Here is a 144,179-nt window from a genome sequence, read left to right on the forward strand (position 1 = left end):
AATAAACATCATTCTTTGAAAAATTTATAATTAAGTAACTGGTGATTCTATTCACAACCCAATTTCACTCTTTATAGCCCCTTTAACTAAATTAATAATTAAAAAATATATATTTACTATTTGACCCTATATTTTATAGGGTCAAATTAAATTATAGTCGAGAGAATGAAGCTGCGTGATTGACGATTGGAGGCCGGCGCCGGAGTGCTCGTGCACGCTGGAAAAGCTTGAAGCTATCCTAAATGCCAGAAACGAAGCAGCATCCAGTTTGACTTTTGCTTTCACTCAAATGGTAGGTTTCAACTACCACCATCAATCACTCTCTTTCAATTTGGAATCACTCTGTTTCAATTTGCAATGATAAATCAGATTAATTTTGCCCAGAACAATGTATTGGATAAAGATGAAAGCGAGCTACAAAAACACTAGAACAAACTGGCTGAAATTGATGGCGGTGAAGCTGTGGGAGAAGCAATCATTCAACTTCTCACGCAAATTCAATTTTCATAGTTTACCAAAGCTCTATTAATTTTCGTTCGCCGATCTCAACTCTTTTATCCTTCTTTGATTGATAATTATGAAAAAGCTCTTGTTGACAATTTCGACTTTGTTAATAAAATATGTGGGGATGTAACTTCAATTATGTGAGGGAGAACACCGAATTGATTTTTGGTATTTCAAATATAAAGCGAAGAACAATTAATTATTACTGGTTTTTCAATTTAGGAAATATGAGGGTAAAATAATAATTTTCTTATTATTTGATTAATTTTTTAATGTTTGAGACTATAAGGAGTAAAATGGAGGCTATGTATAGAGTTACCCTTAAGTAACAAAGCTACAAAAAAAAAGGAAATGCACTAACTAGACTAAATCAATTAAATTTAAATTGATTTTTTCTTTATATGAAAATTGATGAGGAGTGATATATGCGGAGCAGAGGAATAAACACGGACAAGGGAATCACCAGAGTCAGAGGAACGGACCCTAGCAGACGAACGGACCTCACCAGAGAAATAACCACCATCAGAGGAATGGCTCTCGCCAGAGAAGTCACTAAAGAACAGAAGGGCGATTTGCCCATGCGCCAGAGCAGAGGAATCGCCCGCCTGTGAATAAATTTACCATTATGCCCTCGACCACGCGGGGAGCATGTTTTTGGAGATGAAGTTACTATTTTACCCCTTGCATGTAATCTATAAATACTCATGCACTCGTATCTTGTAAACACGTGCTCTCTCTATTAATACTACAACAATTTTCCTCGACTCTCAAGTAATTCAACTTTTTTCACGATCAAACGCTAGGTACTATGGATTCTTCCGAGGCTCGCCGTACTCTCGAGAAGGAGTTTAACAACACTGGGCTCAGCTCTGGTGCCCGCACTGAGATACCCACCTCGCTGCTCAACAGTCTGCCAGCCAGCACTGTTTTCATTACTCCGTCGGGTTTTCTCACCACTTCCGCCACTCCTCTGACAGGTCAGAACATCACTCCCCAGAGATCCGCTCTGGTGGCCACGGGATCTGAACTGCAGGGTCTGGTCCCCACATCTGGTGGCGGTCCGCTGAACTTCGTGCTAACAGAACAGATGATGGCTCTGCTTAATTATGCTGTTGTACGCCAAGCACTAGGGACTCCGCTGCTATCGACAGTCCCCGCTACGACTCCTCTGCTAGGAATGCCCAACCAACAGGGCACCGACATTCCACCTCTGGCTGCCCTGGAGGTGAACGACCAACTCGCCAACAAACAGTCTACATTGCCTAAGGAAACCCAGAGGTTCCCTGCTGAGAGGGAACCGGAAAGGAGGCCAGAGGGGAGCCGCGTCATGCTGAGTAGCATTGTCAGGAAAGAAGGGGTTGACGAGTCCTGACAGTCGTTCCATCACTCCCATGTTCGAGGAGGAGAGACCAAGGGAGAACGCAAAACTGAAAAATCAAGTGTCACAACTAAAAAACTAGCTCAAAGATCTGGAGGACACCCTGAGAGAGAAGTCTTAGAGGGTCGAAAGGGTGCAGAGGTCAGAGAGATCTCACAGGGCAGAGAAGTCGCACCGGTCAGAGAGGTCACATCAAACCAGAAGGTCAGAGGGACGGGAGCAGGAATACTCCTCTGGCAAACAGGAACACAGGGTCCACAAGCGCCATCATGCTCATGACTCGCCAAAGGAAAGAAGGGAGCACGGGAGGTATAAAGATGATAAGCGGGCCAGAACATCAAGGGTCCACACCACTACCAGCCGGAGCCCATTCTCCGCTGACATCTTGGCGGACACTCTGCCGAGAAGTTATAAGCCTATTTCACTGGATTACGACGGTACCACTGACCCGGAGATACACCTTAACTGGTTCGAGGGACTGGTTACACTCCGCATGTACACGGAAGGCATCAAATGCCGAATATTCTCCACCACTCTGACTGGACCTGCCCACCTGTGGTTTGGAACGCTAGCCCCGAACTCTATTCACTCCTTCGAGGACTTGTAGACACGTTTTTTGAGACAATTTGCGAGCTCGCAAAGGGTAGGGAAGTCAGCCATCTCTTTAATGGACATCAAACAAGATCAAAATGAAACACTGCGGGAGTATACTGCCCGGTTCAATCTCGCCGCTCTGGAGGTGCCAGAGGCGGAATCACAGATAAAGAATTGCGCCTATGTCCGAGGGGTAAAGCCGAGGCTCTTCTTCGATGAACTTCAAATCAGACCAGCTCAGGATTTCAATGATATCATGGCAAGGTTACCAGGGTATTTACAGTTGGAGGACGCCCGGATGGCGCGAAAGGTTGAAAATGATAGACATAAGGCTAAAAGGGCAGAGGCTGCACCGGAGCAGAATAATAGGAATCAGGACCGGGCACCTTTCAGAGGGTTGCCCCCGAGGGTTCTTCTGCCTCAAACAGAAGTACCACCTCGCCAACCGCGCACTGTAAACGAAGTCAACCGTTTCGACGAATACACCCCCCTGAATAAGCCACAAGAAGAAATTTTTCATTTGGTTAAGAACCAGTCATTTTTTCGGGCACCGAGTACCTATAGGGACGGACAGCCACAGCAGGGGTTTTAACGAGGTTCGGGGCCATGATATCAATAAAATCGGATACATGGTTCTAGGGAATTCCCTGGTGTTGACTCGTTTACTTTAAGAATATTTCTTTTTCGGTTACATATTTTACTTAACATGTTCATGCAGAGCATTGCACATGTCACTAGAGGGGGGAGTAGGGTATATACCCACAATTCACAATTACAATCCACAATCGCTGCCTAGAAAATCAAGGGAAAAACAAAGTCAAATTGCTACTTAGCAAGTCAAGGGAAAAGCAAACATCAAGGGAAGAGTAGAGGAATCACTTTAATCGTAAGCCGCGAAAGTAGGATGCATCCCCCGGATCATCCATGCTCCGCACAGAGGGTTACTATTTAATCGTAAGCCGCAAAAGTTGGATGCATCCCCAAGATCATCCATGCTCCGTGCATAGGGTTACTATTTAATCGTAAGCCGCGAAAGTTGGATGCATCCCCCGGATCATCCATGCTCCGCGCAGAGGGTTACTATTTAATCGTAAGCCGTGAAAGTTGGATGCATCCTCCGGATCATCCATGCTCCGCGCAGAGGGTTACTATTTAATCGTAAGCCACGAAAGTTGGATGCATCCTCCGGACCATCCATGCTCCGCGCAGAGGGTTACTATTTAATCGTAAGCCGCAAAAGTTGGATGCATTCTCCGAATCATCCATGCTCCGCGCAGAGGGTTACTATTTAATTGTAAGCCGCGAAAGTTGGATGGATCCCCCGGATCATCCATGCTCCGCGCAGAGGGTTACTATTCAATCGTAAGCCACGAAAGTTGGATGCATCCCCCGGATCATCCATGCTCGGCGCAGAGTATTCTAGTCGGGACGAGGGAAGAGTCAGAGGAATGGCTTGAAGGGAAGCTACAGAGGGATGACTCGAAGAAAGCGTCAGAGGGATGATTCGAAGGGAAGCGGCAGAGGGATAACTTGAAGGGAAATCTCAGAGGAACGCCCGGAAGGGGGCGGCCAGATGAGCGGATAGAAGAGAAGCATAAGAGAAACGTCAGAGGAACGCTCAGAGAGGAAAGGGCCAGAGAAGTATACACAAGGAGGAGCCAGAACAGCAAAAGGAAAAACCAAAACAAGACATCTGGGAAGAAGGTCAGAGCTGCAGCTCCAACAACACACTCGGAGGAATCATATTGTCAGAACAAAGCTAGCGGTCTGATCGGAGCTAGAGAGACCATCCAGAGGAACCGTCCAGAGGAAAGCCGACCAGAGGAAGCATGAATACTTCAACAAAAAATAAAAATCCTACTCTACGCAGAAAAAACAACCGCCACATCTTGAGGTTTCGAAATGCAAGTTCACGTCAAAGATAAAACAACAACAGGATAGCACGAAGAACAAATAAACACAGAGGTAGATCAAAAGGCGAATTTACAACATTGAAAGCCAAGGGAAAAATCATCCCAAAGTAACATTCGAATATGATAAAGTATTTACAAAGATAAAATTTACAAGTCCTGGCAAAACGAGAAAACAAGTAATGACAGCTGGGAGGGAGGAGATAGCAGGAGCATCTAGGAGGGAGATAGCAACGAGAAAACAAGTAATGACACTGTTTCATCCTTATACAGGGCAAGAAGCTGGTCCATAGCTGCAGGGCGGGAGGCTTGATCTTCAAAAGCGGAGGCATCGAAGCCAGACGGCAAGGGAGGCTCCATGCTGTATTGCGAGAACCCCCGGGAGCCAGCACCAGTCTGACCCCTCAGCTGGTCCACGAACTTCGCCAAGGAAGCGCAGAAAGAAGACCGGTACTTCAGAGCAGTAGGCACTGGGTTAGAGCAGGCACCAAAGGCGAACTGGGGAAGGGCCTTTTCCAGGACCGGATAACACCACTCAGGCTTCTCCGGGGATTCAGCAGTGATGCCTAGCAGATCATTGAGGTCCTCGTCCTTGATGTTATCCATCAAGGCCCCTAGGTCCAGAGCAGTAGCCTGTTCCGCCGATGCTCCCAACACTTCTGCCGTCTTCATAGCTGTTTCTTTAATTACATGGGCGAAAAGTTGGGAGAAGCCTTCCAGATATTACGAGGTCTTCTGGAAGGCCGCCAGAGTGCCCTCCAACACCAAATCCAGGAATTGTTGACCTTGGGAAGAGATGAAGAACTCTAGGAGCTGATCCCGGGCACCCAGCACATAGCCCCGATTTAGGGCACCCTCACAAGCCTTCTTCCAGCGGTGCCTTGACTCTCTATGCTCCTCCTCGTACCTCATCCGGAACCGGACAAGGTTATCATATCCCTCCTTCTTGGCCCTCTCCAGCTCAGAAGCTAGAGAGGCCTTCTCCACCTCCATTTGGGCAATATGGGCCTGCAGCGCAGCCACATCCGCTTCAGCCTTGCTGTAGCGCTCCACCATGCCCGTGACATCATTATCGCGCTTAGCCTGCGCCTCCCTCTCTTTTTATAGGTCTTTCTCCAGTGCATCGTAATCATCAATGCACTGGATCGCTTCGCCAACCCGGGACTCCAACTGCAGGGAACCAGAAGGAAAAATGTCAGAGCAGAGAAATCAAAGGGCTAATAACAAAATCACTAAGGCAAGGTAAATAATGCAGGGTACCTGAATCCACAACTGGCCAAGGTTGCTAGCCAATGTCGCCCGCTTCATCTTCCTCGTTGCCTCCCGATCCTTGGGATGGATCTGGGTAAGCAATTTGCGGACGAATTCTCGCCCCTTCATGGATGAGACTGGCTTGGAGCCAGAGGCCTCCGACGTCCCCGCAGTCAGGACCAGTGCCTTGCCCCCTTCAGCATCCACGGAGGTAGTCTCCGCTTCACTTGCCGGTTCAGCTTCGGGGTCCACCAACTTGCTGCCCTTTTTCAGGTTCTCCTTGCGTCTTTTTTCGGCAAGGGCTAGCAGGGCGCCCTTCCTTTTCTTTTGGACATAGGCGGGAGTTGGTATGTCTTGGACTTGTTCGGAAGCGGGAGTATCCTCGGAGATATCCACCACAGGAATGGTGGACCCTCTCTCGGCTCTACCGGAGCCAGAGCCACCAGCCCCCTAGCTATCGGGGCTGAACATGGACAAAACTTCCATGTCCTTCCCCTTGTCCGGAGGAAAACGTCGAACAGGGGTAACCACCCCAGCAGCATCGGACACCGTACGAGAGGTGTCCACCCCGGAGCCTGTAGGCTGCTCTGGAGCATCAGCCCTGGAGCTGGTATCCCCAGAACCTTGTGTCACGACCGGCCTTAATTAGAGATAATTAATCCGGGAAATTGTGACTAGGGAAGGGATTTAAGAAGCGGGGTTTAGAAAGGGCACATTTGACTCATTCATAACTCGATTATAGACATTAATATCTAGCATTAATTCTTGAAATAAAATTTAAGACATTGAAGCATTGACGCATATAATTAAAAAAAAATACTCGATGAACCCGAGTAAGCATTAGATATTTCTTTGAAGAGTAATTGGCATATAGTTATAGACTTGACTAAATCATAATCAGTGTTTGCAGCGGAAGGCAAGACTGAGATACATGTATGCAGACACATATCCTTTGTGAGCCTATTCTAAGTTCGACAAAAGCTCCACTCAGCAACACTTCATCGTTCATCACAGCTCAACCTGCACATTCATAAACATATGCAGGGCTAAGTACAAAAGTACTTAGTGGGCAGTTGCCAAAAACTAAATTATAAGCTTAACATTTTATCATCAACCACAGCATCATATAAGCGACATGAATCTTCTTTCAAGTTCTTTGCATACTATCATTTTCAAATTCATAAATAGCGTAAGTGCATTCCTCATCATCAAAAGTCATATCAATAAGCATCGTGTCGTGAGGAAGATCCTCAACGAACACAGGCATCGCGCCGTGAGGGAGGCCTCCCTCAGCGGACACGGCATCGTACTGTTGAGGGAGGCCTCCCCCAACAGACGCTAGCATCGTACCGTTGAGGGAGGCCTCCCTCAACGGACGTTTGACCGGCCAACCCTCTCATTGACTCACGGTCGCGTTGCATAAATAAATATATATATCCTGGCAAGATAGCTATCCGCTCAGGAATCGATCTTGTTAGCATCAAATAAGCATTAGATAATAAGCATAAAGCATTAAAGCGTAACTCACATAGGCGTTAAATAATAAGCGTAAAGCATTAAAGCGTAACAAAGCGTGAACCACATAGGCGCGTAACAAAGCGTAACTCACTTAAGCGTAAATCACTTAAAAGCGTAACAAAGCATAAATAATAAATAATAAAAATTTAAGTCGTAATTAAGCGTAAATAGCATAGCGTATATTATTAAAGCGTGACAAGCGTAGATAATAAAGAGAAATAAAGTTTTAACTCATTTAAGCATAATAAAGTAAATAGCATAGTGTAAATTATTAAAGCGTAACAAAGCATAAATTACATAGGCGTAAATAGTATAAACAACATAGCGTAAATCATTTAGCGTGAAGCATAATAAAGCTTAACTCATTTAGGCATAATAAAGCATAAAACTTGTATAGTTCTTTAATAGCATTTTATCTTACGCGTAAGAAATTGCCCACCTGATAGCAAGGTTTTGCTAAGGTACTGTGACTCCTTGAGTAATTCTTACTCTCGCGTTTGACCTTAATCACGAGAATATAAAATAAGACATTGGCTCGAAAAAAAATTCTCAATTAATGAGAAAGTGTAATTTAACTGTGCATGAATCTTGTATGCATGAACTAATCTTCTGAGCGATAATCGGGAATTCTACTATTAATCCTCGTTAATAGATTTAGCTAATTCTCGTCTAGCGTGGTCGAATAGAACTTTAAAATCCTTAATATGAATTATTTTGAATCATTTCATCTCAACAAAACTGTAGAGACTCAACTTCAACTAATAAACTGCTTTGACTCCGAACTCATATGGAGTCTAATTTTATATCAATAGAAACCTCTTTGAGTCTAGTTTAATTGAAAAAAAAGTATGTTGAAAAACTCCAAGTAGTTTAAGAGATATAGCGATTTTCTCATCGCCTACCAGATTCGGCAGTTTCTGCCAACTGAAAGTCCAGATTTTTGAAAAATAGAAAACGTTACCGGAATGACCTAAAATTGTATATGCAGTTATCTAACACATATATCGTTATACAATAAAAATTTGAGAGCTAAATATCAACATATGGTTACTGAAATAATTAACCTAATCATCTTCCTCATGACAGTTTCAGCAGATACTGGCAGTAGACATCTTGAATTTTAAAAGGGTAGTAAACAAAGTTCAAATGACATGAAACTTTGTACGAATATTCACCACACTCCCATCTATACCCCAGAAATTTCCCATAATATAATAGAAACGGGAATGCATCGAAATAAGGGCGTCAACTTACCCCTGTCCAAGTGAGCACTAATGGAAGTTGTTCACCGGGGGTTTTTCTGGTCGTCGTTCCGCGATGGTGTTTAGCCGCGAAGGTCTACGACTTAGTCTTCCTCGTGCGAGGTAGATCAGGCTACACAACGGTGGTTTCTCGATCCTTTTTCGTCGTAAGGATAGTGAGAAACGAAGGCCGTAAGTTGGCCGGTGGCTAAGTCGGGAATTCGACGTTGGCCTCCGAAGGATATTGCGGCCTTTGGCCAGGCAAATACAAAGAAGGCTTCGGCCTTTCGATTGTTGGATTTGGTAGCCTGAAGATGGAGGAACAAGTACACGTTCCTGGTTCACGGCCTAGTGGCTAGTCGGCGAAGAAACGGGCCGACGAAGGGAGCTCACTTGAGCTTAAGAAGTATGCAAAGTTGTGTTTTGAAGCTTGTTGGCTTCACTTTCTCTGCACGGGTGTGGTTCTTGCTAGAGTGGAGTGAGCTGTGTGTTAACTGATATGCTATGTATTTATAAGTGGATTCCGTAGACAATGGAAATTATGAAGGTTGAAATTTGTGTAGGGAGTAGGAGAAGATTACTGTAGAATCTTTGAAGATTTTGGATTGCAGACGATGGAAATCTGCAGCTTTTGAAAATTGTGGATATTGGCGTGATTTTCTACTGCCATCTTTGAAAATTTTGTTTCTTTCGTGATCTTCTTTTCCTCATATCTTGACTTTTTGGATTGCATGGAATATATTGCAACTTTGAAAAAATTGTTGCAGTATGATGTTGCGTTGAAGGAGAAGGTGGAATAGTGTAGGAATAGTGTAGGAATAGTGTAGGAGCGTAGGGAGTGTGAAAGAAAAATGATGATTGTAAGTAAATAGAATTGAGGTGACTAATAAAAATCTCCTGCCTTGATTAATTAATCAAGTATTTGTAAAACTAATATTGGGTTCTACTAAATAACGACGCTTCGTTATAACTCTCTACGAATTAAATATCTAATTTAACTCGTTCTTCAATTCGGAATTAGATCACGACTTCCAAGTAAATAATAGAAATAATATTTCTATCGCATATAAATTAATAACTTGACTTTGCTAAGTCAGTTATTAAACTGGAAAATAAATTATTGAATGATTCAATAATTCAATTGCGATCATATCACGCAATGGCATCAAATTCAGATTTCTGAGCTGAATTAGTTGATAACTAAACACTGGATTTACCGTAACTGAAGAGGCAATATAACAATTATTGTAATCACTGGTCTTAATAAAAAAATAAAATAAAAGAGCGGGCTACTACACCTTGTCCCTCGGCACCAAAGGGATGGTCGGCCAATAGCGTAGCCCTGCATTTCTGTCTCCACGACATCCCTGCGAACAAACAAAGTCTTATCACTAGAATCAAGGTAATAACAATTTACATATACTTACTAACACTTGATTTTACCTATAGATGTGCGCGGAAACAGGGGAAATAAGCCATTGGCAGCTAAGGCTGAATTACTTTCAGCCAGCTCTTTACAAGGGAAGTGGTCATCCTTATTAAAGGTATTAAGAAAACCTATTACCCCTAAATCGAAGTCACTAGGTTTTCCCGGGGAAGGAGGCTTGTATCATGCCATTTCAGTTCTTGGGCACCATATTGGCGCCAGGTGCCCTCGGAGGTTACAACGAAGCAGTAGAAGGACAAGAAGCCCTTATCATGGGAGTTGAGGGAGTTGAGGAAAGTGGTGGGATAGGTTTTGCGGGCGGCAAAGCTATACAGAGGGCTACCCTGCCATCTGAGGGATTGGGTTTGGAGAAATAATTTTGTGGTGTCTTGAACACCGTGAACTCTACATAGGATGTGGAAGCAAAACAACCTTCGAAGGGCGGAAGGGGCTACTTGATAAAAAGGGATGTGGAAATGATTACAAACATCCACTAGAAGTTGAGGAGGAGGAAATCTCAGGCCAGCCTCAATTTGCGCCCGCCACACAACAGTTGTGTTCATCTGCATCCGGCGAAGGGGCTCTAAGGATTTTGACTGAAGTTCAAATCTCAGGCCCGGGGGATTCTTACATTTTTCTAACATCTTTTTTAAGCCCGCCATGTCTAGCCTAGAATCGGGAACAGACTTAGGCATTTTGGGTGTGGACGGAAGAGACTCGGATGAGGCCGGGGAATCCTGGGGATTGGGAGGGTTGGAAGAAGTTGGAGGGGCCGAAGGGTTTTGGGGGTGAGGAGAAGAAGGCGGAGAAGCCTGTGGAGAGGGGAAAGGAGAGGGGGAGAAAGCGGGTAGGGCGCCGGAGGTGGAAGCCATGGACAGAAAACTTTTAAGGTTTACACGCTCAATCAGAGCACCAACAGATTTAAATTACTCTACGCTAAATACAAATACCAGGGGAGGAGAATACGCGATTTACCTAAGTCAAATGCTCTTTAAAGTCGACGGAGGGGTCTGGAAAGGGAAGGTCGCGGGGAACACACCGGAGCTGAAGACGGAGGATCGCCAGAAATCGGAAGAGTAGTTGAAAGGGTTTTGAGGAGAAAACAAAGAAGATGAAAAGTGAAAGTTTGAAACCGCCTAAGTATAACATACGCGGGCAACTACCAAGTAGCGGGATGAACGACACGTGGCACCAGAGAAACAATCGACGGTCAAGGGTTTCTACGGAGAAACGAAAAGACGCAAAGGTCAGAAAAGTAACCTCGAGACACGGAAAGGTACAGTACCAAAGGGCGGGCATTTAATGCGAATGACGTCAGCCACGAGGGCAAACACTCTGACTAGTTATCCCACTCCCGAGCGAACTGGTCAGACCAGAGGGGGGAGTAGCTGATGAGGAGTGATATATGCGGAGCAGAGAAATAAACGCGGACAAGGGAATCACCAGAGTCAGAGGAACGACCCTAGCAGAGGAGCGGACCTCACCAGAGGAATAACCACCATCAGAGGAATGGCTCTCGCCAGAGAAGTCACTAAAGAACAGAAGGGCGATTTGCCCATGCGCCAGAGCAGAGGAATCGCCCGCCTGTGAACAAATTTACCATTATGCCCTCGACCACGCGGGGAGCATGTTTTTGGAGATGAAGTTACTATTTTACCCCTAGCATGTAATCTATAAATACTCATGCACCCGTATCTTGTAAACACACGCTCTCTATCAATACTACAGCAATTTTCTTCGACTCTCAAGCAATTCAACTTTTTTCACGATCAAATGCTAGGTAAAATTTGTGGATTAGATTAGGTGTTGATAAAATACTTTATCAAAAATCTTAACATAAAAGCATTAAAAGCTATGAAAATTCCTATCGCCTTTGTATACGAAAAAAAATATGTATATTATATTCCTAAATCATAGACTACAAAACAAAACTAATGAATTGAAACTTATGAAATTCGAAACTTACCGTGAAGGGACGAAAACAATTAGCTAAAGAAAGTGAGAGATTGTTCGGGTATAAAGAATGAAGGATTAATTCCTTATTTATATCAATTTTTAAGAGGTTTTAGATAAATATGAGAAGTATATTTTATGTATATCTCTTAATAAGATAAGAAATAACGACAAAAGGAGTTTTAATTCTAATAATAATAATAATAATAATAATAATAATAATAATAATAATAATAAATCTAAATATTTGGGATGTTACAACTTTAACACTATTTAAGAATTAGACATTAATAGATTAGCAATAGACTAATTCAATATCACTCTTGATATGACCTAATTACTAACATTTTTCCAAATTATCCAACCTAATTAACTCCCTAATTACCGAACCCAATTAACTCAATTTATTGACGGGAGTTGTGGAATTAATTACTCAATATTTGTGTCCACCAAATATTGAGTAGTTGAATCTTCTTTATAATAGCAAGACAACTAATCCTATGTGGCATGCTTAAAATTGTTTTATTTCAAAATTCTCCAATTCTCATGTATCTACAATATTTTACTATATATAATCTTCATTCATCATTTATTAATTAATTAGCCATTACATTCTATACAAAGATTTATTAATCTTAATAAATATAATTAATAATAAATGTATATATATAATAATAATAATAATATTAACTTTACATATAATCTAAATTAATAAATTTTATTATTTATTTTATCTAGATATAAACTAGATTTACGTGTCTGACAAGAAAAAAATTACTACGATAAATGATTTTAATTGAATGTTAGTGGTTAGATGTATATTTATTGATTTTATATTTCTCAAAAGTGTATATATTATATGTATATGTTGCAATATACTTATACTGTGTGAATATATATATATATATATATATATATATATATATATATAGGGTGCGGTTATAGTGAGAACCACAATTATCGTGAGAATATAAGAACCAATAAAATTACTGCATCTACTATACAAATTAATGCATCCGCTATTAAATTTAATGCATCCGAAAAAAATAATTTTTTTGCTCCCTTCAGGATTCGAACCCAGCACCTGCATCCATCCACCAAGATGATGCATCCACCGTAGATCTTGATGACCGAATGGCTTAAAATGGTTCTCCGTTCTTATTTTATTAGTGGTTCTTATTTGAACCTCTCCCTATATATATATATATATATATATATAGAGAGAGAGAGAGAGAGAGAGAGAGAGAGAGGTGGGCTACTGTGAGAGCACATCTTAAAATAAGAAATAAGAGCAATTTTTAATGTATGAATTCGTTGTATAAATGTATGAATTGTCAAAAATAAATTTGATTTATAATATATAAAAAATAATTTTTTAATAAGAAAATCCAAATAAAGTTTTTGAAATTAATGCCTTTGTCTCTCTTATTTTATAAACGAAGTTAGTCTATAATTTTTGTGTTATTTGATTAACATATTTTTTAAAATCATCAAAATTATGTACATTTTATTATGCAACACTGCAATTATTTTTATTACTCTTTTTTTTCAAGTTTTTATTTTATAATCTATATTATATATAAAAGAGGAGTTTTTCTCCTCATCTTTTCCCTCTCTTTTTCTCTCTCTTCTTCCATCAATTTTTTCATTCTTTTTTCTTTTAGTTTTTCATAATTTAATTCTTTTGTAAATATTGTCAAATTTAATTCATGATTTTTTTTCAATATGAATCTATAGAGGAGTTTTTCCCCTCATCTTTTCCCTCTTTTTTTCTCTCTCTTCTTCCATCAATTTTTTCATTCTTTTTTTCTTATAGTTTTTCATAATTTAATTCTTTTGTAAATATTGTCAAATTTAATTCATGATTTTTTTTCAATATGAATCTTAAATTTAATACTATTGTATAAAAACATCAAAATTAAATTTAAAATGAATAAGTTATGAAAATTTTAAAATATTTTATTTTCTCTCTTTTCATTAAAATTTTATAACTTTTTATTTATGTTTGTATATGAAAATATTTATTATGACGTGTAACTCTATAATAATAATGTGTAAATGCTAATTTTTGTTATTGAATAATTTTTATTACACTTTATACAAAGTTGTTAATATAATTTTTAAATTCAAGATTTTATTGAATAATTGACGTGAATTATTTTATTTTATTTTTAAAATATATTTTATATTTATTTAAATATATCGTTAATTTCGATGTTCATCGTGCATCGCACGAATGGACGTTCTAGTAATATATAAAACAAGAGTTTTCTCCCTTCATTTTTTTCCTGTCCTTTTTTCTCACTTCTCAGGCCAATTTTTTAACTATTTTTTTCAATTTTTTTTTTGTAATTTTAATTATATTCTAAACATTCTCAAATTTAATTTATAACAAAAAATATTCAATGTGCATCTTAAGTTTAAGTTCATAATAAGATCTTTAATATGATATAAACTTGATAAAAAAATAAAAATAATTGGTTATTAAAATTTAAAAATACTTTATTTTCTCTCAATGTTAAAATTTTACAACTTTTAATGTTTGTGATGAAAATATTTATTTATAATTATAATGAGAAATACTCTATCATAATAATGTGTTATTTTCATTATCAAATTATTTAATAATTTTAATTATCATTAAACTTTATATATAATTGAAAATTACGTTTTTAAATTTAAAATTTTATTAAGTAATTACTATTTTATTTTGAAACCATATTTTGCATTTATTATATTCTTCCTATTAAATATTTATATTTATTTCTTTAAACATATTGGGCTCAGCCAATTGTGTATCCATTTACCTTATGAATTGGCCTTTTATAATACACTAACTATTTGGGCTTTTATAATACATACATGAATATTACTATTTGGGCTTCAGCAATATAAAATCCATTTACAGCATTAATAGTTTACACTCACTAAAAAATTCTATAACTCCATTCTTTAATAAATAAATAAATTTCAACGTTAACATTTGAACTCTAATTTCTAAAAGCAATTTATATATATATATATATATATATATATATATATATATTATTTTTTAGTTTTCACCTTTTTTTTCCTTCGAAATTTCATTTACATAAAATGGCAAAATCACAAACCACATCAAATTTAAACTATAATATATACTATTTCATGTTACTAAATTATGGCACACTTTTCATCTGTTAACATAAAACGGATTAATAACTATACATCTAGAAGCAATTCTATTATTTTCCAAAAAACTTTAATATCAAGTATTACATGTCTTCAAATATTCTGAAAAAATCTAAGCAAAAATAAGAGTGAAATTAGATTGTATTCATTCAGTCAAATCGTAATAAATTAAACACTATTTCCAAGAAAACTTTAAATTTTCTTTCAAATAAAAAACAGTAACATAAATATATTTCACTTATAAACGATTAAAATAATTATATAATTAGATGAATTTTAATGGCACTACCAACTAAAGAAGATGAACAGAGACCTACCTATTCACTCAAACAAAGAACAGCTGATAAACTTTCATAGATATCTTAACCTCTTCGTCTTCTTCAATACGCTTCTCCTTCCTCACGACATTCACACAGCTTGAGCTTCTTCGGTACCCTTCAATCGACTCCACACAGACGCGAAGCTTTGAAAAATAAGTAAGTCTGGCTACCTCCAAAACAAAGACTTTAATCTCTTAATCGTTACACAATTTCAAGTTTGGAGAGTATATTGTTTATCATGTTTACAATGCTTTTATTTTTTAAAAAGAATTTACAACTTGTTTTTTCTGATCCAAAATCACAATCTTCAGTACATTTTGGCCATTCTTGCATGTCTTTTGGAAATTATTACATAGTAGAGTTGTTGATCTTGAACATGCTTTTTGTCTGGATTTCTCTTTGGTTATCTCTCGTTATCTTTAATTTATGTCTCCATATATCTCTCGCTACCTTTAATCCATCTTTGCTTTCTCTCCAATTTGATCTTAGATTATATTTCTCTATCTCTCTTTTTGTATACTATTTGCTTATATTCATGCTTCTTAAACTTGCACATACTTTTTGCGTGAATTTCTATTTCAGTATCTCTGCTTATCTTTGATTTTTGTTTGAATTTATTTCATAAGTAGATACTTTTTATCTACTTATGCTATTTTTGTAATTTTATTTTTGCCTATATCTGAATTTATCAAAAATTGTCTATCTCTGCTTTTTGTCTACTACATATCAAATAATGGACATCCCTGCTTATGATTTGTTATCTTTAGCTATCTCTTTACTTGTTCCTCTAATTGCATAGTTGGTTATCTTTGGGTATCTCTATTTTCGTATACTTTTTATCTAACATTCTACTCTTTGGCTATCTTTTAATCTAACAGTCTATTTCTTATTCCTCTTTATTTGCATAAAAGAATGGCAGAAAACGAATTCACAATTATATTGAGGAATGGCCATGGCTCACGGTGGACCAACAAATATTTGGTACTTGTAATCCCTATTTCTTACTATTTTGTTAGAACTACATTATACTAACTATTTTCAACATATATGTAGTTGATGCCTCAACCATTTCACCAAACATATCACCACTTCTTCACCAATGTCGTCAATTTCAAGCTGCAAAGTACTATAGGTGTATGGAGGGGGGGGGGGGAGAATACACCTATAGGCTATTTTAAACGAAACTGAAGAAAAACAAGCCAACACAACCTTTTCAGTTAAAAGAGTTTAGCAAAACTACGGTTGGCGACTGATACTGAATATCTCTTCAGTAAAGAGTTATCAGTTAAGTCTTAACTGATACACGTTAGGCTTCAGTCGGGTTTGTAAAACAGATGAGTATTATGAGTCTTACTGACTATCCGAAGATTTATCAGTTAGACTAATAACACTGGCAGCGGAAAACTTTGCTTTGAAATAGCCTTAGTGATTAATCACGTTGTCAAGACTTATGTTTCACTTTGCAGTTAATCAGCTTCAGTTAATGAAAGGTTTGAGCACAAATAAGAAAGTAAATACTGAAAGCGATAAACAACAAAGGAATTTTTATGTAAATGCTGGCAGCGTTTCAGCTTATGTATTTGAATCGGTGAAGATTGAAGTGTTCCTCGAGTTCTATTTATAGGAGAGGTCTTGAATAGATCCGTTGACGGAGAAGGTCTTCAAGAATTCATCCGTTGGAGATAGATTTGAACTTTGCTGAGGCTTCAATCTTCGAGGTTCCTTATTTGGTGAGAACGACTACTTGGTACAGGAGATACGACGTCTCTGAAAAAGGTAATCACCAAAAAGAAAGGCTCTGCAGAGAAAGGACGATCCTTTAAATCTCTGCATTTATACTCTGGGAGTGGGTGGCTTCCTTTAAGCTTTGGAGGTTCAGTCCGAGGAAGAATGTTAACTGATGCTTGACTTTAGTATCAGTTCGCTGAATCTACGTGGCCTGCATTAAGTAATCAGTCGCAACTGATTCTTGGACTCATCAGTCAAATATCAGTATTTGACTCTGCCTTAATTCGTTACATCAGTTGGCATCTTCAGTCTTCAGTCCTCTGGTCTTCAGTCTTCAGAACAACATATAAACTAGAAAAAGAACTCTAACACTTGAGTTCGAATAGTTCTAGTCTATTATAAGGAAAACATAAGGATTTTGGTATCATCAAAATTAGGATTAGGATATTTCATTAAGTTTCGAACAGTTAAGTGGGACATAGTCTGTAAAACTAAGAGTTTGGGGGGTTCTGAGGTAAGAGATGTGAAAATTTTGATTAAGTCGTTATGTGCAAATGAGTGTTGCGATGGTTGAGAGAGGAAGCGTCACTTTGTGTGAGAATTCTTAAATCTAGATGCGAGCATTTGCTTTGTAGATACTCTAACAGTCTCACTAGACGAAAAATGTCACTTTGGTGACGTGATTTGCTTGATTTAGTTAATGGGGTTGATGGTAAGATCTTTTGCAATAATCTATTTTTTATGATATGAAATAGTAGTCGTGCCAGATTTTGGGAAATTCTCTTCTCGTTATCAGTATCTTATCAAAAAATGGTTAGTTAGAGATGTAGGGATGTTCTTGGTCACTCTTGGTCTTGGTCCTTTAGACAGAGGCGTGTTTTTAATGCTAACGATCTGTAGAAGTTTTTGGATCTTTGGAATTGTATTTGTAGGTTCAAATTTTCATCTTCTAAGCTTGACTTTTGGCGGTAGAAATGATCTACGAACGGACTCTTCTCAACTAGTTTAATGTATGATTCTTTTATTTTAGGTGCCCTGACCGATGTCTCAATCTTATTACTCCCAAAGATGAGATGGAAATCAATCCCAATAAAGGTGTTTGCTTTTTATTGGAAACTTCTTCAAGATATGATTCCTACTAAAGATAACTTGATCAAAATAAACATCTTGTCTGGTGCTGAAGATTCATCCTACGTCATTTGCTTAGGAATCCCTGAAATTCGTCATCTATATGATGCTTGAATGCTAATTTCAGACTCAAGTCTGGACATTGGTGAGTACATGGCTAAATTGTGCTCGGATCATATCTTCGGATTTGTGCAAACATTTTGGCCGCTTCATTATGGAAGGACAAGGAAAGGTTGAGAAAAAAGTACTCAATCTAATTTGGCAATGCTGTCTCGAGGATATGGAATGTGAGAAACGAACTTATTAATATGAATATCAATAAGATCGTGGAAGGTGTGAAGATTAACTCTTGGAGATGGCTACGTGCAAACTTTCTTTTTCGTTTTTGATGAGTTTGATAATTTCACCCTTTAATTATAAGGAGAATGATTCACATGTAGTGTGTTAGTGAATCGAGAGAAAAAGACGAGAGCGGCTAAAGCGAAAGAGAAACTATCGCATTAGTGTTTGAATAGCATGTGTTTACAATGACCAACATATCTTCTATTTATAGACGCATACGACAAGGGGTAAACTAGTAATTATACAACTGATAGTGACCCCGACGGTTAGGAAGAATCTTCCAGGTCGTTGTCAGTCAAGCTTTCTTCCTGACTATGTCAGCCCTGCTCGAGTCTTGGTGTTGCCCCTTCCGCACTTCATTCCAAATCTGACTCTCTAACTTGCTTCCCTCATCTCGGGTTATATCAGCCCTTACGCCTATAGCGTTCAAATCTTCTCGAAATAGCCCCGAAGGTCCTACCTCTCATGTTTTCCTCCGAAAACACTATTTAGACTCTTTTCCCGACCTTTGTTCCCAGCGCTGACGACTCATGTGATGTCAGGTTTCCCTTACGCATATTTTACACCTCATCAACTACTCTTCCCCCAGTCTAATTGAGCGTTCTTGTTATTTACGCTCAATCAGCTCTTCCATTACTTCCATTTGTTTTCAGTGCGGTTCTTTTCCCCCTGTCGGGCATTAAATGCTCGTCTATTAGGTGGACCCCGGCCCGTCCAATAACCTCTCATCTTTCCAGAAAAAAGCGCATCTTCAGTTGCAACCCCCGTTTGAAAACGCTACGTATCACTCTTGGATTGGACCAGTGGAACCCTTGTGCTCCGCGCCGCCCCCAAAGTATAAAAGGCCCTTCGTCCTCCCCATTCTTCATTTTCGGCACCTTCAATCTTCCTCTGCAGTTTCCGATCGTTGTATGCTTCCGCCGTTCACCTGATGATTCCTCGATGTCTTCCGGACCTTGCTTATTCCCTTCGCTTTCCTGCGGCCAAACTTAGGTATTATTTCCATTCTTCTCTTCCCTTGGGTTATGCGTCTATAAAAAAACCTCTATCGTCCCTTCTATTTCTAGAAAAGTTGTAAGTAGAATCATCGTAGAAGCCGTAGAGATGTCTTCCTACTCTGTCCCCTCTTCGATTATGACCGTGAGAGAAATGAAAAGACTGGAAAAAGCCTTACAGGGACCTATCCCTGGCTTGACCTTCCGCCTCCATGATAATAAATCTCTCGAAGGTCCCTTTGATTTACGAGAGAACAGTATCGCTCTTTGGAAGCAGCAGGGCTGCGCTTACCCCCACCCCATCTCCTCGTAGAGGTTTGTAACTACTTTCGTATCCCCTTCTACTAACTCGCCCCTTCACCTCCGCGAAAATCCTTCTTTTTCCATATCTTAATGAGATATCATGGTTGCCAATACACGGTAGAGTTGTTCTGTCAGACCCAGATCCTCAAGAAAACCAACACTCATTACAGCTTCTCCACCAACAAAAAATATAAAACCATCTTTATGAGTAAGCTGCCCTCCACATATAAATTTTTTGTAAATAAGTAGTGTATAGTTCTCACCGATAAGGGAATCCAGCGCGCCTTTGCTAAGGTCACTAACGTGATCTGGCACCTAGAGAGGCATACCCAGCCGCTCCGCTCTCTACCCCCTCCCTCTGATCAGAACTTAGCCATTTTTAATCAGCTCAACACCTTTCACTTTTCTCAGCCTTTCCCTTTCTGGCGCTTAGTACAAAATAACTCAACGCTGGCAGCAAACGGGTTGTTCTCCCATTTCTCCATTTCAAGAATAAGTATTTATTTGTTTTTTTTTTGTATACGTGTTGATAAGACATGTTTGATGTTAACTCGCCACTTACTTATTTCAGAGATGGATTGGATGGCGGATTGCGAGGGCCTTCTCCCAGCCCCGACAGCCAAGGACGAGGCCAGGGATGACACTCCTCGGGCTGATCCTTCTAACGCTGACACGTCTAAGACGGTCAGTGACACTCAAGAGTTCAGGGGCCCGACGTAGATCCCCCCTCCATTGACATTCCCTTGACTGAGGGCGTATCCTCAATTTCGATTTCCTACACGTCCTCCACCCCGGTCCGCGCCGCCGTAGTCCAGTCTTGCAGCAAATCACACATGTCTCCTCCGTCCACACAGGGCTGAGGGACGAGGAGGAGGAAGAACAGGTTGATGAGGATATAGAGATCCTTGATGTGGAGCCGGTGTATACCCTCCGCCCGGGGGTGGCCAAGACAGCTCCGAAGAGAAAGAAGATGGACATCTCCAAAGAGAGAGTGGAGTCCCTCGCCCCTTAAGAGAAGGGCGATTCGTCTGAGCAAAGCTGCTGCCCAGGAGCCAGAGCTGCCAGGAGGTGGTCCCGAGGACCGGACTACCCTGTTGATCAGTCCCGTCTCCACCATGGAGGGGCGGGAATTCTACGAACAAATGTTGGCCCGGGTTCACCCGGATGATCGAGCCATCGCTCGCGAGTTCTCTGGTAAGGCGCTGGCTGAATCGTTGAGCCACGCTTACATGACGATACACTTTCTCCCTTCCTTGGTGTCTTTGTGTCCTTCCTCTTATTACTGTACTAACCCTCTGTGAATCCCCAGGAAGAGGCCCATAAGGCAGGGGCCCTGCGCCGGGTGGAACTTTTCGATGAAGTGGAGGGGAACTTGGATGAGGCCAGATCTGCCCTAGTCCTTAAGGAGAAAGAGGCCTCCCAAGCAGCTTCTCGCCTCAGCGAGGCAGAGGCAGAGCTAACCCGTGCTCAGACCAGGCTGGCAGAACTGGAGGTTGAGAGGAACTCCTTGGAGTCTGCCCTTCAAAAGGCCAAGCGAGAGACTCACGAGCTAGGTTATAAATTCAAAGAACGCTACTCCAACGAATACGACGAGTCCAAGAGGCGGTGGAGGGAGACCCGCATCAGAGCCCACCGAGAGGGGTATATCTTTTGGGCCCGCGACAAACAACTGGAGTTCTTCCTGTCTCCTCAGGGTCATCAATTCCTCAAGATCCTTTTCGAGGGAACGGTGGAGGCTTTTTGCAAAACTCCCGACTTCCTTCGGTAGCTCATTCCTGCCCTGGCTTACATGATCATGGAGATTGGCCGCAAAGGGGCGGAGATGACCAGGGCCACCTCCGAGCAAGTGGCAAAGCTGGATTTGAGGGCCTTGATGAGGTCCCTAGACAACAATACCCTATGCGTAAAGCTGGGTATAATCCTAAGGCCCCTGCCAACTCTGAATAATGGTACCCAGCGCTGGACCGGGCCCTTCAACAGTTCACGGTGGGACTCTGCTCTGAGGATATTCCAGAGGCACCCATTTTTTCCAGCCCTTTCCTCTAAATTCTTCGAGAGTTTGTACAAGATCTGTCTGGGGATAGGGTTGCGGCTTGGTTCTTTGCTGAGTTCGGGCTATATCCTCCCCAACCAGTGGCTTCTGACTTGGCTGACCTTCCTTCTTCTTGGGAAAATGTTCTTGCGGAGTTGGCTAAACTCTACAAGGATGAAGCTAATTTTACCCGTTCCCTGGTTGGGGACCTTTCTAGAGATCCTGACCCCTTCCCCGACGTCGACCCAGCGAGGACCCTGCCCATTTTTTTCCAAATGTCCCTCTCCTTCTGTCCCTAGCTCTGGACCTTCCGACCCTGCCTCTGTGCCTATTTCGGCTTCCTCTCAGCCTGAAGTTCCTCCTCCCTAGATAGGATCAAATATACCTCGATGCTTGTAATTTTCCTTTTGATTTTGTATATGTACAAAACCTGTTATTCCATGAGAATTTCTTAACTCTTTCGCTATTTTTAGTTTACTTATTACTATAAACTGGTTGTTGGTGATAAATTTATTTCACTTCTCCTTGTTTCTATCATTTTTCCATTTTAAACGAGTGCTTATGTTAGGCCAGCCTTTGAGAACTTAAACTTGTACGCTATTACATTGACTTTCTCAGTGCTCGCACTAAGCCAGCTCTGGGAGCTTGGACTTAGGCGATCTTTAAAATTTTGACCCTTTCGGATGCCCGCTTAAAGTCAGCTCTGGAAGTTCGAACTTCGGCGATTTTTGAAATTTTGACCATTTTGGATGCCCGCGCTAAGCCAGCTCTGGGAGCTCGGACTTAAGCGATCTTCGAAATTTTGACCCTTTTGGATGCCCACGCTGAGTCAGCTCTGGGAGCTCAAACTTAGGTGATATTCTAAAATTTTCTGCTACTTAATGCCTCGCTAAGGCAGCCGTGGGAGCTCGCGCTTAGGCGACTTCTAGGTCCTATGTGCTCGTGCTACTACCAGCATTGGGATCCGGTGTAGGCAGCTGCCCACGCTGAGCCAGCTCTGGAAGTTCGAACTTAGGCGATATTCTAAAATTTTCTCCCACTTAATGCCCACGCTAAGGCAGTTCTGGGAGCTTGAACTTAGACAACTTCTAGGTCCTATGTGCTCACGCTACTACCAGCATTAGGATCTGGTGTAGGCAGCTGCCCGCGCTAAGCTAACTCTAGGAGCTCGAACTTAGGCGACATTCTAAAATTTTAAATTTTCTAACCCTAAAAAATAGGATACGTATCGCGGTGTAGTGGGCATATATGGGGTATACACCCCTACTCCCCCAAGTGTCGTGTGAGTACTTTAGAAGTCAAGCACGATTATTTTTCAACCCTACAATTCTTGATTAGCTAAAGATAAGTAATGCCGTAAAAATCTGAAATGCTGTCAGACACGGGTAATTACCCTAAAACCAAGAATCTCATTTTATTAAAGAAACTTGGTCCAAAACCTCATTAAAACCCCTGTAGGAAAAAATAGTATTTGGTCTACAAAGATTGATTCAAATTGTGGATCTTTCAAGCATAGAACTTCTTTACATGATTGATGTTCCAAGGCCGAGTAAGAGGCCTCTCTTCATTGTCAGACAAATGATATGCTCCACCGCTCTGCACCTCTTTTACCATAAAGGGGCCTTCCCAATTAGGATCAAATTTCTTGGCTGGATGCAGTGTGTTCGTCCGCTTCAATACCAGATCGCCCTTGTTAAATTTCCTGACTGCCACTTTTTTATCGAACCTTGCTTTGATGATGCTTTTATATTTTTCAGCCCTGAGAATAGCTACGTCTCTGCTCAGCTCTATGAAATCCAGGTCTAAGCGCCGGAGCTCATCATTCTGTATGGGATCATAATGCAAGACCATGTGTGATGCCAGGCGTACTTCAGCTGGTATTACAGCATTGGAACCATATACAAGTGTAAATGGTGTTTCCCCCGTAGCTATTTTTGGACTAGTACGATGAGCCCAAAGGACCCCGTCCAGCTCTTTCGCCCATCTGCCCTTACTATTTTCCAACCGTTTCTTCAGCTCTTCACATATTGTGCGATTAGTAAGTTCCACCTGGCCATTAGCATGTGGATGAGCTACAGATACGAAGCGTTGTATGATGTCCATTCTGTGATAAAAATCCTCTATCTGTTTCCCAGTGAACTGCGTCCCATTATCAGTGACGAGTACTCTCGGTGATCCATATCTACAGCAAATGTTACGCCATAGGAACCTCTCAATGGTACATTCATCTATCTTCGTTACCGCCTCTGCCTCTACCCACTTGGAAAAGTAGTCCACTGCCACTATGAGGAAACACTTTTCTCCCGGAGCTGTAGCGAGCTTCCCCACAATATCAATTCCCCACTTGTCAAAAGGACAAGTGGCGTACATTGTACCCATGGTTTTCCCTGGGATATTAATGCACGGGGCATACTTTTGGCAGATCTCACATTTCTTGACAAATTGTTTGGCATCTTCCGCCATTGTAGGCCAGTAAAACCCAGCCCTGATATTTTTTCTCATCAAATCCTTATACCCGGCGTGGTTCCCGCAGCAACCCTGGTGAATTTTCCCAAGAGCGAATTGCGCTTCTTCTATAGATAAAAATTTCAGCAAAGGATGAGTGAAGGACCTCTTGTACAGCTGATCATTGATAATACAATACCTGCCATAGAGGCAGCGCTAAGAAATAACTGAGTCAAACTATTTCCCTGTCCGCAAGAAGTGGATTATAGGTATTCGCCAATCCTCCCTCATTCCCATGCTGAAGACACCCTGTTTGCCCTCTGTGTCAGGCTCAAAAAGCAAGGTCACAGAATTTGTCCAACTATGTTCGACCGCGCTAGCCATTCGTGCCAGTAGATCAGCTCTGTTGTTTTGCTCTCGTGGTATTTGTTCAATGAGGTAGTCTTGGAATTTGGAGATCAATTCCCTGGCTCTTACATGGTACGCGACCATTCGGCTTATCCTGATATCGTACTCACCCAATAACTACTGTATTACTAATTGCGAATCAGATTTCAAATGCACTGACTCAACACCCAGTTCCGACAAAATCCTCAAAGCTCTGACCACAGCCTCATACTCGGCTTCGTTATTAGATAGGCGATGTTCATATTTAATGGCAAATTGTAAGTCGTCGTCCGTGGGGGACTGAATATAGATGCCCATTCCACAGCCCTCCTTGGTGACAGAGCCATCGACAAATGCCCTCCAGGGCTTTTGCTTCTCAGCCCTGGTAGTCTCTTGTATAAAATCTGCCAAGGCTTGCGCTTTGATGCAGTCCGTGGTTCAAAATCCACGTCGTACTCACTCAACTCGATTGCCCATTTCACCATTCTCCTCGACAGATCTGGTCGCCCTAAAGTTTGTTTGAATGGCAACGACGTTCGCACGATGATCTTATGCGCCAGAAAATACGAGCGTAATCGGCGAGCCGTTATCAACACAATCAGCGCTGCCCTTTCATTCTCAGAATAGTTCAGCTCCGCCCCCTGTAACATTTTACTTACAAAATAAATTGGCATCTGCTGCCCCCGCTCTTCCCTGATAAAAATCGACCCTAAGGATTCCGTTCCCACTGCTATGTATAAGTATAAGATTTCCCCAGCTCTCGGCTTGGTCAGTACTAGAAGTTCCGCTAGATATTGTTTTAACTACTCAAAAGCTTGTTGGCAATTTTGAGTCCACTCGAACTTTGTTCATTTCCTCAAAATTTTATTTTAAAGGTAAACTCCGATCCGCCAATCGAGAGATAAATCGCCCAAGTACCGTGAGTCTCCCATTTAATGTTTGCACCTCTTTGACATTTCTGGGTGGTGTTATGTTCACGATAGCCTGTACTTTATCCTTGTTTACCTCAATGCCCTGCGGAGTCACTCGATAGCCCAGAAATTTTCCAGTTCTGACACCGAATGTGCATTTCTTTGAGTTCAGCAGTAGTCTGTTCTGTCGGATAACCCTGAACACCTCTTCCAAGCCTGATGGATGAGAAGTGGCAGCCCTGCTTTGCACCATCATATCATCCCCATATACTAACATGATGCGCCCGATTTGATTTTGGAAAATCATATCCATCATGCGCTGATACGTAGCTCCGGCGTTCTTAAGCCCAAATGGCATTCTTGCGAACCCGAAAACCCCGTAGCATACTGCAAAGGCTATCTTTGCTATATCATCTGGATGCATGCTGATTTGGTGGTAGCCCTGAAAAGCGTCCATCATGGACAACAGATCACATTTAACGGTTGAATCGACTAACTGATCGATACGAGGTAAAGGGTAACAATCCTTTGGGCAAACGACATTTAAGTCCCTGTAGTCCTCGCGGGGCGATGCAGCCCTACGATCATCCCCTTGATTCCCTTGTTCCCTCATAGCTCTGGGATTATAATTGTTGTCCTGCAAGTGTGAGGGTGGTGTTTGTTTCACGAATTGATCGAGCTTTCCCTGTCTCACCAATATTTCCAATTGATTACGCAGATGCCCACAATAGTCTGTAGGGTGTCCATAATGATTATGGTATTGACATAGCAGTCCATTTGGTCCTGGCTTGGGAGCCCCTGTAACAAAGTCTCGCGGAGCCCTAAACCATGGTTCATTCTTGATTAAATGAAAAATCTCCTCCTGAAGTTTATTCAGCGGGATTTGATTAGTAAGTCGGTTAACATTATTCACTCCTCTGAACCTTTGCTCATTACGAGCGGGCTGGTATGCCGGCTGCGATTCCCCTGGTAGCACTCGGGGTGGCAGTCCCCGGTATGGTGCTCTCCCCTGAGGACAAGCGTCTGACGTTTCAGCTCTGTCCTCCACCTTCTTGGGCTTATTGCCACTATATTCTGTCTTTCGAGCAGCTCTGGCTTCCTCCAACTGTATATACCCTAGAAGTCGGGCTAAAATGTCTTCAAAATCTCGTGGTTGTTTTACTTGTAGATTTTCGAAGAAAGCCCCAGGTCTTAAGCCACGTACAAAGGCATAGCCCTTAATCTGAGATTCAACTTTGGGTACCTCCAGCGATGCCTTGGTAAAACGCGCGGCAAACTCCTTTAGAGTCTCAATCGATGACATGGCAGTTTTCGCGGCACGCTTAGAGCTTGTGAATTGACACATGAAGGCATCATGCAACTATTCAAAAGAGTGAATAGAATCAGGCTCCAGAGCCCGGAACCACTGCTGAGCCATCCCAGTTAACGTGGTAGAGAAGATTTTACACTTAATCCCTTTCCGTGTACTGATGTAGCGTGATCATGGTTTCAAATCTGGCCATGTGTACTTCCGGGTCATCAGCTCAGTCATATTCCATGTTAATGGATTTGTAGTGACGAGGCAACAGATCTGCCAGAATGTACTCCTAAAACGGACTTGACCCCGCCCTAGCCACAGTTTCAGGGTAGCACTGGTGACGACGGCTTTCTCCATTTCCTTCGCCCGGGAAGCGCTGACTAGTATTTTTGCGCTTGCTTTCTCCAGCTTTGCTGGCATGCTTGTTTTTCTCCCCCCGATGATCATGCCGATCCCGGTGACTCTCAGCCCTGGAAATGGTAGAATCCTCATATCGTCCCTCTTTTGTGAGACAATCCCTGCTTTTCTCTTTCTCTTTTTCCCTCAATAACTTTCTCCAATGCCTGGGGGTGTCGTTGCATAGCCGAGACCCTCTCTTGTAATTGGACTGGGTCCTCCAGCGCTGTGCCTTTCTCCCGTCGTTTTATGACAGGTCTAGTTTGACTGGAAGTGTCTCCAATATCCTCAATATTCTCCATATCCCCCGAGAACAAGGGTCCCGGACGACGCATATCTCTGACTTTTTCAGTTCTGGCCTCTTCTGCTCCTTTCGGGGGAACGACGACAGTGCTCTTTACCAAGGGTGGTGGATTTCCAGTTGGTAATTCCCCAGAAGTGGTTTGAGTCGGTAGCCCTGAAGTCCCTAACCCCGTGATCGTGGGTAGCCCCAAGTTTAGCGGTGGTGCAGACGTTCCCAATACCTGTCTCATGAAGGCGTAGCTCAGAAAAGACAGCATTTGTTCAGTTATGGTGACATTAACCAGTCTTGCTCCCTGTGCAGTCGATCCCTGTTCCGTTGGAGTCACTTGCAGTCCTGACAGTACAGGCCTAAGTGGACCAGTAGGTGTGAAGTCTTCAACCCGGATTCCCCCATTAGTCACGGTAGCAGCTGTATCAGGAGCAAGAGCCCTGCCCTCTCCCACGAAATCCCCTATCAAATTTTTGATGATGTTTGTGTCCTCCATGACCTGTAGAAATAAAGTTAGAAATTCCAAAAAGAATAATATAAGGTAAATTTCCTAGATAACATGTGTTCTTATCCGCAGAGAAAGTGGATTATAATTCCCATGAAGAACTCCCCCAAGAAGACCAATTCCCGTTCGATACAGGGATCATGCAAGAAATCTCCAAGAAATCCGATAAATCTAGCTGATCCCAACCGCAAATAAAGCGGCAGAAACCCAAATCTCAAAAATTCCATAGATCTGTGATCAAGAGACTCCTACCACCAAATGAAACATGAATCTAAACGAACAGTAGCGTAGTAATCAGCGTAAGAACACAACAAATACGTCAAATCTAAACCATGTAAGACGCATGCAAAATTGAGAAAACCCAGATAAACACCCCACCACGGAACCGATCAAAACACCCGAAAATATCCATAAATAAACGTATACGCCCTTCACACCCGAATTCCCGACAACGATATTCAACTTTTGCCAAGAAATTCGGTCGAGCAGAGTTCATGCACAGATTTCTTCACGTCTTAAACCCGATCGGCCGTTTCCACAGACGGCGCCAGTTGATGAGTTCAATAATTTCACCCTTTAATTATGAGGAGAATGATTCACTTGTAGTGTGTTAGTGAATCAAGAGAAAAAGACGAGAGCAGCTAAAGCGAGAGAGAAACTATCATATTAGTGTTTGAATAGCATGTGTTTACAATGACCAACATATCTTCTATTTATAAACGCCTACAACAGGGGTAAACTAGTAATTACACAGCTGATAGTGACCCGGCGGTTAGGAAGAATCTTCCAGGTCGTTGTCAGTCAATTATGCCTTCAGTCTTTCCCAGCGCTGTGGGCGTCCGCCAGCTCTGAAGCTTTCTTCCTGACTATGTCAGCCCTGCTCGAGTCTTGGTGTTGCCCCTTCCGCACTTCATTCCAGATCTGACTCTCCAACTTGCTTCCCTCCTCTCGGGTTATATCAGCCCTAACGACTATGGCGTTCAAATCCTCTTGAAATGGCCCCGAAGTTCCTGCCTCTCATGTTTTCCTCTGAAAACACTATTTAGGCTCTTTTCTCGACCTTTGTTCCCAGCACTGACGACTCATGTGATGTCAGGTTTCCCTACGCATATTTTACTCCTCATCAGTTTTACTATTTATTAAGAGACTGGTGCCTATATCCGAAAGTTTGTACATCTATTTTAGTCTGTAATGTTGTCATTTTGCTCTTTGTAAGGGTTGAGTACCTCTTGTATTATACTCATTTTTATATAGTCTTTTATCTTGATATTTAAACAAAAATAAAAAAAAGAATCGAGTCGTTAAATTGAACTAATTTGAGTATAATAAATTTGCAATATGTGTACGTGTATATATTATACTCCCAAATATATTATACTCCCTCCGTCCGCCAAGATTATATAAAAATTATTATATCGGCCGTCCGTCAAGATTATGTCACTTTCCTTTAAGGCAATGGTCCCAACATCCTCTTTAATATTTTATCATTACTAAGACTCTTTATTTACAAAAAACCCACCCCAAATTCAATTTCAACCACACATCTCATAAAGTGGTAAGACATTTTCTTCACTACATCAAAATCATCATCAATTTTATTAAATCTTGTGCCTAAGCAATTTTACATAATATGGCGGACGGAGGGAGTAATTGATAACATTTTATGAGACTCGATTCTTAGTCCGCGTGCTTGTGCTTTCAAAGGTTTTTTAATTTTTTTTAATAAAATTCTAATTTAATAATTATAAACATTTCCAATATACTATAAAATTATAAGCCTTCATTATTTATTTATTTTTATTATATGGAATCTGTTTTATTATAGCTCTTCTGTTTTGTTGAATTAATCACACTATTCTTTTCCAAGATTTCAATCACACAGTTTTTTTTTTTTTTTTTTTCATTTATTTTTCTTTTAGTTGGCATATAAAATTGGTCTTCTAGTTGTCGGTAGCGATCGTAGTGCGGAAAATCGCATAATAAAAACCCATGGAACTAGTTTTAATTTTGTCGGCGCAAATCGACAAAAATCAAATTTAGATTACGTGTTTAGCATATAATACAACAAAGAAAAAAGTAGAATCACTGCAATTTTTTCCAATATTTGCAAAAAGATAACAACATTTATCATGATTAATTGGCTTCTAAAAACATTTTTTCTTTCAATTGGCTTTTAATGAAGACCTTATGAATATATCTGTTCGCCATTAATGGAAGAATTCTAGTTGAATAAATGCAGTAGATCAATGTAATATTCTAGTAATATTTTTTCTTTTGGAAAGTCAGAATATTATCAATGTAATATAATAATATAATATATATTTGTGGAATCCGAAACACGATCACATAAATAAATAATAATAACCGTGAATAATTATTTTGCAATAATAAGCGCAATAAGCCATAAAGATGAGGCACTGTAAAATATTATTGTGTTTTAATTTATTAGGCAATTATTAAGGTGCAATGCTTACATCTTTATAACAACTGTCGGGTGATTACCAAACATACCAGCTCACCTAAAATTATTATTTATGTATGGTGGCATTTCATTGAATTTTCTACTTATATTAAATCAAACAAGAAGAAAAATATAGATGGTTTTCAGTTGTTGGATATAATATGAAGTTTATTCGAATTTATAAATTTTACACGATTATATATGTTCACTGAAAAGTGGCGAAGACAATGGTATCAATTTTATTTAAAAAATTCAACATTAAATAATGGCAGATTTCCATGTTGGTTTTCATACTTCATACCTTGCTTGGATACTACTCTTTATATAGGGACTACTTTATTTATTATTTGGTGATCCGATTCCCTTATTTTGGTACTTCCAAAATATACTTATTTATCGATATCAATTTATATTAATAACACCGAGTAATATTCTAGCTGCTAGACTAGCAAATACATTAGCAGAATATCTCAACATCCATTTGGTTAAAGTTCAAATATAATTGAATTGAAAATTTATTACATATCCGCGGGATATTTGTATTATTTTTTATTTATCTGTTGAAGTCTGTTTGAATTCTTTTTTGTAATTTCTTTTATATCGTCAAGATATAAAGTTATACTTGTCATCCTATTGTATTAAAATAAGTGTTCCCTTTTCACGAATTGTAAAATTTTGGTATCCAAGATTAAACAACGATAGTGCTTTAAATATTGATCCATCAAATTTCTGGAAATATTAAAGAGATGATAAATTAAATTGTCGCAATCTATATATGCATTTTGATTTTTGACAATAAAAGTAAAGTACACTTGATATAATTAATAATTCAGATACTATACAAGAAAGGGAAATTGTACTAAACCAGCTTTTTTGTACTCCCTCCGTCCCTGAAATGGCTTCCTCTTTGGGGACGGCACGGGTTTTAATAAAAAGTTGTAAAGTGTATTGATAATGGAGAAAAAGTGATATAATTATTATTGGAAGTTGTGAAAAGTATTATAATTAGTATTGGGAGTGGTGAAAAGTGAAAAGTAAGAATAAATAAAGTATTATTAGTGGTGGGGTAGGTTTCCAAAAATGGAAAGAAAGAAAGAGGAAGTTATTTGGGGGACGTCCCAAAATGGAAAAAGAGGAAGTTATTTGAGGGACGGAGGGAGTATTTAATAAAATTTAGGAGGCTCGCCCCTCTATGATTAGAGCGATGATTAGTGGAAAAAGGCATATATTTTGAGAGTTTTTTTGCATAATTATCGATGAAAAAACACATTGATAAAAAAAGGCAGGTCCATGATTAAACCACATAACCACTCGTGTCCCAAATCCTTCACTGTTTGGTACATGGGATTAAGTAGCACGTGATTCCCTAAATTACCCTCGACCAATTGCCGGATTTTCAGTAATTCGGCTCGCTTGTAAGGGTTAGTTTCGTCATTGCGCCTCCTTCAAACTGATTCTTCCTTCCTCGCTGCTGCTCTCTCGTATTTAACCACCAAACTGAAACAACACACTCTCTCTCCCCTCTTTCTCTCTCTGTCTCTCTAATTTCTTATATAGACACACTCAATCTCGCTCTATCTTTTCTGCCAATTGAACCTATAGATCTGGCGGAGATCTAGAGAAGCTTTTGGAATTACGCGATGAGGGAACCGGCGTCGGAAATTAATGCGCCTTCGCTGCCGCCGCAGTCGTTGCTCGAGAGGGTTAAGGATTACGGACAGGAAGACGTTTTTGCGCTCTGGGACGAGCTCTCTCCCGAAGAGAGAGGCATTCTCGTCAAGGATATCGAGGTCAGTTGCTCCTTTTTTTTGTGTGTGGAAGAAATCTAAGTAAGTGATTTGCGTTTCGTGGTGTCGGATTTCCTGTTCGATCACATTAAATCGTCTCAAGTTAGTGAAATGGAAAGATTTCGAGTTTCATGTGTTCTGGTGTTTATGTGAAGATGATGAATTTGTTCCGTTGTGTTATAGTTGTTTGACGTAATGTTTGAATTTTGAGATGTTTGATAGTTTTAGGAATAGAATTCTTGGATTTTCCGGTTAGTTTATTTGTGAGATGTTTAGGTGTCCGTTTGTTTTCGGATCTTAAAGTTAATTTTGTATTGCTGCAGAGCTTAGATCTTCCGAGAGTTGATCGGATTATTCGGTGCTCGTTTCGCTCTCAAGGTTCGGCTTAAACGTCACTTTCCATTTTGCATGTGCAAATACATTGTTTGTGTGTGGTATAATTAAGGGAATTTGCTTGATTATGTAGGGCTTCCTGCAGCAGCAATAGAGCCAGTTCCAGAGAGCAATGTTTCGACGGTGGAGAAGCGGACAATGGAAGAAAGAGAGAGGTGGTGGAAGATGGGATTGAAGGCCATATCAGATGGAAAGTTGGGCGTGTTACTTTTATCTGGTGGACAGGTTTGTTTGATCAGTCCCCATCCATTAATTGATCAGAAAGATCATTTTGTTTTTTGTTTTTGTTTCTGTATTTGTTTCGTTTTGGTTGAATCTTAGAGATAGGGCAAACATATTGAACAGAGATCTCTACCTGAGGATATTTTTATTGGCTGACAGGTGGAAAAAGATGTTTTGGTGATAGAGTTTGGTGAAATGTCATTTTTTATGCTAGTGCACGATGACTTTTGATTATGCAATTATTGACTTATTGGTATTCAGGATAATAAAAGTATGCTTAGTCGATATCGTACTTCATAAGGCATGCATGATTTTCACATCCTTAGTTGAAATGTGTTTGCTGCAGATTTATGGGAGGTAAGTACCTATGCATGACTTAATTGAACATAATAGAGGATAACTTAACTTCGCTCAGCATTGATTAATAGTTCGCTATGCATTGTACTGCTTAATATGTCACTAAGATGTAAGATATGCCATTCTGGGTCATGTAAAATTGGTGTGTCCACTTGTAAGTTTGTATTACATGGATTTGTTCCATTACAGGGCTATGTTGCATGTAATTTACTCTTCTCTGGTAATATTTTAGGTCATAGCTGTTTAGTGGTTCTTGACGTTTCCCTTTTGATATTTAAATCTTCTGAATGTAGGGAACTCGCCTTGGAAGCTCAGATCCAAAAGGGTGCTTCAGTAAGTATAGTTGACATTGCTTTATTTAAATAAAATGTGCTAAAGTAAAATTAAACAAGAAAACTTTCATTTATATGTATCCCGAGTCCCTGACAAGATGTTCGTGTATCACTCATTGTTTCATGTGGTTATTTCCTTGCTTGCCTGCATAAAACAACTGGAAAATACAAAATAAATACAGAGGGAGTACTTTTTAAACAAGCAAAACAAGGCATTCAATTGTGGACACTTTTTAAAGGCCAAACAGGGCACTGAATCATGGACGGAGGGAGTACTATTTAATATTTTCTATTGTTAGTTGTAAACTCAATTTTCAGTTCAACATTCCTTATACTTCTTGCACTAGTCATTATCATGATGCATTAATTGTTTGATGCAATAGAAAATGTCCTGTTTTACCATAATTTCTTGTCCTTGAAAATTTACTATTCTTTTCATTGAAATTCTTATCCTTTCAGACATTGGACTTCCCTCTGGGAAATCACTTTTCCAACTTCAAGCTGAGCGAATTCTGTGTCTTCAAAGATTGGCAGCTCAATCTGTCAATGAAGGTTAGTCCTCCTATATCATGAACTCTTCTCATTTGTTTGACCTGCAGCCTTGATCACTCTGAAGTGTGCAGGTGCAAATATTCCACCTATACATTGGTACATAATGACCAGTCCATTTACTGATGAACCTACCCGCAAATTCTTCGAAAGCCACAAATACTTTGGTCTTGAAGCAGATCAAGTAAGAGAATTCTGGCTATCTAGTTGTGATTTCTAGGATTGTGAACAACAATTGACCAGTGAAACTGGACTACAGGTTACGTTCTTCCAGCAGGGGACAATTCCTTGTGTGTCAAGAGATGGTAGATTTATAATGGAAACTCCATACAGAGTAAGATTCGCTGGCAATTACCTTAACATACATCCAGACTTTACTGTTTCTTGATAAGTACTGCTTTGACCTACATAATACTTATTATGATTAGTTTAAGTAGGCATCAGACTTGTATTCATGAAAATATGTTTGCTAAACAACATTTTTAAGATGTCTTTGCAAAGACACATGAAAATATTCTAGAGTGGTGTTTCAGCTAATGTTTGATCTTCATAATTGTGCTTACTTTTGGTGTTTGCTGTCATTTCTGTATGATATATGCAGCTTATAAGTATATACCTAAAAACATCTAAATTTCTAAAGCCAGGTTGCGAAGTCTCCTGATGGGAACGGAGGAGTGTATTCAGGTACAGTAAATTAAGAAACCTGCATGCATTTTACAGTATTTTTTGCTGTAACCCTTTATATGATGTACTGTATATTGAGCTAACAAGAAAAAGTAAATTGGCAGCTTTAAAATCGTCAAAATTGTTGGAAGATATGGCTACGAGAGGGATAAAATACTTGGACTGTTATGGAGTTGATAATGCTCTGGTTAGTTACTTTTTCCTTTTAGTCCATCTTTAATTTCCAAGTGGAATTTACTTTGAGATATAGTCCAAATATAACCAAAATTGAATGTCTTCTAAACAGGTGCGTGTTGGAGATCCAACTTTCTTGGGTTATTTCATTGATACAGGCGTGGCAGCTGCTGCCAAGGTTGTCCGAAAGGTATGTAATTTTCAGTATTTTGTATGACAAAAATCAAAGTGTGATTGCTATACACTGTATTTATTGTTTCCTGGTTATTTATTGGATTGCAGGCGTACCCACAAGAAAAGGTTGGTGTATTTGTTCGCCGAGGGAAAGGTGGACCGGTCTCTGTGGTTGAGTACAGTGAACTGGACTCATCAATGGCTAGTGCAATCAATCAGGAAACTGGCCGCCTTCGCTATTGCTGGAGTAATGTACTGCCCGTACCCTACTTTTCTTTCTCAACTTCCCTAGTTCCTCACTTGTTTGCCTTGAATATTGCAATGGGCCATTATGCTCCGGAAGGTCAAATGCATTCAAGGTTTTGACAAATTTCTCAAAAAGTTGTGTAATACGGAGATGCATGTTCACAATAAAATCACACATTTTTTTCTATGATTTTTGAAATAAAATTTGTAGGGAAATAATATAAATGAAAGAGCATAAGTTTGAACTTTTGTATAATCAAACTCAGCTTCCCCATATCAACATCCCGAGCTTACCTTCTTCTAGTTTGTGCTTGCAGAATCTATTAGGTAGGAGATAGTTGATTAAAAAAACGAAAGAATGAACTAAATCTATTAACTGCTTTAGTTTGGAACTTCTAGAATCTCCTCACCTGAATAAGCTTTCTTCTTAGGCAATTGTTCATGGCCCTTTAGCTAATGGATGTGGATATTTTCTCTTGCCGGTGACATGCTTTATTGTCTGATATAAAATGAATAATGATTTTGACATGCACCTTTTCACTTTTATTTCCTTTTCTTTTGTATCCTCCTCATTTCAGGTTTGCCTACACATGTTCACCTTGGACTTTCTGAACCAAGTAGCAAATGGCCTTGAGAAAGACAGCATGTCAGTATCGTCTCTGTGTCTGTTCGTGTGTGTGCGTATGTGCCACAATCTCATGTTAACTTAGGCCCCTAACAGCTGACTGATATACTATTACTGTCAACTATTATTCTCACTTTGCACACACTGGATTCATTATAGTTTACATATTTTCGTGAGTGCAGTTATCATCTAGCAGAAAAGAATATCCCTTCAATTCATGGACACACAATGGGATACAAACTGGAGCAATTCATATTTGACGCATTTCCTTATGCACCTTCCACAGCACTTTTTGAGGTACACACCTCTACTCTTTCCTATATAATTAACGTTTGTCCTCTTCAAATATGCACTATAGTTGGGAATATGGATCCATACATAGCTTTGATAAACCTCCACTGGATAGGCATTACGTGAAGAAGAATTTGCGCCAGTGAAAAACGCCAATGGATCAAATTTCGACACCCCAGACAGTGCCCGGCTGCTCGTCCTTCGCCTGCACACTCGTTGGGTAGTTGCTGCTGGTGGCTTCTTGACTCATTCAGTACCCCTATATGCTACTGGTATGTTATATATAACTGACAGTTTACTGCTCAACTTAGAAACTAGACTCAGTTTTATAAGCTAAAAAGTGTTTGTTTGAATGATGAATTAGGCGTGGAAGTTTCGCCTCTGTGTTCATATGCTGGAGAAAACCTTGAGGCCATCTGCCGTGGAAGAACATTTCATGCTCCTTGTGAGATTGCATTTTAGCTTGGCTTAGTTATTAACAGATTCTGTATGTGTGTTTTTCTTCTTCTTCTTCTTCCATTTGAGGCTTGTAAATTGTCAGCGAGAATGAGATTTAGCTTTTTTCCTTTGGTTTTTTTGAATGGTTATGCTGGAGCACTCTTTTAGCTATATTTGTCATTTTTTTACAAATCATCTTTCTGTAAAAGAATGATTTGTTGAGTGAAATTCGTACACAAAATTATATTCGATTCTGTTTTTCAACTAACGTTTAACTTACAAAATGGAATAAGGTCCGGCACAGAGCACTCTACCTATATATTGTGTATATATATCTAAACTTTAAAATAAAATACAAAATTGTTTCACTTCTACCTCGGTTAAGTGTTGCTTTTACTAGGGTGTATTTGTGTATGGCTTAATTGCATCAATTTTTTAGTTTATAGTGATTGACAAATAATAAGTTCAGCAATGGCGCTGTCTGTGTACCAAATCTCAAGAAAACCAAATTCACAAAGGAATTTAATTAGAAGTTTTGAAATTTAGATCGAACACCATGAAACTCTGAGTAATTCATTATATAATACGTCCATATTGATTCTCTTTTTACTAGGTGGCATGATATAATCTCTCCATTCTTATTTTTCTTAAATTTGCTTTATTTTTATTTCATACACATGACTGCACCTTTGAAAAACTTATACAAATTTCTTATTGAGATCTTAAGGAGAACATAAATAAATACTTAGAATTAATTTACTTTGACCATCCCACAATTTGGCAAAATAAAATATTTATGTTATATAAATTATTTCTTGAATTCAATGTGATCAATTTAATATTTTTTATAAATATTAAAAAAAATTAATTAAACGAGATAAAATCCTCTCATTCATAATTGATGTCCAAGTCATATAAATTTCACGTTTGACAATGTTTAAAAAAGATGAATGAAAAGTCTTCATTGGAAAATATATTGAAAAGCTTATATGAATTTCCTTTACTATTGAGATCTTAAAGAGAACATATATAACTTTTTTCATCCCACAACGACTCATTTCGCGATCGTTAGCGGCCAAATAATCGACCGCAAGCTGCTCCTAGTGGTGCCGCCGGTTCAGGAACCGCCAGTTCCGGGCCCGAACCGGCGGTTCAGGGTCAAAATTTCCGTGAACCTGAACCGGCCCGGATGAAATGTAATGGGCCGGTTTTCTGACCCTGAACCGGCGGTTCCGGGCCGGGCCGGAAATCGGCGGTTCACAGGCTGAAAACCGGTGGTTCCGGGCTTTTTCCTTTTTTTTTCAATTTTTTTTTGTATTCTTTTTTATGAAATTAAATGATTTGTGATGAAATTTCAAAATTTTAATTCAACTTAAATCTTAAAATATAAAATATAAATGACTTGTGTTGAAAATTTAATGATTGTGATGAAATTAAATGATTTATGTCATATTTTTTTCCTTTTATGAAATTAAATGATTTATGTCATATTTTAAAATCTTAAAATATCTCAAATTAAATGACTTGTGTTGAAAATTAATATTTTATGAAATTAAATGATTGTGAATTTGTGATGAAATTTCAAATTTTTAATTCAACTTAAAATATAAAATATAAACATGTGTTGAAAATCGAAAATATAAACATGTAATAGTTTCTATGTCATATTTTTAAATTAAATGACTTGTGTTGAAAATGTATATTTTATGAAATTAAATGATTTGTGATGAAATTTTAAAATTTTAATTCAACTTACAATATAAAATATAAACATGTGTTGAAATCGAAAATATAAACATGTAATAGTTTCTTAGTTTCTATGTCATATTTTTAAATTAAATGACTTGTGTTGAAAATGTATATTTTATGAAATTAAATGATTTGTGATGAAATTTCAAAATTTTAATTCAACTTACAATATATAATATAAACATGTGTTGAAATCGAAAATATAAACATGCAATATCTTTTATGTCATATTTTTAAATTAAATGACTTGTGTTGAAAATTTATATTTTATAAACATGACAATTAATATATTTTTAACATAATATTTTGTTATGCCATCTTAATTCTTAAGTAATACTATACTTGTGTTCTTTTAATTAATATCATGTCATCATAATTCTTAAGTAATGCTTGTGGTTTTTTTTTATTAAATGACTTGTGTTGAAAATTGAAATACAATAAAAGAAAAATAATTCTAACATATTGACAATCAAAATAATGCATAAAAATTGAATTTATTCTATGTACACAAAAAATATTATAAGGATACAAATTACAATCTTCAAAATTGAATAAGTAAACTAACTAACACTAACTAAATAACTAATTCATTACAAATTTACAATAAATTCCGAAAGAGAGTTGTCTAACAGGGGGGAAAAAATAAAAAATTAAGGGCTTGAGCTCAATTTTAATATTTTAATATAAATATTAAAATTGAGTGGCCTACGTATCTTCATTGAATAATGAAGAATCAAAGCCCTCGTAGTTCTCTTACCTTAACTTACCTAATCGTAGTCCTCGGGCTCGGATCGTTCGGACTCGGTGAATTCATCGTTTGGGCTCTCGTCGGCTTGATCCCATTCATTCTCTTGAGCTCGCAACTCGGCTTTGGACCAATCATCAAGCAACATGGTGGCCTCCATGTTTCGAGGATCCATGTTGCTTCTTCTTTCGTCCAAGACAAGCCCACCAACGCTAAATGCTTGCTTGACGGAGACCGTGGAGGCCGGGACCGCAAATAACTCCTTGGCCATGGTGGCGAGTATGGGATATTCCCTCTCGTGCGTGGACCACCATCTCAAGACGTCAAATTGTATACCACCTACATTTTTGAAAGCAAATGTACTAGACAAATATATATCTAGCTCGTTAGTAGTATAGCTCCTTTGTGTATTCATAAATGAATAAGCGGCTTGAGCCCATTCGTTTTGATCAAAACTACTTCCTAAGGTGGAGGAGCCATATTGACCTTGTGAACTAGTAGTGCCACTTGAAGAGTATGAGGGGTTTGCAAGCATATATTTTTGTTCATAGTCATTAAACAAAGCTCTAAGTGTGTTATCTATTCTATGTTTAATATCATCTAAGTTCGGAAGGTACCATTCTAGCATTTCATTATTTCTTAATCTTGACTCATAAATATCTCTAAAGGTACCATAATAAATTTCTAACAGACGATAAACACCGCTAATTTTCATTGTAGGATCTAAAATCTTAGCAATTAAAAAAATATCGGAATTTCAAGAAAATATTTAAGCCAGTTAATGATCATTTGATATGATACATCCTTCAAATCGTTTTTTTTATAACAATCATTTAAAGCAATACCAATAAACATGCAATGTTCTAAAACTTTAATACTAGTACAATAATAAACACCGGATAAATCCGTAGTAGCATTTTGAAAAACCTTTAAAAGTTGAAATAAACTACCACATTGTTTTCAATAAGAGGGCAATAAAAGCAAGTTAGCCTCGGGAGTTGCTCTAAAAAAATCACATAAATGCTCAACATGTTTCATGGTAGATGCAAGCATGCCAAATGTTGAATTCCAACGTGTAGAAACATCTTTAACAAAATTTGTATATCGAATTTTTTTGTGACGACAATATTTTTGTCATTTTTTGCCAATAGCGGGTTTTCTATGCAACATATTAACGGCTTGTCTAATGGGATCAACAGCATTATTAGTAAGAGAATAAGCATCTTGTACACATCTATTTAAAATATGACAAATACAACGAGCATGAAAATACCTACCTTCAAATGAGGGTGCGCACGCGGCAACTAACTCGGGAATGGAGGCGGTGTTGGCGGATGCATTATCAAATCCAACAGAAAATATCTTGTTTAAAATGCGATACTCATTTAAAACAGAAATAATCAATTGAGCAATATTAGTAGCATTATGTATTTCATTAAAATCTCTAAATGCAATTAAACGTTTTTGAATTAACCAACATTCGTCAACCCAATGACAAGTAATACCCATATAAGAATATCTTTGGAAAGAATCACTCCATATGTCGGAACATATAGAAAAATTTTGATTTAAATTCTTAAAATGTTTTCGTAAATCACGTTTTCTTTCTTCGGCTTGTCGCCGAATATTTTTGCACATAGAAGTTCGACCAATTTTTTTGGCGGCCGGATTATAAGCATTTTTCATAGTATGTTCAAAAGTATATTTATCAGCATGTCTAAAAGGCAAATGCTCCATTGAAACATAACGAGCCATGTAATCTCGAGCATTTTGTGGATCAAATTTCCATAAAACATTACCTTGTTCATTACCTTGGCGTTGGAAAGCTTCGGAATGTAGTTGAGTTTGAGTTGTATGGATTCCATACTCGACAGTGTACCTACTCTCCATGTGCCTTGCGAGAGTGCCATAACCCCCTCCCGCTTTCCATTGATAAGTAGTGTTGTGTTCGCTATTTTATTAACACGCCGCAAGTGTACGGGTGCAATTGTGTACAGTAGCAAGCAAGGTCGTATTCCACAGAGATTGAATTTACCAATTCCTATCCTAAATTATTCTACTCTATCTGGACAAACGAAATTAAGAGTTTTTGTGTTTAAACTAAATAAATAAATAACAGGAAACAAATAAATCAAGCTGGAAAACAAAGAAACAGGTAAGAGAAGAATTTCCAAGGTAAAGGTTTCAATAGATTCTCCTAACTAACATGTTCAATTCAATTAATAAGACGATTCCTAAGGCAATCTCTAAGCTAGTTCATACTCACTCCCGTGGCATACAAACCGTTGATTACATGCAAGGCTACCATCCCTGGATCACACTTCTAACATGTAACTCCTAAAAGCTCATAGGATTAACGCCCTCACAAATATCAATTCCCTTTAGAATTAAATATATGTGTTCTATGTTCTTAGTTCAGGTAATAATTATCATCTCCCGATCTCAAATTAAAACCTATGATTATGCTAAATTGGTGGCCAATCAATAAAGCAAACAATTATAACAAGAACATAGAAAGGAATAACAATCTCAATTAATTGAATCAAACAGTCAGAAATTCAAATCATGTCTACTCCCTAAACCCTGGGAAAAAGGGATTTCAGCCACACATAGACATATGACTAAAAATCAATATCTCAATAAAACTGTAAAACATTCAACAATGAAACCGTAGTAGAATCGAGAATCTTCAGTTCTTGCTTTGGCTCCGTCCTCCGTCTCTCTCAGCTCTCAGGAAAAGTAAAATATGATACAAAGTGATAAAAGGTTGCAGATAATAAGTTATTGGGGAGTATTTATATGCCCTAGGTCTTGTAGCTCTCAAAAATACCCAAAATCGCCAAAAAAACGAATTTTGGGGGGAGACACGGCGACTCGCGCGGCCGCATGGCTGGCCCGCGTGACGAAACAGAACTCCTGACAGCTTTGTGCAGCAATTTTGTTTTGGCTCGTTCTCCCTCGTCCGAACTCCGATTTATGATCCGTTTATACTCACGAACTCCTATTGAGATGAACTACAACTTGTATTTCAGCCAATTCTTCCAAATTCTGCTTCATTATTTCTGAAAATTCGTTCAAACACAAGCAAGTAACAAGTTCTTGACCATAAATGAATATAAGCTCAAATAGACCATCAAACACACAAAATCCTCACAACTAAGCATAAAAAATGACACACCTAGAGGTAAAAATGCATGTTTATCAACCCCCAAACTTGAACTATTGTCCGTCCTCGGACAAAACAAAGATGAACCAAGAATGAATCAACAAGAGCGCAGAGAAAAGTGGATAACATTGTGGCTTCAGATTTGTCAATAAAAATACCAACATGCATTTGTATCTCCTATCATCAAGATATCACACTCATGACAAACTTCAAATTATGGTCTCAATGACTTGCAATCCTAGCCAAAAAGATATAGAATAGAATATAAGAACTCTCAACTCTCAAGTGTATCAATTAACATGGACGTGTATACGCTCAGTTCAAGCAGAACAAGTACTCAACCATAAGCTTGTCAATCGTCTCACATCTCCACCACTCAATGTGTGCTCCTATAACCAAGATCAAAAAGATCTTTATTGAGGGTTGTAATGTAGGCTCTTTCATAGGATAGGATATATTTGGCTAAGTGACTAATAAATACTCTCAATGTAGCACAATCACCAACCTTATAGCATTCTTACTCAACACAATCCTCCACCTCCCATAAACCAAAATTTTCAATACAAAACCATCACAACTCATCAATTATTCCTCATGACATTATGACTTTCTAAAGCATTCTATGTACCTCTTTTCTTTCTTTCTTTTTTTTCAACTCTTTTCCTTTTTTTCTTTTCTTTCTTTCTTTTTTTTTTCTTTTTTTTTCAAACAAGTCAGGGTACTAGGATTTTTTTCAATCAAGAACAAAATTTACAATTCATGATCACTCATCTCCGCAACGCCAACTATCTCCCATCAAATAGTCTCCAAGCTTCCACCCATAGCTAAATCAAAGAATATGGAAAAATAAGGCTCAAATGGGATGAACTAGGATCATATAAAGATATAGGACAAATAAGGGATAAATAGGCTAGCAAAGATGGCCTTCTATCATCTCAAAGTTATTAAGCACACTATGTGACCTCGAGGGAGAAACCAAGACAAGTTCTAGTGAGAAACAGGCATGCTCGAACAATCACTCAAGAATAAGAAATAAGACTGTAAAAATGGTGACAGTCAAAGCTCAAATCTCACAGCTTATTTCATTGATTGCAAACACATAGAGACCATGCTTATCATTCATCATTCATGCTCAATCTCAACAATATCGACACAAACACATGCAATTTCACAAGTTTTAAACAAAAATCATCATAAGCCAATTATCCAAACAATCTCTACACTACTCACATCATCATCAAGGTAACATCACAGAGAAACTATCAAGGCAAGACTAAAACAAACTCAACGACAAAACAAAAACAACCAAAACAAAAAGTGCACCCACAAAGACACATCCCCCCAAACTTATTCACCACCAAGGAGAATAAGTTTGAAAAGAAATTGTGGGGTACAAAAACAAACAAGCGAACAAAAAGAAACGAACTAACCAAGATTGGGTTGCCTCCCAATAAGCGCTATTTTTAACGTCGTTAGCTCGACGATCCAGCAGGTGTAGGTGGTGGCCACTTTTCATCAAATTTGAGTACATCATCTGTTGCGAACCAATGATAAGGTGGTTTTCCAACCTTCAAAATTTCTTGAAAACTATGGCCATCCTGTGAACAATCAAAAGTACTACCACACTCCAAAAAGTGTTCATCAGATGAATCAAAATTAAAATCAAAAGATGGAGTTAGATAGAAGCTAAAGAGACAAGCCTTCAATGATTTCCCTTTGTCGATGCAAGTGTCGACTACATTTAGGACATTGCGCTCTTCAACACTTTTAAAATTTTCATCCTCCAAGCTCATCTCAACTTTCCGAACTTCTTGCTCTTCTTCTATCGCTTGAGGCTCTTCATATAAAGTATCACATTCGAGCTCATCGGTCATACACTGCTCTTTTGGATTCACTACGGTATTGCTTGAGAATTGGCCCGAGTGATATAAATTGCTAATAGCAGTGGCTATTTGAGTCATCTGAGTCTCAAACGCCTTCATCTGAGTCCCCAAAGCAGCGGTGGTAGACTCAAGCTTCTCCATCCTCTCATCCGACTTGGAGATAAATTTCATCACCATCTCTTCCAAATTAGGCTTCTTCTCCTCATTGATGACTCCATTGGTGACAGAGAAGCCTGATGGAGCCAAAAGCTCGTTATTTAGATTCTCATAAGATAAATTGGGATGTGGGCACCCTCCATGATAGAACTGGTGCCCACTCTGATTGTTTCCCTGTTGTCCTCTTTGAAATTCACCCTGCTGAAAATTCCTAAAATTCCAATTGCTGACAAAATTTGCCTCTTCCATCAATTTTTCACAGCTGACTCCATCTTAGCAATACTCAAAGCATTTATCTTGGAAGACAATGCAGCGATTTGAGTGGCTAACAAAGTAACTGAATTAGAATTTGTGGTGGCAGCAATATTCTCCAAATATACCCTCTCGGCTGGCCATTGATAGCATGTAGTGCCCATGCTATCAAAAATCTCCATAGCTGCTCATGCACTACCTGGAAAAACTCCAGAACCAAAAAATAAGAACCAAAAGAAAAATAGAGAAAATAAATAAAAATAACAAAAAAAAAATCAGATTAGTATCAAATAATCAACAGATAGTACTGATAAAAATCAATCCCCGGCAACGGCGCCAAAAACTTGTTCGCTATTTTATTAACACGCCGCAAGTGTACGGGTGCAATTGTGTACAGTAGCAAGTAAGGTCGTATTCCACAGAGACTGAATTTACCAATTCATATCCTAAATTATTCTACTCTATCTGGACAAACGAAATTAAGAGTTTTTGTGTTTAAACTAAATAAATAAATAACAGGAAACAAATAAATCAAGCTGGGAAACAAAGAAACAGGTAATAGAAGAATTCCCAAGGTAAAGGTTTCAACAGATTCTCCTAACTAACATGTTCAATTCAATTAATAAGACGATTCCTAAGGCAATCTCTAAGCTAGTTCATACCCACTCCCGTGGCATACAAACCGTTGATTACATGCAAGGCTACCATCCCTGGATCACACTTCTAACATGTAACTCCTAAAAGCTCATAGGATTAACGCCCTCACAAATATCAATTCCCTTTAGAATTAAATATATGTGTTCTATGTTCTTAGTTCAGGTAATAATTATCATCTCCCGATCTCAAATTAAAACCTATGATTATGCTAAATTGGTGGCCAATCAATAAAGCAAACAATTATAACAAGAACATAGAAATGAATAACAATCTCAATTAATTGAATCAAACAGTCAGAAATTCAAATCATGTCTACTCCCTAAACCCTGGGAAAAAGGGATTTCAGCCACACATAGACATATGACTAAAAATCAATATCTCAATAAAACTATAAAACATTCAACAATGAAACCGTAGTAGAATCGAGAATCTTCAGTTCTTGCTTTGGCTCCGTCCTCCGTCTCTCTCAGCTCTCAGGAAAAGTAAAATATGATACAAAGTGATAAAATGTTGCAGAGAATAAGTTATTGGGGAGTATTTATATGCCCTAGGTCTTGTAGCTCTCAAAAATACCCAAAATCGCTAAAAAAACGAATTTTGGGCGGAGATACGGCGACTCGCGCGGCCACGTCGCGTGGCCGCATGGCTGGCCCGCGTGACGAAACAGAACTCCTGACAGCTTTGCGCAGCAATTTTGTTTTGGCTCGTTTTCCCTCGTCCGAACTCCGATTTATGATCCGTTTGTGCTCACGAAATCCTATCGAGATGAACTACAACTTGTATTTCATCCAATTCTTCCAAATTCTGCTTCATTATTTCTGAAAATTCGTTCAAACACAAGCAAATAACAAGTTCTTGACCATAAATGAATATAAGCTCAAATAGACCATCAAACACACAAAATCCTCACAACTAAGCATAAAAAATGACACACCTAGAGGTAAAAATGCATGTTTATCACGTTGCAATAGTTGCAATAGGCAATGAACCTCTCGGGAGCATTTGGACCATCATTTGGATTTTTAGGGGCGGGTTCCCTCCTAAAATGTTTAGTGAAAATGTTAGAAGAAAGTAATTTACTCTTACCCTTACCCTTACCTCTAGTGGGAGGGATTTCCTCCTCAACGTTGTGACGTGCTTGCTCGGCTTCCTCCTCCGCCTCTTCGTTATGCAAAGTACGCGCATATTCTTCATCCTCCGGTTCTTGAAGTTGTCTAGCATATGCTTCACCCACCAAATCGGCAGCCTCCCGGCGTGCGCCGGAAGGTCCTCGTTCAACTGGCATTTTCACCCTTCTCCTAGAGGATGATGATGGAACTTGAACATTTTGAGTAAACTCGTGAGAAGTGGGAGTGCTATCAATATCTTCTTCGGGGTCGACATTGATAGACTTGCCACGGTTACCACGACCATGAGACATGATAACAAATAAACAAGTAGAGAAGAGAATATAGATAATAGAGGTTAGAGAATAATGAGCAAGAACAATAAAGAAAATGAGCAAGTGAGTGTAGTGATAGTGTAATTGAAATATATAGTATAGTATAATATTTAGTACTTAGTAGTAGTACTAGTAGTAATATAATGTAAAGCAAGAATAATAAAGTAAATGAGCAAGTGAGTGTAGTGATAATGTAATTGAAAATATATAGTATAGTATAGTATAGTATTTAGTACTTAGTAGTAGTACTAGTAGTAATATAATGTAAAGCAAGAACAATAAAGTAAATGAGCAAGTGAGTGTAGTGATAGTGTAATTGAAATATATAGTATAGTATAATATTTAGTACTTAGTAGTAGTACTAGTAGTAATATAATGTAAAGCAAGAACAATAAAGTAAAGCAATTGAATAAGCAAGAGAATAGCTAAAGAATTATAGAGCAATTTAACAAGAGCAATAGCACATAAAGAATGGAGGAGAAATAGAAGTAGAAGAGTGGAGAGTGTAGAATTGATAATACAATGAAGTGATTTTGAAGGTGGAAGAAGGGGGGTATTTATAGATAAAATTGGGTGGGGAAAAATGTGAATTAGATAAAATTGTGTGGGGAAAAGTATAATTATAATGTTGAAAATTTGAAAAAATAAAATAAAAAATAAAACAATTCAAATTTTGAACTAAAGAGTAAAGGGCCGGTCAAGGCCCCTAGGCGCCTAGCCCCCTGCCCCCCTGCTCTCCTCGGCCCCCGCGCCGGACCCGGCGGTTCCGGACCGAACCGGCGGGCCGGACCGGCGGTTCAGGGTTGGCAACCCTTTGAACCTTAACCGGCCCGGATGAACTGGCGGTTCGGCCCTGAACCGGCCGGAACCGTTGACCACCGGGCCGGTTCAGGGTCGAACCGCCGGTTCCGGTCGGCCCTTGGCAACACTAGCTGCTCCACATTAAAAACACTTGAAACGATTGATACAAATTAGATTTTTTTCATATCATTCGATTCAAAAGGTAGCGCACAACACTTGGGATAACTGGTACGAAAGAAAAATCTTTGTACCATTTTTTCCAAGAGGTAGCGCACAAAACTTGAGAAGACTGGTACAAATGAGGTTGTTCGTGCTATTCATCCCAAGAGGTAGCGCACAACACTTAGAACGATTGGTACGGATAAGGTTCTTTCGTATCATTCGTTCCAAGAGGTAGCGTGCAACACTTGAAACGATTGGTACAAATGGAGTTTTTTTCGTACCATTCGTCTCAAGAACTGGCGGAATCTCTAGGGACGAATGGTACAAATGGGTCCATGTGTATCATTTGTCTAAAAAACTAGTGCATCCCTTGGAACGAGTCAGGCATGCAGCATCATGACACGCATAGTACAAATAATTCTCTTCCTCAAAACTGAATGAAATATCACAATAAGATCTGGGAAAAAAATATATGAAGAAACACAAAATCGACTAGTTAAACACCAAATATGATATGAAAAGTATATTCGGAACCCTAAATAGAATAAGGAGATGAAGCACCAAAGTCACCTGAAAAATATATAGGGAAGATGCCTGAAAAAGTATAAGAAGAAGATGATCGGATAAATAAATAAGGAGAAGGAAACTTTTTTTTGAAAACCAAGACGAACTCATATATTAATAATCCGTTGACAGCAAATCATAAAACCATCGAGGAAAATCAGCAATCCAACAAACAGGTTGCTGACAAGAGCGCGCAAATTGTGCGAGATTATGAGCTACAGTATTCGCCTCTCTATACATATGATTAACACTAAGGGTGCGTTCTCTTTGGTTATAGATTTATCATAGAAAAATGAATGATAAACAAAATTTCACCCTTTAAATCCTTCCTTTCTTTTCCCTCATTTCCTATTTGACCCTTACTCATTCCCCCCTTTACACTAAAAATGAGGGATATCATTATCCCTCCAAAAATGGTGTGATAATATTATCCCTCATTTGTAGTGAAAATGAGGAATGAGTAAAGGTTAAATAGGAAATGAGGGAAAAGAAATGAATGATTTAAATGGTGAAATTTTGGTTATCCCTCATTTTTCCATGATAAATTTACAACTAAAGGGAACGCACCCTAATAAGCATAGACGATCGAGCTAAAACAAGAATGTCTAAGATGTCATCTGGCAAAAAACGACCCTCCTCAGCCGGACAAGCCATCACCCTCACCGCCGTCATAGAATCAATAAGCAACTTTTAAATAAACACTTAATAATATAAAGGTCGTCGTCTAACCAAAAGGAAATTGTTTAAAAAAGAAATTGTTTTAAAAAGAAAAAGTTCAATCAATAACTATGAAGGAAAATTGTTCAAAACGCGGCTTGAAAACTTAAATCTTCTATCAAAAACTTGTAAATTGGACTAACATGTTGTTTTTACTTTTTTGTATAATTATATAGAGATACACTCTCGTCGTGAAGCAAGTCGCATAGATACGGCTGGGTCAATCGGACTTGACCCGATCAGCCAGCCCTTGTCCGCACATATTTCGTCCGTCTCTAAAAATTGTGACCTTATTATTATATTAGTACGTTCTTAAAAATTGTAACTTTTCTTTATTTAGAAATGAGCTCACAAACTTTTTCTCTCACTATTTTCAAAAAAGTGTGAGATCGAATCTCCACTCAAACACAACTACTACGTTTTTTTAAAACTCGTGTCATATCATTTGGGTTGCAATTTTTTGGAACGGGGGGAGTATATATACTCCATACAACAATGAAACATCTTTTAATTTATTTTTAAAAATAATTTCATTAACTATCGTCTTTAAAATTTTCATATATTTACATACATTATTAATAATTGATCCGTTATTTTTTTTTAAATAATATTTTTGTACTCATCAAATATATAACTAGCTCTTCTTAAAACATGTGCACCTTCACTTAGAAAGACTAGCAGAAAGAACGTACGTTGTACATGTAATTAATGTTATTTTATTTGATAATTTATTATTTTAAAAAATCTATTAATTCATTACTTTTATTAGATAATTTATTGGATTGATATATTTATTTATAAGCCTTATCAATACCTATAGAAATATATCACATAGATTTAATGTAATATCTATTCTTATAAATATATAATATGTAAAATAATTTTAAAATAAAATATATAATAGGGATAAAATAGGCAATCCACAAGTTGTGACTTAAGATGCCTTAGGCTCTTTTTCTATTAGTATAGATAGACTAGTGTGTAACCCGTCGAATTTCGACGGGTATCATTTGGTGTTATAATTTATATTTAAAAAAATGTAAAAATTATTTCTTAATATATTTATAAATTATGGAGATTATTCACTAAAAAAACTGTTAATATGATATAGGTCTACGGTACACATCAAACTAAAATGAAAAAATAAATTAAAGAGGACTTTCATCCTTAACATGACTTAGCGAAACGTATATTCGAAAAAATTATTTGCCACCCATACCCGTGGATACCCCCACCCGTCGGGTATCTGCCACCCGTTACCCGTCGGATACCCGCCACCCACTACCCGTCAGATACCCACCGAGGCTTGAGAGATGGGGGACGCTGCTGCTTCTCGGTGTCGACATCCTGCAATCAACCACCCAACAAATGCAATAAATCACCCAATAAATAAATCACCACGAAACTGCAGCAAATTTTAGAGAAAATTTCAACTTCTTGTACACTACTATTTGCCACTCTTATCCGCGACCCGCAGATACCCGTCACCCGTCGGGTATCCACGAACCTGCTACTCGTTGGATACCCGCCACCCACTACAGCCTCAGTTTTCAAAGTATGGAGATAAAATCCAACAAATCCAAATACAAACTAAATTGGTGTGTGAATGAATGGACCACCAAAAATTTAATGCAATTCGAGCAACATTCTCACAGAATAATTTCTTTTTCACGATATCCCAAGAGTTGTTTAATATTTCACTAACTCGGTGTTACTTAAAATATATACTGAATCACATTTTGATTTAGATTATTAAAGATTATTTTGCAAGATTGAATTCTTCATGCACGAATTAAGTAGAGCATTATGCAAAATGTTACTTTTTGAATCTTGGGACCAAAATTCTCTTCCTTTTCGTCGACAAACTGCACAACCCAAGAAATGGTTTATAGGCTGAAGATGGAAAAATTAACAAAACATTAAATCCAAATTTATATTGCATAATGGTGAGTATATGAGTAACCTGTCCGGTGAGAGTGTATAATCTGTTGTAAATCCCAATATTAAAGTCTACACATAAAAAATTCCATACCTTTTCAATCTATTGCTTTGCTGAATCTATCGACCTTAAAGAGCAATATATATGACAATCTTAATTCACCTAAAAATCGGCAATAATATTACAAAAATAAGCAAGTAAAGTTGGATGACAAAGATATAATATTAAAAAAATAAGCGAGTAAAATAAGTAATTCCTCAACTTCACCAGAAATGGAACTCCAACGCTACTGCAAGAAAACTAACTGATTTGATATGGTTGAACACTAATGATTTTGAAAGAGATGATACAGATATTTACAATGTCACTAATGATTTTGAAAGAGAATGAACGTCGGCGGCGGAGCAGGGGGCGGGGCAAACACTAACCGGAGACGATCGACGGCGGCCGGAGCAGCGACTGTGAACGGCTGATAAACAAAACACGGATCTATTATGAAAAAATATGAGAAAAATAAGAAAAATGCACCAAAAGTTTATGAATAATCACAAACCTTTCAAAATAGGGCAAATACACCGGCGGGGGCGGAGAGGGAGGCGGCGGAAGGCGGAATAATCAAAATGAGATATGAAACTATAAATATTTGAGAGACAGAGAGATGGTTAACATCGAGCGACTCAAGAATCTTAACAGAAGAGCATTAAAAGGGTTAGCAGGAATTTGGGCAGAAAAAATTCACTGATGGGAGCAGACAGGAAAGAAACGGAGAGATAGGGTCACTTTCATTCATAGTGCAACTAAACATAAGAAAATCCAACAAAACAACAATCAGTGCATCAAAACCATTTGATAATAATCTATAGGGTTAATTTGTTTTAAATCCATAAACTTTACACCATTTTTGATTTCTCCCAAAATAAATAAAAGTTTGTTCTAAATACACAAACTTTCATAATTTTTGGAATTTCCCATAAAATTCAATTTAGATAAAATTGAATCTGACCTGAGGCTGAATTTTACCAACCTAGAAGATATATATGATGTTATATACTATAAAACTTGGATATTTTAATTATTGTGAAATAAATTGTACCAAATTAAACTTTTAAGATATTGCACGACAACAAAATCCAACTCTACGACAGATTTAATTTTATCAGAATTGACTTCCGTGGGAAATTCCAAAAAGTGTGAAAGTTTGTGTATTTAGAACATATTTTTATTTGTTTTGGGAAAAACCTAAAATTGTGTAAAGTTTGTGGATTTAAAACAAATTAACCCTAATCTATATAAGAGTAAATCCAACTTAAACAATAATTTTGATTATGCACGAGCAACCAGAATCTCACCGAAAGGGATCGGGATGCAACATAATTGACAGCCAATTGAGTCGGGCCGAGAGAATGGTGGAGGCGGGGCGATTGAGGGGATGCGGTAGAATTGACAGTGAACTAATATTCGTTTACAATATGGGATTTTTAACTAGGATGGTAAACAGACTAAATCGTTCGCAAATTATTTGGAGCTCTGCTCGAAAAAAGCTCGTTTAGGGAAATCGATAAATAAACAAATTAATATTGAACTTGGTAGTATTCGGCTGATTAGCTCGTGAACTAATTCGTTAAGTGATTTAACTTGAAAATATAAATTATTAGTTGGTACAATTTATACTTATCTACTATAATTAGTAATAATTGTATTAAATTTTTAATTAACTCTATTTTTTATAAGAAAATAATTAATATATTTTATTAATTTGAATGATATAATTTATTTTCAAAGGAAAATAATCAATATTTTGAATATAAATATAAATTTAGAAAGTTCATATAGAATCAATTAAACTTATAGCCTCAAATATTTGGTAAACAAAGTTTCGAATATAAATATAAATTTTACAATCAATATCATTAGTGCATTAATATATGCTACACATTCAATTGGAATATAAATAATATAGGTGAAAATATTATTTTGTCATTATATTAAAGAATCCTTTTTATCCATATAATAAATTAAATTTACAAACTATATAAAATAAATAAATAAATAAATAAATATAAAAAATTAAAAATAAAGAACATAAAATAAAATCAAAAGATTTCGATTTTTATAGAATAAGAAAATAATAAGAGATAAAAATAATAAAATGTAAGAGAGAAAATAACTTTTGATAAAACTTTTAATTTGTAGTATAATTTTTAATCTTAAATTATTGTTCACTTAATATATATCAAATTAAAATTCTTATCATGATCTTCATATTTAGTATTTTACCATTGGTTGAATTGTATTAGTTATTAAAAATAGAAAGACTTCTCAAAATAAAAATTAAAAAAGAATGATAAGAAAATGAAGATAAAATAGAGATAAAAGTTAAAACACATAATTCTTTCATCCTTCTTAAACCCTAATTCCTCTTCTCCCTCGTCTGCATCTTCAATTCCGGAGTTTGGGGACACAATAACAGATTCAAGCAAAGGTATTTATGAAAAATGATTTCGCCTTGCATTTTTTTTTTATAGTGAAGATATTGAATGAATTTTGTTGGTGTGATTACTGAAATTCATTTTTTATGCGTAAAATTGCTGAAATCAGGTCTGAAATTTTGAAATTGTTGCCGAAATCATATTTATTTAAATATGCCTGCATCTCCCGATTGCTACATTGTCGCCTTGCCTTGAGGAGTTAAATCATCTGACTCAAGGGCTTTGCTTTTTGGTGTTAAACAGAATGAGTTTGATTGCGAAATTGAGGCATCATGTATGGTCTCCTTGTTGTGTTAAGGTAATTGGGGTGAGGACTAGACATTTCACTCAAACTACAACATCGCGAGATGAAGTAGTAGAATTCGACCAAAGAATGCTCCCTGCTGATTATGATCCTGCAACTTTTGATCCCACGGACCACCGTGGCCCTCCGACCACGAGGGTTTGGAGGCTTGTTGATCAAGTGTGTGGACTCACACTTGCTGAGTATAACCAACTCTCCACCATAATGATGGACAAGTTCTGTTTCATAATGATGAAGAAGTTGACGATGAAGGAGAGGTTTGAGATCATGGCTCGAATCCAATGTGCTGGCGCAGAGGCTGCAGCAGGGAAGGAAGAAAAGAAGCCTGAAAATGCGACATTTGAGCTGAAGATGGAGTCTTACGAAGCAGCTTCAAAGCTCAAGATAATCAAAGAGCTTCGAACTTTTATGGACCTCGGACTGAAAGAAGCCAAGGATTTGGTGGAGAAGACACCCGCTGTTCTTAAAAAGGGAGTCTTGAAGGATGAAGCAGAGAAAATTGTTGAGAAGATGAAAGCCCTCGGGGCCAAAGTCATTATGGTATGAGCTCTGTCTCTCTTGTGAGAAATCTTGTATGCATAATTATGAGCATAGAGATTTGCTTCCCAATAAAATTTGTGAAGTTTTGGTTTTCTTTACCTATTGACTATTGATGGGATTTCTTCCCTTGGTTTATGATTTCTGACTGATTGTGAACAATGCAAAAATTGAGTTTTTTCATTAATCTTGCATGCTTCGATACTCTTGTTGTGGGATTTGATTCAGTTGTTGAGCTTATTATACTGTTTTTCAACATATACCAATCAAAGAAAACTGAAGAGAGAGATGTTCCCTTTTTAACTTTCTATTAAAAGGTGATCTTGTTTATCAACTGTATACATCAGATTAGCCCAAAATAGCTTCCCATCACAGGTAGATTAGTAAAGTAATCTAGCATTTTCTAGGTTAGAACTCTCAAGTTTGGTTACCACTTTAGTTATCCGATACAAAGATCCCATGAAACGAACTACTGCTCGATCTCTAGTAGAGTAAAAAATGTAACAAACAGTATTCTTCTGCAGAAATATGCAGCGGCATCATACCATCCCTCATTCAGTTTGTTGTGGTCCGTAACATTAACAATCGAGTGCTGATGCTCGAAAATTCAAATATCCCTGCAACATGGAAGTTTGTTATAACTTGTTTTATCTCGACCTATTTGTAACCAAACCAAACTACGACAGCAAGCTTACCATTTGGTCCCAGTGCAGTCCAGTGGTCATTCCTTCATGCACCAAATGCACCTATAATAAGCAATCGTCACTAAACCAGAGCGAGAGAGAGAGAGAGAGAGAGAGAGAGAGGGAGACAGACAGAGATTCACCTTTTCTTTTCCTGAGATGATTTCCTCTGTTTTAGTCTTGCCCTGAATTAATCCTTGAGATTCATGAAGAGCATAGTTTGATGGAGAACTGGGGTGCAACACAGTTTGGACTGCATTGTTGATGCTCTCACACTTTCTAACAGCCTCTTCTACTGCAGCAGTAGCAATTCTGTAGGTTTCTTGGCATAACGAAGCTACATCGCCAAGTTTACAAGCACGCTGGTATAAATCACTGTATCGTTCATTCCTGGATTCGATTCCATCAACTTGTCTTGCTCCCTCCCCATTCTTCACGTTCTTTGTCCATCGCCTCAAGATATATTTAGTTGGGATGGTATTCACACCACAAATTTGTAGAACAATCATCACATGTCTACAAAGAAAACCATTATACTCAAACATGCGGCATGCACAAGATGCATCAGCTGTGTCTTCATTCCATGTAACAAGATAAACCTGGTTTTCTTCAAAGTCGTGAACCTTGAATATATTCGTTGCATCATCGTCTCTACCTTCCAGCTTTGGGTGACAAGCAACCACTCCCAAAACCTCGACTTGGAACTTCTTGAATACGGCATGAGTGTATATCTGAGCCATTTGTTTCCCATAAGGAGAGGGGGACTTCAATCCTGGTTGCCTCTGCCAACTATCAAACTCTGATTTTGCTTCATCTTCACATCTCTCATGTAACATTATCTTATACTGTTGCAGAAACTCCTTCAAACTTGCCTTACGCAGCAAGCATCTGTCTAAAACAGAAACAATGCTTTCCAAACGTTGTGGAGACGACAACCCTGCCAAGAATGTGTCCTTCATATACATCGGAACCCATCTCAGGCGATCATCATGCAACGACTCAATCCACTTATCACTCCTCAACTCGAACCTATCCACCAATTTCCACCAACTTTTCTCAAACTGTTCTTCAGTTTGAGACTTCAAAATGCACTTATGAAACTCGTCCACCAACTCCTTGTGCTGCCTCATCGCATAACCTAGCTTCTCCGGGATCTTACTCAACACGTGCCACAGACAGAAACAATGGCGAGAGGCGGGAAGAACTTCATCAACAGCCTCCTTCAGCATGGGGTCCTGATCAGTCAGTATCACCTTAGGAGCTCGCCCGTGCACTGACCTGAGCCACGCACGAAGCAACCAAGCATACGAAGATTTACTCTCATCAGCGACAAAACCACAACCAAGCAACACGAACTCAAAATGATTGTTCATGCCAATAAAAGGTACAAATGGCAACTTAGACTCATTCCTCTTATACATAGTGTCAAACAGCACCACATCTCCGAAGTTCAGATAATCAATTCTCCCTTTTGCATCAGCCCAAAACACATTCCTCAGGAGCTGCTTTTTGTTCAAATCAATCGCGTAAAAGAAGAAAGGGTTATCGTCTTGCATACAAGAGAAATACTCGAGCAATACCTGCACATCTCCCTCACGGAAGCCTGAAATTGAGCCACTCGAGTTCAAACCAGTGCTTTCATGTCGAGCCAAGCTAGGACACATCTTCTTCCTCCTAACCTGCGCAGAATTTGAGCTACATACATTTCTCAAACCAGCACTGTCTATAACGAGATCATGATTATGCTCCTTTACAAAACTGCTCACAATCCACCTCCCATCCTGCCTCCTCTTAACGTGCATACAAGCTTTACAATCTGTTTTCGACCACGATCGATTAATACGACCTCGTTTCTTCTTCACATGAGCATTGCGTGTGAGTTCTGAACTCTCAGCTAAACTGCTAGTTTCTGGCTTGGCTCCATATCGAGTACACACAAACTTAGCATCGATGAACTTACCAGAAATTCTCGATCGACGGCTGGCCTTTATGATGGCGGAAAATCCAACGGATAGTGCGTGTGCTTTGTAGAAGTTGAAAGCCTCCTCTTTTGACTCGAATTCCTTGCTCTCGTGCGGCTCAGATGATTTTCGACTGCTCGTTTCACAGTCAATGATGATTGGAGCGGAATCAGCTGGTTTATCTCCTCCATTGCATGATTTAACTCCTGCACTGTCGTTACGGTTTCCAGTTGACGGATGCGGAGGATCAAGTCTCATTGAGGTATCAATTCTGTTTCTTTTACGATGAATTGGAGATACAGAGAGAGACTACTGATGCCACTATCACAACTAAGCAACTGCACACAAAAAGCACACACTGCGCATAATCTGCAAGCTGCAACAAACAGAGAATTTGTAAAATCACACACATGTATATACACATAGAGAGAGAGAGAGAGAGAGAGAGAGAGATTACTGTTGACGAAGACCGTTGAGCAGTGAGCTGTGAGATCGTAGCACAGCAGGGATCTGTACTGAGATTTGGGGGCGAGTACGAAATTGAGATTCCAAATTCTCTGACTAGGGCAATGGGAGTTCATTTATCGTACTCGCACCTGCAGTCGCGACTCGCGACTCTTTTTTGAACTGGGTATTCTGGGCCAGTCCAATTTACGAATTAGTAACGCTGAAACCATTTTCTGTTGTCAATAATCCAAGACCCATTAGCCCATAATAAAATAATAATAGTTTTTTTTTTTTGAATTTCTTTGATAAATATGAAATGTGATTAATTTATATGGAACTATTTTCAGGAAACTTGGGGCCAGATGCTTATACAATTGGACAATTCTAATTTATTTTGATCAGAATCTGATTCATGATTCTATCACAACAAGATATACATTTTCCCCTTGGAATAAATAGATTACTCTCCCATCATTGAAACATCTCTCTAATGGGAGATGACACGAATTTTTATAAAAATTAATTATGTAAAAAATGAAAATTGGTGGATTCATTTTCATTAGTGACAATTGGTATAAATATATAAAAATTGTAAAGATGTAGTTAGTGAAATTGTATTAAAAAATAGACAAAGGATATTTTAGGGACAAAGGAAAATAAAAATAAATGAAGATGTTTCAGGGATGAATGAAGTAAATCAAAATAGCATATGTTATATGTATTTTTTCTTGCAAATTTTACTTTTTTTTTAAACAAACGAATTTTTCTTTTTTTAAGTTTTGTATTAAATTTACTTTAACCGTGTTACATTGATCCTCTTAATCTTTAATACTTACAGCATCTGGCTTGCTGGGCAGGTTCCGCGCTTTAGCAAGCCCCGCCCAGTGCCATGCCCAAGGGCGGCTCCTAGAGACCAGCCACCCTCGATTGTCGTCCGGCCAATTTTATTATTATTATTATTATTATTATTATTATTATTATTATTATTAGTGATTTACAAAAAAAAATTATATAAATCCTTGCGGTCATAAAATCTCAATGAAATCTCGCCCGATCATGATTAAACTTTTAGATCCGCTACCGGCCACGTCAGGGGGCTCAAAGCTGGGCTCGAAAGAGAGTGTGGGTCGTGTGCATTGCACGCGCCCCCTTAAAAAAATATTTTTTCTTAATTTTAAAAATATTAAAATAATTTTAATTTTAATTTTAACTAAATATATCTTCTCTTTTTATAGTGCACTTCACATTGTAGAAAAGTACACATTTTTACCCGTGGAATTCAATACAAAATCAAATTAATGTAGCTTTTTTCTTTATAGTACGTCCACTATACAATATTGTAGACAAGCCTACATTTTTTCAAAAAGTTTTCATTATAATTTTTTATTTTTTATTTTTTTATTTTAAATAATTGTAATTTTCGAATTTAAAAAATTTGATATTTATCAAATCTTGAAATATATAATTTTGAACAAAAAAAAAATTATAGAGCTTATAATAGAGCCCCCAATGTGGAGGAGGCTTTAAAGTGGAGACCACCGCTAAAGAGCCATCAAAGCAGCTCTTATTGGACTGAGCTCTAAGCTCTTGAGATCCTTTCTTTTTTTGGTAATTTCTTGATGGTTTTACAGCATTTGAAGCGTTAATTTCATTTTATATTTTAAATGCACGCTTAACTTCGTAATGCAACAAAAATTAAAGGATGAGATTTTTATGTAGCACTTTGAATAAAATAAATAAGTTAAGTATCACACCCCATAAATATATAAGTTTTGTAGCACATTCTTAATGGTCCCCACCACATCTTTGACTTATTTAAAACTTTTTGTTTTCTTTAAACAATAACAAACGTGGCTATAGAATCTTCTATCATTATCAAGATATTATTTTTTGTCTTATTATGTTTCTCTCTCTCCAAAATCGTATTCTGATATGTCTTATTAGGGTTTAGGGTTTCTTTTCTTGCATGTACACGAACCTTGTTTCAAAAGTGCATGAATTTTTTCACCTATTCAGCCGAAAAGTGGTCAAAACAAGAATCTTGTTTCAAATCATTCCCAAAAAAAAGAATCTTATGCAAATATTGAGAAGACCGTGCACTATACACGGCTCTCTCTCTCTCTCTTCTATTATTCAGCTTCCAAATTCAAAAAAAAAAGAGAGACAAAAACCCTAAACACCGTGCACTCCATACACTCCATACACGCCTCTCTCTCTCTCTAAGAAACTCCAGCCACTATGAGTTCAACGGAATCAGATTACGATGGGGAAGAGGCACAACGAGGAAATCGCCCGAGTACATCAAGGAGGAGCGAACAATACCCGACGCCGAATTCGGTAAGTAACCGTGGCCTATATTTGTCAAAATTTGAGTTTATGTGTTTTGTATTGTTAAATTATGCACAATAGTTGATTATTAGGTACACGGTTGTAGCATTTGTTAGACAATTATAGTTGGTAATTTGCGAAATTTGGAATCTGGAAATTATTTTGAACAACCGTGTACAACCGTGTACGGTTCTTCAGTACACGGTTGTACACGGTTAGACAATTATGTTACACGGTTAGGATTAATTGATGTAATATGCCTTAATTGTGTATTTTAAACGTATAAATATATTTTTCGTACACGATTTAACCGTGTACAACCGTGTACAACCGTACACGGTTTGTTCATCCATACACGGTTGTACACGGTTTCTCTAGAATGGTACACGGTTGATTTTAAATCATGTAATATGCCCTAATTGTGTATTTTAGACGTATAGAGGTATTTTTTGTACACGATTTAACCGTGTACAACCGTACACGGTTTGTTCATCCGTACACGGTTATACACGGTTGTACACGGTTGGTCTAGAATCGTACACGGTTGATATTTTTTGATACTAATCATCATTTTGAATTATTTTCAGCCTCCGATGCATGTTTGGTTACGTCCGTACATGCAAGGTTATAACGGACGAATCAATCAATCACTACATCAAGGACAAGACATTGAAGGAAGTGGAGACCTGTCTTATCCATTACCGGTGTTTTGAAGAATTTAAAAGAGGTCCGTTTGGGCATTTACTTAAGTTGAAGAGGCAGGATAGTGCGAATGCCGCACTGCACCATCTTCTTGCACGGGAGTTGTATGACCAAGCATTCGGTCCGTGGGAGAAGTGGTTCCACGTTGGTGGACACGACATTCGATTCGGCGCTTTGGAGTATTGTCTGGTGACGGGGTTGTGCTTCGGGCCATCCCCGCAGCGTTTTGATCCTAATGTGGATCACCGTGTTGGGAAGCAGAGTCTATGGCACCGAGTTTTGAAATGCAAGAAGGTGGAAGTGAAGGATCTGCGCAAGCGGTTCGTTAACCGCAGTATGGGCAATAGTGCCCAGGATTATTTGAGGGTGGGCAATATTCTCGTGGCGTATGATCTCATCTTCTGTCGGGATTATAAATACGTGCACGATTGGGTGTGGGCACTGGTAGAGGACGATCAGGCATGGATCGACTTCCCGTGGGGCTCTTACTCATTCCAAATTTTGTGCCATGGGATGAGTGTGTTGAAGAAGCATCCCTCGGAGATTACCGGTACTAGGAGGACGTACCACTTCTATGAGCCCATATGGGCATTACAGATTTGGTCGTACGAGGCCATTCCGAGGTTGGGCCGCGCGTGTGGGGCTCGTGACACGAGCTTCCAGATGCCACGATTGGTCAACTGGACGACTTGGAGGTCGGCTTCTGACTTCGCCCACTTTTTTTATGCTGATGAGGTACTTATTGTTGTTTTTTTTACAGTTTCAATCCTTTTATTATGTTATGATTAACGAATAATGAAAAATGATCGATTCATCTTTGTGCAGGACGAGTGTCACCGGACACTCGAACCGGTCGAGGAGGAGAATGATTCATGGTATTTGCAGACTCTGAGGCTTCCCGACCCTTTTTCTGTACGATACCATCCTGGAGAGAAATATGCCGGCTTGACAGAGCCACTTGTACCGGAACCGCCTCCTCCTGTTAGGCCTCCTCCTGTGCAGAAGAGTAGCTCACGAGCAGAGCCTGTTCCTGTTAGGCCGCCTCCTAGTGCCGAGGAGTAGCTCACGAGCAGAGAAGGCTCGTGGGAAGCAGCCTGTCCATGTTGAGCGGCATAGGCAGATGTATGCTGATCCGACTGGTAGCCCGTCGAAGCGGCCTAGGCCGCAGGAGTTCGATGATTCAGGGCCTCGAGCAGATCCAGATGCTGATTATTGGAGGCGACGTGACGAGGACTTGATTGCCCGTGTCACTGAGAGCGTGACACGGGAGCAGATCCGGACCGTGATCCCTGAGGTGCGGCGGGCGATTGTAGACGACGACTCCGAGCATGGACTGGTTGCCAAAATTACACGAAAGGTCGTGGCCGCTGTGAATGATATCTTCGGTGGGCGATCTTCTTCGAGGAAGCATAGATCATCATCCAGCCATGCCAATCGTCATAGACACGGGAGTGAGGAGTTCGACCAGCCGAGACCCAGTCACAGACGGTCTACATCTCACATTCCTAGTCCTGGGCGATCATTTCATGAGGATCCGCCTCATGTGAGCCATAGGCACTCAGTTGGAGACCTGGATCGGCAGCATCGGAGTCATAGTCGATCACATCATGGAGAGGATCCGCCTCGTGGCAGTCAGAGACGATCAGAGCATGGAGAGGATCCACCCCATGCGAGTTAGCGGCGATCTGCCTCACGTCACAGTGAGAGGGAGGCATCTATGAGGCGATCAGCCTCACATCGTCAGCCGAGTCCAAAAACGCCTATCCATGGAGATGACGATGTCCAGTTCAGCTGGACTACTGACGAGGAAGAGGCCCAGGATGTAGGGCGGCCACGACGCCCGATTAAGCCGTCTACTCTTCTACAGAGTCCGTATGTGACTGATGGCCCACTTAACACTCCTACGGCAAAGAAGGCTGCTTTCTGCCAATTTAGACAGATGGGCGACGATGCATGTGTTCCTGTAGTGGAGACTGGATATATGATGACCCAGGCCTTGTTTGGGCGTATTTTGGATCGTCGTGCTGAGTTCGATGCTGAGGTATAATATATTCGTAATATTGTATTGTTTAATATGCGTTGTGTTACTAACGAAGTTATGTTATTTTGGATGCAGATTATAGACCTCTGGATTTTGAAGCTAAATCGAAGGATCATGGTCAACCAGGAATATATAGTGCATCGGGGTCGGACTCAACTCCAGCCGGGTATTAGTCGAGTTAGAACTCCAGTGGCTGCAACCGTTTTATATGTAAGTTTAATGTAACTTTGATTTATTTTGAGGCTTCCAATATATTGCTACACTCATCATCTCAATTATTCATGTTCAGGATACCCTATACAGAGAGTATGGTATGCTGCATCCAGAGGATCCCCAGGGGAATGATCCACCAGAGCGAAATGCATACACACATTAGAATGTGCCCTACAATCTCATCACATTGTTCCAGGGCACTGATGCAGATCATACGTGGCATTGGTTGGAGGCTAATGAGGTAAGCTTAGTAATTCTTAAGGGCAATGCGACATTACTATCAATGGGGTTTAGTTTCTAAGTTTTTTTCGAATCATCACTATCAATGCAGATTCTTACTATTTGCAATGTCAACGCGAGTCATTGGTGCACTATGGTCATTTCTATCGAACAATGGGAGGTTCGAGTGTATGATTCTCTGTCACATGTTGAAGGGGTCACATAACGTCGACGAGCTTCAATGAGGTGCATAACTCGTTTGATGCCTAGATTGTTGCATACTGTGGGGTATTGGGATAACAATCCCAACAGGTTTGTGCATGTTGCTGATTCAGAGATGGCGTACGTGATGATGCCCCACAACCAGCAATTTTTGCAACAGGACAGCATTAGTTGTGGTGTGTATGCATGTGCTTACTTAGATCGTCTGGTATGTGGAAAACCGAAACGGGAACGGATGAGAACCAATAGGGATGTAGAAAAATATCGCTACATGGTAGCTGTTAGGATATGGGAATTGTGTACCCCAATTCCCGCTGCTTTGATTTGATTATCATTTTGTCATTGATTTGATTATCATTTTGTAATTGTCATTGATTTGATTATCATTTTGTTTAAATGAATTTGATTTGATTGGGGTCTGAATTTGTTGTTGGTATTTGTTGAACTTGCTTTAAAATTCGAAAAATAGGTGATTTTGGGGTGAACAAGAGCTCTGTACACGGTTAGGCCCTAACCGTGTAAGGTTTCTCGAACCCGTGCACGCAACCGTGTACGGAAGAACTCGAAACCGTGCACGGTGACACGGGTTAGTACAGAGACCTTGTTCACCCCAAAAACACCTGTTTTTCGAATTTTAAAGCAAGTTCAACAAATACCAACAACAAATTCAGACCCCAAACAACAAGTAAACATCCAACAACATTCCAACAACATTTTGAAGATCAAAGATTCAAAATCACTCACGACCCAACATTTTGAGGACATGCATTCCTAGTGTGTGTTCCACTCCTACAAATGCCGCATATCTTCTTTCGCCGCCTTCGTGCATCGGGTGGTTGCTCGACACCCTCCACCGGCACGTTCAAGTCCAATGCAAGTACTTGCGCTTTGCATCTCTGGGCATTGTGACCTCTACCCTTGCAACGTGAGCATACTTGAGGTCGAGAATTAGGAGAACCCTCAACTGCTGAACGAGCCCTACTCAACTTCGGTCGTCCCGCATGGACCGTGATATCCGGGGGTTTCACAACATAGGCTGATATCTCATCGGGCACATTCCAATACGTAGGATGTGGAACGGGAACAATACGCTCCATATATGTGGCCAACAGCACGGATTGTTTGAAATATCTTCCAACAAAATCCGTGACTTGCAGTCCTGCACGCCTAATAAAATGCAAAGATAAAAACATAAATTTACAAAAAATTAATACAATATGCAAAATTTGTAATAAATGAGGTACCTAATAGCGGCACAAGCATGACGACACGGAATGTCATCCAAGTCGAACTGAGCACAACTACAAGTCCGATTCTCGAGATCGACAATGTAGAATACATGATCATCCTCAACACTAAACATGTGCGTCGTCGTCCCTCGAACAGCCAATTGCCGACCCACTTCGACAGCCACATGCAACTTTCCCTCTACTACCTCAGTCAACTCATGTGACCTCGATGCAGCCGAGATGCGTCGCCTATCGAACCATTTCTCCATAATGGCTCGATAGGTCTCGAACAATGAAGCAACCGGGAGGCGTCGTGCCCACAACAGTCTACTGTTCATCGTCTCGGCAGCATTCGACGTCATGAAGCTCGTGCGTCGTACAGGGCACTTGGACCTGGCCCATCTCTCCACACCAATAGCGTCGAGGCGGGTTGACTTTCAGTAGTTGAAGCGCAGAAAAATTCCTTTAAAAATCGTCTGATCGATAGGAATATGTCGCTGCTTTGAAGACTGCAGCTACATGGTGCCCATAATGCGCGAGATTCTTCTGCAGATGATAATAGGACAACCCGTGAGGGACGTTCGGGTAGACACACTCCACAGCATTTCTGATGCTCTTGTGCTGATCAAACACAATCAAGAGATCATCCGGCTGACCAAAGCAAGTCTGCAGTCGGTGGAAGAACCAAGTCCAAGACTCGTCGTTCTCGATAGGACCAAGCCCAACTGCGAGAGGAAATATTACTTCGTTCCCATCCTTTGTAACAGCGACGAACAAAATATCGCCGTTCCTTCCCTTCAGATGGGTCCCGTCTACAACGATGACCGGCCTCAAGTAACCCTTCTCAAAGGCAGCCACGCTCTGTCCAAGTGCAACAAACATATGATGGAACTTGCCATCATCCTTCATCTCAAGGTCATATAATGTGCCGGGATTACTCATTCTCAGCATATACAAATACGATGGGAGCATCTGATACGAGTTCCCAAAATCACCATACGTCATCTCAATCGCGATGTTTCTTGCACGGAGAGCGAAGCTGTAATTGATCTCAATACCGAATAAGCGCTGCATCTCTGACATCATCTCCTTCGGCTTCAAAACGACCCCCTCGCCTACCAATTTCCGTGCAAAATATCTTCCAACAACCCTCGCCGAAATCTGTCTCGGGGCAGTGCGATTCAAATCCGTGTGGCAGGTATGATCCATCACCACCTTGATCACTCTCCAGATCGATGCACTCTGAACGGCTCGCAGCATGAACGGACAATCGTTGCCATGCTTGCAAACAAACCACAAACGGGTCGTACTGGAACGATCCACGGCGTACTTCACGTGATTCTCCATATGGTACAGGCCAACAGCGATCGCCAAATCATCCTTCGACCGGAATAGAGCCCCCACTGATAATATCCCGCTCTCCAATACGTTTGAATCCTCCCAACCTAATGCCGGCGCATCGTCAAAATCGAGGACTGCAATCCCCCAGTCACGTGCCTCAAGCTGCTGAACTCCAACACGAGGCTCGACATCGGGCTGATCATCCGATGTGAAATTCTGAGGCCCTGTCTGTCTCCACGCTTCCTATTCAGTCGACACTGAATCCAATATCTCTCTGTGCGTATCGTCTCTTCTTCCTCATCCGAAGACTCGGACTCGTCTTCCTCCTCCTGCGACGATGAATCGTCCCTACTATCATCGTGTGTCGGGATACTTCTTCCAACGTCCGTCTCGATAGGAAACATAGTAGACCGCTGTCCCTCATAATATACCCGCTCTTGAGTCTGAGGAACCGAAGCCGCAGATTGTTTGCCCTTCTCGATCACGTAAACAACGGGATATTTCTTATGCTCGGAAATCAGCCGGTTCAAATCTGAATCAGCCTTCAAAGCCATTTTTATTTTTCGCCCTTCGTCCGTGGTCGATGTGTAGAAAAGCATATAAGTGGATCGACCATCCTCGTTTAATTGATCGTGCACCTCTTGCATCAACTTCGCATGACAAAGGTCTTCCTTAGACATGTACACGACAACCTCGTCGCCTCCTTCATACTCAGTTAATTTCCACTGACCACTGTGCCGTATAACAATTGCTTGAAACGACATCTGCTTCAAAACGACAAAAATACAACATTTAAATACACAAACAGGAAACCGTGTACCCCAATACATCAACTGAATATACAAACATGCTAAAAATAACATCAAAATCATATTCAACCCAACCGTGTACAGCAAAATAGACCACCGTGTATAACCGTGTACACAACCGTGTACACAGAAACCCTAACCGTGTACAGAAGAACACTAAGGGTTCAAAAATAAGGTAATTTGCGTACAGAGTGTTTTTTTATGCCGTTTTTTAGTCCAAAACATGTAATAAGTCATATATATAACATAATTATTGAAATAAACAACAAAAAATCACTAAAACTCAAACCGTGTACAACCGTGTACTCAAGAACACAAACCGTGTACAGACGAAATTTTAAAAAAAATATGTATTTCACATACCTTATGTAATACAAGCCTTTAGATGATTTTTTTTTAATTCGGAGCAACCGTGTACTACCGTGTATGTGTTTCGAGAGGATTTTCTTCTTCTTTCTTGTTCAAATGAGTGATGAATGAACATTTGGTTGGTATTATTCATTAACTACCTACCAGCAACCGTGTACGGACCAATTAAGTTCGTAAATTTAAGGTTGTTTCCTTAACAAGTGTGTATGACTTTGAGTTGGTATAAATGCACCCAACAACCGTGTGATATGGTTTTAATTCCCACATAAAATCACGCCATAAATTCATGTGCACCCATAAATCATACACAAGATATCAGCCTATGGGAATCAAAATTTCTCACATAAAATAACGCCTCATTTTAACGTGAATAGAGAGAGAATCAGATTTTGGTTTTACTTTCTTATTTTTAAATAAAAAATAACTAATATGTCACTATCATTCACGTTATTGACTTGTACTTATGTACTTTAGGTCAAATGTGCTACAAAACTTATTTTTTTATAAGCCTTGATACTTAACTTATTTATTTTATAAAAAATGCTACTACTATGTATTATATTGTCACAAAATTAAATTCCTGGAAGTTAATGCAATAAAGTACGAATTTGATAGCTTAATATAATACGCTTTAACTTTAGCAGATTGATTGTATATCAAGGGGATGTTTACTTTGCATCATTGATAAATTGCATGATTGAGTATTTTCATCCCCGAGAATAGGATTGCTTCAATTCCACCCTTTCAATGGAATAAGAATCAAATAAAATTAGTCTGAGTGATAAAAAATAATCAAGAGCCTTGGGATATTCCAAAGTTTCAATTCATTAAAGTAAATAAGGGATTAGTCTTGCTATTTTTTATCTATCAAAATTAATCTTTCAAAATAAACGTCCCTAAGAAAATGCAGGCTTGGCAAAATGAATACATAGATCACACAAAACAAGCAACACTGGAGTATAAAAAAGAAAAAGAAAAAGGGTTGGTCTGTGCTCTTTTTGTAGCTAGGCTTGTGTGCCATCAAATTATTGGCAGTAGGTTCATGAATCCATTTATGTGCTATGAACATACATCTCATTCTCTCGAAATTTGGTAGATAACCCTCAATTTCAGCCCTTAATTCTGGTCACGGTGTTAAGAAACACGCGTCACATGCCAAATTGATTGATGCATGCACCCCAAAAACCTAAATCTCCTATATTTATTATTTAATATTATCAGAATTACTCTGATGTTATTCAATAGAAGTATGATGGTTGATATATGTATACCGAGTATATTTAGCTAAAAGACGTTCTCATGCACAATTCTAACAATTCATTTTGCAAGTACTGAATGAATCTGATATATATAATAATTAAGTTGAGTGTTTATCAATCCTAACCACATCCCATCTAACCTCGTTAGACAATATAATGTATAGTTAATTATATTTTCTTTTCATCTTTTAGTTGCAGTTTCCTAGTAAGTAAGTCAGATAGCACGTTGAAGCACATGATCAAATAGTGGGTTCAAAATAGTACAAGAATGTGTAAAAGTAGACAGAATATAAATAATTTTTACTTAATTCCACTAGAAATGAAAAAAAATCCCTTTAACTAATCCACATATATTCTTAAACTTAAGCCACTATTGACCATTAATCTTAACAACTGAAATCAGAGTCTCATTTTATTCAATCATATTATAACTTCTCAACCAAATCACGCTTTTCTAGAAAAAAATGCTCACGACAGAAGATAACTATATATTTTCTATTTAGATTTCTTCAGTAATAATTCAAGCTTCCAGCCAATCAGAATCTCTGAATTATTTTGTTGGGTTGAAAGATGAAGCAGAATCTGTTGTTATAGATTCGATACGTACGCAAGATAAGAAAATAACAGATTTTGATAATTGTTGCAGAATGTATGAGCAACAGCGTAGCATTATGTTTGGTGGTCTGGTACCTGTAATAAATTCATATGTCTGTATTAGAATTAGGAAATAGTGGTGGTTGTGGCGGTGTTATTGCAGCCAAAATATGTCACATTCCATATCTTCACAATTCAAAATACATCTATATAAAAAGGATTCACTGACAATGTTATTACAGTGAGATTTTTTTTAGTGAGAATTAGAGCACCCGCATCGCGGGTACTCGAGGAGGTCCTCGAGGAGACCATCTGTGTCGAGGAGGGCGATGCGGCGAGGAGCTCCTCGAGGACTCCTCGAGTTATCGAGTATCCTCGAATGGCCGGTGGAGATGGCGCGTGCAATGCACGCGCCCAATTAAAAAAAAATTATGAAAAATTCGAATTTATATATATTCTTTTGACTGCAGCTCCTCGGTCTCCGCACCTTTGACCGACCTTTCGAATTTTTTTTTTTTTTTTCTCCTTCTTCTCTTCTTTAAAACAACCCATCTTCTTCCTTCTTCTCCACACCTATTCTCCTTCTTTCTTCTTCTTTCTTCTCTTCACACCTCTTCTTCTCCTACAATTTTCTCCGTCATGGATCCACACAACCCTTTCTACGATCCAAATTGGTGCCCTGATCTCTCCTCCGATTATCATCCCGATATGGGAGGAATCAACTTGGAGGAGAGCCCGCCCGAGGAGGAACCGGTGAGTGCTTAGCAGAGTGTCTCCCCACCAAAAAAAGGCGGCCGGAGGAAGGAAAAGGCCACCAAAATGAAGCACGACAAACCAAAAGTTTACCGTCATACTTACCTTCCACAGCATACGGATCTCATCGTCCAAATTTGGGCGGAGGAGACCAACGACTCGATCCGTGGGACGGATCAGAAGGGAGAGTCATATTGGGGCCGGATCCGCGAACGTGTGAACCCCATCCTCGGCGTCGACCTCGGCATCAAGCAACTTCAAGGCCATTGGTCCCGGGTGAGCGCGGATGTGCGTCTCTGGGAAGCTGTTTGGGTGGAGACGCGCAACAATTGGCCGTCCGGTCATTCGGATGATATGATTCGTGAAAAGGCCCAAACCATCTTCAAGGCTAGAAGCCCAACCAATGCCTCCTTCAATTTCTGGAACGCGTGGAGAGTTCTCCGGAACAATCCCAAGTTCAAGTCGATGTACCTCCTTGGAGACATGCATACCTCCAAGAGGACAAAGACTACGGAAGAGGGCGGCTTCACCACCTCGGCGTCGGGCGAGGAGATCTCTTCTGCTCGGCCCATTGGCAACACGGCGGCGAAGGCGGCGGAGAAAGGGAAAGGGAAGGCAGCAGCGTCGCATACGAGCTCGGATCCTCCACCAGAAATTGTGGAGAGGTTGGATAGGAACGACGCGCAGATGAGGGCATTCACCGCCCAGTACCAGCGGAGGAACGATATCCGGGAGAGGGAGCTCGATATGCAGCTCCTGAACACGGATACGACGAACATGACGGACGCACAACGTGCATTGCACGCGTCCATGGTCGCCGACGTGCTCAGGCATCGTGGTCTATCCTAGGCTTTTAATTATGTGATTTTAATGATGTTTTAGGTTTTTTAAATTTTTATGTATTTTTTTTATGTTTTAAATAGGTTTTTTAAATTTTTATGTATTTTTTTTATGTTTTAAATAGGTTTTTTAAATTTTATGTTTAATCCAGTATTTAAATATGCAATAAAATTTAAATGAAAAACATAAAATCAAAACTAATATTATCAAGGAGGCTATCAAGGAATCCCAATGCAGCACTACCTACTCAATAACACAAACACTATCAAGTAGGCTATCAAGGAGGTCTCAATGCGGATGCTCTTATATATATATATATATATGTGTGTGTGTGTGTGTGTGTGTGTGTGTGTGTTTTGAAAATAGAGCTTGTTAGGGGCGGAGCCAGGATTTTTTTGGGGGGGGGGGCTGAACTGTTACGGGGGTTCGGGGGCGGTAGCCCCCGTTTTTTTTTTTTGGGGCATTCAACACATTTTAGACATTTTTTACTAAAATACAAATATAATCATAATAATAACAGCATTTTTATAGATAATATAGTTCAAAACATTTACTAAAAATTTTTTATTAAATTTTTTTTGGGGGCATTCAATACATTTAGACATTTTTTACTAAAATACAAATATAATAATAATAATAATAATAATAATAATAATAATAATAATAATAATAATAATAATAATAATAATAATAATAATAATAATAATAATAACAACAACAACATTTTCATAGATAATATAGTTCAAAACATTTACTAAAAATTTTTTTGGGGGCATTCAATACATTTAGACATTTTTTACTAAAATACAAATATAATAATAATAATAATAACAACATTTTCATAAATAATATAGTTCAAAACATTAGCTAATTTTTTTTTTGAGGCATTCAATACATTTAGACAGTTTTTACTAAAATACAAATATAATAATAATAATAATAATAACAACATTTTCATAGATAATATAGTTCAACATTTACTAAAAAAATTTTGGGGACATTCAATACATTTTAGACATTTTTTTACTAAAATACAAATATAATAATAATAACAACATTTTTAGACATATTATAAAAAAAAAAAAAAAAAAAAAAAAAACAAAACAAAATTTGGGGGGGGGGCTCTAGCCCCCCTGGCTCCGCCCCTGCTTGTGGACGATTACAAATGAAACGGGAAATATAGAAGATCAGAATTACAATGAAACAAACGGAATAGAGATTACAAAATAAAGAACCGTAAAACTAGATAGCCGAATTGATCGAGGAGGATCATGTCCGTAAGACGAGATACACCCCAATAGTGCTTATAATTTGGCGTGTCGTCTCTAAAGATGAAATAGCTTCGTCTCGAGGGTATAGCAGCACCATAAACCAACGAGCTCCAACGAATTGAGACGAGGCAATAATAGGGCTCTAGATCTGGACTATATGAATGCAGGAGTGCAGATAGTGCTTGTTATGCAGAATTTCTCGTGTGTCGATGCATGGAGTGGCTATCCTATTTATAGGCACATCCCGCCTATTGGGGAGCCGGTAGCCATTACTCCCATTAAGGGTGAATTCAAGTGCAGCTAAAAATGTTGTTTGAATTTAGCCATGTAACTCCCTCGGTGGTCCAAAATAACCTAACGCGAGACCAACGTGGTCCAAATTAAAGAACAAGTCCATTGGGGGCTAAGGTCTGGCCCAAAGACCAAGATCCAAGTCCACGGCCAGGGGCCGGGCGAGCGTAGCGGCGGCGGCGTGTGGGCTTTGCAGCCCATCACATGTGCACACAGTTTTATTACATGTACTACTGATGTAATAACTTATATCCTGGATTAATTATTCCTCACAAATGAATGTGGGATAAACATTAATATCTCTTTAATTCTTATCATTTTCCCACAACTCTATATTTCAAATATCCAACTTCAATTAGTTATTTCTCACTCATCGAAAATCGATTTTGAGTAAATAAATATAGTACGCTCATCTACTCAAAACGTAGATCGATCCTATGCTATTTAATTTCACTAATTAAATATTTTCAATACTCAAAAATTGGTTAAATATTGGTCAACTCATAACCAATTATACAGTAGAAAACGAGAATGAATTTGGAAAATTAAATATTTAAATCTTACGTCTGATATTCGTCCAAATTAATAGTGTGAAATGAGATTGACGAATAAGTCAATAAATTTTTTGAACAAATCAATATAATGCACATACAACATTCTCATATGGGATCGAATCCGGAGTTCAAGTCAAAATATAGTGTTGCATAAGCTGTTTGTAATGACTGAATAACGATATTCAATTAATTAATAAAATTTATGCTCGCTCCAAGATTTGAACCTAGGTAAATTTTTGACTCATCTAGATAAATATCAGTCATAAAATTTGAAAATCTAATGTTACAAATTCATTCTCATTTCTCACCACGTTTGTTCATTCTTCTTAATTTCATCTTCTCTCTCTCTCTCTCTCTCTCTCTCTCTATATATATATATATATATATATATATATGTGTGTGTGTGTGTGTGTGTGTGTGTGTGTGTGTGTGTGTGTGCAGGGGCGGTTCTGGGGGCGTGCGAGGTGGTCGATCGCACAGGGCCCCGAAAAAATAGGGGCCCCAAAAATATAGATCCATATATATATATTATGTATATATTACATAAAACCTATAGAATCATTAAATTGTGTAAGGTAGCGCAGTTGGAAAGAGCCATTTTTTGGACTTTGTTTATCTGTGATCGAATCCTACTTGTAGCAAATTTTTGCGATTTTCTTTCAGCTTCTTTTTTTCTGTAGCGATTTTTCATTTCTAATTATTTTTGCGATTTATTTATCATGGCAGCACGAGGCACACTATTATTTATTAAGTGAATTCGTGGGACGGAGAAAGTATTGTTTAATCAAATATTTTTCTTTCATCTTATCTTTTCTTTCAACGATTTTTCAATTCTAGAGATTATCAAGGTAATTTCTTTAAAACTTGTGAGCAAATTTCTTTAAAAGTGTGAATGACATAGTTTTTTAAATATTTGTTAAATAATTTGACAAAAAAATATATTTTTTAATCAAATATTTTTATAATACATTTTTTTAAAATTATTAATAGAGGGCCCAAATTTAAGAATTCGCACAGGGCCTATGTTTCCCCAGCCCCGCCCCTGTGTGTGTGTGTGTGTGTTTGTGTGTATATATATGGAAGGGTTAGGCTAAAAACAAATCATAAAGTATAAAATAGATTTACAGCATTGATCTGCTCATAATTTAATGGTTGAGATTTAATCTTAGAGAAATCGTATGTAAATGTATGAATTCTATGTAGAACATGTATAAATTCGCTATATAAATATCTAAATTGCGAAAATTAAAATTTTCGCTACTTATGTGATTCGAATTCAGGAGTATGAATTCATCTAGCAAGGTGATAAATTAACTGTAAATTTTAATCATTTAAGGGCTGACGATGATTCTTAATTTAAATTTCATGTGTTTTTATTTTAGCCCCATCTGTCCACAAAAAAATTGTCATAATTTTAATTTCAGGTGCGTTCATGAAAATTTCATCACTTTTATTTATAGGAGTAGGATCCATACAACTCTATTCACATAATTTTATTAAAACTTGTATCATCTACAATGTAATAACTTTTGTATGGACGGAAGAAATATTAAATAAACGTAAAAATAATTCAAGATATAGAATTTTAAATTGCCCTATGACTCATTCTAGACTTTTCTTGGGAAGGGTCAGTCTTCCATGTGACAAGCATCCCCCAACCCCACATTCACAACTTCTATTTTTGTAGTTTGGACAAATTGTGAATGTATTTTGATACATAAAGATTGATTCAAAAGCAATTAAATTTGGAGAACCTATGCTTCACAAAAACTTCAGTGTAGATCCTACCCACTATTGTTAGTCCAACTTACAAGTTCATGATAAAAGATTTAAGTTTTTAGACCACTAATTTAAACAAGTTTTCTTCATTGTTATTTTAATATTATAAGGTTGTCTCACTTATTTTTTTACAAAAGCTGCTAAAAGCTAAGTGTCACTCTGCGCATGGGTCGGATCAACCCAAACTCGAATTTGATCTGATTTCTTCAATCTTATTTGATTGAACTTTTTCTTTTTCTATATGTGAAAATTATAAATTAATATTTGAATTATTGATTGTGTAATTAAATGTCACCAATTACACATAATTATAATTAATCAAATATTTGAACTATTGACATTTTAACAAAAATATTTGAAATTATCATAAAATTGAATAAAATCCCCAAATTTAATTTTTGACCACAGAAGAATTATGTACGCTGTAATAAATTTTAAATAAATAAATATATCGAAAACGAGTTAGCGCCAAAGCAACATGCTTCATTACGGGAGTTTAAAAGAGAAAAAAAAAAAAAATCTAACAAGCGCCATAATCTTTCGTTGACCGAAAAATGAATTTTGAGATATTATTTTCGGTTTTTTTAATGATTTGAATAAAATTATAATTCTATATTGTTCCAAAAAAATTCGGTAAAAGTATCATTAATTTAGATATTAAATCGTAGTTTTCATTTTTCTTTTTTGAGGTAAGTTTTCATTTTTCTTTGATTTGAAAATGTTACGTGTGAACACAGTAATTATAAAAAAAAAATCACCTACATATCGAGCCCCTAACTGCAAAAGAGATTATAGAATAAAGATTAATTTAATTACTATGAGATCTGCATAAAGTGCAGCTTTAAAAAGAAAATTATAGAGTAGTATATAACTTCCAACTTTATAATTAAGGACCCTATGATTGATCTATCTCATCATGACTAGTGTGATTTGTCTAACATGTAGAAAATTATATGAATCAGAGACTTAAGGGGATTAAAATTTAAATAATGAGATTTTTGAAAATATTAAAATAATTTGAAAATACTATATATACTCTAATTGTAGCTAAGACTGGTAAGATCCGCGTCACCTCATAGTCAAATTGATGTCGTATTATAAATAAATTAATCTGACAATCCACATTAATTAATGTACTAATACCAGCTTTACCACTTGCACTAATCATTTTCTTCTATTTTCGGACTTTGAGATCTTCTAATACATATAGCATTTTATTTTAATTTTTATATATTACATTAATCAATTAATGAAGTTGAGGAGACCTAATTCAAACAGTAAAGTTAGGACATCAAAGACTTTCTTAATTTTCAAGAGGTCATTAGTTCAAGTCCCGACCGATGACGATAAGTGTGCGATGTACGCCTTCAGCTTCAATGAGACTTGAATCAATAACCTTTTAAAAGATAGAGTCTTTGGCGTTTTAATTTTATTAGTTTGGCTAGGTCTCTTCAAATTTTAAAAATCGCAATCTTTTAAAAGATAGAGTCTATGGTGTTTCACTTTTACTACTTTGGCTAGATCTCCTCAATTTAAAAAATCATGTCACAATGAACTCGAAGTAAATTTTTTGGCCTTAGATAGATAGAATCTTTAGTGCTTCAATTTTACTAATTTGACTAGATCTCCTCAATTTTAAAAACCGTGTCACGGTGAACTCAAATCCAAAATTTTTGACCTTAAATACTCACTCCGTCCCTGAAATAAGTTTCCATTTTTCCATTTTGGGACGTCCCCCAAATAAGTTCCTCTTTCTTTCTTTCTATTTTTGGACAGCTACCCCACCACTAATAATACTTTATTTATTCTTACTTTTCACTTTTTCAACACTCCCAATACTAATTATAACACTTTTTCACCTTTTTACCACTCTCAATACTAATTATAACATATTTTTCTCCACTATCAATACACTTTACTATTTTTCCTTAAAACTCGTGTCGTCCCCAAAGAGGAACTTATTTTGGGGACGGATGGAGTATTAATTACTCTACAGCTAGGCCAACACATGCACACTAATTTTTTTTAGTGATGATACTTGGCCATAATATGAGTGGTCATAATAGCTTTAAACTCAATATATTTAATTTTTTTAAATAAAAAAAATACAATATTGCTAGTTTTATTACACATTGTAATTTTTTTTTAATATTTATATATTTTTTTTAAAAATTAAAAATTATAAAAAAAATAGCTACAATGTGTAAAAAAATAAAACTAATTAAATAATATTTTTATGTTAAGCAAAAAAAAATTAAATAAATGTGTTTTATAATTTTTTACCAAATTATTTATGGCTAGCTATAATATGCATGGCCAAACAGTTTTTCCCTCTCTTTAAAAAAAAAAAAAAACTTACTCGGGCTTTGTTATGTCAGAGAAAAACAACTTCTTGATTTTATGACAACTTAATTTGGTGTATGTAAATTCTAAGGGAAATGTATTCAAGGTCAATATAGAGTATATATTTGTCTCGATTATATCAAGTTTAGTTGGAATCTTTGTACCATATACTAATTTAAAAATTGTAGTTATAAATCAACTATGAAATCCTCTTAATTTTAGCTATTAGTAGCCGTTGCATATGCTACTGTCTGCAAATAAGAATTACATATATTGTATATTTGACCAACACATTCAACTATGAAAAAGTTGAAATTAGGAACGACCGAATTAATTGTGTTTTTGTCAGGCTTCTTAAACCCGTGATTAATTGATTGAGAAAAGTGCATGTCAAATAACTCCATAAGACTAAATGATTGTTAAGGTTTGATAGGTCAAAAGATTCTATATATCATACAAGTCAACTTAATTTCAAAATTCAATACTCTAGTTGTGTCAATTATATAGGATGATTGTTGGGTATTGATCCCGCTAACTTTTCCATCTATGTGTGGTGTAGATATTTCATCTGCATGCGAGTTGCTTTTTTTATTATAAAAAAATATCTTTTGTAATTTAAAAAAAAATTATATAGGATTATTGAAAATTGCATAAAAAATTCAAAAGTTATTGAAAAAAATTAACAAGCAAACTTCCTAATACCTATGCTCATATTTATTCTTTGACAATGAATTAAAGCTATATTCAATCAAAGAGTTGTATATGTGTATTGACCAAACAATTAAGTGGTTAAGACTTATTACAAAAGTCTCGAATATGTGTGTTGACCAAACAGTTGAGTGGTTAAGACCCATTACAAAAGTGTCGAAGTCAATTCAAAGAGTTATATATTAGTAAATGAATTTGAAAAGTACTAGTACTATATTTTATGGAAACAAATCCATATTTTGGGACATCACAAAAAAGCAAATAAGCCTATATATTTAGGACGGTTAGTTTAAGACTTAGCTAGAGATAAGGGTTACATTATATTTATATCCAATTCACTTAATTATATACGGTCCATTTTAGTTTACAAGATACAGAATTTTTACAATACTAAGTCAATTTTACTTCCTCTTTGTTGATGACCGTCTATGCACAATTAAAATTACAATTCACGTCTTAGATAAATATAGTATATTTTTTTAAATGATCAAATGCAAAATAGTAGTGGTCTTTCATATTCTTGTATGAGAAACGATTCTCTTTAATTTGTTTCCCTCCTATTGTAAAGCGTAACTAAACTTTATATTGTGCTTGGAAGAGAAATTTGAGACAATTTGCCTCTTTATGGATTCTCCTTTTTAGCGGTAGTTGCAACTTATTGTGTGCGTGTGTTCACTACAAAAAACACACGAATTATCGGCGAAAATTGCCGCCGCTAATCACCCATAAATCGCCGGCAAACACTCCACCAACGACGATACTGGTGACAGCTCACCGTCGGTATTTCGCTCGTCGATGACTCCAATACTGACGGCAAAAGACGATCGTCGGTAATTAAAGGCGGCGGTGCCGCTGCTAAAGGTCGTCAGTGAGCAGGGGTCTTTTGTCGGAGATTTACCGGCGATTGGAGCCACTGGTGATTAGCAACGGCGATCCCGCCGCCGATAATGTTGACCGGACGGCTGTGGCGCTATTGCCGGATGTCACTGACGGCAGCCGCTGACGGTGATTACCGGCGGCATGTTGCTGCCGAACGGTGGTGGCCTCTTGCCGTATATTACCGATGGCAGCCCTATAAGTATTTTCGTATTTATACTGTATTTTTAATTTAATTGCATACGTTAGACGAACTTACTAGTGGGTCACCATTCTTAGCGTGTGTTGCTAGGGTAGCCACTGCTAATTCTGAGGCTTAAAATTATCGAGCGCAAGTGCCCTCGGTAATCCGCGACCCGTTTATAATCACAGGCGGCGCCATGTGCCCTCGGTAATCATCGGCGACTCCTGCCGCCAGTATTATTAAAAAAAACAATTAAATATTTTATATATGGTAGCAGCGGCGGCCTTGTTCAGCTGCCGCTGGTAGTTTCCGGCGACATGAGTGCCGCCGATATTCTGTAGGTATTTTAAAAAATACGATCCGTCTTCGTCGCCGTCGGTATATGGCCGGTAATCATCGGCGGCGTTGTTGCCGCCGATAATTTTGACCGATATATAGATGATTTTTTGTAGTGATTGGTCTAACGGTAAGAGGTTAATGCCCAAAACTTGAGGTCCTGAGTTCGAGTCCTTCATCATGTGATCTTTGAATATCTTTATTTAATTATATAATTTATCAAAAAAAACCTTACCATGAGGAAGATCGTCATCAAAATTTTACATAAGTTGTTGATTTGTTTCAACAAGATTTTATTGTTGTGTTTCACACATTTACCGCAAATACTAATTCAACCATACATGCTTTTATTAGACATGCAACCTTTTCGGTTAAATAGACTAGTGAGTTTCCACATCATGGTTGATGACCATTATGGCGATGAATTAAAAAGAAAAAGAACAAAATTAATCAAATTATTTTTACCTATTTTAATAATTTTTTTATTTTCTCATATTAGTAAAATAGAACTGTTTTATACTTCAATGGAGACGGTCCAATAATAAAATAAATAGTTTTAGAGCAAATGCTCGACTACAACATTCTTTGGATTGTTTCATGATTTAAACAAGGAAAACACCATTTTTATAATGTAAACACGAAGCAACTTGCAAAGGATGGTGGGGTGAATTTGCCTCACCATCCTCGTCAATGACGCCTAAAAAAGATGTAAATCTCACCCTAACCATGTGCTATGCACTTGCAATTTCATATGCAATATAGTACATAACTAGTTGTGCCCCCGCTCTATGCGCGGAATCATACATATTATTTCTTCCGTTTTAATTCAATACACCATTTTTTTATTATTTTGATATTTTAATTTAATAAGTTACTTTCTAAAATGAAAAATTATCACATAACAAACACCCTTTATTCAACTCATTATTCATATCAAATGTTATTATGACCCATAAATAATTGTCTCTCCTTTTACTTAAAAAAATATTTTTATTTTCTATACTACTTTTTTTGATAAATGTACCTTCAAAAAAATATTTTTTTCTCACTCATATTTTACTATAAACTATTAGTTTCTTAGCATCTGTGCGCAATCTCTGTGACCTATTAAATTGGGACGGATGAAGTATTTTTTTATACATAAATTTAAAAATAATTTAATTTTTATTATAACTTAATATTTATAATTTGTATTTAGTCACATTTGCAATATATCTTTTATTACTAATTTTCATGAAAATAATTATTTTTTTGAGGAATAATTATAAATCTTATATAGAGAATAATAAATTTGGTTGCATACAAATTTCAAAGAAAAACCATTCTTCGACTTTTTCATTCTATATTTATGTTGTGTGTGTTATTTGAAAAGGTGTATAAATATTCTTTATACACGCACATTTTTTATCATAAGAAAAAAATCGTATTATATTGTTGATTTTATATCTATTAATGATATAACAAAAATATAACACATTACTGATAATTTATCCCTTGACACCTAATTACTTTTAAAATAAAACATTTGCATGGTTATTTAGGTAAAAAGAAAATGATTTAAGAGTAATTAATTATAACTAATTTCTACAATATCTTTTTTTCAAAAATAACTTATCATTTGTGTATATATATTTTTTAAAACAAACATCCAAAGGGTGAGAGAATAGACACAGACTCCCAAAGTGATTTCAAATTAATTGTCCAAACTAAATTTTCATAATAAAAATACATTTTCTAAACTAAATAATAAATTTAAATTACAAAAACTTAATTACTAATGACACACTATTTACTTATAATAAATTAAGAATATTAAATTTACTGTCTATTAAATAAGTGAAAATTAAAGTACACAACTTGAAATTTTAAATTTTTTTAGACCCATCAGTAAATTAAATAAAATTAATAGCCCCAACTTAACAATATTGAGCCCTAAAACTTTAAACTACATTAATGTTAAAAGTTCAATTTAAATACCCCAAATTAAATATTCATATTTTAAAGTATTGATTAAACATAACGTGCAAAAATAAAAATTAAAAAAAAAACAAAAACTAATAAAAATGAATACAAACAATATACTCCCTCCGTCCACGAAATGAGTACCCATTTGTGGACGGCACGGGTTTTAAGAAATGTATGGAGTGTAGTGTGAATAGTTTAAGGGTCCCACTTTTTTAGTGTATTAATTAAAGAGATGTGTGGGGTACACTTGCCAAAAAGGGAAATGGGTACTCATTTCGTGGACGGACGAAAAAGGAAATATGGGTACTCATTTCGTGGACGGAGGGAGTATTAAAAAGGAAAATAGTGGAATCCCTAATACATATCTTTTCTATCGCCGTTTTATGTGACTTCTTCTTCTACATCTCTTTATGCATGTATCTTCTGTCAATAATTCATCACTGAATATTTATTTATGCTTCGTCATCTCCTTCTTTCCGTTATATTCATCATTCTATATTCTTCTTTGCTCTGCAGATTCATTTTTTATAAATCATTCTTCTTCTCATTTTTATTCTTCTCATTCATCATATTATATATGATAGAAAGCGTGCAGTCTGTGAAGAAGAAGAAAATCAATCTATCGTAACTCGTAAGTAATAGAAGAAGAAAATGAATGTGAAAGATTGGTTAATCTATGTTATCATGTATCTTCTTTTTTACATTAATCATTTGTCTGTTTGTGATATATACAAACTATGCCTATTTGCATTGGAGATGTGAAGAGACATATATTCATTGGAAATAGGAACATGACCTCAAAAAGTGAACAGCTTTCTTAAACAAAAAAATATTAATAAAAAATAGGCATACATTTTGGCGGGAAATTTTAGATCCACAACTTTCCTTTAGTATAGTATATAGATATTATTTATTTATTACACATTAATCTAATTCAAACTTTCCTCTAGCAACACATGCACTTACACTTGTCTACACTAATTCAAATCTCAACCCTCCTAGATTTCTACCACTCCTCGTGAAAACTTTCACTTCTCATTCATCGTACTAATACCATTAGCTACACACAATAAATATATCTCTATCTACACATATTTAATTCACACACATCTCTACTACACATACATAAAATAAAATTTAATATCTTGAACCACCAATTCACCCCCTCACCGCTCTATATATACACACAAACACATCCCTAAACACCCATCACATATTCACATATCTCATAACTCCTTGTTTCACTTACCCAAAAAAGGCCTCTCATTTTCATCAAGAAAATGATCCATTTACCTCTCCCCTGGCGGCCAAGAACCAGTACCTCCGCCACCACTAGCGGCGGCTCCGCCACCAGCGGCAGCTCATCATCTAGCAACTGCTGTGGCCTATCAAGATTGATGAGAAGGCTGAAGAAACGCAGCAAAATGCTGCAGACAACAAGCAGCCGGCAGTCGTCGCTGCAATGCCGCTACGATCCGTTGAGTTATTCGCTGAACTTCGACGCCGGCGGCTCCGGAGATTTTCTTGATGATGATTATTATAAATTCTATGCCTTCTCGTCGAGATTCGTAGCCGCACCGGCGCCTCACTGTCAAAGACTGGTGGCTGCTTAATTCACATAATTAAGTTTTACTACTACTTAGGATGGAAATTTAATTTTCCTTTTTTTCGAAACCCCCATGTGGTGTGGTGGGGTAAATACAACGACTCTCGTGCAAGAATTTTTTTTATTAGGTACTTACTTATATGAGTATTGATCATTAAGGTAAGTTGGGGAAATTTTCTTGATTCACTTCTTTCTTATATATATATGGGTGTATGCTCTATTGTAATTTGTTTGATGATCAAGAACTAATTAATGGGCTTCATACGACTTTTTTTTTTTTTTTTTTTTAAGATTGAATTGATGTAAACTAGCTACTTTTGGGAGTCAGGGAATTTTTTAGGACAATAACTTAGATTGATTTGGAAATTAGGACAATAACTTTCGGACTTGTAGAAATAGGACACTACTTTTTTTTAGAGTAAAATAGGACACTAACTAATAAGCATCGTAAAAATAGGACATTTCTCGGCCGATAATTGGCCGAAAAATGTCCTGCGGATGCAACACTTATTAATTAATGTCATATTTTACTCTTAAAAAATTAGTGTCCTATTTTTACAAATCCGAAAGTTATAGTTCTAATTTCCAAATCAATCTAAGTTACTGTCCTAAAAAACCCTCGAACTCTACTTTTTGAGCGCACCGTCCTACTTGTGATGTTATATTTCGTAACTCACTTTCAATTTTCTTTATAGTTTATAATTATTATCTTTCTTCAGTTTTAATTTGTTATATTTTAGTATAATTTTAAAAAATATATAATTAGGACTCATCTATTCAATTAAGATTTATAATTATTATGTTATATTTTTTTTCCAATGTTTGAATTATAATTAATACTCCTAGTTAATAATTAAGTATTAAGATTAATTAATTCATAGTCGGGATGTATAATTTTTAAATTTTTAATTTTTAGTAATAAATACTACCTCCATCCCGAAAAAAATATATGCTTAGTTTGTTCAACACGAGTTTTAATAATTGTTAGATGAGTGTTTTGTGAGTGAAAAAAATGTCAATTTTTGTGTTGAAAATTATAAATAATGATGGATCATATTGGTAAAGATGTCAATAAGAGTTGAAAGAGAGGACAAAAATTAAGAATTAGTAATGGGGTCATGTCCAAAAATGGATTGTGTGCATACTCTTGTAATACTCTTGTAAAACAGAGATGAAAAAAGAAAAGTGATCATAGTCTTTCAGAACAAAGGGATATTAATTATAGTTCATCAATAATATTTTTCATTTTAATATTAAATTAATTTAAAATAAGAAAATTAATAATATAACACGATAAAAAAAAACTGTGGGAAGGCTCATTTGCATTGGAGACGAATCAGTTCTCATTGGCTACTTTAAAAAATAATAATTAAAATAAAGGGTAGAATTGTATTTAAATTATAGAACTTTCAATTAATTGTCATTTTACACTTAAACTTTTTATGCATTAAAATTATTCAACTATGAATTATTTCTCATTTTGCATTCTCTTCAATTTTTCGGCTTAGTGATATGGCATAATAAATATACTCATATGGTATAATATAATTGCGAGGAAAAATAAAACCGACGTTCTATTGTATATATATAGTTGGATGAACACGACACCGTTTCAAGCATAAAGTTTGATCTAAAAATAGGTGAGTATGTAAAATGAGAAAAAATGAATAATTGATTAATTTTAATACTACATATTTTAAAATTAGTGTGTAAAATAAAAATTAATTAAAAATTCAGTAACATGGAATTAACTCTAAAATAAATTCATACTATTTTTTTTAGGATAAAATAAATTCATATTTTGAGAAGGCAAAGTGTCTCGGACTTGTATAGTCAAACAAAGACTACTGATTTCTCCCAGTCTTGCTTATACTCTCTCTCTCTCACACACACACACACACACTTTTATACAGATAAACTAGTACTAGCATGTGCCCATGTGGTGACATCTCCCAAGATAAACTTGGTCGGAATGGTTTTTTCCCTAAATTACCATTCGAATTTAAAACGACAAAAGTCTTGAATTCATGGTAGCAAAATATGATTGTTCGCCCTTTCAAAAGATAGTACTATATATATAGATGTATACAATTCCTTTTTGCCAGAGGTAAAAGAATCTACTCCCCATGACCTTTTACACATATGCCCATCGTAAACATTAAACATTTCAACTTAATGTTGAAGATGAGGAAAATAAAAAGGGTGAACTTTAATTTGTTGTCGATAGATGCAGCAAAAGCCTCAGTCTTTTCAACAGTTCTTGAGTGAAATATGAGAGATTTATATGCTAAATAATATCGATAACAATATATAATACAATCAATATTTATGTATGCATCAAACTCATGCTAATTAAGCTTATGCTACAAATAAGTTAGACAGGCACTCGAGAGATTTCAACTTCATGCTGATGAAATCATGCATTAATTCTAGCAGGATGTTTTAAATACTACTACTATACAATTATATATCACTTCTTCTGTCCCACAAATAACTTCCTAAAAAGAAAGGGCACGGATTTTAAAACAAAACATGGTGATAAAATATTATTCTCTTCGTCCACAATATCAGTTCAAGTACTTCAACATTGTGGACGACACGAGTTTTAAGAAAGTGATGGATAATAATTGATAATAACGTGTATTGATGTGAGTGGAGTTTGAGTGTCACTATAAATGCGTGTTGAGGGAAATAAAGTGTTATATGGACTCTACTACTATAAATAAAAGTTGAAATGATATATATTGTGGACGGATAAAAATGACAAAAGTGAATATATAATTAGTATTGAAAATTCTAAAAAAGTGTTATAATTAATATTGACAGCGATGAAAAATAAGAATAAATGAGGTATTATTGGTGGTGAGGTATTGTCCCAAAATGAATTGAAAATTATTTAGGAGGCGATCCAAAGGGGAAAGATATGAACTTATTTGGGGGTCTGAGGGAGTGCCACATTTGACAAGTTATAGTTCTAAGAACATCCACATCGGTTGGCTCATAGAGCTGAAGTGCCTAAAAAAAGTTGAATTCTGAAAATTGTAACGGCTTTCTACCGATTTTAATATTTTTTTTTTCATTAAATTTTTTTCCCTTACCAATGGCACTTTGCCTTTTTTTTTTTTTTTTCTTTCTTTCTTTCAGTTGTAAGTTTATGTAATTTTAAATTAGTGTAATATTAAGTTTATGTAATTTTAAATTGTGTCATTTAATTTAGATATTTTTAATTTTATGTAATTTTAATTTTTTGTATTTTAAATTAATGAAGTTTTAATTTTAACAATTGTGTTATTTAAATTTGTCATCTAAATTAAATGAAAAAAGGTAAAAATCAAAATTAATTCTATAGAGTCAGCAAGATGATTTAAGCCAATGCAGGCATTGATTCATAAGTGGTCCCAGAGCATGGATTAGTCAGTTACTGACTCAACTAATGTGAATGCTCTAAGAGCATCTCCAATGAGGCTCGTTGGGCGGACTCAAGCCGCGTCAACGAGCCCATTAATGTTGCCAAGCTCCGGGGATTGAACGAGGGCGCGAGGGGGAGAGCCGGGCTTGAGGGGGAAAAAGTCGGGCATGTGTTTCACACGAGTCAATTAAAAAAATCGATTTTTTAAATTTCGAAGTCGACCATTACATTTTTTTTAATATAGACGTTGAACAATTGTTTGTATTTTTTTTATATCAAATTTCTTCTATAAATACCTCTTACTTTCATTCTTTTTTTATACCACATCTAATCATTACTTCTACTTTCATTCTTCTTCTTTTTCTTCTTCCAATTTAAGTTTCGTTCTTATTATTTCTCTTGAAAACAATGGAACATAACTTCAACAATTGGTTCTCAAACCAACCAAATTCGCCACCGATCCCAAATTCTTCTTTCGGCCTTTTTCTGTATTCTCAATCATCCAATACATTCAATGTTCCACGTCTTGAGGCTATCAACTTAAACGAAACTCAATTCGTTTAAGATTATGAAGTTGTCGAGATTCCTGCACCCCCAAGACGATGAAGATGTGCACCGACTACACCATGTGGGAGACCGAGCTCATTTGCTCCCTATAGGATGAGGCAACCTACAATGTTATCAAGTGTCGATCAAAATGCGCTCATCTATTAGGAGAAATCATGAAACGGTACAATGATTCTCATTCTTGCGGCACACCAATGCATGAAAACAGACAAATCAAGTCGCATTTCTAACTTATGCAAAAGGACATGAAGACTTGGGAGGCGGTTTACAACAAATGCCGAAGCAATTGGGGGAGCGGCATCAGTGATGACCAAATCACCCTATAAGCTTAAGAAACATTTACGACCAACACCAGGGCTCAATTCAAATATTTCGCGACTTGGCGCATCCTCCATGAATCTCAACGATTCACCTCCATCGGACCAGGGAAGACGTGCATTCCATGAAGCGCATGAAAAATACCTCCGAGGGGAATACAAGACGACATCCTCTGATCCAAGCATCACGACTAGGCATATAGGTAAAAAAAACAGCAAAGCACGATAAAGGGAAAGGTAAGAAGGTTAAGTTGTCGTCGGCCTCGGACAAGGGGGAGATAGTACGCCAATATAATGAAAAAAATAATTGAGAAGCTCCATAATATATCCAAAACGAAGCGCGATATAGATGATGCCTAAATTATTGCCCTTGACACTTCATGAATGACGCCGACTCAATTAGCCATCCATAAGCAATTGTGTCAGGAGATCATGAAACATTGATGATGGAAGCTAGTTTTAATTGTAATTTTTGAATTTAAATTTAATAAAATTTGACTTTTAGAAAATAAAACTAAACTTTATAGTTTCCCTCTATAGATCCCCCCCATTATGGAGAGGTGACTCTAAGGAAGGGCCCACCTCTATAGAGCTGCCAATGGTCTCTTGCATTCGAGTTGCTCTATGAGCATCTCCACCTTAATAGGGATGGAAATCGGGTACGACGGGCACGAATAGTGACTATCCATATCCATACCCGCGAACTAAATGGATAGTGGATTTTAACTACGAAACTATCCTTGGATATTAAATGCTATCCAAACCCGTCACCCGTGGATACCCGCCACCCATCGAGTATCCGTCAACCCGCTACCTGTCGGATACCCGCCACCCACTACCCGTCGAATACCCGTTATCTGCTATCCATCGAATACCGACCCACGAAACAATATTTAAATATAAATTTATAAATATTTACTGGATGAATTTCGCGTGCTCTTTTATGGGTTTATAATGCATTAAATTCAAAGTAGAAATAGAAGCACATTAAGTTCAAAATACTTATCATCAAATATATTCTCTGCTTCTCCCATACATAATTATCCATCCAGTTTCATGTTAGCTAAAGCTATCATGTATGCATAGAAAGCAAATTAATTTAAATCATTCAAGTTGCATTGTATTGCACACGCAACACACCAAATCTTGAACATATTTGATATGTTATATACAAAGTCCATATCTTAAGGCTATTTTCTTGGGTATTTCACGGGTATTTCGTAAGTATTTTTGCAAATATTTTTAGTGGATAAACGGGTTTCGCGGGTATGGATAGTAAGTATCCAAACCCACATCCACTACTAAATAAATAGTGAATTGTAACCACGAAACTATCCGTGGATATCAAATGACCTCGAACTCGCACCTATTAGGGTCGGATTTTCACGGATATCTGTTACCCGCGGGTAAATTTCCATCCCTACACCTTAAGGGGCTCTATAGAAGTGGACCTCATTTAAGAGCCTCTTATCCACAATAGGGCCCTTAAATAGGATTTTATAAAATTCGTTAAATATTTTTTTCAATTTAAATGCATTTGTAGATTAAAAATAAATATTGAATTTTAACATCTTAAATTTCATTAAAATTAAATTCGACCATTACAATAACTAAAAAAATTATAATAATTACAATAAAATAAAATTACAATAAATAAAAAAATTATCAATTCCATCCTTGACGTTTGCAAAATTTCGCAACCATTACTTTGTGCATAGATAATTCTTCCGGACCCATTTTTGTTTTGTCCATTTCGATGATTTGGGCGTCGGCTAGTTCGAGTTGCATCCGGTTAGAAATCTCGGATAGAATTTACGGCTCTGTTCATTGCCTTGAAGTATTCCCTCTTTTCCCTTGCGTTGACGACTCTACCTTTTTGCCTTCCCCCTTGTTGCATTTCACCGTCTTTTGGCCTATAAGTCTAGTCATGATGCTTAGATCAGAGGACGTCGTAGAGTATGCCCCTCTAAATTCTTCGAGCACTTCGAAGAATGGCATTTTCGTTAATAAAGTTGAATCATTGAGATTTACGGAGAATACACCAAGTCCCAAAGTATTTGAATTGAGCCTCATTGTTGGTTTGATAAAGATCTTGAGCTTGTCGAGTGATTAGGTCATCACTCATGTTGCTCCCTCAATTTGCTCGATATTTTTCGTAGATGGCCTCCCAATCCTTCACGTCCTTTTGGACATGTTGAAAATACAACTTTATTTGTTTGTTGTCGCGTGGAATACTAGCGGAAGGATGAGCTTTGTTGTATTTCTTGGTGATTTCTCCCCAATACACAATTGCCTTTTGGTCGGCTCCTTTGACCATGTTGAGCGTCGCCTCGACCTAAAGTGAACAAATAAGTTCGGTCTTCGGTGTGGTGTAGTTGGCGCGTAGCTTCGTCGTCTTCTGAAAAGAAGGAATCCTCACTTCATCATTTAGAATGAATTGAGTTTCGTTCAAGTTGATACCCTTAAGACCCGCCTCGTTGAAGGCATTGGATTCCTAAGAAAACAACGAAAATCTCATAAGAGAAGAAGTTGGGATCCCCAGCGAATTTGCTTCGTTCAAGTTGACGATCCATTTTTTGGAAGATGAAAAAAAGATGAAGAAGTTATAAAAAATGAAAAAGAAAAATATATGAAAAGATAAATGAGTGAAATTTAGTGTAAAATAAATGAGGATGAAAATGTATTTATAAGAAAAAAAAATTAGGAAATATAGAAAAACATAAAAAGGAAGAGGACCAGGGGCGGATTCAGGATTTAATGTTAGGGGGGCTGAATTTGTTGAATTACAACATCTGAAAATATTTACACGGGGTTCGGGGGCTTCCGCAAATTTGTTTGAGCATTCCGTGCACTTTATTTTCATGCATTTTTTTAACATTCACTTAATATAATAGATAATTGTTTCCAATATAATTAATTCAACATCAAGTAGATTGAAAGCATATGAGGACATGCTTTTATGCATTTTTTTTTAAATGTTTCATCTTCTAAACAAATAAACTAATTTTCATTATTAATAATTTGTAATTTTACTTTTAACTTGAGAATTGACTCATATTCAAAGAAAGAAAAATAGGATAAAAATAACATAAATGTAGCAAATCAATGTATAATATTAAACAAGTAATATGGATAGTTGGATATTATAAACAATGTATATTTTTTTGTTACATTTTCTACTTATATATTTTTTCTTATATTTTTTTTATTTATTTACACATATAGATAGATATATAAAATATAAAATATATAGCTACATTAAGAAAAGAAAGAAAAAAAAAACTCAAAAATTGGGAGGGGGCTTCAGCCCTCCCTTGGATCCGCAAGTGAAGAGGACCATTGCACTCAACAACTATTTTATAGAAAAAACAAAAAAGAAAAATTGATTTTTTTTTTAAATAACCATTGGGATGAAAATCAGATTTTATTTTAAATTTTTTTATTAAGGCCGTGCAATGTACGCAGGGACAGAGCCGGGAGCCCACTCCCAAATTTTGAGATTTTTTTTTCCAAGATATATATAGATATATGTCTATACCTATTATAAAATAACTTTGTTATACAAAAATTGATTTGCTTGTTATATTCACTCATATATACTTAGCTTTAAGGATAATCGTGTTATTTAAAACTATATAATCTATGAAAATATTGTTCATTATAATTATTACTACTATTATTATTATGCTTGTCTTCTAATAGAAAATGTATGAAATGCCCCCCAAAAAATTGTTTGTTATTTAGATTATGCTTGTCTTTTAATAAAAAATGCCTAAAATATACGAAATGTCCAAAAAAAAAAAATGTAATGTATTGAAACTAATTTGTAATATATTGAAACTATATAATCTATGAAAATGTTGTTCGTTATTATTACTATTATGCTTGTATGTTAGTAAAAAAATGCCTTAAATATACGGAATGCCCCAAATTTTTTTTTGGTTCGTACAAGTTTAGCCCCTCGAAAACTTAATTCCTGGCTCCGTCCCTAAATGTCCCTGCCTTCTATCTAATCTTCCGCTCCCAGCTCGCAAAAAGCGAGCTCTCTCTCAGACCGTTGATTGTTATAATCAATACCATTCTCTATTACTACATATTACGTTTTTTGTGTTGCCTCTTTTGTTTATGTCAAAAATTCGTAGTTTAACTATGGCATACAAGTACATGCAATATTATGCATGAGGTAGAAAACAATTTCATCAAAACTCAAACCTCTAATGTTTATGTACCTGAAATAGAGGACATACTCGTCAAAGTTAGTGCTAGAAAATGATAGCATCTATTCAATTTTAAAATCAAACTCACAACTCAAGAAATAGATCTCAAGTGGACAACAAACTAACGTAAAGTATCAACACGTATAAAATTATTACACTAACTAAATATAACTTAAAGTCCTTATATGTATATAAACCAGCAAGAATAAGGATGCAAGCAGAGAGAGAGAGAGAGACAGTGGCATTCATATCTGAGCACAACATAGAATCATACTTAAAATTTATTAGCATATGAATTAAAGAATGAGAATGAAATATCATAAAAGTAGAATTAGAGTAATTGAACAATGGAAATGTGAAAGCTAACGGTGTTAAAAAAAGATGGGACTCCAATGTAAATATCCTTACGGACATTAATTAAATTCTGTATTAATAATTTTAATGAAATACTCCCTCCGTCCACCAATTCAAGGCCTACTTGCCTTTTTGGGACGTCTACAAAAACAAGGCCTACCTATTTTTGGTAAGTTTTTATTCATTATTTAATCAAAAAAGTCAAAGATTCTTTACAAAAAAGTGGGACCCTTTCTCCACTCAACTAATAAAAATACACTTTTTTCTTAAAAAGTGGGACCATTTTTCCACTCAACTAATAAAAATACACTTTTTCTTAAAACCCGTGTTTTTTCCCCTAGGCCTTTAATTGGTGGACGGAGGGAGTAATAGTTACTCCTCCCTAATTACCCCCAATGAGTATTTGTCGTCTTAAAATTAGAAGTAAAAATTAAAGGCGAAAAGTAGTTAAAAAGCAAGATAAAGAATAATAAGAAATCGACATAAATTAAAAGGCCAAAAACAGTCAACGGCAGATGGTAACCTGACACTCCTCGAGGGCGAGTCCCGTGCACCGTCGAATGAAAGAGCTACCATGTTACACCAATCAGTCGCAGTTTACCAATAGGATTGCGCCGTGGTTACACGCATCGCAAACTGCGCGTGCAGTCCCTTCTTTTGCATTTGCACTTTGCCAACATTCTTGCGCTTGTTCAGAGGCTCTTAAAAATATTTTGTGTCGAGCGAATTGAAAAATCGTGTGGCTGAAGAAAAAAATTGATTACCGCCACTAAATGACGAGACTACCCTTCTCGTCCTGTGATTTATTTCTATTAATTCAGCTTACACTGAAGAACGACTTTGATAGGATGCGAGTTTAGTAGTCACTGGACGTTAATGTAGAGAAGCGCCAAGCAGGAAACTTTCGCGCATTGGTGTTGGCTATTTATATAGTTGTAGAGAGAGAAGACTAGAGTGAGAAAGAAAGAGACTTTTCTGGTGACGATCCACGACTTTATAGCTTTTAACACAGTTGAGGGAAAATCATCACTTTACTCTGCCGCAGGTATATATTTCTTAATCAGCAACCTTTTGCCAAGTTGTGGAATTTCAGTTGATCTATCTCGATTCTTTGCTCACAAAGATTAATGAATCATGATTTTGTTTTTGTGAACTGTGTATGATCTATTGTTTCGCTTTGCTCTTTTTTCACTAGTTTTGTGGATCAGTCTATTTCCTGATTGCCAATTTGTTAAAGGAAGACGCGATTGCTTTTATTGAGAAAATGAGTTTACTAGTTTGTTTAAGATCCTTGTTTTTATATGGATTAAATTTGGATGATGATCCTTGGATTTTTGAATGACGTGATCTGGGAATTTGTTTGATTGTTTTTTTTTTTTTTTTTTTCTATTTCTATCAACTGTGAATTGGATGGTTGGATTGGTCGTACTAGATTTGTAGCTGAGGCTAGGTGAGGTAGTGCAAATATGTTTTGTTGTATTCAGGGGCGGATCCAGGATTCAACCTTAGGGGGGGCTGAATCTATTGGACTACGGCGTCTGAAAATATTTGCACGGGGGTTCGGGGGCGGGAGCCCCCGAAGCAAATTTTTTTGAGCATTCCATACACTTTATGGCCATGCATTTTTTTAACAATCACTTAATATAATAGATAATTGTTCGCAATTCAATTAATTCAACATCAAGTAGATTGAAAGCATATAAAGACATACTTTTATGCATTTTTTTTTAAGAAAATGTTTCATCTTCTAAACAAATAAACTAATTTTCATAGTTAATAATTAGTAATTTTACTTTTACCTCTAGAATTGACTCAAATTCAACATTAAAAATTAACTAAGAAAGAAAAAATGATAAAAATAATATAAATGTAACAACTCAATGTGTTAAGCAATCAATATGGATAGTTGAATACTATAAACAATGTATTACTATATTTTTCCTTGTATTTCTTATTTATATACACATATATATAGATATAAAATAAAATATATATCTATATTATTTATATTAAAAAAAAAAAAAAACTCAAAAAATGGGAGGGGGCTGAAGCCCCCCCTGGATCCGCCACTGGACTTGTATTCGTTATTGCAATATAAAAACCTCTCACTAGGAATGGAGAACAAACACAAAATAGGCGATTTAGGGGTACTTATTGTATCTCAATGTAAGTTTTCCTTGAAAGGGTAGTAAGTAACGTGACTAATAATTGCACTATGGGGTTGATTTATGATAGAGCTCTTCTTCTGAATACTTATGCTCGCAATTCCAATTTTAATCTATCAAGTTAAAACAGAATTTCTAAATGTTCTGCTGAACTTTTAGTCAATTGTAAATGGCAAGGTTACACTTGAGGTGCTTCGTTTTGGGCCTAAGCTGCAAGTTAGTTGTTTTATAGTTCATTATTGGTTGTTTGGGAATCTGCAAGATCAGGGAATAGTGCGAGGTTTCTCAAAGTATCTTATAGTCTCTCCTTTAGATTTGTAAATCTTGTTGTAGTATAACTCTCAATATTATCTGCCCTTTTTCTTAACTTGTCTTTTATTTATTGTTTGTGCTCTTCTGAAGGATCTATAAATTTTGCAGGGTTGCATCTCTACGCTATTTTTCTGTTTCAGTTAGAAAACTGAATTCAGAAATGAATAATAGCGTAGTTCTTATTTTAGAGCCTGATTGAGAACTAAAAGTTCATCGATTGGGGAAGTTGCCTGCCCCATTAAGTGGAATTAAAATAATGGAACAGGTAAAAGGAAATTTCCTCAAGGACCAGCAGAAAAATCCTGAACATATTAGTTATAATTCTGTGGAGAAAAGGAATGAGGGTGTGGGAAATCTAAACCAGAGATTTAATCAGGATCCTTCCAACTATATGAATATGAATATAAGACCGGCTGATCTTAATGCAAGTGCTGGTGCAAGACCTGTTCTGAACTACTCAATTCAGACTGGTGAGGAGTTTGCTCTTGAATTTATGTGGGAAAGGGTGAATCCCAGGCAGCAGTATATTCTGAATCCGTCTGTTGAGGTTAATACTGAAAGTAGACCTGTGGATCTACAAAGCATGCTAGGAGCATCTCGTATTAGCGGTTCTGAGATGGGGTCTGATGCTTCCTTGTTTCCCTCTATCGAAAAGGGTGAAGTCCAAGATCCTTCAGGCAATCCTCCCATAAGAGAAGAAAAACCTATTGACCAGCTGCCTCAATCAGTGAGTAGAAACTCACTGAAATATTCGAGGTCTCAAAGCTTCCGTACTCATTCTTCTTTGGGATCGTCTAGTGGCTCATCTAGGAGACTGAAGCTGCTTTGCAGTTTTGGGGGTACAATTATGCCTCGTCCAAGTGATAGAAAACTTAGATATGTTGGAGGTGAAACACGTATTATCCGGATTAACAAGGATATTTCATGGGAGGAGCTTAAGCAAAAGGCATCTGTAATGTATAATGAACCTCATTCTATTAAGTATCAGCTTCCTGGTGAGGATCTTGATGCATTGGTATCAGTTTCCTCTGACGAGGACCTACAAAATATGATGGAAGAATGTAAGGCTTTTGGTGATAATGGATCCCAGAAATTAAGGATTTTTCTCATTTCAAACAATGATTTGGATGATTCTCAGCTTGCTCTTGAAAGCACAGAAGGGGATGAAATTCAATACGTTGTTGCAGTTAATGGTATAGATTTTGGTTCAAGAAGAAACTCAGTTGGTGTGGAATTGGGAAACAATTTGGATGAGTTACTGAATTCAAGTGTACGAGAGACTGGACAAACTGCGGTCAGCTTGGCTGCAGGAAGTGCTCTACATCCACAGCGCGCCTCATCTTTACCAGATCCATCTTCCCAGGTAGAGCTGCCAAGTTCATCATATGCTTTTGAGGCTAACTCAGTAGGTTACCACGTGCATTCTGTCAAGCCTGAACAGCAGCCTGGATGGAATTTGTCACGTGGTTTCCACCAAATGAACGTCCTTCCTACTGCAGAAGAAAAAACAAGAGTTCCATCATCTGCCACATTACAATATGATTATGGTTTTTCTGCATCAAACCATGCACCACTTGCGGAGAACAAGGTCCAAATCCCGGCCACTGGGCACATGGGTCCTCGAAAGGCACTTAATATGGGAGAGCTCTATGGGAGTTATAATGCTAAGGCACCAGGAGTACCAGGGGCAGAGAAAAACATCGACTACAAAACTGTTGTCCAGAAAAAAACTGAATCTCATAAAGATCCAGATGTTTCTATGATGGATACACAGATGAACAGAGACAGTTCAATCAGCAAAAGTAGTGACTTCACTAAAGTTCAGTCTCTTGATGATGGGAAGATGGCATCCTCAGATCCATACAGTATTCCATCTTTAAGTAACAAAAAGATAGATGAAATATCTGCTCCTAGTGCAGCCACAGACAAGGGAACTTCAATGATGCAAACAAAAGTCAGTGAAGAGAACCATGAACACGCAAAGAACTACATGCCTTCAAATACTGTCCAGTACTCAAAGATGAATAGGCTTGACAATGATGATAATGCTTACACATCTGGTGCAGCATTCATGCCTGTTCATGGTGAACATGAGGCGTATACCAAAGACATCAGCCACGAACCAGATGTTCTTCCTCAACGCATCTTCCATTCAGAAAGAATACACAGGGAACTGTCAGGACCTAACCGTTTGTTCAAATCTGATGATTCTTTGGGTCCACAACTCCTAGTGACTCGATCAGATGTGTCGCATCAGGTCATTGAATCAGTTGATAAGTTGACTGATTGGAATGCGACAGCCAATTTGGAAACAGTTGGTGCTTTTGCCAAATCAAAATTTGTGGATTCCCTAACTGCTGAAGAGAAACTAAATGGATCTACAAATTTGGCAGATAATGGCTGTGGCATCAGTGCAACAGCTTCTTCTGTTCATGGTAAAAATGAATCACAAAACAAGGCTGAGCCGAGTGCTGCAGTATCTCTTATTGCTGTTACTTCTACACCAAGTCCTATAACAAACCAAGGAACTTCTGAATATCCCCAACCCCAAGATGAATCTGCTCAGACATCAATTGAAATTCATCAGAATAGGATGGATAAAAATGCCAATGATGGAAATTTGCAGGATACGGGTAGGGGAGATGTTTCTTCTGCAGCTACTTCCCAAAGTAATCCTCATTTCGGTGCTGGAACTTCAGTGCATGAAAGCATCCTCATCGACATTAATGATCGGTTTCCACATGATTTTTTATCTGATATATTTTCTCAGGCTAGAATAGCGGAGGGTTCTGCTGGTGTTGCGGCACTTCATGACTATGCTGCTGGTTTGAGTGTGAACATGACTAATCATGAACCTCAACGTTGGTCATTCTTCCAGAATTTGGCACGAGACAATTCCAGAAAAGATACTTCTCTTATGGATCAGGATCATCCAACTTTCTCATCTTCTCAAGCAAACATTGGAGAAGAAGCATCTGGAAATTATGGCTATCCACACCTTGATGTTGGTCAAGTTACAGGAGAGAATGTAGATTCCAGTAGAAACCTCGATGCTGATAATCAGAGGCAATCATCTGTCCCTGCAAAACCTGATGCAATAAATTTGCCTTTGCCTTCAGATTATGATATATCTCAGGCTACTGGTATTCAAATTAATCAGCCAATGAATTCAAGGACAGATGAGTCTAATCATGAGGTATTACTTGACTATGAATAATTTTGAGAGATTTTTATCTTTGATCCTACCAACTAATCTTTTGATCTTTCAAGGATGGGAAGAAAGCAACTCAACCTTCAGGAATCCCAGTTGTTGACCTATCCCTTGGAGGCTTTGATTCCAGTAGCCTGCAGGTATGGACACTCTTTTCAGATACTACACCTGCTGAACTATAGCGTATCTTCTGCTGCTTAAGAACCTAGTGAAAAATGAAATAGAATCTTTTTAGTTTCACCCGTTTTTACTATATTGTTCCTGAGATAGAACTTCGTTTCCGTGTGAACAACATAAAATCTTTCCCAGACACTCTCATCTATCAGCAAGAACTAGAAGTACCATATATATTTTTGGGTGCTTTATGCTCTTTGCTGAAAGTAAATGTCCTTTTGTTCTCTTTCAGATTATTAATAATAGAGATCTTGAAGAGTTGAGGGAATTGGGTTCTGGAACCTATGGGACTGTGTATCATGGTAAATGGAGGGGAACAGATGTTGCTATTAAGAGGATCAAGAAATCCTGCTTCATGGGCCGATCATCTGAGCAGGAAAGATTGGTAAGTCTCTTCAATTTAAATGTACCTAAGATTCTCATCTTTGTCGACGTGACTGACTAATAGTGATATAAGAATATTTCACTGTTGGTGCAACAATTAGGTGATGACTTCCATCTTGTTTTGATATTCTGTAGTCATCTGAGTTCTGGCATGAAGCTAAAATTCTGTCGAACCTTCACCATCCAAACGTGGTGGCCTTCTACGGTGTTGTGCAAGATGGCCCTGGAGGGACACTTGCAACTGTCACAGAGTACATGGTCAATGGGTCCCTGCGACATGCTTTGATTTCCAAGGAGAGGTACTATTTTTCTATATGCAGACCCTACTTTTCTTGTATATGCACTTTTTTCATCTGGAATTTGTTCAGGCATCTTGATCGTCGCAAGCGGCTCATCATTGCAATGGATGCAGCTTTCGGAATGGAATACTTGCACTCGAGAAACATTGTGCACTTTGATCTAAAATGTGACAACCTGCTCGTCAACTTGAAGGATTCGTCCCGACCCATATGCAAGGTTGTCTCATTAGCATCATTTGCTTGGAAACTGAGTTTTATAATAGTGCCATGATGAATATGATATTTTGTTTGAATTAATAGCTAAGTGAGACGAATTAAAGTTTATAACTTTGCTTGATTTTGTAAAACAAAAATTTCAGGTAGGTGATTTTGGTTTGTCTAAAATCAAAAGAAATACATTGGTCACCGGTGGTGTCCGGGGCACCCTTCCATGGATGGCTCCAGAGCTATTAAACGGTAGCAGCAGCAAGGTCTCAGAAAAGGTAAGATTTCAACGAAACATAGATACAAAAAATGGGATAAACTTTATCCGCCATAGTTGATATGCTTTACTGCTTATTTGTGGTACCTTTTTTTTCTCAAAAATATGATGAAGTTTTGTCTCATTTCTTGCAGGTCGACGTCTTCTCTTTTGGGATTGTGCTTTGGGAGATTCTCACGGGCGAGGAGCCGTATGCCAATATGCATTATGGAGCTATCATCGGTTTGCTTTCTCTTTCCCTGAAGTTATATGCATTTCCCCTTCAAAAAGAGGAGTATAGTAACAAAGTGGTGTCGTGAACAGGTGGTATAGTGAACAACACACTGCGGCCACCGGTGCCGAACTTCTGTGACGCGGAGTGGAGGCTGCTGATGGAGCAGTGTTGGGCTCCCGATCCATTGGTCCGGCCGACGTTCACCGAGATCGCAAGACGTCTGCGTATTATGTTGGCAGCATGCAAAACTCAAGCTTTTGCAGCGCAGAATCAGTTGTCTAAGTGATTTGTTATTGAAATGGGGATACAATACACGTTACACCTCCAATCAAAACAGAAATCGAGTTATTTTCTCCCCCCGCCCCCTATTTTTCCTTGCAGATAATGTACAGGAAGAGTGTTTTCTGTGTGTACAAGTACAATAGTAATAATAAAGATAACTTGTGTTCATAACTTTTCCTCTCGACAAATCAAAATGCATTTCAGATTTTTACTGTTACTATTTAATGTTTTATTCTATTTTCACTGAAAATGCGTATTTCCATTTTAACCTTTTTTGAATCCTTCATAGTTTAGAGTGAAGAACCAATATAATAAAAATATGATCCTATATTTTCGCATTTGAAATAACTCCAGAAAGTCGAATGCGGATTATTTACTCATTTCATATTCATAAGGTAAAACTAATACAATACTGAAGCAAGGGATACAAATAAAAAGTGAAGAACGTAAAACAAAAATTCCCTCTTATTAAACAAAAATATCAGACATAGAAAACCTGGCCAACGTTCAAAAGGCTTTCATGAGGCACATTAAAAATGACGCTATTCTCCCTGCAAATCTTTCTAAGAAAAGCATATATATAATCAATGGCAATTTTCTTGTAAAACCTTGACTCCCTCCTTGCTATAACTACAGTATTTCCCAGAATGTGAACCACCCCAGCATCCCTACAATTCCTCATAAATTCCAGTTCATCCCCCTCCGTCTGCCCGCTTTCCCGACCTGACGACGTATGCGTCGTGTTCACATGCATAGGTGATCTAGCAGGGACAATGGAATCAACCGAAGAGATGGTAAAATCAAGATTCAGAGTAGAAGTCTCGCCGTTATCCCTAGACTGCACCGTCTGCTGCCCGTACAGACTGTACTCGTCCGAGTCCGAACACCCTTCCATCATCGTCTCCAGCCTCACGAACGTGAAAAGATTCGTGAACAGCTTGTTCTCAAAGTCGTCGTCTTTCTTGTGAAGGTCCTTGTACCCGTATCTTGCAACGCACCGGAACATGTGGAAGCTCTTCGGCCCGATCCGTTTCACCAGGAACCGTTCCTCCTCCGGTACGGTGTACACCGGAAGGTACTTCACGCAGACGAAGACTACCACGGAGTGGATAGCGGGTAGGTTGGTGATAAAATGGGAGAAAATATGAGGCACTCCACTGGCTAGCTCCGTGTACACGAGCCCGATCCCGGGTACACGGACAAGCCCTAAGCTCGGACCCAGACCTAGAATCCAAGCTAGTGAAACCTTGCTATGCATCTCGAACTCGTAGCGTTTCAGTGTTCCATAATGCCAGACGTACATGATGACAAGGAAGGCAGCAGCTATCACGAGCGGGACCCAACCACCTTGATCGACCTTGAAAAGCACGGCTGAAAAATACGTGCATTCCACCACTAGCGACAACACTGTAAACAACAGGACGAGGATCCAGTGGCAGTGCCAGACTAGTAACATTATCAGAGTCATGAGAAGCGTGGTGACGAGCATGACCACTACGACGGCAGTACCTGTTGGCATCATCCAGGATGAAATCAGAATTGACAAACTTTAACGTGGAAACGAACGAAAAACTAAATAAGCAGTTGAGCATATGAACACACCGTAAGCATTGCCAATTTGGCTCTGGTTTCTGAATCCAGCAGTAACAGCAATGCAAAGGACCATGAGAATCCAATTCATGTCGGGAATATAAATCTGGCCGAGAAACGTCTTTGATGTATGTACAACTTTGACTCTTGGAAAACAGCCAAGGGCATGGGCCTGCTTGATTATCGAAAATGTAGCAGATATGGTGGCCTGACTAGCAACAATTGCTGCTAAAGTCGCAATAATGAAAACCGGCCAGTATATTCTTTCTACAAGAGAAATTCAAATCAACCAAGTCAGGGATTGAAATGATTTCAGAAGATGAAAAAAAGATCTAATCTTATATCACTTAGGTACTATGAAGTACTGTTTCTCAATTTAGCTTCTATCCGATTTAACATGACATATTCAATCCATAAATTTTTATACTCGTTTCAGATACTTGAAGCAGCATATAAACCAAATCCATGAGCCATACCCGGAATTGATCGATAAAATGCATCAGCCACGTGATCATGATTTTGCATAAGGTATGCTGCTTGCCCAGAGTAGGCTAGAAGAAGACAAGGAAAAACTACAACGGTAAAGGCAAGCTGTACAGCAGAAACTGGAAAATGAGCAAGATCAGCAAAAAGTGCTTCAGTTCCTGCAACAACGAGCAGTCAAAGTTAGTACTCACTTTAAAAGTATATCAAAGTGTCTCTACCTAAGAAATCATGTGATAGTTCGGGCATACCCTTGTTGTGCATGTGTGTGTGTGTGAGAGAGCGAGAGCGAGAGAGAGAAAGTCATCTGAACCTGTGATACTGAGCATGATCCCGCCAAGGGACGTCCAACCTTTCTTCTTTCCGTTTTTAAGATATCGATATATGTACAGGGGTGAAAAGGCTTTGAGAACTGAGCTATCATAGTTATATATGTTGTAGATTCCAATGCCGCCAATAATCAGAAACCAAAGCAATACAATTGGAGCAAAAAGCCAACCAACTCTATCTGTGCCATAATGCTGCATGCTGAACAATCCGACCAAAATGATCACGGCTACAAGCACCACAACATCTGCATCAAAGAATAGATGCTCAATCTCGTAACGAGACCACAAGCAAGATATAAGAACAACACAACCATCGGAGAGCAGATCATACCATTGCTCATCTTCGGGTGGTCCACCTTGATCCCCCCCGAAGCAGAAAGAACTGTGATATTCATTTTGGTTAATAAGTGTTCGACATATAAGTGCAGAATAATAATGCACACATCATTGTGAGGATCCCATCACCAAAGGCACTAGCTATGAACAAACATAATTACCGGATATAGCGGGAGTGAGAATCCCATCACCAATCACCATGCATGTCCCGACAAGTACTAGTATAAGAAGGGAAGTTTTTCTAAACGCGTTTGCCTCCAGCCATGTCTTGGTCTTAGCAGCAAAAGAACGCTCGTGGACTGTGTTTCGGCTATAAGTTGTCAGCTCCTCATCAGTCCTGTGTTGATTGGGAATTGTTCGCACTTTAGCATGCCGACAAAGTAAAGAATAAAGAGCAAAAGTTCCCCCTGCACAAAGAGAAGAATGATCTATTATCACCATGTCTATCCACAACATCTCTCACTGTGATAACCTTTTCTATATTATCAAGATGCCTATTGAATACAGAAATAAATCCCCAACGAAATATCATAAATCTTTGTCCAAGGGAAGCTTACCTTGACCATTGTCGTTTGCTCTACACACAATGAAAACATACTTGAGGAGAGGTATCAGCGTGAGAGAGTAAATAATCAACGAAAGGGCGCCAATAATGTCCTCTGTATCATCTACTCCACGAGGAAAAGTATTGTAGAATACATACAGCGGAGATGTTCCTAAGTCGCCATATACCACTCCCAGGCTCTGAAATGCAAGCCTCAAGAGCAAAAGTGACGAGAATTTCTGTTTAAGCACAAGTCGTTATCTAAGTCTTAGCACCATGTATTCTCTCAACAAAATAACAGACTAATTAAATCATGCAACTTGATAATGGAAATCCAAAAAAAGTACTCTCTATGATTGTATATATCATCCAAACATCCATTTTCAAACAACAAATTAACACCACAAAATTTGATGAATAAGAACAACAGCAATTCAATAGAACTACATAGAAAAAGCATGTGATCTCAAGAGCTAGGAAGAGAATATGAAAAGGAACAATAGCAATCATCAAGATTCTGTGTCAATTCAACGGTAGACTGAAAAGGGGGTGAAAGTTGCACACATCCTCACTTAGATACTTTCATGGTCATGCTACACCAAAAAAGGTAAAACAACTTTAGCTTTTTATTACCTTTTCTCTATACATATTTTTAAGCCTTACAGCCTCTTCATCCATGGGCTGATCAAGTTTCTGCTCCAAATCCCACATCTCCCCTTTCGTTTGGCCGCCTTCATCAAAATCCACTCCAGATGCCATCTTTATTCAATCTATGATTTCAAGAAACAGCTTCTAAATGATTCAACCACCCTCCTCCCCAAAAAAATCAAATTTCTTGATTTCAAGAATCCCAAAAGAAACCAACTTTGTCAGCTTCAAGATTCAATCTTGGAAAGGGAAATCCAACCCTTGATCAAGAAAACAGGAAGTGGAGGCAAGATTAGGACAAAAGGGGTATAGAAAAATATAAAAAGGAGTAACAAGATTTAATTGTTGTAGGCTGGCGAAGGACTTCTGCTGTGGGGTCAACTAAATAACAGCCACAGAACCCTGTAGCAGCAGCCTATAGATTAATCATTGCAAGAGCAAATTCAGCAACAGACCAAAGCCTCATCGTCTCCGAACACCACTATAATGAAACTCAACTGTGATGCAACTTGAAGTGGGCTACCCTCAAAATTTCAACTTTAGTTAGCTAGCAAAAACCAACTTCTTCATTCCATCTGCTGACAACGAGATCATTTGATTTTGATTTCGATTTTATCCAGTGACGCGCAGACTTCGAGTTTTTCTTGAACCAACTCTCTCGCTGAATTTTGATTGCGCTTTCACGTATGTCTAGAGACAGAGGACCCCAGCTCCTCTCTCTCTCTCTCTCAGAGTCTTGCTCTCTATCATACACATTTGACACGAGCGATTGCTGTATGTCTGAGCGTCGCTTATTTTTCTAACTGCCACGTGGCTTGCAGTCGTGGATTTTTAAATATTATCGATTTTTTTGACTGACTGAATAATGGAGTAATACAAATCCTAAATCTTGAGGTTGGATCGCAAGATTCGAATAAAAACACCACAAAATCTTGACTTGCGTGTTGATTTTGATTAGCGCTTATTTCGTTATGGTACAACTCTCAAAGCGGCGATCGCAACAATGCATCTGCACCAGAGATTTTTATTAAATCATCACAAATATCAATATCAATATATATATATGATAATATTGTCGCAGAGTTATTAAGCGTGATTTTTTGTCATTGGTCCGTCTATAAGTATGATATTTTTATTTTGATATACATATTTTGATACCGAGTGAAATTAAAAAATGTATACAATAAAATAGTAAAAATAAAAATTATTCATTAAAATTTAAAATTTAATCATATTAACCATTTTACCTTTCACATAAAAATTTAAAAATTGTTCACTAATTTTTTAGTCATAAATTCAAAATTTTGAACTCAAATTCACAACCAAGACTAATCCTAATTGTGAATTCTAACGTTAAAATTCTAATTCACAATCAAGATTATTCTCAATTGCTAGCTTTAAAACTAAAATTCACACTCAATCTATTTTCGAGTTGTGAAGCTCGAATTTACAATCAATATATATATATATATATATATATATATATATGGTTAGGTTCAATGAAGAAGGCCTAAATGTAAGAAAGAAGAAAGAAGTAATCTCATCCGTTGATCTTATCTAATCTAACGGACATGATTTATTCACGCCATGTTCAACGGATTTTTTCGTTGAACATACGGGGGTCGAAACCCATAACCCCCAAAAATATTGTATATGTTCATGAATGTTCAACAAAAAAATTCGTTGAACATGGCGTGAATAAATCATGTCCGTTAGATTAGATAAGATCAACGGATGAGATTACTTCTCTCTTCTTTCTTACATTTAGGCCTTCTTCATTGAACCTTGGCCTATATATATATATATGGTGCGGTTATAGTGAGAACCACACTTATCGTGAGAACATAAGAACCATTAAAATCAATGCATCTACTATATAAATTAATGCATTCGCTATTAAATTTAATGCATCCGAAAATAATAAATTTTTTGCTCTCTTCAGGATTCGAACCCAGGATCTGCATTCATCCACCAAGATGATACATCCACCGTAGATCTTGATGATCGAATGGTTTAAAATGGTTCTCTGTTCTAATTTTATTTAGTGGTTCTTATTTGAACCTCTATATAGGGTTAGACTAGAATAATAACTAGATTTATGATATAAATTAAGAACCAATATAAACCCTTGGATCTTTAGAGATCAACGACCAGATCCCCTTCTGATTTGATTATGATAACTGGCGATTTATAATCTAATAGGGCACAAAGGTAATTTCATTTTGTAGGTAATTATCATTTCCTTAATTAAAGGGATTGTGTATTGAACGTATCAGTTGAAGATTTTATTCTATCATCTTTATATCATTCACACACGTAACGCATACCCCATTATTTCTCTAGCATTCATAAACTCCAAGCAAACAAAGTAAAAATCGTGTAAAAAGTGAGGATCTGTACAAGCAAAAGCAGAATTTACTCACTATGGATAATGAAGGTACGTGATTATTTATTTATTTTTTCAGAAAGACATTCATTCTATGCTCTGAAAATTTGTGTCCTAAATTTTCGAATAGAGTTTATTCGTACATAATTACTAACGATTCATACATAAGTTCACAGTTATTACAATCAATTACTCCCTCCGTCCACGAATTAAAGCCCTATTTGCACTTAAAATTTTGTCCACCAATTAAAGCCCTATTGTGCTTTATGTACCTTTTTACTCTTCTTCTTTTCCTATATTTACTACCCTTTGCCACTAATGGACCCACCTTACAACAACTTTATCATTTTTATATTCTATATTTATTACACTTTATCACTAGTGGACCCACCACATAACACCTTTAACACTTTAGTCAACTACTTTATCACTTTAGTCAACTACCCTTATATTTCATCCACAACACCTTTTTCAGCTTTCTTAGTCTCCGTGCCCACCCTCAAATGGGGCTTTAATTCGTGGACGGAGGGAGTACTAAAGTATTTATTCCCAGAATTCGGCCATGCATTAGTTCTTGACGATATTGCTCATAATTTGAGATGAACAATTAATTCGTATAGCTAAATAATTATATGCATTCTTCGTTACACCTCATGGAAATTGCTTATTATCACAATTATTTGAGATATTTTTGTACAACACGAAATTCATATTGTACATGAATCTGCTGCGATGAAATTCATATATAGTTTATTCGTACAAAAGTATGTTACGATTCATGCAGAATTACATAGTTATTCTAATTCTTGTAGTCATGTGCTTATGCCCAGGATTCGGAATCCCATTATTTTATCGCGATATTGATCTTAATTTTAGATGAAAAATGAATTTGTGTGTTTGAATAATTACTTGCACTCTGCGTAATACCTTTTGAAATTTCTCATTAGGAAATAATGAGAATAGATGTACGTGTTTATATTATTTACAACCTGACGTTAATTATTTTGTTCATACTATTGCGCCGAAGTTCACATAGTTTTTATTCAATGATGACAGCTTTTTATTGACTTCCTCTGTCACTTCGATTAACTTCCCACATGGAAGCATGATCTCCGACCTTCGGGCATGGAAGCGATCAAGCACCCAGTAATCTAGCTTACCAGGCATATCTTGAATTGTAAGATTAAGCACATGACCAAAACCCAGGGACTTCACAACCTGTTTCTGAACGTCGTTCATTTCTTTGACAATTTTCAAAAGAACGCATGGCGTGCTCCTAATATACAGAGACGGGTAATCATCATAGTATATGGGTGGGATCCTGTAGTATCGACTCCCCTCATAGTATATAAGTCCAAATTTGAACCACACAATGGGGGCACATGGCGCGCTAGGAGCGCGCCACATGGCAGCAGCCTCCCAATACCTTTCAAAGTCTTCCAAGGTAAAAACACGGAGGGGTAAAATAGTCATTTCATATTATTTTTTTTAATTATTTATTTTATTTTATTTACCGAAAATTTATTTTTTTCCGCGGCTGTCGTCAAAATTATGCATATAATTGAACACCAATATGCATAAAAATAAACCCAAATATGCACGACGCTAAATAAAAAGAGTGAAAATTTAAAATGTCATATTTCTTAAGTTCTATAGTAAAAATGCCGTTTTTTATAAACATAAGCATTTTATGCCCTATTTTTAAATACCATTTGATTTGATGGGTTTGCTTGGTTTTGTTGTGAAAGTCTTACACATTTGACAGCTATCAGTCATAAAAGTTAACGATTGACAGCTATCAGTTAAGAATATATATGAACGATGGGTGGCTAGATCATGTGTCCGCCCGGACGGACACATAATTTTACCGGTCGGACACATAATCTGGGTGGCAGATCATGTGTCCGACCGATAAAATCATGTGTCCGGCCGGTGAAATCATGTGTCCGCCCGGGCGGACACATAATCTAACCATCCACCAGTCATATGTACTCTTTACTGATAGTTGTCAAATCGTTAATTTTTATGACTGGTGGCTGTCAAATCGGTCAAATGTGTAAGACTTTCACAAAAAACCAAGCAAACCCATCAACATCAAAGGGTAAAATAGGTACTTCACATAATTAGGGCATAGAATGCTTTGTATGATAACTTAAGGCATTTTTACAAAAAAACTTAAGGAAGTGGGCATTTTTGCCTATTAACACAAATAAAAATATGCATGGGATAGTATCAGTATGCAAACCATATGGTATCTCTCGTTGTCGAATAATGTTATGCATATTTGTGTTTACCTTTATGCATTTTGGTGTTCAGTTATATGCATAATTTTGACGACGACCGCGAGAAAAAATAGATTTTCGGTAATAAAAAATAAAATAAATCGAAATGACTATTTTACCCCTCCTTGTTTTTTGCCTTAAAAAGCTTTGGAAGGTCTTGGGAGGCTGTTGTCATGTAGCGCGCCACGTGACCCTTATTTGTGGAAGACCGCTAGGACCTATATATTATTATAAGGGAGTGGATTTACATGATCCACTCCTTATATATATATATACATGGTTGGGTTCCATAGAAAATTATCTTTTTCGAGAGAATGAACAAATCTATATATTTTACGAACAGATAAAACATAACTAACGAACAAACGTATTTAGTAAAAATAGTGAAAATCTCGCCACCATCAGGATTCGAACCCAGGTCAAAATGTTGTTCATGCGGTACAGTTATTTGTTCAAAAAAATTATAGATCTTTTCATTTTTTTTTCACGCATTCTCTATTATCTAAATATTTAGCATTTTCTGTTGAACCTTTCTGTCTCTCTCTCTCTCTCTCTCTCTCTATATATATATATATATATATATATATATATATAGGGAGAGGTTCAAGAAAGAACCATAAATAAAAGAAGACCGGAGAACCATTTTCAGCCATTCGATCATCAAGATCTAAGGTGGATGCATCATCTTGTTGGATGAATGCAGATCCTGAGTTCGAATCCTCAAGGGAGCATTTTTTTTTATTTTTTTAGTGCATTAATTTTAACAGCGAATGCATTAATTTTTACAGTGGATGCATTAGATTTGATGGTTCTCCCGTTCTCACAAATAATGTAGTTCTCTCTAGAACCACACCCTATATATATATATATATATATATATATATATATATATAATGTGGGGGAACTTAAATGATCATTAATATAATTGTTTCTTTAATTGTAGCTTTAATTTATCGTTCTAACTTGATTTTCTAAGCAAGTTCTTTAATAATGTCTGAGATATTACTAATAACTGTTAATGATAATTCTCAATGATCATAAATAGATACTCTCATATTTCAGTGTATATCTATAGATATTTTTTAATGATCTTTCTTTAATGATCATTTAAGTTTCCCAACATGAATGACAAATGAATGCAATGCATGAATATTTAGTACCGACTACCTATTATTGCATCTGGATATGTAGTTTTTGGCTTTGAACCTTCCATAATGTAATCCTATCAGTTTTATTTGTTGTTCAGTGAACATGATGTCTTGAACCGGTCAACTTTTATGTAAACAAAGACAATAACACACACACACACACACAATAATAAATATGATATCTTTCGTTCTCATGGTTGTGTCAGTTTTGGCCATGGACCATATCTTGGATTCATAAGCGTTATCATTTGAAGCGGCCCCACTTCTCACTCATATAGGTGATCACCTTATAATAGGTATCTTGACATACTTGACCTTTATGAAAAAGCTATAGGAATCATTAAAAGCTTTTGAAAGCTTAACCTTACTGCACTCTGCAGATTTGCACTTGGGCAGATCGAGAATGAATTTTATAGTTGTAATTCCAAGTGCACAATAGAACATTTATAATTTAGTTGTCTTTTTGAACCAAGTTCTTGGAATCTCCTGCCATCATAGTTGAGTATCCACTATGAACGTTCTTTGATTTGTGGATTTTATCCATTCCCCTTCATGCATAGTTGATCGTTTAATATTTTGTGATGGTCATCTGTGATGAGTTTTGACTTTCTCTTGTCAAAATCTCATGTTTTCTGATCAATTATTTATTATTTTTCTTCGAATGATGTTTCATATGTTACTAAACGATATTTCACTATATTATTTTAGTAACATCATCATTTGTAAGAGTAATCTAGACAACGTTCTTTATTGTCCTTGTAGTACTTTACATGTTTACTAGACAATATTCTTCTTTATTGTCCTAATAACATTTTCTGATGATCAAATTACTTTAAACAATGTTATTTTTATCATTCTAGTAATCATATGAATTTCTTTAACGATATTGTATTTATCGTTCTAACTTGATTTTCTAAGCAAGTTCTTTAATAATGTCCGAGACATTACTAATAGCTGTCACTACTAGAAAAACGCTCATAGATAACGGATAAAATCCGTTATCTATGAGCAAAAAAACCGTTGTGTATAGTGGTGTTATCTATTCTATACGTCATACACAACGGTTTCAAAACCGTTATGTATAGTAGCATAGATAACGGTACGATGTGTCATACATAACAGTACGCATCCGTTATCTATAAAGGTTATACATAACGGTTTTTCACCGTTATGTATTAATATTTTTCCGTTATGTATTAATTTTTTTTTAATTTTTTTTATCATAGTTAACAGTTTTTTGCACTTTTTATAACGGTTTTAACCGTTATCTTTGATAGAATACACAACGGTTTTTCACCGTTATGTATTAAGATTTTACCGTTATGTATTATTATTATTATTTTTTTTTTATCATAGTTAACAGTTTTTTGCACTTTTTATAACGGTTTTAACCGTTATCTTTGATAGAATACATAACGGTTTTTTGCACTTTTTATAACGATTTTTTGCACTTTTTATAACGTTTTTTGCAGTTTTTATAACGATTTTAACCGTTATCTTTAATTAGAATACATAACGATTTTTTGCACCTTTTATAACAGTTTTTTGCACTTTATATAATTGTAGTATATTTTTAAATTTTGCAATTTTTATAAAACGACAAAATGATAAAATCAACGACAACAATATTATATATCATCCAAAAAATTCATACATTATTATACAAATGAACCAAATATCAAGTATACATCATCATTGCATATTCCGATTCAAAATTGAAAATATCAACTACCTTATAGCTAAAACAAAAATCTATAAGATGATAGAGACCTAGCAGCTCTTCCTGGAAGAAGTGAAACAGATGATGACTGATGCCTTGACCTTGATAGCAGCTTGGACCTATAAACATTTTATGAATTTTAATCATTCCATATATAGGAGACAAAATAGAGAAATGTATATAGATAGAAATGGAAAAGAAATGAGAGCAACATACAGCAGATGAGGCAATTGATTCAAGGTGACTCATTGGTTCCCCAACAAACTTCACTGTCTTCTTGAAGTAGAGATTCTGATTGTAAACCTTTTCTGCCTGCAAACACATATAATCGAATAATCTTGTCTCGTCTCGTGTCTGAAAAACAGTTGGTTTTTACATGATGAACTAACCTCAGCACAAATCTTACGAACAACGGATATAGTCTCTACAGGGTAAAGCCCCCTCACTGTTTCTGTTCCTAGCAGGATTGCATCACTGCCTGCAAACAAATCATCCTAAAACACAACGAGCAATGCAGAATCATCGATGTAGCAAGTCAGATTATAGCTAAGATACCATCTAAAACAGCATTGGCGACATCAGTTGCCTCTGCACGAGTAGGCCTCAAGTTGTCAGCCATACTGTCCACGACACGAGTCACCACTGCCGGCTTCCCTGCCATGTTGCACTTGTGAACAGCTTCCTTCTGGAACAAAAACACCTGAATGCAATACAAATAGTTGATGTTAGAGCAATCCTGGACAGCGTTTCGTATCAAGATCCTGAGAAACGTACCTTCTCTGGTGGGAGATCGATCCCAAGATTCCCACGAGAGAGGATGATTCCATCAGCTTTTTCAAGGAGATTATCAAAATGAGTCATTCCCTCCACATTGTCGATCTTTGCAAAGATCAGAGTCTGGTTGAGGTCACCCAACGTAGAAAGAAACTCGCGTGCCTGAAACCACCATCTTTAAGAATCGAGCCACATTAACTCAACACCACCTATACTTACAAGCTTGATGTCCTCAGCACGCCTCATGTATGACAGTGAAAGGAAGTCAATGTTGTTGCGAACTCCCCACGTTCTTATCACCTATTCTTACAACAAACCAACACAATTTTCTTCACAATAAGGAATGATTCGAGTGTTGTTGAAAGGTCTATCTTGAGTTACGTTCAAATCTAGATTTCTAGGCCTATCTGAACGCTTCTATCTCAGTCATCATCATTTTTTTTCTAGGCCTATCTGAAGGCTTATCAGATTAATTAGTCATTTTTGGCTAAGGTGTAACCAGAGGTGACAGTCTCAGCCAGCCAAAGCCAAGTCTATCTATCACCCCATCTCCATATTTCACATTGTTTGAGTGTGTAATAGTCAAGAATTTTGATTACACATGAATCAGCAAGTACCAACAAGGGAGATATTGTGAGCACATTTGAAGAAATTTGTCGGTGGAGATACCGCATCTTAAACAAAACCCATGTCTAGGAAAAAACTAAAGTAGGAAGGGGTCACTAATTATACATTATCTAGAAAAGTCTTGAGAATGTTATATGAAAATGAATGAAGCCTAAAGTAGAAAAAAATTATAAAAGATTACAGAACTATATCCACAAAATGAATTGCAGATACTCAATTTTTTACCTTCTCATAGAAAATGTGGAATGTCCATGAAACTGTTGTGCAGGTCCTGGTCAAGAAAATACAAGTTCCCTGAATCACCTTTCACAACTTAATATATTATATTTCTGAAAACTCAAATGGTCACAAATCACTGTCTAAGCAATGGTGATTAAGTATCAAATAGATGGAATGTGAAGGTTCAAGGTATTTATAGAGCACATATCAACCATTCAGTAACTGCTTGCTGTTTATATTCAGAGAAAATTCAGTAAAGCATCACATCTTTAGATCAAGTATAATTGTATCTCAATTCATCTATAACTTTTTTCATCTCTCTCAATCTAAAGTGTTGGACAATTTCATGCTTGGCTGTCATTTCAGATGATCAATTTGACCATGTGTTTCCCAACACCAACTAATTATATTAGTTCATTATTCTCTCAAGAAAACATTTTCCTCAAGAAATAAACAAGTTAAGCTAATTGAAGAGAAAATGTATGACGATTCAAGATTTCATACCAAAGATGTATCTGGAAGAGCCTTTCTAATTGTTGGTTAAATATTTCATATTATAATATATATTGATAATGTTGGTTAAACAACTGTTATAATATGTTTAGCATTTAATAATGCTATTGGAATTTAATATATATATATATTGATACAAATCTATTCATTCATCTTAAACTATAACTGGAATTTGATGCAGGCTTTGAATTTTTAACCAATATTTTCCTCAACATATTGTTAATGATCAATAGTTGGCAGTACATGATGTTCAGAATGTAGCATCAAGCCGACTTCAAATCTAACTTAACAGAAAGCAGAATAATATCAATTTAAAAGAGACCAAAATAACAGATTAATGAAAAAGACCATTACCTCAAGAATCTAGAAGCACCTGGGAGGCATCTACAACAAGTAAGAGCTTCTTCACTGGCAGCAAGAGAGCGAGAAACCTGAAAATATTCAGAAATCATGATACAACACCATATAAACACATGCTGCAAGTTGAATTAAGGAACTTGACTACACTACCCGCAAATTAAAAGGTCATCTGTGATCTCCATGAAAATAAAAGGATGTGAGTGCTCTTCCAAGAAAATAAAGTTTTTATCAAATCAAAGAAATCTTTATGCTATGAAGAACAATATAATTGAAACCAATAAGTAGCTCAGTAACTACTCAAAGGCTTTTTTTATTTCTACAAAAGAGTAAAATACAAGGACCACTTCCTCTCCTCCAAGGTCCACCAAACCTGCAAAAGCCACACCTTTCAATCTCCAATCCTCTAACTTTCTCATCTCCATCCGAATTAGCAAGCTTGGGATCAAGAGGGATGAATTTAACAGATTGATATTGGTATGACCGCTATTTAACAAAACTAATACTGTATATACTTCTAGATTCAGCAACATAATGACTACCATATGTAGGATAAGAGAAGAAATGTAGTTAACATTAGCAGGAAAAACAATACTTACAAACAATTGAACTAGGCTTTTCCTGCACATTACCTTTGTAAATAATAATCCCCTATTTTCAAATAAATCAAGCTTTTGCATTAAAAAATATTAGATTAGAGACCGTTAATTCCGTGACTTATTTTAGCTCAGAGACCAGCAATAATCAATCAAAGATAATGATTATGAGATGTTCAAAAACCTTGCTAAAGCAATTCCACCCGCTGTTCTCCGGCAGATACCTGCCGTAAACGACCGCGCCGTCCGACGCCTTCTTCAAAATCCTGCTCGGCGGAACCCTAACCCTGAGGTCGGGAACCGATTCAGAGGAAACAATGGCGGAGTCAGGGGGAAAAGATGCGTAAGCGAAGATGTGTGTGTCATATGTACTGACCTTGGATTCAAATTAAATCGCGGCGCCTAGGGTTAAAGGGGCGGTGAACAGACGGCCGGTGTGGCAGAGACGCGAGACGTGGCAGCGAGTCGACATGGCTGGTGGCAGGCGACGCGGGTTTGAGATGGAGAGATATCTCCGCAGCTACTGCTACAGGTAAACAGACAGAGGACGGCGAGATAAGGGGCACAACGAGTGCCAAGCGGCGCTGGTCGTGGCGGCGAGTCGCGACGGCGGTGGCTGGCACGACGATGGTGAAGAGAGAAAGAGGCAGGTCTGATTTGGGGAAATTTGGTGGGGGAGGCTAGGGTTTTAATTTTTTATAATATTATTAAATTTTAAAATAAATATAAAAAATAATACATAACAGTTTTGAGGCGCTCATATATAACGGTTAAAATAACCGTTATAAAAAGATGTTCATAGATAACGGTCGGCATAACGGTTTTGTAGTACCGTTATGTATGTAACTAATAGATAACGCAAAAACATAACGCATTTGTTCAAACTGTTATCTATGCATTTAGACAACACTACATAGATAACGGATTTTCGCAAAACCGTTATCTATTCCTAAAAGTGCGCTCATACATAACGGTTTTTGAAAAAAACCGTTATCTATGCACTGTTATGTATGTAAACTTTTGTAGTAGTGTGTTAATGATCATAAATATATACCCCACATTTCAGTGTATATCTACATATATTTTTTAATGATCTTTCTTTAGTGATCATTTAAGTTCCCCCCATATTGATATCATAAACCTTTTAATATACTACTTATTTCCGTAGTCTATTATGTAGAGAATACACATCTGGATTTTTAATTTTTTAGTCTTGAGGATTAAAAATTTCATTTCATATGTACTTGAAATAAATGACTTTTCATTAATTATACTATATTTAATTCTTCAATTAAATGGTTTCACTTTAATGAGATATATATATTTGTTATTATATAAGAACTTTGGTTTCTCAAACCAATTCACACTTGTAATAAATCTTGTTGTCTCTACTCATAACTTTTAGATTGTCTATTTCTCAATAGACTAATCAAGTTTCATTTAAACTAATTAAAGGAACAACAATTTGTAGCCATAACAATACTTTAGTTATATACAAGTGTTTATTTACAATTGGCTATATAGTATATATATATAGGGGGCCGCTCCAATAAGACCCCCTAATTTTAGTGAGATCTAGGACACGATCTGGTGTGTTTATTTTATCAATCCTATGGCTGATATTGTATCTGGAGGGTGATTTTTTTTTCGCAGGGTTCGAATCCTGGAGGGAGCATAATATTTTAATTTTGTTATTCATCAGTATATATGGCCCTGTTCATCAGTATATATGTCTTATTCATTACGAATTTTTTAAATTTTATTTTTCATCAGTATATACATCTTGTTCATTAGATACACGTTTTGTTCATTAGTATTATATGTCTTATTCATTGTACTCATGTTACACGAAAAATAGGGAGAACAATGCAGTATATACTGATGAATAACAAAATTAAAATATTATGCTCCCTCCAGGATTCGAACCCTGCGAAAAAAAATCACCCTCCAGATACAATATCAACCATATGATTGATAAAATAAACACACCAGATCGTGTCCTAGATTTCACTAAAATTAGGGGGTCTCATTGGAGCGGCCCCCTATATAGGTGAGAATATGTCCCGCCTATTACTCAAAAGCGGAGAATCCGGAAATGATCCAAGAATACCTTTCGAGGGAAGATGCTCCTCAATGCGGGAAAGCAATCTAGGACAAACTGAACTTTCTCATGGAATACATGGATGTGATCACAATGAATCACACTTGGGATGGAGTCGGACACACTCCGGGTGGAAGACTTCTTGGATATGATTGGAAGTTCAAAAAAAAAAAATCAATGTTGATAGGTCTGTCAACATATACAAAGTTCGCTTGGTAGTAAATGAATTCAAGCTAAAGGAAGGTCACACGTGATCTATCCTTACTATGTAAATAAGCTTTTATATGTATATATATATATATATATATATATATATATAGGGGGCCGCTCCAATAAGACCCCCTAATTTTAGTGAGATCTAGGACACGATCTGGTGTGTTTATTTTATCAATCCTATGGCTGATATTGTATCTGGAGGGTGATTTTTTTTTCGCAGGGTTCGAATCCTGGAGGGAGCATAATATTTTAATTTTGTTATTCATCAGTATATATGGCCCTGTTCATCAGTATATATGTCTTATTCATTACGAATTTTTTAAATTTTATTTTTCATCAGTATATACATCTTGTTCATTAGATACACGTTTTGTTCATTAGTATTATATGTCTTATTCATTGTACTCATGTTACACGAAAAATAGGGAGAACAATGCAGTATATACTGATGAATAACAAAATTAAAATATTATGCTCCCTCCAGGATTCGAACCCTGCGAAAAAAAATCACCCTCCAGATACAATATCAACCATATGATTGATAAAATAAACACACCAGATCGTGTCCTAGATTTCACTAAAATTAGGGGGTCTCATTGGAGCGGCCCCCTATATATATATATATATATATATATATATATATATATAGGGGCGCGCTCCAGTGAGACTCTCTATTTTTCGTGTAACATGAGTACAATGAATAAGATATATAATACTAATGAACAAAATGCATATCTAATGAACAAGATGTATATATTGATGAAAAATAAAATTTAAAAAAATCGTAATGAATAAGACATATATACTGATGAACAGGGCCGTATATATTGATGAACAACGTAGTATATACTGATGAATAACAAAATTTAAAATATTCTACTCCCTCCAGGATTCGAACCCTGCGAAAAAAAATCACCCTCCAGATACAGTATCAGCCATAGGATTGATAAAATAAACGCACCAGATCGTGCCCTAGATCTCACTAAAATTAGGGGGTCTCATTGGAGCGGCCCCCTATATATATATATATATATATATATATATACATATAAAAGCTTATTTACATAGTAAGGATAGATCACGTGTGACCTTCCTTTAGCTTGAATTCATTTACTACCAAGCGAACTTTGTATATGTTGACAGACCTATCAACATTGATTTTTTTTTTTTGAACTTCCAATCATATCCAAGAAGTCTTCCACCCGGAGTGTGTCCGACTCCATCCCAAGTGTGATTCATTGTGATCACATCCATGTATTCCATGAGAAAGTTCAGTTTGTCCTAGATTGCTTTCCCGCATTGAGGAGCATCTTCCCTCGAAAGGTATTCTTGGATCATTTCCGGATTCTCCGCTTTTGAGTAATAGGCGGGACATATTCTCACCATCTTGTGAGGTCTCTCTGGGAGATCGTTAGCATCATTGGTGGAGAATGCTTCTTCAAGTGCGTTCCATAAATGCCTTGCAGTTGTGTGCGTTGTGAAATGTTGGAATGTGCACAAATAGGGGGTGTTGATAATTTGGTAGAGGCACCCTAGTTCTCCATTTCCCCAAGATAATGCTGTTGGGACGTTGATCTTATCAGTTCTGTCTATTTCCCATGGTAGGTTAGATTTTTTCAGAAAATCGTCTAATCCTACTCCTTTCAGGTAGGACAACATTTTGGTCTTCCACCGATTATAGTGTGTTGCCAGTGAATTTCTCCGGCCTTTTCACTCATACGGATGAATAAGTGCTTTTCATTGACATCAATAAATTTTTGTCTTTGCGATTATGGTATATATACCCAAGGAATATATATAAATATCAACGATGACAAAAATATGTATCCCTTGAAGTTCGCAAGATCAAAGCAAGTTCGATCCAAATTCATCGATAACAATGATGTTAACCGCTTGGCAGCCCCGCAACCCTGCTTTTCCGGGATTTGACTTTATCTTGAAGATTGAGACATGTTCAACAAGGAAAAAGAGATCTCTAAGATATGGATAAATATGAATAATTATAGTTCTATTATAATTACAAAATGAGTCTTATTCCTACTAGAATTTTTAGTAGTGTAGCCTATAAATATATCTAAAACTTCATTGTAAAGATGATCACATACTATATCTCCTAAGCACACGCAAATTCTCGAAATAATTACAAAAGTTCTCACAATTCTACATCATTCTCGCGTTCTTTTAACTTTCCGTTAGAACTGTTATTTTTAGGCACAACAAATATGATGCTTTGAAAAAATGAAAAAAACAATTATATAAAATAATAATAACAAAACGGAAATAGCAATGTTATCTTTATTGACGAGCCGAGGCACGAATTGGACTCTTTATCCGCAAGACAAAAATGCTCCGCTACCGGTGCGTGCGGTATACAACATATGTCTCCAAGACACTACAACTAGATTGAACTCGATATATTGCACTACATGTCAATGTCCCAACGAACTTCTTGATATTCAGGACTTTATATCACGCATAGGACTTAAACTATATTCAAAATATGATAGAACATTCGAATACAATCGAAATGATATTATGAACTTGTTATTCTGACCAAGGAAGAGCCTCCTATTTAGAGCCAGAAGGTGGCTGTTTATGAAGGGGTGCGAGGTGGTTTGTAGTGGTTGAACCGAACAGGTTCCTACGATTGAACCCTGAATAGGTGCGTGTAGTTGGGTTCGAACAGGTGCAACTCTAGACCCTGGGTGAGGCATGTACCACCTATACGTAACTGTTGCCACGTCCGCGCCATGTGGCGCAACCGCTGCCACGCGTATTCGCCCCCTACCATGTTACCTGTCCACGTACGCACTAAATCGCACTGGGTCTTTGCGCGGGTCGCATGCTGAGCCACCGAACCATCATCGAGCCATATTTACGAGTCACTTAGCCAAAACTTTTGGCTCCTCAATGCTCCTCGCGATGATGTGCACGTCAAAGCGCCCATTGCCACAAGTGCGACATGCACGGCACCAAACCCGAATCCGAACTCCAACTCGGGTGGTGCTACGCACCATCCTCGTAGGAAGTAGGCTAGCCATAAAATGGCTAACTCAAAAGTCCTACTAGGGTGCACCACAATGGTGCACATTAGATTATCTCATTCTAGTGGCATCAAAAAGTAAAAGGGAGGTGGCTCTTGGATGGTGACCTGAATTCGAGTTTCTTTCATAGAATTGTTTTGGGTCGCAGGAAGAAGAACGAAGTGTCAGGGATGTACTTTGACAACCAATGGTTTTCTGATCCAGAGATGCTCAAGAGAAAGATCAAGGAGCATTTTGAATCCTTTTTCAGGAAAAGATCGAGGAGATTGCCGAATTTTCCCAACGACTTCATGGAGAGGAGACTGACGGATGATGACAGAAAATGGTTAATTCGGCCGTTTGAGGAAGAGGAAATTAAGAATGCAATTTGGAATTGTGATGGCAACAAAAGCCCGGGGCCGGATGGTTTTAATTTCTCCTTCTGGAAAGCATCTTGGGAAACTGTCAAAGAGGATTTGTGCCAGGTGATGAAAGAGTTTCACTCTAATGGCAAAATCCCTAAAGGAGGTAATGCGTCGTTCGTTGTTCTTCTCCCAAAAAAAGATGAAGCAGGGAAGATTGATGAGTTCCGACCTATTTCGTTGATTAGTAGTCTGTACAAAATCTTGGCTAAGATTCTTGCTGGCAGAATGAAAGAGATTATGGGGTCGATCATTTCTGAGAATCAAAGCGCTTTTATTAGTGGGCGTTTCATTCTTGACGGCGTTGTGATTTTGAATGAGATGATCTCGGAGGCCAAGAAAAGGAAGCTTGGCAGAATCGTCTTTAAAATTGATTTTGCCAAGGCTTATGATTCGATCGAATGGGACTACATCGACGTCATGATGGATCGTCTCAATTTTGATCCTCTTTGGAGAAAGTGGATTCAGGGGTGTCTCACGTCGGCTACGGCTAATGTTTTGGTGAATGGTTCTCCCTCCGGGGAGTTTCGTTTGGAAAGAGGATTACGGCAAGGTGACCCGATGTTGCCTTTTCTTTTTCTCATTGCAGCCGAGGGCCTTCATTCGTTGGTCGAGAGAGAAACGAGTAAACAACTTCTGCACCCTGCCTTGGTTGGAAAGGAGAAGGTGCCGATATCTCACTTACAATATGCCGACGATACAATCTTCATCCTCGATGATTTTAAAAAGAATGCGGAGGTCCTCAAGCATCTTTTACAGCTGTTCCAGTTTGTTTCTGTCCTTCAGGTGAACTTTTCCAAAAGCTGTATTATGGGAGTTGGGGTCGACAATGAGAAAATTTGGAGGATGGCAAATGAACTGAACTGCAAGGTGGGATCGTTGTCGTTCAAGTATCTTGGAATCAAAATTGGGGGCCAATGCAAAAGCGTTGTCGACTGGAATCACACGGTTGATAAAATCAAGAAGAAACTTGAAGGATGGAAGTCGAGAAATTTGTCTTTGGCGGGCCGCATCACCTTGGTTAAGACTGTCTTGCAAGCCATTCCGATCTATCAACTTTCGTTTTCTCTTATTCCTAAAGCTGTTGTGAGGTGTCTTAATTCCTTTTTTGTGAAATTTTTATGGGGTGGGAATGGGTCTTCGGCGTCGTGGATTAAGTGGAGTGACCTGTGCTCCAACAAAAAAGATGGGGGGTTGGGTTTTAGGAATTTAGAATGGTTTAATCGGGCTTTGGTGTTCAAATGGTTGTGGAGGTTTCTCAAGGGGGGTGAGTTATTATGGGCTAGGATTGTGAGGTCTATTTATGGCGAGGTGGAGTGGAGGGAAAACAGGCTTATTTTGAGGGGACACAATAAGCTGAGTGGGGGGTGGTGGCCGAAGGTTATTGCAGCCGGGGGTGGGAGGGCCGAGGGGTGGTTTCTGGAAAATGTTTCACGGCTTATTGGCGATGATCGGGATACTAAGTTTTGGGAGGATAGGTGGGTTGGAACGAAACCGCTGAGATTTGTTTTTCCGAGACTTTTTCAGCTTTGTGCTATAAGATATGGGACAATAGGTGAGTTGGGTAGATGGGTTGAAGGGAAGTGGGAGTGGGAGTTCAAATGGAGAATGGAACCGTTCGAGAGGGAGAGGGGGCGATTTCTGCCTTGACTGATTTTATCTCTGTTACTGTACCTTGTACAGGTAAAGCGGATGGGTGGAATTGGAAGGCAACCAAGGATGGTGAGTACTCAACAAAATCAGCATATATCTTCATTGCGGCAGCCAGAAACGAGCTACCATCGTGTGATGTTCCAACCGAGCTGCTGGAAAGTATTTTGAAAACGCCAGCTCCTCACAAGGCGAGAGTTAATGTTTGGCGATGTTTGAGAAAAAGGTTAGCAACTTGTGACAATTTGGTTAAGAGACATGTTGCGTTGACAGTCGAGGAACTCTCTTGCAACTGCTGCGTGTCCAGAGAAGAAACGACGGATCATCTGTTTGTGCTTTGCCCGAAGGTTGAAAAAGTGTGGGATGAAATCCAGAAATGGATCGGCATTCACGCTGCGCGGCCGCAGAATATTGATCAGCATTTCAATTGGTTCACTCATCTTGGGAAAGACAAGAAAAGTGGAAAGTTGCTAAAAATGTTATGGGTGTGCACAGTGTGGCTACTCTGGAAGCGACGTAACGAGAGTAGATTCGAAGGGAAGGTGTGGGATGTGCAGAAGTTGGTCTTGGAGATCAAAGGCAGAATTTGGAGTTGGAATAGGATCTATAGAATAGCTGCTTGTGATTTGAGTTTTGAATCTTGGTGTTCTTGTTCTTTTTCTTTTTCTTCTTGTTTAAACCTTTAGGTACCTCTGGTACCGTTTCTTCCTTTTAATGCAGTTTTCTTTGACCGAAAACGTGGGATAAGACTTATAAATGAGTTTTGAGTTCTTTATTTTTCGAATGTGGGATACTTGCCTTTCCACATTCCCAAGCATTAAAATGTTCTTAAACATCAAACTTCAAGTATTAATTTCTCATTCGTTACTACTTGGAAATGAACAATCAAATACATTATTTTAATGTGTTTGATTTGTAGATTCTAAATCTACAACCAAATCTCCACAAATCTCAATGGATTTACCATAATTAATTTATGGATTTTCACCATTTATATACAATATTTCCAACAACTTTAAAACTCTAATAACCAATCTATATTCGAGTTGTGAATTCGAGATTTAAAAGTTAAATTCACAACCAACACTAGAGATTCAGTTGTGAATTCATTGAAGTGGTTATGAATTCAAGAATATTAACAACACATACCCAACTCCACATCAATTTGATGGCACACAACCTTAAATATTTGATTAAATCCACGCCAATTTTTCCAGAAATCTCATTTCCTTTACCAAAGAGAGAGAGAGAGAGAGAGAAAGAGAGTGGGAGGGAGGGAGGGGGGGAGAGGGAGAGAGAGAGAGAGAGAGAGAGAGAGAGAGAGAGAGAGAGAGAGAAAAGAATGACATTCGCGGATCTCCTTTACTTGGTCGTTGTAGTGATTCTCCGATTGTTGCTAATTTCCAAGTTTGTTGCGGCTTTCGATCTCCCGTTATCTACCACTGCGTCATTCGTCGTTTGTGGGAACATTGAGCTATGGTGTTGATGTCTTTTCCAAACATAATTCTCGTCTTTAGTCTATCTCTGTTATTTTTCCAATCTCCGGCAATGATGTGTCCATCCGATCATCTCCCTTTCTTTGTCTGGTATTAGCCTTTCTCCCTATAATAGCTTGTATCCGATTTTTCCCTAAAGGCAAATTTGATCTCGTATTAATTTTAAGAAAATCTCCCAATTTCTGCTAATCATCTCTCTCACTTTCTCAAACACTATAAAATCGATCATCTATATCTCTTATTTCAATTTTTGCCTCAATTAAAAAATTCCTCAAATATGCAATTCTCATCTTAAAAAATCAGTAAATCATTGATAAAACTTGATCCTATTCATTCCACGAATTCTCTAACACAATTCTCTAAAATTTTCCAATTTTGTTTTTCAATTACTCGCGCATAAGTGTTGCCCCTTATTGGTAATCATGAAAGTCAGATGCACAAATTACTTATCCATAAATCAGAAAGAAGATTAACCTAATAACACAAATAAGCGCAAATATCACCACAACACAAAAAAAAGAGATTCCTAAACTAGAAATCATGAAATCTCCAATCAATTTTCGCTCAAATCACCACAAAAATTCGACTGTCGACCCTTCTTTCACGCTGGATCGAATTGCACAAAAATTTCTCCATCAATCATTTAGTAAAATTCGGGGCGATCATCGTCCCGATCAGTTTGTACAACCACTAAATCATCGCCTCTCCCTCTAGATCCTTCTCTCATTCTCGGTCGGACAACCATACAGTGAGGAAATTATTGTCGCTGTCTCCACTGTCGTTGCCACTCCTGCTGCCTCGGTTATGAAGCACTATTGCTTGAAGCTACACGACCATCTTCAAGAGAACTCACGAGAAGAACAGACACGGCTCCAAGAGAGCATTGTTCTTTCGCTTTCGGCTTCCTTAACAATATTTTTGATCTGAGATCATCGTCGGCGACTCGTACGCTGTTCGCTAATTTTTTTACACGCCCAAAGTGCACAGGTGCAATTAGGGATGTCAATCTAGCCCGAAACTCGTGGGCTGGCCCGATTAATCCGCTATCCGAGAGGGTTAGGGTTGAACATTTTCAACCCGATAAAAGTTACAACCCGATTAGCCCGTAATCGAATAGACCGGCACCCGATAGAGTCGGTCCGACTAACCCGATGGGCTAGCCCGAAACCCGAATACTTAATATTAAATATTTAGATATAAAAATTTAAAAAAATGATAAAATATTATAAAGTCTCATCATTTCATTTTTTTGTATTTTTGAGATGTTTTAATTCTATGAATTCAAACTATTGTTGAATATTTTATTGTTTTTTCGTTAACAAAGTTGAACATTTTATTGTTATCAACTTATTTTATATGTTATGTAATCTTGATGTTTTTTTCAATATCTTATATTTTTGCATTTCATGCTTGCTATATAATTTATATCTTTGATTTCTATGTATATTTTATACATTATACATTAAATCATTAAAAATAACAAATTACAAATGATTATTTTATTTTTACGCATTTAAGCCATCTAGCCCGAACCCCGAACGTTTAGGGTTAGGGTTGAAGATTAATAACCCGACAAAATCCCTAGCCCGATTAACCCGCACCTGATTAATCCGAAATCCGATAGGACTGGCCCGAAACCCAGTGGGCTGGCCCGATTGACATCCCTAGGTGTAATTGTGTATAGTGGCAAACAAGGTCGAATCCACAGAGACTGATTAGTACCAATTCCTATCCTAGACTATAATCTTCTATCTGGAAAATCGAAATTAAGAGTTTTTATTTTGAAGAACAAAATAAATAAACACAAGAAAGAAATAAATAAAGCTGAGAAATAAGGAAAAACAGATATGAGCAGAAATTCCCAAGGCAAAGGTTTCAACAGATTCTCATAACTAACAAGTTCAATTCAATCATCAAGATAATTCCTAAGGCAATCTCAAAACTAGTCTATACCCACTCTCATGGCATACAAACCGTTGATTACATGCAAGGCTATCGTCTCCAGATCACACTTCTAACATGCAACTCCTAAAAGTTCCTACGATTAATACCCTCACAAATATCAATTCCCTTTAGAATTAAAATAAATGTGCTCTATGTTCTTAGTTCAGGTATTAATCATCATCTCTCGATATCAAATTAAAACTTATAATTATGCTAAATTGGTGGCCAATTATTTAGCCCTATTTTGTGATGAATATCTGGGTGTTTACGTGTTATATTGACTTTTATTTTGGTCTCTTTCACTCAATAGTTGATTGATTTAAGCTTTTGTGCTAATTTTGTTGTCTCAGGATTTTATGCTCAAATTGATTGATATGTGGACAAAAATAAAGTCAGAATTTAGTTGAATAGTCTTCAAAAGAATCGAAGTTCGTCTCGATACGAGTTCGTAGGCGAAAACGGAGCTAAAATCCGACTTGAAACGAGGGAGAACGGACGAAAACAAAAACGCTGTGCATTGCAATGGCCGGCGCCCGCCGTGCCCATTCTGCGAAGGGCATAGGCGGCGGCGCCGCCCGACGGCGGCTGGCCGCCTGCGCGGTCTGCCAGTTACGTTTTTGAGGGTTTAAAACCCATTTTTTTTAGGTTTTTGGCCCCCATTCTCGACCCATCCAGCCTCCAGCTCCATTTTTACTGTATTTCCTTAGAGTTTTGGTAGGGAGAAACACATTAGAAACTCTCGGATTACGCTAGATCGTCGTTTCCTTTAATCAATTGTAAGTTCTATCTATTGATTTATCGAATTCTACAAGCTTTCTTGGTTGCTCTTTTCCTAGATAATTGAATACGTTTTGATAATGATATTTAGCATTGATTTATGCTTTGTTAATCTTATTGCCTAGTTAGTATAGTTAGATTGTTGGTTGATTTGTTAGAGTAATACTCCGTTGAATTTGTGTCGCTTTTCATTTACATGTTCCTTAGGAAAAATCATGATTAGTGTTTCCCATAGATTTGAATGCTTGTTTATTTTCCTTGCCTAGATAATTGTTGCTTTATGATTTTGGATTTAATTATTGATTTTTAGATTGTTAGATTAGAACCCTAGTTCTTTATGTTGTCTTATTGCTTTCTTTACCTGCTTTCTATCTTTCGCCTAGATAAATTTGTATGCTTTATTTTAATTACGAATTAGTTAACCGGAGAGAGCGTGTCAGACCCAACCTTCTGATTAGAGTGTTTAGGTTATTTCTCGTTTTCTGTGTGTAGCATGATTAGAGCCTGTTTAGCCTTCCTTGAGAGACGACTTGGGTTAGCTTATTACACTAGGACGACCCGATTGCGAGTCAATCCCTTAGGTATTTTGGGTTGAGTCACCAATCAATAAAGCAAACGAGATAAACAAGAACATAAAAAGGAATATAAATCTCAATTGATTGAATCAAACAGTTAGAAAATCAAATCATGTGTACTCCCTAAACCCTAGAAGAAGGGATTCTAGCCACACATAGACATCTGAACTAGAATTAATATCTCAATAAAACAAATAAACATTCAACAAGAAAAACCGTAGTAAAGTTGAGATTCTTCAGTTCTTGCTATGGCTCCGTTCTCTGTCTCTCACAGCTCTCAGAAAAAATAAAATATAATGAAAGATTGATCAAAAGGTCCCCGAGAATAAGTTCTTGGGGAGTATTTATATGCCCTAGGTCTTGTAGGGCTCAAAATACACTAAAATAGCGAAATACAGTAAAAATCTGAAATTTGGGCGCAAACTTGGCGACACGCGCGGCCGCATGCTGAGCCCGCGTGACCTCTCGCCGCCGGCTCGCGCGGCCGCGCCCCATGCCTGCGTGGTCCTTCAAAACTTCCTATTCCATCGCGCGGCCGTGGCCTGCGGCCGCATGCCCAAACCGCGCGACCTCTGACGCTTGCGCTCCGACCCGTGAGCTTCCCGACGCTCGTTCTTCCTCGTCCGGTGTCCAATTTGACTTTCGTTTGTGCCTACGGACTCGTCTCTTCATGTACTTCTCTCTACTATCATCAAAATCATCTCAATTCGAGTCTAAAACTTGTAAAAACAACACGAACACGGCCAAGTAGTCTATTCCACAAAAATATGCAATTTAAACCATAGACTATTCAACACTAAAGAAGAAATGCCCAAAATACTAAAGAATAATGCGACAAAGGAGTGAAAAATGCATGTAAATCAGCCACAAGCAAAACACATTCATAGATAGAAAGTAACGAGTTCCCCCTCACACTTAAGACCTAACACTGTCCTCAGAGCTCACAAAAAGACGAGGTAAGAACGAAACTTCCCTAAAAAGTCCGTTCAAGTGGTTTTCTCATGACGTCTTAGAATAGCGTGGCCTCATCTCAAAATATCAATCCCCAAAGCACATAACCTGCACCAAACACCAAAGACACAAGCCAACACAAGCTCAAACAAAGTAAAAGAAAAATAGAAACAAAAGAAAAGCAAGAAAAACATGGATTGCCTCCCATGCAGCGTTAGTTTTAAAGTCACCAGCCCGATTTAGAGGACCCCTTAACCAAAATCTGATTAAAGCAGCAGTTGCCTTAAAGCTTGTGTAAACACATCATCTCTAAATACAATTGTGTGTCCTCCTGATGAGCTTTCAACGCTCATAGCATCGAATTATCTCCCTTCTACACATCTCCGGAGACTTAGTTCAACCCCTCCCCCCCCTTCTTCTTTCTCCTCCATAAGTAGTGCATACTGAAAAATCTTGCATTAACTCACCTTCGTATTGCAGCATGTCCAGAAACTCTTGTTAAATGTCCGCTTCATCTTACAAGTTATAGCAAAGAATTCCTGCACAATGTCGTCCTCATCCTGCAGCTGATAAAGAAATTCCTGCACAATACAATCATCATTCACAACATCAAACATCTCAACATATGTATAATTTCTTAGTAAATGAGTAGTAGTAGTGGATTTTTTTATCAAACATCGAGAATATCACTGATTCTATCTTACCCCGCCAAGTGATGAGGAGTGATACGTGCAGAGTAGAGAAAGGATACAAGTCAGAGGAATCATCCTCATCAGAGGAATCATATTGGTCAGAAGAGCCATTCTCACCAGAGGGATTTCATACACCAGAAACAACTCATTCGCTAGAGGAATGGTTATCGCCAGAGAAATCATCCCTTGCTAGAGAAGTCATCATCGCCAGAGGAATCACTGTAGATCGGGCAGGCATTTAATGCAGGTGACGTCATCCATACGGGCGAATCCTCTGACTAGTTGCACTATTCCAGAAGTGAACTAGCCAGACCAGGGGGTGGGAGTAACAAAAACACCAGAGAACAACTTACAGGACTTACCTTTATTCTCGTATAATATTAGAGTATTTATATCTTCATGATTTGCAGAGATCAGGGAAAACCAGCATAGTGCCGATCTTCACAAAAATCTACTGGTTGAACACGAAGACTACCCGGTTCAACCAGACTAGAGGGGGGAGTGGTTGATGAGGAGTGATACGTGCAGAGTAGAGAAAGGATACAAGTCAGAGGAATCATCCTCATCAGAGGAATCATATTGGTCAGAAGAGCCATTCTCACCAGAGGGATTTCATACACCAGAAACAACTCATTCGCTAGAGGAATGGTTATCGCCAGAGAAATCATCCCTTGCTAGAGAAGTCATCATCGCCAGAGGAATCACATTCGTCAGAGAAGTCACCTTCGACAGAGAGATCATCATCGTCAGAGAAGTCATCTTCGACAGAGAGATCATCATCGTCAGAGAAGTCATCATCGTCAGAGAAGTCGTCATCGCCAGAGAGATCACCTCCATCAGTGGGATCGTCAGAGACGCGGGAGACTTCCCGCGTAAAGGTAAAATTACTATTCTACCCTTCGACCACGCAAGGAGCATGCGTGGACATTGATTTTACCTTTTTACCCTCAATTGTAATCTATAAATAGACCTCAACTCGTGTATTACATTTACGCTATCTGATACTTTTGAATATAACAGCTATTTTTCTCTAGTGCAAAGTTTCCGATCATTCACTTCGTCTTCTTCAGTCAATCGCACTAGGTATAGTTTATGATTTCACTTTGTAGTTTTAGGTGTTGGTTTCATAAAACACCAACTGGCGCCGTCTGTGGGAAAGCTACTGAGCTAGGACGTGAGATCACGGTCGCCGGCGTACGCAGATCTGAAATTCCAATCGGATTTGCGGGCGTTGGCACCAATCGAGCCGATAATTCGGACACCCAGCTGTTTTTAATTGGTTAATTGTGTCTTCCGGGTTAATATGCTTTTAATCTGCTATGATTTGCGTTGATTTATGTTTTTGGTGCATGGGGAAAGGTGGCGACGGGTATAAGTCAGGAATCGGGGAATTCTACGTTTATTTACCGTTTGTTTGGTTTAATTGTTTACGAACGAAGGGTTTCCTTGTAGAATTGAAGTTTTCTTCACTGATCTAATGTTTTATATGGGAAAATTGTGGTGTGAGGCTCTGTTTTGATTATGTTGGGTGCTTTTTTCTTACGGATCTAGTGTTTTGCATCAATGAACGGCGGATTGACCTTTTATCTCCGGTATCTTGAGTTTATGCTGTTGGTATACGGGTGTTTTACGTATAAACGTGATAGTTGTGGGTGATCTTCATGTTTTCTCCGATAATCTTAGAATTATGCTTGGGGCTGTTGAGTATTACTCTGTTTTTGGGAGGATGGGGGGTTTTGCTGTTAATTAGGGGCTTTGCACTGATTAAAGATTGTTTCGCACTTTGTCTCTTTCTTCACGAACTTCTTTACTGTTAATTTACGGGTTTCGCACCGATTAATATGTCGATTAAGGCTTTGTTGTTGTTGTGGTGGGGTTTGTGCTGCTGATGGGTGGATAGTTTGCGTTTAAGAGGAATAACTGTTAATGTCCTTCATGCTTGCTTAGACTAACTCTCGTCTTATGCATTGAATACTGCCTTATGCTGATAATTTGGTTGATTGCCGCGATAATCCTGTTGCTTATAGGCTTTATGATTATTATGGGCATGATCGTGTTAATCTTGGGTTGATTGCCGTGTTAATTTTGTTCATTTCCTTACATAGCTCTTGTTTATCTATCATTTCTAACGAATTGCGCTGACAAGCCTTTGATGGTTGTTTTGGTTTTCTTGGTGATCTGTTTTTCTGTCGGTTCTTAATGAGGTTTCACCGGGGAAAAACTTCTTTACGCGGGCCCCGTTCTTTAGATTTATGCCCTGGGTTTATTTCCCAGTGCATAAGCGTTACTTTGAGGGGAATTTCTTAACGGTCTCTGTACCGGTATCGGGGATTTCTTATTGGATTTCTTATATCAGGACTTCAATCCGTAAATGGGGGATTTATGCTTTCGTCGTTGGGATTTTTCTCTCACTCTGTTTATATGTAGGTACCATGGGATCCTCCGATGCTCACCGGAACTTGGAGAAGGAGTTTGACTCCGCTGCTGTCACTACTGAGGTGCCTACCTCGTTGTTCACTGGTCTTCAGGGCAATCCTACTTTCACAGTGCCACCGGGATTCCAGGCTATCTCAGCCACGCCGACAACAGGGCTGAATGTCAGCGCACAGAGATTTGCTTTGGTCACGCCGGGTTCTGATCTGCCGAATCTGGCTCCCGCGTCTGGAGGAGGATCGATCAACTTTGGGCTGGCAGAGCAAATGATGGCCTTGCTCAGCTACGCCAACATGCGGCAGGCATTGGGAACTCCCATGATGTCCGTCATCCCTACTGCGGCTACCCCAGTGGGAGCAGCCAACCTGCAGGGCACTGAGGCCCCACCTCCCACTGGTCAGGAGGCAAATATACTGGCAATCAACAAACAGGCCGTGATGCCTGGAGAAGGACAAGGGGATGCTGTTGACAGAGAGTTAGTCATACCAGAGGGGAGCCGTGTTAGGCTCAACAGTGTGGTCAGAAGAGAGCGGGTTGACGAGTCTGACAGACAATCCGTCTCCCTGGTGTTTGAAGAGGAGAGACCGAAGGAAAAAAGCAAGGTTGAATAAGCCACTGAGGTTACGCGGTTTACGGAGTACACGCCCTTGAATAAGCCACAAGATGAAATTTTCCATTTGATAAAAGACCAACCGTTCTTTCGAGCACCGGGAACCTACCGGAATGGGCCACCACAGGAAGGGTCCAATAACAAGTTATGTGAGTACCACAATGCCTTCGGTCACCTTACAAAATATTGCGGACATCTCAAGCACCAACTGGAGTTGTTGGTGCGCCAGGGATATCTTGACCAGTTCATTGATAGAGGGAATGAGGGTCAGAGGCGGACTGATCAGAGGGATCAGCGAGATCAGAGGGATCAGAGGGATCAGCGAGATCAGAGGGATCAAAGAAATAACCGGGATCAGCGACAAGAGCAGGGGAACAACAGAGATCGCAGGCCTGATGACAACCGGGATAATCGCAGAGAAGGGGCAGAGAGGCAAGCCCCTCCTCCACCGTATAGAAGAGAAGTGCACATGATTTGCGGAGAGAACGGGACGCCCACGTCAAATCGGGCTAAAAAGCAAGTCATCAGAGCAGTAAAAACAGGGCATTATCCTAAAAGGGTCATGGAAATTACGGGTGCGGCAGAATAGCCGGCGATTACTTTTGGAGCAGAAGATATACGTACATTAATGTACCCGCATGATGATGCGCTGGTCATCACGGCGGACATAGCGGGCTGCATGGTTCACCGTGTCTTCGTCGATTCAGGGAGCGCCGTGAATATTTTATACAAGGAATGCCTCCAAAACATGGGAATAGAAGTGCACATTGAGCCCACAAACGCTCCTTTGTTTGGGTTCGGGGGAGAGATGGTTATGCCATTAGGGTATGTGGAGCTGCCGTTGATCCTCGGCAGTGCATCCAATAGCAGCAGAGCAAGGATGGTACGATTTTTAGTGGTGGACATGCCCAAACCTGCGTACAATGTCATACTCGGACGACCGGCCTTGACGGCATTCAGGGCCGTAATCTCTATGTTCCATTTGAAAATGAAATTCCCAGTCGAGGGGGGAAAAGTAGGAGAAGTTTGTGGGGATCAAACAGCGTCAAAAGCATGTCACGTCCAAATGCTTGCACACTCATCGGGCCAGAAGAGGGAAAGAATGACAGAGGGATCAGATACACGGAAGAGGGGAAAGGTGGGCGAGGTGAACGCCTTAGCAGAGGAACGCCACGAGTTGGCGGATTTATTAAAAGACAGAGACAGCACAGAAAAAACCGCGCTGGTGTCCACCAGTGATGTCTGCAACATGATAGAATTGTTTCCAGGGAGAGAGGGTTTCCAGACAAAGATTGGGTCTGCCATGAGTGATCAGGTCAGAGAGGAACTCATTGGTTGTCTTCGAAGAAATGCAGACGTATTTGCATTCAGTACCACCGACTTAAAGGGGATTGACAGAAAACTGGCAGAACATTGTCTCAACGTGGACCCTAAGGTGAAGCCGGTAAAGCAGAGAACAAGAAATTTTGGGGCAGAGAAGGACGCGGCAATAAGGGAACAGGTTTATGGATTGTTGGAGGCAGGGCACATTGTGGAAGTGCAATACCCGGAGTGGATTTCAAACGCGGTGATGGTACCCAAGAAAACAAATACTTGGAGAATGTGTGTGGATTTCAGAGATCTAAATGCTGCCTGCCCAAAGGACCACTATCCTCCGCCGAGGATCGATCAGTTGGTGGATACCACTTCAGGGTGTGCTTTATTGTCCATGATGGATGCATACCAGAGATATCATCAGGTCAGGATGAATAAGGGAGACATTACCAAAACAGCATTTGCCGTCTGTTGCGGAGTGTATGGATGGAGAAGTATGCCTTTTGGCCTAAAAAATGCGGGAGCTACATATCAGCGGATGATGGAGAAAATTTTCAAAGAGCAATTGGCAAAGAACATTTCGGTATACGTGGATGATATGCTTGTGCGGAGTGTCAGGGCAGAGGATCATGTTTCTGATCTGGAAGAAATCTTCACGGTGGTCAGAGATCATCGGCTTATGCTGAACCCAGCAAAATGCACCTTTGGGGTCACAACAGGGAAGTTTTTGGGGTATAAGGTCACGCCTGCAGGAATTGAGGTTAATGCAGGTCAAAGCCATTATGGACATGACGCCACCCAGAGGAATCAAAGAAGTGCAGACTCTGAATGGACGCATCACTGCTCTAAGCAGATTCATATCACGCTCGGCAGAGCGCAGCATGCCGTTTTTCAAAGTATTAAGGAAGGGAACTAAGTTTCTGTGGACAGAGGAATGCAGAGCGGCGTTTGAGGATCTTAAAGTCTATCTAGCCAAGTTACCGACTCTGACCAAGCCGGTGTCGGGTGAGACCTTGTATCTGTATATAGCGGTGGGAGAAGATGCGATCAGCTCTGTACTTATCAGAGAAGAGGGAAACCACCAGAAGCCCATCTATTTTGTCAGCAGAATCATACAAGGGCCTGAGCAGAATTATACAGAGATTGAGAAGGCTGCTCTGGCAGTCATGGTTACGGCCAGAAAATTGAGACCCTATTTCCTCTCACACCGAGTGATAGTACGCACATCTCTTCCCTTCAAACAAGTTTTGGGGCGCCCGGATTTGTCGGGAAGAATGGTTAAATGGGCTGTGGAATTAGGGGAGTATGATGTAGAGTATGAGCCGAGAACAACGATCAAAGCACAAGCATTGGCAGACTTCATACAAGAAACAACTCGTCGTCCTGTACCAGAGTTTTGGGTGGCCTTCGTGGATGGATCCGTAACGAAAGAAGGATGTGGGATCGGGGTTTATATCACTTCACCAGGTTATGGTACATACCAGTTCGCCATCAAATTCACTTGTCGGTTGTCCAATAATGAAGCGGAATATGAGGCCGTGGTCAGAGGGGCTCACATCTTGTCAGAGCTTAAAGCCGAGTGCGTCATCATCAAAACAGATTCCCAGCTGGTAGCTCAACAATTCTCAGGAAGTTACAATGTCAAAGATCAGCGGATGAAAGCGTACCATGCCAAGATCAGCGAAATGAAAGAAAAGTTTATGGAATTTAAGCTCGAGCAGATTTCCCGAGAGGAGAATACGAAAGCAGATCTATTGGCGCGCATGGCTAGTGCAGTAGAGCAAACTTGGAGCGACGAGATTATTTTACTCTGTGACACCAGAGAGATGGAGACTTCGCAAGTGTTCTCGGTAGAGATCAGGGACGATTGGCGGGCTCCGATTATACACTTTCTGAAGACAGGAGAGCGGCTGAGCAGAGAGTCCAATCAGAGGGCTCGCTATGAGAATTACTGCTTAATCAACGATCAACTCTTCAAACGATCTTTCACTCAACCTTTGCTCAAATGTTTATCTCCAGAGGAAGCTAATTTTGCTTTGCAAGAAATTCATGCAGGTTGCTGCGGTGGGCATACGGGATTTCGGGATCTTGTGCGCAAAATTATCCGGGCCGGGTTCTATTGGCCTCACATCAACAAGGAGGCCAGAGAGTTCGTCCGCAAGTGCGAAGCTTGCCAGAGACATGCAGGGCGAATCAATGTACCAGGGGAGCCTATGGGTGTCATGTACGCGGCATGTCCGTTTGACAAATGGGGCATTGATATAGTCGAGAAGTTGCCTACAGCACCGGGAGGGAAATGCTTTCTTATCGTGGCAGTAGATTATTTTTCTAAATGGGTCGAGGCCGAGGCTGTGGGCAAGATTGATGAGGTTACAGTGGAACGCTTTATTTGGAGGAACATCTGTTGCAGATTCGGAGTACCGAGAATCATTGTGTCCGACAATGGGACTCAATTCACAGGGCAGAGGATAGCAGATTTCTGTGATCGAATGGACATCACTCAGCGCTTCGTCTCAGTGGCCCACCCACAAGCAAATGGTCAGGTGGAATTAGCCAACAGAACAATTTGCGAAGGGATTAAGAAGAGATTGAACCAGAGCAGAGGGAAATGGGTGGAGGAGTTAGACACTGTTCTCTGGGCCTACCGAACTAGCCCGAAGACAGCAACGGGCGAGGCACCGTTTACGTTGGTATACGGATCCAATGTAGTAATACCAGCGGAGGCCAGACTGGAATCATACCGCATCATCACCTATGATACAGAGCGTAATGCCGATCTCCGAAGAACTGAGCTCGACCTTGCGGAAGCACAGCAGGAAGAAGCGCAAATCAGAGCAGCAAAATATAAAAGTGTCATCAAAGCAGGGTACGACAAAAGGGTCAGAGCAAGAAAGCTGGTCAAGGGCGATCTAGTATTGAAAAGAGCAGACACATTAAAGGCAGTGGGCAAGTTTGAAGCAAATTGGGAAGGACCATTTATCGTCACAGAGGTCTTGGGTGGCGGAGCGTACACATTGACGGATTCAGACGGCAGAACTCTCCCAGGCCATGGAATATAAACACACTCAAAAAGTTCTATGTATAACTGCTACTTAGCAGGAGTAATCACTTGTAGACCGGATACTCTTTTTCCCCACTGGGGTTTTAACGAGGTCCGGGGCCATGATATCAATAAAACAGATATGTGGTTCTAGGGAATTCCCTGGTGTGGTGTTTGTTTATTTCAATTATTGCTTTCTTACATTACATATGCTATTTAACATGTTCATGCAGAGCATTGCACATGTCACCAGAGGGGGGAGTAGGGTGGATACCCGTAATCCCCAATTTTCAAATTCAAAATACAAACTGCTTCTTAGCAGGATAAGGGAGAAACAAATACAAAAACTACTTCTTAGCAGGTCAAAGGAAAAACAAAACATCAAGAGCTGACGACTTCGCCTCCATGTGTCAACACTTCAAGCTTTTCTCCTCCATCGGGGGATATTCACGCCAGATCTACCTCAGATCCACTCCGGATTTACCCCACACCTGCAGAATACCAAGAAAAGCAACAAGTCAAAGTGCCAGAGGGAAAGAATGCGGAGGAAAAGACCAATCAACTTCCAGATCTCGGGAAACCGGTAATAATGCTCTCAAATACGGGAAGTCCCCTCCTCACAATCACAAAGCTAAAGACCTGCACTGGAAGCACAGAGGGAAAAGCAAAGCCTTCAAGGATATGAATGTTCTGAGGGGAACTTCCCTTATTTAAGTGCCTTACAACCAAGCTAGGAATGGTTCAGGGGGGAAATTTTCTTCAGGAACCCTGAAGATAAAACTCTCAAGCGGGGGAGAGTCCTGTCTTTGCAGTGTACAACCTCTTAACAGGACTCGCTCCCCCGATTGAGAGCTTTACAACCAAGATGGGGAAAGATACAGGAAAGGAGAGGCAAGGGACGGTAGACCTAGGGTCTGAGAGGAAGTCGGAAAAGGGCAACGAGGGAGCTTCCTGTAAGAATCTTGGAGATAAAACCCTCAGGCGGGGGAGAGTCCTGTTTTGTCAGTCACCAACGGGCGCCGGCGTACTTTCGCAAAAGGACTCACTCCCCTGACTGAGGGCGTTACAACCAAGATAAGAAGGCATTTTGAGCAAAAAAAAAAAAAAAAAAAAGGGGGAGATCTAGGGTTTGAGAGGAGAGCAGTTTAGGGCGGCGGAAAGAAAATAAGGGATTCTGAGCTAGGTCATAAAGGATGGACGGGTATATATAGAGACGGTACTGGGCTTAAGAAAAGGGCTAAGAGGTAACGGGCCCGCGCGAACTCATGGGCCGGAGAAGAGAGTAAGAAGTAATTGGGCCAACATGTTCATAACAGAGTATTGCACATGTCACCAGAGGGGGGAGTAGGGTGTATACCCGTAGGGCCCAATTTTTAAATTCTAAAATTTCTTCTCAAAGAAAGCAGAGGAATCACGCTCCCGCAGAGCAGAGAAATCACGCTCCAGCAGCGCAGAGGGAGGGTTACTACTTAATCGTAAGCCGCGAAAGTTGGTCGTGCCATCCGGGCCTTCCATGCTCCGCGCAGAGGTTGCACATAATCGTAAGCCACGAAAGTTGGTTGTACCCCCCCTGGGTCCTCCATGCTCCGTGCAGAGGTTGCACTTAACCGTAAGCCACGGAAGCTGGTCACACCCCCCGGGTTTTCCATGCTCCGTGCAGGGGGTTACTACTTAATCGTAAGCCGCGAAAGTTGGTCGTGCCATCCGGGCCTTCCATGCTCCGCGCAGAGGTTGCACATAATCGTAAGCCACGAAAGTTGGTTGTACCCCCCCTGGGTCCTCCATGCTCCGTGCAGAGGTTGCACTTAACCGTAAGCCACGGAAGCTGGTCACACCCCCCGGGTTTTCCATGCTCCGTGCAAGGGGTTACTACTTAATCGTAAGCCGCGAAAGTTGGTCGTGCCATCCGGGCCTTCCATGCTCCGCGCAGAGGTTGCACATAATCGTAAGCCACGAAAGTTGGTTGTACCCCCCCTGGGTCCTACATGCTCCGTGCAGAGGTTGCACTTAACCGTAAGCCACGGAAGCTGGTCACGCCCCCCGGGTTTTCCATGCTCCGTGCAGGGGGTTACTACTTAATCGTAAGCCGCGAAAGTTGGTCGTGCCATCCGGGCCTTCCATGCTCCGCGCAGAGGTTGCACAAAATCGTAAGCCACGAAAGTTGGTTGTACCCCCCCCGGGTCCTCCATGCTCCGTGCAGAGGTTGCACTTAACCGTAAGCCACGGAAGCTGGTCACACCCCCCGGGTTTTCCATGCTCCGTGCAGGGGGTTACTACTTAATCGTAAGCCGCGAAAGTTGGTCGTGCCATCCGGGCCTTCCATGCTCCGCGCAGAGGGTTACTATTTAATCGTAAGCCGCGAAAGTTGGTCGTGCCATCCGGGCCTTCCATGCTCCGCGCAGAGGGTTACTATTTAATCGTAAGCCGCGAAAGTTGGTTGCACCCCCCGGGTCCTCCATGCTCCGCGCAGAGGGTTACTATTTAATCGTAAGCCACGAAAGTTGGTTGCACCCCCCGGGTCTTCCATGCTCCGCGCAGAGGGTTACTATTTAATCGTAAGCCGCGAAAGTTGGTCGTGCCATCCGGGCCTTCCATGCTCCGCGCAGAGGGTTACTATTTAATCGTAAGCCGCGAAAGTTGGTCGTGCCATCCGGGCCTTCCATGCTCCGCGCAGAGGGTTACTATTTAATCGTAAGCCGCGAAAGTTGGTTGCACCCCCCGGGTCCTCCATGCTCCGCGCAGAGGGTTACTATTTAATCGTAAGCCACGAAAGTTGGTTGCACCCCCCGGGTCTTCCATGCTCCGCGCAGAGGGTTACTATTTAATCGTAAGCCGCGAAAGTTGGTGGCACCCCCCGGGTCCTCCATGCTCCGCGCAGAGTGCTCGAGCTAGGATGGGAAGCAGCTTGGATAGGAAGCAGCTCGGATAGGAAGCAGCTTAGGTGGGAAACAGCAAAGGGGCACTTAGATGAAAAGCAAGCACGAAATCTCTGGCAGAGAAGTTAACCAAATCCTCGTAAGAGGAGGCGGCAAAATCTCGGGCAGAGAAGTCATCAAAATCCTCGCCAGAGGAGCCATCAAAATCCTCGCCAGAGGAGTCATCAGAATCCTCGCCAGAGGAGTCATCAGAATCCTCGCCAGAGGAGTCATCAAAATCCTCGCCAGAGGAGTCATCAAAATCCTCACCAGAGGAATCATCAAAATCCTCGCCAGAAGAATCATCAGAATCAAATCAAATCAGCAGAGGAGATGCGAGAATATAAACTCAGCATGAACAAGCAACAAAAAACAACACAAAGAACAAAGGGAAAAAAGCGACATAAGCGGAAGAGAAGTTTCATAAAAACGTGCCAAGGAGGCACAGCTGTACACCAAAAATCGGAGGTAAGTGTTCAGTCTGTACAAAATAAAGAGTTACAAAAATTATTATCAAATTAGGCAGGAGGGATGGAGGCATCTTCAGGGGAAGTAGAGGAAGTAGGAGCAGAGGCAGAGGATACTGGAGGAGGAACACCACTGGCAGGGATCTGGCTAGCAGAGGTTCCCCCTGTAAACACAGGCAGCATGCCGATCTCTTTCACCTTGGGAAGACGAGCTCCCAAATCCAACAGCTTCATAGCTTCCTGCACATATAAATTCTCATCTCCATACAGATCAAATAGTTGGTCCACCGCAGCAGAAGAGGAGGCAGAGTCGGAGAAAGCTGAGGGCGCTAAATCAGAGGGCAGGGGAGGCTCCATGCTGAACTGAGAAAACGTCCGGGTGCCCTTGCCAGTGGGATCCCGCAGCCGGTTTACAAAGCGTACCAGGGAAGCAGAGAAAGCAGGCATATACATGGGAGCAGAAGGCAATGAGTCAAATCCAATCCCAAGAGTAAAATAGGGAATGGCCTTCTCCAACACTGGATACCACCACTCTGGTTTCCTTGGGGAATTTGCAGGGATCCCCATCAGTTCATTTATTTCCTCATCCTTGAGGTTATCCATCAGGGCTCGAAAATCCAAGGAAGCGAGTTGCTCCGGGGTGGCTCCCGCCATCTCCAGTGCCTTCGTAGCAGTACGCTCTATCACGTAAGCAAAAAGGGGCCCAAAATCCTCCAGGTATTCGGGAGTCTTTTTAAAAGCCTTCAGAGTGCCCTCTAGCATCACTCTCAGGAAATGTTGACCCTGCGGAGACAAGAAATACTCCAGGCGTTGATCTCGTGCCCCCAAGACATAGGTACGATTTTGAGCCTCTACAAGCGTCTTCTTCCAGCCACGCCTGGTTTCCTTGTAGGCTTTTTCATACCCCGCCTTGAACCTGGCAAGGCTCTCATGGCCTTCCTTGGTCGTCCGGGTCAATTCAGAAACCAGGGAGGACTTCTCCACATCTGCTTGGGCCAGCTGAGCCTTCAACTCAGCAATCTCTGCTTCAGCCTTACTCAGACGTTCCACCACCCCAGCGACATCATCATCACGCTTGGCGATGTCCGCTTGCTCCTTCTCTCTCTCTCTTTCTCTGACATGTCATAGTCGTGGATACACTTAACAGCTCCCCACATCCGAGCCTCCACCTGCAAGAAAACAAAATGGGTTCCGACAGAACAACAAAAAGGTTAGTAACTTCGTTTTTCTTTCTATGATAAAGGTATAAGAGATAAGGTACCTGAAGAGCCAACTGGCACAGCTGAGTAGCTAAAACCCCCCGGGGCAATTTCTCCACTTTCTCCTGGTCCTTTGAGTGGACACGAGCTAGCAAGGCATCAATTAGCCCTTGACCCGACAAACTCGAAATCGGCCCAGGAACAACATCCTCCGGTTCATCAGCAGGGGGCACCACAGCTTTCCCCTTGCCCTTTCCCCCGGCAGAAGCGGGAACCTTAGAACCGCCAGCAGACTTCTTGGCTGGCCCCTTGCCCTTTTCCCCACCAGAAGGGGGGACCTTCGAGCCACCAGCCGACTTCTTTACTGGCTCCTGGGACTTACCGGCCTTCTTCAGGCCCTCCTGCTTCTCCCTCTCACCCACAGAGATCAGAGAACCCCTTTTTCTTTTCTTCGAAAGCTCAGCAAGGGTGACACCGGGGGCCGAGTCGGGTGAAGGAATTTCATCAGTAATATCTACAATCTGGATATCTTCTTCACAAGTGCCAGATGCATCACCAGTACTGGGACGTTTGCTCCTACGAACAAGAGCGCCCGCATCAATCTCCTCTGCATCAAATGGGCGTGAGGCTTCCACATTTCCTTCTGAGATCTCTACTACAGAGGGAAGGGCGATCAGCTCGGCCCCGGTCGGTTGTTCTGATAGGGACGTCCTGGAAACAGAACCCCCCGAGCCATGCTCTCCACTGGGAGCAGGAGCAGTAATGTCAGGCAATCTGTCCCCGCACTTGTTTCTCCAAGACATGTCTGCAAATCAAAATGTTGTACCATTAGCATCAGGGTAACAGAAGTTAATGTATTTTTCTAACTCATTTTCTTTACCTATTGATTTTTGTGGATATAGGGGAAACAGGCCATTGTAAGCCAGAGCCGAATTGTTCTCAGCCAGGTATTTACAGTCTAAAGGTTGAGCTTTGTTTATAGCATTAAGGTGGGCTATAACACCCAGGTCAAAGGTGGAAGGGGCATCGGGAGAAGCCGGTTTATAGGTGGTGCGAGGGTTATGCCATTGCAGCTCCGAAACGAAATACTCGCGCCAAGAACCCGAAAGAGTACGTACATAACAGTATTGGAACAGGAAGTTTTTGTCGTGAGAGTTTAGGGAAGAAAGAAAGGTGGTGGGATACTTCTTAAGGCTAGCAAAACTGTACAGAGGACTGTTCTGCATACGAAGCGACTGGGTCTGGCAGAATAACTGGGCAGTATCTCCAACACCATGGAAGCGGCATAGAATGTGAAAAGCGTACAATCTCCGGATGGCAGAGGGAGTGAGCTGGTAAAAGGGGATACGGTAATAATTGCAAACTTCGGCCAAGAAAGGAGGAGGTGGAAGTCTTAGACCAGCATCTATCTAGGCTTTCCAGATAGCCACTGTCTTATGATCATAGAGTTTTTCCGGAGGGGTCGAGTCCTTGGAAAAGGCGATAAATTGTAAACCTAGAGGGCAGCGACACTTGCGTCGCATTTTGTCCATCTCCGCGACACTGAGGCGGGATTCAGGAATACACTTGGGGGGTTGGGGTGTCTTCTTTTAGGCGGAGAAGAACTGGGAATAGTTGGAGAATCATAAGAGGCAGAAGGGGAAGGAAGGTTCTCGAGATCCTGGAGTTGGGGGGAGGAAGATGAAGAAGCTTGGGGGGAAGGGGAAGGCGAACGCGAGAACTGAGGAGCGGAAGTGGAGGCCATGGTCGGAAATGTCAATCCTAGGGTTTCTAGCACGCTCAATCAGAGCACCAATAATTATACTATTACACTACAACTAATCACAAAAATTAGGAAAGGAAGGTACGCGAATTACCTAGGTTAAATAAAGATTGACTGTAAATACCGGAACGGAAGGGTCGCGGAAAAAACACGCCGGAACTGGAGGGAAGATCGCCGGAAATTGCAGATAAAGGAGTTCGGAAACTTGGAGAAGAAGAATAGTGAAAAATGGAAGTTCGAATCGACTAAATAAAATGTACGCGGGCAACTACCAATATGCGGGATGCTCGACACGTGGCATACGGAAATGAATCAACGGCCAAAAATCCCTACGGAAAGGCGAAAAGACGCAAAGGTTAAAAAGTAACCTCGGGGTACGGGAAAAAGCACTGTAGATCGGGCAGGCATTTAATGCAGGTGACGTCATCCATACGGGCGAATCCTCTGACTAGTTGCACTATTCCAGAAGTGAACTAGCCAGACCAGGGGGTGGGAGTAACAAAAACACCAGAGAACAACTTACAGGACTTACCTTTATTCTCGTATAATATTAGAGTATTTATATCTTCATGATTTGCAGAGATCAGGGAAAACCAGCATAGTGCCGATCTTCACAAAAATCTACTGGTTGAACACGAAGACTACCCGGTTCAACCAGACTAGAGGGGGGAGTGGTTGATGAGGAGTGATACGTGCAGAGTAGAGAAAGGATACAAGTCAGAGGAATCATCCTCATCAGAGGAATCATATTGGTCAGAAGAGCCATTCTCACCAGAGGGATTTCATACACCAGAAACAACTCATTCGCTAGAGGAATGGTTATCGCCAGAGAAATCATCCCTTGCTAGAGAAGTCATCATCGCCAGAGGAATCACATTCGTCAGAGAAGTCACCTTCGAAAGAGAGATCATCATCGTCAGAGAAGTCATCTTCGACAGAGAGATCATCATCGTCAGAGAAGTCATCATCGTCAGAGAAGTCGTCATCGCCAGAGAGATCACCTCCATCAGTGGGATCGTCAGAGACGCGGGAGACTTCCCGCGTAAAGGCAAAATTACTATTCTACCCTTCGACCACGCAAGGAGCATGCGTGGACATTGATTTTACCTTTTTACCCTCAATTGTAATCTATAAATAGACCTCAACTCGTGTATTACATTTACGCTATCTGATACTTTTGAATATAACAGCTATTTTTCTCTAGTGCAAAGTTTCCGATCATTCACTTCGTCTTCTTCAGTCAATCGCACTAGGTATAGTTTATGATTTCACTTCAGTCAAGCTTAATGTTCCAGTGCTCACATCAATATGGGTGTTGGTGGTGGCCATAAGGATCGACCAAACAACACAAGGTGTTCATGACTCAACTCAAAACACCTATTGAATTGACTCGCAATCGTACAAGATCAATTGCAGTAGAATAAGCTAACCCAAGTCGTCTCTCAAGGAAGGGTAAACAGGGTGTCCTCTCGTGTTGCACACAGATAACATAAAATAAACTTAAACACTCTAATCAAGATTTTTGGGTCTGATTCTCTCTCTCTTTATCTAGCTCATAATTGAAATAAAGCATGTAAAATCATCTAGGCAAGAATTTAAAATAAATAAGCAGGAATAAATAGCATGTAATTCTACGCTAGGGTTTTAACTAAAAGCATTAATTCAATAACGCAAACCAACCAAATAAGCAGTAATTGTCTAAGCAACGATCTAAATCACAAATAAGAATTAATCTAAAGAACAAACGCAAGAATTAATAGATACTGCAATGAAATCATAAATCCAGAGTTTATCTATGCAATAATTAAATGACTTATTGTAATGGCAATAACTGAAAATAAATCTCTAACTACAAATTATTCTAGGCGTAAGAATGAAGAATGAAAGCGAATAAACCCTAACTAGAAAAACTGGCATCTGGAATGATGGCTAGAACCGCGTTTAGGAAAATGTGTTTACCCCGGATGTGAAATACGATTTTTCTTTTAACGCTGGACTGGGACACATGGCGCACACTGATTGGAATTTGAAATGAGCAACTGCACAGTGAAATAACAAACCTAGCGACCACTGGGTTTGGCGTGCGGGCGCGGAGCAAAGGTGTGCGCGGGCGCTGGGAAAATTGCGCGAGTGAGGCAGCGGCCGCTGGGTGTGTTATGGCGCGAGAGAGGAGCGGGCGCGGGGTAGAAGCGCGCAGGCGCTGGGCGGAGAAGCTTACGCTGCCGCTGGGAATGGCCCTCGGTATCGCTGGGTTTTATTTGCGCGTCTGCTGGGATGCGCCGCGGCCGCTGGGAATCGTGCACGGCCTCTGAGAATGGCCCTCGGTCGTTGGGAATGGAACTGGAGGTGCAGCGGTGTCGCAGCCCGATTCCCAAACACTAGTAATAGTGGGGTACGAGTATCGATACGACTAAAATACATGAATAAAGGACATCACAACTGAACTGAACATCGGCGCGGAAGCTTACATCAAAACATGCTAAGGCAAGACATTATAAATCGACTCAAGGGTATAAATATCAACGATGATATAACTTCTTGACTATCAGGAATTTCAAGAAGAAAAACAAAGTAGGTACATCTTATTTTTCATAAGGAAGTACAATATCAAGAGTGCCGCAGCAAAAGGCGTATCAATTATATGTATGAAGACATATAATTGCGAGTATATTGCTTGATTTGAAAGGATTAGTGTATCATCTCACTAAGGTTTCATCATCATCAAAAGGAAATCAAGGTACATCGTCCTTAAGACTCTAACATCAAGGAAAACAGCAAGGAAACTTCATCAACGAAATAGTCCCCACCAGCACCAGTCCAATCTCGCTCCGGAGCTTAGCCTGCACATTTAGAAATATATGCAGGGCGTGAGTAATAATACTCAGTGGGCAAACGCCGAAGAAAAACATCAAAGGTGCTCTTAGAGCTATATGATTGAAACTTGCCATAACATCAGCAATACACGGAAATAAGTTAGCATAAATGAATCCGTGCATGCAGTTTTCATAATCATAACATCATAAAGAAACGATAGCGCTATCAAAGTATTCATCATGCATGTACCACATCTACAACTTATCATTTTATCGGTACTGAGAAGTAGGCCTCCCTCTCAAGTACCGTGACTGGCCGACCCAAAGACGGCTCACAGTCACCTCTGTGTACACAACCCCGCTTGCGGCAGGATCCGAATTCGTCTCATCAGTAGAGGGTAACATACAAGCTCAACATTAAAATTTGGCAAGTCAAACAGTTCTTAAACATCATTTAAGTCAAGATTTGATAAACTCGTAAATATCATCATTTTATTTCAGGAAGCTCATATGATAAACATATACTCAAAATATTGCCTACCTGGAGTCCTTCGCTTAAGCTCGGATAGGAACAGGTGACTTACTTCTTCGTTTCG

General features: G+C 38.5%; 7 protein-coding genes and 2 long non-coding RNA genes across 14 annotated transcripts; 3 read left to right on the forward strand and 6 right to left on the reverse strand.

Moving 5' to 3' along the window:
* Positions 1-31,774: 31,774 nt before the first annotated feature.
* On the forward strand, positions 31,775-37,009 carry LOC131026258 (UDP-N-acetylglucosamine diphosphorylase 2-like). Of its 2 annotated transcripts, XM_057956055.1 has the most exons (15): positions 31,775-32,278; positions 32,599-32,653; positions 32,742-32,893; positions 33,541-33,580; positions 34,039-34,131; positions 34,203-34,312; positions 34,388-34,462; positions 34,773-34,812; positions 34,917-34,999; positions 35,099-35,176; positions 35,269-35,412; positions 35,985-36,052; positions 36,214-36,328; positions 36,438-36,594; positions 36,687-37,009. In XM_057956055.1, exons 1-15 carry the CDS (start codon positions 32,129-32,131, stop codon positions 36,782-36,784), a joined length of 1,458 nt encoding a protein of 485 aa, XP_057812038.1. In that variant the 5' UTR covers positions 31,775-32,128; the 3' UTR covers positions 36,785-37,009. The 2 variants fall into 2 exon arrangements, 1 of the variants encoding a protein (XP_057812038.1); XR_009102229.1 differs by lacking the exon at positions 36,687-37,009 and having other exon boundaries at positions 31,795-32,278; positions 35,985-36,087; positions 36,438-36,472.
* Positions 37,010-50,112: 13,103 nt separating this feature from the next.
* LOC131026259 (uncharacterized) lies at positions 50,113-51,843 on the reverse strand. The gene is made up of 3 exons (XR_009102230.1): positions 51,546-51,843; positions 50,874-51,461; positions 50,113-50,400 (listed from the first exon to the last, which is right to left on the reverse strand). It is a non-coding gene; the product is annotated as an uncharacterized LOC131026259 (long non-coding RNA).
* Positions 51,844-53,325: 1,482 nt separating this feature from the next.
* Positions 53,326-54,526, forward strand: LOC131026261 (uncharacterized). Of its 2 annotated transcripts, none has more exons than XM_057956060.1 (2): positions 53,326-53,474; positions 53,725-54,526. In XM_057956060.1, the coding sequence occupies exon 2, from the start codon at positions 53,726-53,728 to the stop codon at positions 54,329-54,331; it is 606 nt and encodes a 201-aa protein (XP_057812043.1). In that variant the 5' UTR covers positions 53,326-53,474; position 53,725; the 3' UTR covers positions 54,332-54,526. The 2 variants fall into 2 exon arrangements, with proteins under 2 accessions (XP_057812043.1, XP_057812044.1); XM_057956061.1 differs by having other exon boundaries at positions 53,330-53,474; positions 53,591-54,526.
* A 62-nt stretch (positions 54,527-54,588) lies between these two features.
* On the reverse strand, positions 54,589-57,609 carry LOC131026260 (protein FAR1-RELATED SEQUENCE 1). Of its 3 annotated transcripts, none has more exons than XM_057956058.1 (4): positions 57,424-57,609; positions 55,149-57,304; positions 55,018-55,068; positions 54,589-54,939 (listed from the first exon to the last, which is right to left on the reverse strand). In XM_057956058.1, exons 2-4 carry the CDS (start codon positions 57,222-57,224, stop codon positions 54,901-54,903), a joined length of 2,166 nt encoding a protein of 721 aa, XP_057812041.1. In that variant the 5' UTR covers positions 57,225-57,304; positions 57,424-57,609; the 3' UTR covers positions 54,589-54,900. The 3 variants fall into 3 exon arrangements, with proteins under 3 accessions (XP_057812041.1, XP_057812040.1, XP_057812042.1); XM_057956057.1 differs by having other exon boundaries at positions 55,149-57,342; positions 57,424-57,590; XM_057956059.1 differs by having other exon boundaries at positions 55,018-55,049; positions 55,149-57,342; positions 57,424-57,579.
* Positions 57,610-63,878: 6,269 nt separating this feature from the next.
* LOC131025738 (uncharacterized) lies at positions 63,879-64,729 on the reverse strand. The gene is made up of 2 exons (XM_057955525.1): positions 64,383-64,729; positions 63,879-64,305 (listed from the first exon to the last, which is right to left on the reverse strand). The coding sequence occupies exons 1-2, from the start codon at positions 64,727-64,729 to the stop codon at positions 63,879-63,881; spliced, it is 774 nt and encodes a 257-aa protein (XP_057811508.1).
* A 27,216-nt stretch (positions 64,730-91,945) lies between these two features.
* LOC131026262 (uncharacterized) lies at positions 91,946-98,802 on the forward strand. 2 transcript variants are annotated; one of them, XM_057956062.1, is made up of 9 exons: positions 91,946-92,154; positions 93,695-96,782; positions 96,857-96,937; positions 97,204-97,356; positions 97,491-97,654; positions 97,724-97,871; positions 98,014-98,136; positions 98,270-98,357; positions 98,439-98,802. In XM_057956062.1, the coding sequence occupies exons 2-9, from the start codon at positions 93,843-93,845 to the stop codon at positions 98,633-98,635; spliced, it is 3,894 nt and encodes a 1,297-aa protein (XP_057812045.1). In that variant the 5' UTR covers positions 91,946-92,154; positions 93,695-93,842; the 3' UTR covers positions 98,636-98,802. The 2 variants fall into 2 exon arrangements, with proteins under 2 accessions (XP_057812045.1, XP_057812046.1); XM_057956063.1 differs by having other exon boundaries at positions 92,148-92,266.
* A 276-nt stretch (positions 98,803-99,078) lies between these two features.
* Positions 99,079-103,482, reverse strand: LOC131026263 (potassium transporter 10-like). The gene is made up of 8 exons (XM_057956064.1): positions 102,547-103,482; positions 101,927-102,152; positions 101,531-101,776; positions 101,365-101,415; positions 101,018-101,278; positions 100,698-100,865; positions 100,234-100,488; positions 99,079-100,140 (listed from the first exon to the last, which is right to left on the reverse strand). Exons 1-8 carry the CDS (start codon positions 102,670-102,672, stop codon positions 99,113-99,115), a joined length of 2,361 nt encoding a protein of 786 aa, XP_057812047.1. The 5' UTR covers positions 102,673-103,482; the 3' UTR covers positions 99,079-99,112.
* Positions 103,483-110,005: 6,523 nt separating this feature from the next.
* On the reverse strand, positions 110,006-111,050 carry LOC131026265 (pyruvate kinase 1, cytosolic-like). The gene is made up of 5 exons (XM_057956065.1): positions 110,872-111,050; positions 110,653-110,797; positions 110,487-110,575; positions 110,314-110,409; positions 110,006-110,216 (listed from the first exon to the last, which is right to left on the reverse strand). The coding sequence occupies exons 1-5, from the start codon at positions 110,956-110,958 to the stop codon at positions 110,148-110,150; spliced, it is 486 nt and encodes a 161-aa protein (XP_057812048.1). The 5' UTR covers positions 110,959-111,050; the 3' UTR covers positions 110,006-110,147.
* A 672-nt stretch (positions 111,051-111,722) lies between these two features.
* LOC131026266 (uncharacterized) lies at positions 111,723-113,852 on the reverse strand. The gene is made up of 4 exons (XR_009102231.1): positions 113,560-113,852; positions 113,368-113,470; positions 112,585-112,661; positions 111,723-111,769 (listed from the first exon to the last, which is right to left on the reverse strand). It is a non-coding gene; the product is annotated as an uncharacterized LOC131026266 (long non-coding RNA).
* Positions 113,853-144,179: the final 30,327 nt, after the last annotated feature.

This window comes from Salvia miltiorrhiza, chromosome 5 (genome assembly GCF_028751815.1).
Source record: "Salvia miltiorrhiza cultivar Shanhuang (shh) chromosome 5, IMPLAD_Smil_shh, whole genome shotgun sequence".
Taxonomy (NCBI): Eukaryota; Viridiplantae; Streptophyta; class Magnoliopsida; order Lamiales; family Lamiaceae; genus Salvia; species Salvia miltiorrhiza.

Excerpts from the sequence above, each read along its gene's own strand:
- LOC131026260 (XM_057956058.1), bottom strand. The coding sequence starts at position 57,224 with ATGAGACTTGATCCTCCGCATCCGTCAACTGGAAACCGTAACGACAGT. Across the intron at positions 55,069-55,148 it reads TCATCTCAGGAAAAGAAAAG|GTGCATTTGGTGCATGAAGG; the intron begins GTGAATCTCTGT and ends TGCTTATTATAG. Across the intron at positions 54,940-55,017 it reads GACTGCACTGGGACCAAATG|GGATATTTGAATTTTCGAGC; the intron begins GTAAGCTTGCTG and ends TCCATGTTGCAG.
- LOC131026262 (XM_057956062.1), top strand. The coding sequence starts at position 93,843 with ATGGAACAGGTAAAAGGAAATTTCCTCAAGGACCAGCAGAAAAATCCT. Across the intron at positions 97,357-97,490 it reads CATCTGAGCAGGAAAGATTG|TCATCTGAGTTCTGGCATGA; the intron begins GTAAGTCTCTTC and ends GATATTCTGTAG. Across the intron at positions 97,872-98,013 it reads CGTCCCGACCCATATGCAAG|GTAGGTGATTTTGGTTTGTC; the intron begins GTTGTCTCATTA and ends CAAAAATTTCAG.
- LOC131026261 (XM_057956060.1), top strand. The coding sequence starts at position 53,726 with ATGAGTTTGATTGCGAAATTGAGGCATCATGTATGGTCTCCTTGTTGT.
- LOC131026258 (XM_057956055.1), top strand. The coding sequence starts at position 32,129 with ATGAGGGAACCGGCGTCGGAAATTAATGCGCCTTCGCTGCCGCCGCAG. Across the intron at positions 32,654-32,741 it reads GTGCTCGTTTCGCTCTCAAG|GGCTTCCTGCAGCAGCAATA; the intron begins GTTCGGCTTAAA and ends TTGATTATGTAG. Across the intron at positions 32,894-33,540 it reads TACTTTTATCTGGTGGACAG|GGAACTCGCCTTGGAAGCTC; the intron begins GTTTGTTTGATC and ends TTCTGAATGTAG.
- LOC131026263 (XM_057956064.1), bottom strand. The coding sequence starts at position 102,672 with ATGGCATCTGGAGTGGATTTTGATGAAGGCGGCCAAACGAAAGGGGAG. Across the intron at positions 101,777-101,926 it reads AGCAAACGACAATGGTCAAG|GGGGAACTTTTGCTCTTTAT; the intron begins GTAAGCTTCCCT and ends CTCTTTGTGCAG. Across the intron at positions 101,416-101,530 it reads TCTCACTCCCGCTATATCCG|TTCTTTCTGCTTCGGGGGGG; the intron begins GTAATTATGTTT and ends TGAATATCACAG.
- LOC131026265 (XM_057956065.1), bottom strand. The coding sequence starts at position 110,958 with ATGACTCATTTTGATAATCTCCTTGAAAAAGCTGATGGAATCATCCTC. Across the intron at positions 110,576-110,652 it reads CGCCAATGCTGTTTTAGATG|GCAGTGATGCAATCCTGCTA; the intron begins GTATCTTAGCTA and ends ATTTGTTTGCAG. Across the intron at positions 110,217-110,313 it reads AATCAATTGCCTCATCTGCT|GTCCAAGCTGCTATCAAGGT; the intron begins GTATGTTGCTCT and ends AAATGTTTATAG.
- LOC131025738 (XM_057955525.1), bottom strand. The coding sequence starts at position 64,729 with ATGACGTCGAATGCTGCCGAGACGATGAACAGTAGACTGTTGTGGGCA. Across the intron at positions 64,306-64,382 it reads CATGCTTGTGCCGCTATTAG|GCGTGCAGGACTGCAAGTCA; the intron begins GTACCTCATTTA and ends GCATTTTATTAG.